At 36.2% G+C, this 144,179-nt stretch overlaps 1 protein-coding gene and 1 long non-coding RNA gene across 2 annotated transcripts; one reads left to right on the top strand and one right to left on the bottom strand.

Moving 5' to 3' along the window:
* Positions 1–28,441: 28,441 nt before the first annotated feature.
* TBC1D32 (TBC1 domain family member 32) lies at positions 28,442–111,074 on the bottom strand. Its single transcript, XM_031610793.2, has 34 exons — positions 110,463–111,074; positions 108,161–108,315; positions 105,141–105,302; positions 104,177–104,354; positions 103,488–103,559; positions 102,291–102,416; positions 100,704–100,782; positions 100,461–100,561; positions 100,312–100,373; positions 99,689–99,833; positions 99,048–99,107; positions 97,761–97,860; positions 97,337–97,474; positions 94,873–94,965; positions 94,482–94,624; positions 90,060–90,187; positions 88,896–89,097; positions 84,193–84,275; positions 82,411–82,549; positions 81,652–81,739; positions 80,081–80,199; positions 78,831–78,947; positions 75,113–75,201; positions 64,196–64,318; positions 62,286–62,394; positions 61,362–61,455; positions 56,154–56,279; positions 50,001–50,084; positions 37,364–37,433; positions 36,441–36,556; positions 35,390–35,544; positions 33,649–33,789; positions 32,571–32,759; positions 28,442–29,562 (listed from the first exon to the last, which is right to left on the bottom strand). The coding sequence occupies exons 2-34, from the start codon at positions 108,313–108,315 to the stop codon at positions 29,443–29,445; spliced, it is 3,906 nt and encodes a 1,301-aa protein (XP_031466653.2). The 5' UTR covers positions 110,463–111,074; the 3' UTR covers positions 28,442–29,442.
* Positions 111,075–111,314: 240 nt separating this feature from the next.
* Positions 111,315–117,042, top strand: LOC149919063 (uncharacterized). The gene is made up of 3 exons (XR_016464386.1): positions 111,315–113,039; positions 114,512–114,631; positions 116,590–117,042. It is a non-coding gene; the product is annotated as an uncharacterized LOC149919063 (long non-coding RNA).
* Positions 117,043–144,179: the final 27,137 nt, after the last annotated feature.

Below are 144,179 nucleotides of genomic sequence, written 5' to 3'. Positions count from 1 at the left end.
ATGCCAAGTTGAATATGTGCACCTCTGGGATTATTTTTTTCTTCTTATGGACTGAAAGGAATCTTTTAATACAGTGAATTAGGTAGCCTTTCAAGATGATCCCATCCTCATTTCTGAGAGTTTGAACATGCAGCCATGTTGGAGAAGTATCTGTAAATGGTACTGACATAGAGCTTCCTTTGTTTCCTAGATAACTATGGTCCAGAAGAATTTATGGATGAGGTATAAATCGCCATTATATGTGATGCAGTGAGGAAATGAAATAAAATTTTAAAAAAAATGGTAGGGTAATGATTCTCTGTTTAAACTGAATCTTTGGTATTCACATTCACATTTCAGGTTGGATATTAGGAAGAATTTCTTGTCAGAAAGAGTGATGATGCATTGGAGTGGGCTTCTCAGGAAGGTGGTGGAGTCATCGTCCTGGAGTTGTTTAAGGACGTGGTAGTTAGGGACATGGTTGTGTGCAATACTGGTGGTAAATGTCTGGTTGGAATAGATGATCTTAGAGGTTTTTTCCAACCTTTACTATTCTGTGATTCTGTGATTTTTAATTTGATATTCACATTTTGTTGTGCATACCTGTGAGTGTATGTATCCATCCATAGCCTTTATATGAGTCCTTTATACTTTTTATGAGTCCTTTATACTCAGTGTTTTAATTTAAGACAGGTTGCCATCAGTATTTTTATAGGACAGGTTCTATTACCTTATACAGAATCCTCTCTTCTGCCATTAGCTGATTTTAGTTGGGCTTCCTGTGGAGAAATATATTACTTACATCAAGATATGAATATTTATGTTGTGATGTTAGTTGCTAAACCTTTTATGTGTTCCTAAATGATTTCAGCAGGCTTCTCAAAGAGCTCAAATGGTGACCCTTCCTCTGAAGTTCATTTTATAGCATCTGTTAATGTGTCTCAAGCTTCACAAACCTATCCCTTTGCTAGATTAGGTAGAGTGCTGTGCTAACCTGATTGTTGGGCTGCCTCACTGGAAGCAGATCACAACTGCTTACTTTGGAGCATTCATCTGCCTGCATAGACAAGATATTTTGTAGATTTTAATACTTAGACACTCTTGGCCAGAACACTACAAAGTAAAACCAACCCAGCTCTACAGTAAAACCATTTCTGTAGCTAGTAGCAGAATGCTGAGTTTTAGATTTCTCTATTCTTCCACTGGGAGCTCTAAACTACTTATTGCCTTTTCAGTCACAGAATCATCATGGGGAGATTGGTTGTGTACACTGACTGAGAACTAAGTTTGAAATATTCTAGCATTAGAATATTCTATTCCAGTGGCTTTCCTCCATAGCTTCAAGTTATTAAAATCTATAATATCCAATATAGCAATACTGCTATTAATAACACTACAGCTTTGTTTTGAGTAGTCATCTGTCAGTTATGCCATATCTTTGGGATGGGTGGTGATTCTTCTTCATTTCATCTGTGCATATTTGAGATTTTGCAATAAAAGTTTCTTGGAACTAGACTGGATTAGCCTTTACCAGTTTGCCAGGCTTCAAAACAATCTCTTTGTGTTGATGGCAGCCAGTGGAAAAAAACGGGTTAAGGTATCTTATGCATTACTTAATTTCCACTTAAGAAATTGAAAATGCCATTATTACACATCCTGAGCATTTCAGTGTCGTGCTGAGAAATGGGTCAGGAGAACCAATCATCTTTTGATATTTAGGGATGGCAATTGTGCCTAAGAGACTCACTTATACTCTTTCCTTAACACATTTTTATTGCAAAGGAAAAAATCTATGAATAATTGCCTGCATAATTTCCCTTTGCTTTATGTGTTTAACTCTGTATTGTTGATCTCCTTCATGCATTAATGGGATAACAAACTTGATCTTTTGGTGGAAGTGTACATTTCACGTAATTGAGCAGTTTCATTCCCCTCAGCTCTGGATGCTTAAATGAAATACTGAGAAGAGAACTACCAGTGACCAGATCTCACATAAGAATCAGAAGATAAATGCCTAGAGAAAGAAGTTAAGTCCACAAAAGGTCTCTGGAGCTGTTGGTTTTAGTTCATTGACTTGAAGAGGACTCCCATATGGCTAAACTTCAAATTTTGTGCATGCGTTGAAGTGCCCAAATGCGGATGGGATGACACGTCTAAGGAGTTTGTAATGCCATAATTGGAGAAAGAAATCCATAAGAAATCCAATTGTGAATTGTTAGCATGTTTTGTTTCTGAAATAAGAAACCTTCATTGTTTTCACTGTATTTTCCGAGAAGTAGGGACAATTTTGAATTTTTCCCTTTTAGATTCATTTCATCTCCTATTTGAAGCAATGAGTTTCTTTCACAGCTTGGTAAGTAGTCTAATCTGGCTGTGGCTGATGGACTCTGGGCAATATTGATTAAAAACAAACAAACAAAAAAAACCTCTGCAGATCTGATTCTGTCTGTTTCCAGCTGAGCTAAGTATTCTAGAAGTCCATGTGGAACCATTCAGCTGTATTTCCATCAGGTGCTTAAGGTTTTCCTAAGGCAACATGGGAGGGTTAATCCATTAGGCTAACTTTGCTGCAGCACTTAGATTTCTGAAACTAGTGGGGAAAAAAGAAAAAAAAAGAAAAGAAAAGAAAAAAGAAAAATTTCTCACCAAGCTGAAAATCCAGGTAGTTTTTTCCATCAAAATGAGTGGTGTGATCTTGGAAGCAAGACAGGAGTGAGTCTTATGACTGTGTGTCTGGATCAATACTTTCTTTCTTAAGAAAGAAAGAAAAATAAAGGAAGAAAATATATTCAAGTTGCTGAGCTTTTAATGGGTAAAGTAGAGAGGACAGCTGTTTTGTAATGTTTGGTTCAGCTATTCTTGTGGCAAAGACCAAGATTTCTCAAAAATTCTGCTTATGCTTTTGATAGTCCCACTTGAAAATGAACAACAGGTGTTTGCCACCTATGCAGTGTATATGAATGAGGGAAGGGATTTAGAGCTGAACCTTTGAAATACAAAGGTCAAATAAGCTATTCACTACTTAACTGTTGTTCCTAGGGTCTTATAATAGATTAAAATGTTCTGTAAATAAGTAGAAAGACCCTTACTGTTGAGCAAAGCTGTATAATTCCTAGTGGGCGCAGCTGCAAAGCAAAGAAACTGTTGAACTGGGCAGAAGGCATTCTTTAGTAACAGTGCATGTGCCCACGTACCTTGGTTACATGTGACCTTAGACTAATCATTTTACCTTTCTGTCACTGTATCCATGCTTAAGAATGAGAGTAACATACAACATACTTGCATTCTTAAAAATGCTTATTGAAGAAAAACAGTTCTGAAAATGTAAAATTCTGTGTAAATCCACAGATGGTGTTTGATTCCCAGCCTATAGAGACAGCTGTGTTTCTTTTTATACTTCTTTGTTAATTATTATCAACATACTGACAACACTAGTAATAGGTTTAGGTAAAGTCAAAGGGACTGTTATTAGCCCTCCTTAGAGGAAGTAAAAAGGTAAAAATGACTGATTCAAGACAGCCAGCATGACTACCGAGGGAAGGTCATGCCTGACCAATCTGGTGGCCTTCTATGATGGACTGATGATATCAGTGGACAAAGGGAAGGCAACCAATGTCATCTACCTGGACTTGTGCAAGGCCTTTGATGTGGTTCCCCACCACATCCCTATGTCTAAATTGGAGCAATACGATTTTGAGGGGTGGACTATTTGGTGGATAAGAAATTGCTTGGAAGGCCGTAGACAGAGGGTTGTGGTGAATGGCACTGCATCCAGTTGGAGACCAGTGATGAGTGGTGTCCCCCAGGAGTATATCTTGGGACCAGTGCTCTTCAACATCTTCATCAGTGATGTCAGTGATGGGCTCAAGGTCACCCTCGGCAAGTTTTCTGATGAAACCAAGCTGAGCAGTGTGGTTTACACATTAGAAGGAAGGGATGCTCTGTTACTGGAGGTGTTCAAGTCCATGTTGAATGGGGCCCTGGGCAGCCTGGTTTAGTATTAGATATGGAAGTTTGTGGCCCTGCGTGTGGCAGAGGGGTTGGAAATCTATGATCCTTGGGGTCCCTTCCAACCTAAGTCATTCTATGATTCCATGATTCTATGACTGCTCAATATCTGGCTGAGTTGTACTTTATAAGTTATTTCAAATAATGGAAAAGGTTAATCTATAAATTACTAAAAATAAGATACTGAATATTGCTCAGATCCTGTATGTTTTTTTAATATGTCCTATCTTAGTGACAGGCTTTCTGAGATGTTAGACAATTGCATCTCTCATTTTATGAAACAAAATGTTCTTATCATGCATTCAGGCTATAAAATTACCCTTTTTATAATGTAGTTTACACAGTTTCATGGCTTTGAGACTTCTATAAATCATATAAACCTGATGAGTTCATCCTGCCATTGAGTTATTGTCCTTACACAATTGTTTTAAAGTGACTTCTTAGTTGTTCCATTATAGTGGGAATTAAAGATTAAGGAAATTTGTTTAAAGAGTGCTTACTGCTGTCTTTTAGCACAGGGAGCACTAATTTGCCATTGTTAAAAGATTAAAAAGTACAGTGATTCTTCATTTTGCAGTCTGCAGTGAAATTAACTCCTATGAGAAGAGAGAGGGATTTGGAGGCACTTCTGTGTGAGGTGTAAAAGCATTAAATGAGTGATAAAGCAATCAACAATGGCAGCTATATGCAAAACTTTCTGGGCACTGTAAAGGAGGACAGCTTGTCAGCTTTCTGTCCAGACTCTGTTCCCTGCTTTGCTCCCTGCTGAAGGCCTAGAGCTGAGGTCTTTGTCTTCGGGTTCTGCAGTTCTTTCGCATGACTTCCAGGAGGCATTTTAATTGTTACATTACAGTTCTAAATAAGACAAGTAAAACTTCAGCTATGCTTGTCATTACTATAGTTTTCAATGGTTGAATCAAAGGCAGCAAGTGAGATGCCTTTAGAACTATTTGGAAAGTTTTACAATTTTACTCTTCCCATTCTTGAACCTTTACTAACAACATGATTTTACCTTACACTCACATTCACCAAAAAATACAAGCATGCAGGATGTTGACATGTCACTGCAATAACTAAGAACTTCCTTTGATCAGAGTAGTTGAACTGCAGGATTATTTTTTTTTCCTGCTGGAGTTTTCTATTTTTCCTCTGGAATGGCTTAGTTTCTAATTAAACAGAGCTCTAAAGTGTTTTTTGTCTCTATTTTGCTTCTGTAATGTTCATCATCTTTGAGTAGTTGGAAGATATTCCAAAAAACTGCTTTCTTTCAAGGATTCCTGAAACACTTGGAAATTCACTAGGTAATTCTGCTTTTTATTTTGATATTTTTTTACAGAACCTATTTTCTTGGTATCTTCATTCATTCTTTCAGGGTAAGTAACTAATACCTGTGGAAAAAAAAGTATAGAAGAATTGTATATACAGACATATCAGCGCAGATCTTCTAAGGGAGAGGAAATCAGGCTTATGGATATCTTGCATTTCTATTTCTACCACAAGCCTTTTATTTTGATTTAGGCCTAAAATGTAATTTAAGTTGGACAGCTGAAATGCTTTAAATCAGCTGCTTCATTTAAATGCCATATTCTGGCAATACCGACAGCATCCAAAAGACAGAAGTTTTCTGCCCTCAAACCTGCTGCGTAATAATTTATTTGTTGTCCCACTAAAAAGTATTGCATTATCTGCCTAGACAGTAGACTCTGACATTCGCAGTGTGTGGCCCTTACCCTGGGACATATAAAACCCTCTTGATGAATTACTTATGAAAAGGCTAGGTAGACGAGAGGCACAATGACAGTAACATATCTTTATTCCTTACCTATTTCAAATAGAGTAGACAGTGTATTTAGTGCATATGTTCTGTAGAACTATGGCAATGTTGTGAAACGGCACTCATTTTATAACTTTTATCTCCTTCAGTACCCCTCTTTTCTCTTCACCAAGAAAAATACCAACTGATGTAATATCTTTTGTATCTGTAAGGAAGCCCTCAAAGTGCATATTATATATATTTTTTATTTGCGTATTGGATTCCCACACAATGTCAAGTCAAATTCAGGGATTCTGCATCCTCCAGATTGTTTTCTAAGCCATACACTGACATCTGTGTCATGTCCAACATGAAAAGCCCATCAGCAAGTTGGTTCCTCTAGCATAGAAGAGGTTTCTTCAAGAAGAATAGATCATGCCCATATGGATGACAGAATTCACTGGCTGCTGGATCAGCACAGGGCAGAAATCAGAACTAATCACAGACAGAGCTGAATGCATGGCACAGTTCTCTAAGCAAAACCCATATCCAGGCCCCCTCTAAAACAAAATATTTAGCATCAATTCTTTTGGAAAGTGAATGAAATAGTGGACATTGTTTACACAGCTGGTAGTCCTTAAAACTAGGGATTTTGAAAGAATCTTGGATGTTGTGGTGAACTGTATTTCTACAAGTGAATAGGGAAGATGTTGTTTCATTATGGAATTAAGAATCTATGCAATTTCAAACTGATATTTATGTAGCTATTCCATTCTCCTCTCTGAAGATTTGAATCCAGCAAAATTTGAGATTATAGAATGTTATAAAAGAAAATTTATTGGCTACTGAGAAACCATTCATTTCAGTAGGTTGCACTGAAGGAATTTCCTAGAAAAAATATTTAGATAGTAAAGAAAGTCTTTATATAGACTGCAACTGTCTTTTTTAGCTTCTCTTTGTGGTCTTTCAGGCCTTGTCAATAACTGTGCAAGGATGGAGAATGAATCACAATATATTTATATTTCATTTGAGCAAGTAGAATGTTCTGTGCTAGTGCCTTGGACTTACCCCATATAGCAGAAAATTACTCTGGGATAACGGCACAAAGAGTTCAAGCCTATGGTAAGTAAAGACTGTAAAATATTGTTCTGCTTAACCGTTTATTCTTGAGCATGACTAGCCTTCTGTCTGTTCTCTGCCTCTTGTAAACATAGGGGAGGATCTCAACACATCTCTAAGAGACGAGTGAAAATATAAGCTGCTTTTTCTCTTTCCTTGTTGCAAGAAATTTTCTAGGGAGAATTCCTACTTGTTGATTAATAGATTAAAATTCTAGACAGTGATGTTTCTTGTCAGAAAGTTTTGTTAGAAGTCCTTATCTGTACTCTGTATGTTGTATTTCTGTCTTCGTTGCTAGTTTTGTATGACAAGATTTAGGAAAGAGAATTTTAATAGTTTATACTATACTAATGTCAAAATCAACCAGCCTCTTGAATTTTTCCTCAAAATTAGTCAAAATTTTCACTAGTGCAATGCACTGAAATCCAAGTGAATGAATTAAATCCCACAGGGTCTGGGGAATGAACAAATATGTGATTGTTAGGCAGGAGATAGCTTACATCTTTAAGGAAATAGAGATAATAATCACCACTGCATTCTTTTCATTTTTATTTTCACTGGCATTGTAAACACGCTCTCTAAAATACAATTGCAGTTTAATAATGAGAGAGCTGCTGTAGGTGAAATAATTTGTTCACTTTGACTGTACTTACAGTATGTGTGTTGTTAATTAAAAGCATATGATTTTATTGATTGCAATACAGTAGAAGGAGCATTAATTGTCATGTTTTATAATGACAGATGTTATGAATTATTATTCTTTTTCCTTAGTTTACCATGCTATTTAGATTGGCCATTTTTATATTTATTAAAAAGCATTATGATTAACAGAAGGTTTTTGAAATGCTCTAAGTAGTTCTTTAAGATCTCATTCATTATAAACTGAAACAAAACTTTTTATTTAAAACTAGTTACTTCATATAATTTTTATCTTTTATTTAAAGAAATTAAGCTTCCCATTTAGAAAATTTGTCATTCTTTTGCTAGTTTTGTGTTTGCTTTCCACTTTCTTTTTTGTAATTCTCATCTTTCCACATTTCTTTCCTTTAAATGTACTGCCAGAGCCCATGAACAGTGTTATCTAATGTCTCTGATAAATCTTTTGATTTCTGACATTTGAATGACAGGGCTAGCAAATTGGCTCTTGCCACAGATTTTGGGATGCTGGCAGAATGCACTGAAGAAACTCTTCACATGCGCTGTTGTCTAATAAGCAGCAGATTAAATTTTGAATAATTCCTATTAAGTCTGGGGGCTTTTGCTTCACTGTGGAAGATGAAAGGAGAAAGATAATCAATGGAACAAAACATTTAGTATAACAGTAAACTTATAATTAAACCCACTAATCATTTGCATAACACATTCTTCTCTTCTTGAAAGACATAAGAGAATGGAAGAATGAGACAACAAACTGAGGAACAAACTTAGGAACATTGTTGAAACTTTCCAATATGCAAGTAAGCATACTTATGTATGTAAGTATGCAAGCAAGCATACTTAATTCCAATAGAATACTTCCCAGGGAGATAAAAAAAAGAAAAAGAAAAAGAAAAAGAAAAAGATAACACCTCACCAACAGCATTAAAAAAAAAAAAACAACGATAAAACAACAATAAAGACTCCACTTTAGTGAGAGATTTAAGAAACCCAGACAACTTAGTGTTTGCTTTATTTTAAAGTGACTTAAAAGATGAATTGACCACAGTACAGACACCTAGCTGCTGTGATTTCTGAAAGTGAGTAGCTTATTGAAGTAATAGAAAAAAGCAAAACATTAAAGAAAGGCCAAATTGAGCAAGATATGTCTTCAAAGAAAATCAACTGCTAATTTTCACTTATCTTAGGACAACGACTGAACGTGTCCATCAAGCAGCATGACAATTATTTAATGCTTGTGCCTTAAATCAAGACTTTGAAATACAGGTCAAATAGGAGATATCAGTAGGGAGGATGTGGCCTGTCTTAAATTAGAAGTCAGTATGCAATCATAAATGATTTATTTGGCCTGAATTTACTTCGATTTACTCGTAAAAGAGTTTTCCCTTTAATCCTCAGATTATTTACAGCAAGCATTTAAGTTATCCTTTATGGAATGTTCTTGATTGAATTTCCTCATCCCAATTCCTCAAAATTGTTCACAGAGACTACATGCTGTGTATACTCAGTCTCTTTCACTCTGTGATGAGAAGACTTGAGTACAAAACAGAGGATGGTAATCTGAGGCATGCCTGTTGCTTTTCCTTGGCCCTTTTAAGAGTAGGAGCATATTCTTTGTATCACTAGGTGAGAACAAAGGTGCATGGCTCTCATACTAACTTTTGGAGCAGAAATGAGGAAAGGCCTCCAATGAGCAGTAAAGAGGTGTGTAAACAATTGCCTAAATATTCAGAACCAGTGTGTTTTCCCTGACTATGTATTTGTATTCCAATTTGATCTACTTTGATCTTTGATAGCAGAATGCAGATCTTTTTTTTACCATGTATATTAACTTTTGTTGAGCAGATGCAGAAGTATCTCAGTCCAGCTCCTTGCTGTCACCATGGGATAGAAAGAAAAAATAATGGATGGTGGGACTGTAAACTTGCTACAAAGAGCATTTGGGCTGCCAGGAGATGCCACCAGAAGAGAAGACGTCCTCTAATTCCATGTGTTTTTCGTGCAGGTAAATTGGTGCTAATATAGAACAAAATTATAGTCTTTGATTGATGTAATTATTATTCAACCCCAACAATATAAATGGAGAGCCGATAACTGCAGGCAGAAAGATTTCTACGGAAGTGGGTTAGTATCATACATAGCATATAATGTTTCATTTTAGCAAGAACTTTGCCACTTCTCTGTATGCAGCTCCCATGTGTCCAGCCATCAATGGAGATAGTGGAGGATTGTCAGTTCACATATTAAGTGGCACTAAAAGACATGGTCTCCCCCACCATTTAATTTAGCTTCAGATTGATGAGATTCATCCAGTTTTCCTTTCAGTCAAGGTGAAAATCTTTTAACTGTACTTCAAATAGAAGAAAGTTACTCACTTTCCTGACAGAAAACCCAGGAGGGAGGACTCATTATTGAAATTGTAAAAAAAGAATAGCCTCTGCTGTCCTCACTCACTCTCTAGTGAGATTAGTTTCTTGCAGATTTGTGCATTACACATCCAGAGGCTGGGTCTCAGTTTTGGAGGAATGCAGAAACAATGAGTAAATCATTTCTTTATAAGACTAATGTCGCTTGGGTTTACAGTTCCCTCTTCAGTTAAATCAGAATTACCACATGAGTCTAAGTTATGACATCTCTTCCCTAAAAACAGGAGGAAAACACTGGCTTTTATACTAAAATAACATTTACCACATGGGCTGTGCTTTCTAGATATGGCCTGAAACAATTTTTGCAGCAGTTGAAACTTCCTCAATTTATAGAGTGTAAGGGAACTTGAGGCCAAGTGCACTACATCTTTTCAGCAGAATTCAATTTATAATTCTAGAATGAAGACTAGGCTTTTACTAATAAAGCTCCTAGTGAGTCTGAGGATTAGAAAAGATATGCCCTTTTGCTCTTTTTGCTACTCATTTCTGGGACTGAAAGGTGAAGTCTTCAGAACACCACTTTAGGTTTTCTTGAATAGCTTTAATGGGCTTTTAAAATTCCAATTCTGAGTGTTTTTCAGATTGTAGCTTTATTTCAGCTTTTATATAGCAGTTCTACCTATACTCCAAGCTATCTCTGAGGTAGCCAGGGACTGCACTAAATATGCGTGTCACAGGGGAGGGCAGAGAGAACTTTTGCTTTGTTTTGTTTTTTACCTAAGGCATCTCATCTTATATTACACTACCCAGTCACTTACCTGCTTATGTAAGTTCACATTGTTTATTGCTAAAAATCAGTGTTCAAGTTTAATCCTCATTGCAGCCAAAGTAACAGATCTTCAGATGGATTAATTTTTGTGGTTGTCATGAATTTAGGTGAAACAGTGACCACTTTATGTCAACACAGCATTTGCTCTGCTCAGATTTAATGTTTCATCCATCTTGCCTGGAGTTTTCTCATCTCTTCTTGAAGGAAAAATAGGGAAGAGACAATATCCTCAATAGCTGTAAATCATTGTAGGATTGACTTCAGAGGGAGAAGGAGATGGGGAGATGAAGGAATAATGGTTTGTAAGAGTTGAGATATCTGGCCATAATAGGCAGATGAAATAAAGATTCATTGCAGTGCTGTACAATTTATTCCCTTCTTTCAGGAAAGACCTGTCTCACATGAAGGGGGCATCAGTATGTCTTTGTAAGGTCTTTGTAAGTCTGCTCATACTGCAGTGGGTGAGGAAGCTGAAGGGAATTGCACTTAGCCACCCTGCTTGTATTCTGCCCACAGATTGGTGCTGTGAGAACAGTGGCAGCTCCTGTACTAAAAAATGCCAATGGACTGGATTAAATTCAGGAAAGAGGGATTTCCTCATCAAATTGTGCTAGTCAGAACAGAAAGGCATCAGTATTCCCTATGAGCTGATAACCGCTTTAACAGATGTAGTAAAACCAAAACCACCAGGAAACAGCATGAGTGAATCTTTCATTTGCTGCTGTAGAATAAAAATTACATTGTCACAAAAGGTTATGTTGAAACAGATCTTCATGCCAGTGCTTTGTGCTTTATAAAAAGTTGTGATGCTTGGAAGTTGTTCTACCAAAAGTTTTGATTTTATTTTTTCATTTTTATTTTTATTTTTATTTTTTTAATATACTTACCTGAGGAAGTGGCAGAAGTTTTAGTGTAGGGACACTTGGAAACAGGAGTTGTTGAATATGTTAGCCTATAGTAATGCCTAGAGTAGGAAGGAACAACTTAGCCTCAGGAAAAGCTTTAAATTGAGCTCTAGAATACTCAATAGGCTCTGTTTTGAGGGTTGTTCTTTTTTACTGAAGTTGAAGAATGAAAGGAAATAGTTTTTCAGCAAAGGTCTTTCCAAGATGACCCTATAAGTGTCTTACTCTTGAGACTGCTGAAAGGATGGTGAGGGGATCAACGTTGTCAGTTGCGATGCATAAAGAATGAAACAGTTTTCTGTAGCTTAGTTGAGAATCATGAAGGTTACAGAATTATGTAAGCCATATAGAAATGTGCTCAGTTTCTTGGAAGGAAAAGCATAGGGTGAGAGCTTATTTCATTAGGTCTGTTTTTTTTTTCTATCTTCCTTGCTTTTAAGAGTATATCGTTTATCACTTGGTACCCAGAGTCACCTGTGCTAGCTGTGGAATTCATTTTTGCATAGGTGATGTGGATTGAGGTGAGCATTGCCCTCAGGAAGGAGTGGGAAATAGTCTGAGCTATGAAAGTTGGATGGTGGTTTGTGAAGTTTTTTAAGTGTCTAGTAGTCCTTTTAATTTTACATAGGCTCAGCTTGTATGAGATAAACTTGGGGCCATGGACCCATTGGCTTCCTTAGTGCTACCAGAATAAATCAGAACAATAATTCCACAACAATGGAAAAACATATTTTTTTTTATTCAATTCTCAATTCTGGTAGCATACAAGTGGAGAAAAAGAAATTTAAACTTCTGATGTTTTTAACCTTTTTTGCACTGTAAAGGTTTCTTCATGCACCATAAATATTCAGAATCATAACTTTGATTTACAGAATTGTAATCTTGCTATATATTTGATAAAATCAGATTGATTCTGAGTGTGGATAAAGAGAGTTAATTTAATAAGAGTCAGTTATGTTACAGCAAGTAACTGGTGATTTGTAAAGGAAGGCTCTCTGGAGAGTTGCATCAGTTCTAAATGGGCTGAGAAAACAACGTGAATTGTTAGTTACTTGTTTTCCTTATCTGCCTTTTTAGCAGTCTATATTTGTTCTGCAATACCAAATCAATACATCGGCAGTGACTCTGTAAGAAGAGTCTTATTTCCTGTCAGTCATATATTAAAAAGTCATTGCTCAAGACCAGAGTGTCAGACAAAATAAACAAGTTATATTTTATCCCTTTGTAGAAGACTGAGCTTAAGATGGTGACTTTTACTTCTCCTAAGAGGAATTAGGTTTCACACATTTCTGAGAGGAGAGAATCATCCTAAGTTCTCCAAAGAGGCTAAAGCACTAAGTCAAGAGGCTAAAGCACCAAGTCATTCGCTCTCAGTTTGAAGAATGATCAGTTCTTCTAATCAGCATGAACCAACTGCACTGCCAACATTACTGAAGTCCATTGATGAAGTTCATGAACTCCTTCTTGTCCTACTCACAGATACTGTAAGATTACCAGGTATCTTCACAGCCGGAAGAGTAGACCATTATATTCCACACCATGGTATGTATTAAACTCAAGGTAGGATGATGCTAAAAGTTCTGGGATGAGCTAACCCCTTGGGGCCTTCAAAATCCAGTCCTTGGCAGAGCTGACTTTGGTCTGCATGCAGGTATGGTATGCTAGATGCTTAGCACTGAGATTATCATTGCAGGCAGCATTGCAAAGCAGAAAGAAAAAAAAATGTCATTTAGATAAAGCAAAACAAATTTGTGCTGAATAATTAAGGATTTAATGTGTAGCTTTTTTGTTTGATTTTTGTGTAATTAAGTAATTGTTTTTGTTACTGACCTATTGCTAAAGCCAGTAACAATAAAAGGAAGCTGGAATGTTAATAACTAAGTAATTCTTTCTGATGATTCAGATCTTTAACTAATTTTATTGGAATGAGATTTTGCTTTTCTTGGAAGGTGAAAATTATTGATAATGATCCAGTTGCTAATTTGGGAATTGCATTTTTCTAACGATCGATGCAATTAGTGAGAGTTGCTTGTATTGTTCAAAGCAAAATGCAATGTTACAGATTTGAAATGCTTTCTGTAATCATTTTATGTGTGTAACTCTTGGCAAACTGCTAAAATAAGATAGCAATAACACTAAGATGATTATTCCTTTTTTCTTCCTAATTTTCTTAGTGTTTCTTTTACAACAAGTGCCTCCACTATTACTAAACAAGCAAACAAAACAAAACAAAAACCCTGATGTGACAGAGGGAAGAAAGAAGAATCTTTATTCTTTCCACTTTGTATCTGAGCATATGCATGATGTGCCCCTAAATCTTATATTTAACATGAAAATAAAAGTGGAGAAACAAAAAGTGAGTTACTGATGTTGAAGTTGCTGGGAAAACTATATTGACTTTATCAGAGGCTATTGTGAACTCAGAATGAACTCTCAGTTGCTGAAAGCTCACGTCTGGTGGTAGCTATTGAAAGTACATCTGGCTGGCTGATAAACACCTCAGCGCGTCTCTCTAAATCCCCTTCACTTGTCTTTAGCTTGCCATCACCACATGGAAAATGGCAATGGCAGGATACTTAGGACTGAATTTGCTCTGGACAAGATACTTTTTTTTTTTTGCATTTGAATGGAGAGAGCAGGGAAGGGAAAGGAGAAATAAAAACAGAGGAATTGAAATGCTCTTATGAATTTTTTTTCTAGGAGGGGAAGAAGGTGACTAGCACTTACATGATAATGGTAGACTACTTATGAAGTCTAAAAGAAGAGCCTATCCATTTTCATTCAGGAGTATGCCTGAAGAGGTGTTTCCACTGCTCTCATATCCACAGGAAAAGGAAAAAAGGGGAGGAGAGGTGAAGACTAAGAATATTGATAATGCAAAGGAGCTTCTGCTCTCATTAAAGCCCCCCTGCTGCTGAGATTTCAGGCAATTTGCTAGTCAATGTTATTTCAATACCTGGTATGATCCATTAGCTGGGCAAGAATCCTCCTGAACCATAATCACTGGGCTGTGGCTGTGGATGGTATAATGACCCCCCAGGGCTGTCTCTGTAGACAGCGTTAAGGTCTCCTGCGGTGTGCTTTACTTAATACAGAAGATTTTGTATCAGTAACATACCTCTAAAACAGAAGAACTGTTATCCAGTGAGATAGCAATTGTAAGAGCGTTCTGTTTTTCCCATGAGTTGTTTGTGCCAAGCAACTTTGTGACAGGGTGCACCCAACTCTAAGTTAAGATTAGATTCTATTGATTGCTGCATATTTTGTGAAACAAATACCAGTGTCATGTCTGCTTTCCAGGTATTATCAGCAAATCAAAAGTTGCTGAACGCCTTTCCCTGGCTGGGAAAATTTTGACTTTGCAAATTTACACACTTCTGTGACAATATAAATGGTAAGTATGTGCCACAGAGCAAAGCAACTTTTAAGTAATTAAATTGAAGTTTTCTGCAAAAGTTTAGTACTGATAGATGATGCATTGAACTATTACTCTATTTTTTAAAAATGGATATGGAGAAGCAACCTCTGTAATGCGTGAAGAAACACAGTAAGTTTCCAGTTTATAGCAACACGTGGTGCTTGATGCGGTGGTAGCAGGATTCTTAAGTGTATTCTCCCAATGAAACAACAAATATTACTAACCAGAAAACCTCAAACCCACTTGCATTGTTTGTCCTGACAGTATGGTACACATATATGGATAAGCATTTCTAGAGGAGAGGAATGTTGTAACCTGAAGAAAAAAAACCACATTGTTAAGAAATTCACATTGTAATTTCTAACGATTCATTGACTAAATGTTGTTTATATAAATTCTTTAAATGAATTTCTGAAGCAGATGGAATTTTCAGTTGCCCTATAGCAAGTGTGTATACCAGTCACCATTAAGGTGTGCAGAGTTTGTAGGAAGTTTGCAAGGAAAGATTTTAGGGTTCTTAAGGATATCAGATGGCAGTCCTGGGGTAATAACAAAGGCCTGGAAAGTGCAGTTGCAGGACAACATGAGAGGTCCTCAGACTGCTGCTTTTTATTGATTAGAACAGATGCAAGCTGGAGAGACTGATTTTAGATCATGACAAAAAAAGCATATTTTTTGGCTTATCTGTGCTGAAAAAGGCTTGAGAGATGCTGAGGTGTTTATCCTGGAAAGTGTTCAGACAAACAGGAATCTCCTGCTGGAGTTTCATCATAGCATATCCAGAGTTGGAAGAGACCAGTAAGATTCATCAAGTCCAACTTCTGTATATTGTGAAAGATGGTAATGTAAACCAGGAGCTTCCTGTTAGGTCTTTAGACAAATTGTGTGTGGAGGGCTTGGGTAAGTTGATCGGGAACAGAAATGTGTATCAGCACATGAAAATTAACTATAACTCATTATGTAGGTGAAGTTGTGCTTGGATTGTGTTTGTAAGTCTGCAAGACAAATTGCAGTTCACTGGTACCATAGTTCAGAAGTTAATATGCAGAATTAATCAGTCTGATACTCTGTACTGTGCTAATGTACATGCACATATCACCATTAAATAAATTCTATCTGTACATCCAGGAAAAGGGTGTTGCAAGGAGCAAAAACTGAAAACAACAACTTTTAGCATTTGCTGTAGGAGAAGAGTGAGAGATGTGGGGGCTGAGCAGACAAAAAGAAGCTGCAGTATTAGTATTGATTTATACAGCCATCTGGGAGGGATCACCAAAATATTATTTTGCTTTGTTCTTTATGTGCTTTCTGTAGGAGGAGGTGGGTGCCTTCCTTTCTGCTTTTCAAAATTTTAAAATTTTAGCATCAAATGCAAAATGTCTAGTTCAGATCTGGCAAAGGTTCGAAAAGATATTTTACGGAAAAACCTAAGGACTTTCATGTTTCAAATGATCTACTAGAAACTCAGCAGGACTGAATCCATGTCAGAAATAGCACACGCTATCATGGAGTCCATACTGAATTATAGCCTCACAGACTACAGCTCTGCATGCTGTCTCCTGGATATTAAGCAGAAAACGAATGAGTAGAAATGCTACTTCAGTATTTATCTAAGTGCTAATATAATTTTGGATCAGTCATTAGATACAAAGTTAACACCAGAGGATTCTTTACGAGCCTCAATCAATCCTGCTGTTACAAGTGAAGTGAGCTTGATGGAAACTGAAGCAGTGCAAATGAAGACTGGTGTCATGTGCACAAGCAGTATGAAAAAAAAAAAGATAAATTTGAAAAACTGTAGTGAACACAGAACAGTGCTATCAGTGGCCTTAGACTGTGAAAAATGGACCCTTAGATTTCCTTTAGAAATATACATCTAATGGTAGCAGCTGTTATCCAAGGGCTCCTCTGAAAAATAGTGTTTGGTAGCTGAGAATGTGCTCTATCAGATAGTGTTATTGTGTTCTTTATATCCGTTGTAGTTTCCATGGAAACAAATAGGAGGCATTACTTTCAGAATGACCTCTTGTCTGCGGGTTGGCAAACTGTGATTACATTTAAGAGTTAGGAATAATATAGTACAGAATTAAAAATTATGGTAAGGACAAATGTAAATTCTAAAATTTTAGGAAGGTTTTGGCTGCAGCTTGCATCTTTTGTCTCAAGCAAGGGGTTAAATTAATTTGGATTCAGTCTGGAAATCTCCCTAGCTGAAATTCCAGAGCCTGAAGCCTCCACAGGGTTAGATCAGCAGTGATTTTGACAGTATTAAAGGCAGATCAATCAAAACAATTCATAAACTTGAACCTAATTCCATAACTATTGTGGGAAATTGCCTTTATTATAATATCTTCATGTATGGTATAAATACCATGTGTATATAAATACCATGTGTATATAAATACCATGTGTATATAAATATATAATTCCAGTACTGGAACAGGCTGCCCAGGGAGGTTGTGGATGCCCCGTCCCTGGAGGTGTTCAAAGCCAGATTGGATGGGGCCCTGGGTAGTCTGGTCTAGCATTAGGTGGAATGGTTGGTGGCCCTGCGTGTGGCAGGGGGGTTGGAGATTCATGATCCTTGAGGTCCCTTCCAACCCTGGCAATTCTGTGATTCTGTGATATACATACATATTATAGTATAGCATATGTACATATAAATGTAAGGTATAAATACCTTTCTCCTATTCGCTGAGAGAGTTGGAAGAGAATGAGAAAATGTTTACTACCCATCTCCATATTTATTTAATTGGAGAAGCAGGTTTGTTGTGGTAGTTTTCTATTTGCTTATTTTATTTGTTCATTGATTTTCCCTCTTTCCCTCATCAGTTAATTTTTGGTGTGTATTGGGAAATTTGAGAAATTAAGAAATTTTTTCTGTAGTCCCTCTTTTTTAAACATCTGAGCTATACCAGGTTCTACAGCTTGTATTTGGCTTTCACTTTAATGTACAGTAAGGAAAACATTCCTTATCAAATACTTAATCCCTATTTTTGGTGAGTGAGACATGTTGATTATTTTTTTCTACTGTGAAATCTTCTGATGAATGGCCTCCGCTGCCTAAGAATTATTGTACCTTTCAGCTCTCGACCAGGTGGAGTGCTGCACTGCTGCATTTTAGAACAGATTTTCTAAAACTGTTCCCTATTCACAAAAATAGAAAAGGCAGCTCTTGCAGACAGGCATGAAAACAAAATGAGAAGTTGAGTTTAGTCGTTATTTGAAATAATTCAGCAACAAAATCTCCTGAATTAACTCTTTATTACTGTATGAGTCTAATTATTAATATATATATATGTATTTTTTTTACTGCTTTCTGCTTTGCAAAAAGATTGTATTGAAAAGCAGTATGGAAATGACCAGAAAATCCAAATGAAAGTAAGCAAATGCTTAGGGCGCCCACCCATGGTGGAAAATCTGCATCTTAGGTAATTTTAAAGGTGTGGAAAGCCTTAAGTGCATATGAAAATTTGAATGCATTAGAGTGAATTGGTTGGCAAGTATAAGGTGCTCAAGCTTCGAAATGATTGTGTTTCCTTAAGCTGGTTTCTAGGATGTGGTGTCTGTTGTAGTGGTATTGGAATTCTTTTACCTAAAGAGATGAATAGAGCTGAGATTTCAGTTTGATTTTTTTTACTTTACTTGTTTTGTGGTGGTTTGGTTTTTTTGTTTGTTCGTTTGTCTTTTATTGTTCTAATACCTGAAACTATGTAAGCATTTCCATATAGTAAGAAGGAGTTTAGAGCTTGGTGTCCATGAGACTGGAACTGGATCGACTGACATGGAGATGTGCATGGAGATGATCACTCATGCCTGAAGATTGTATTAACATAGCATGGTCTCATGTGTGTTTGTGTCTCTAGAGGTCTTCCCAGGCATGACCGAGCTGTACCTTGCTGGCTTACAGCCTTGGCAGCACTGTCTGATATTACAGGGTGAGTACTTTCTTCTTTGCTCCTGCTGATGTTGCCCAGAGCAGCCAGACTGGGAGAATGAGAAGAGCTTCATCTCAGTTGGGCCAACAAGAGTTTTTAATATCTGCCTTGGGTTTACGGAAAACTCTTCTCTCTAAGATGCTTCTGCAGAGATGCCTGAGGCTCAACACACTGTCAGTTTTATCAAAATGGTTCTATCAAGAAACTGCCAGCTGCATAAACACAAGACAGCATTGCACAGAAGACGTTATTCTACAGGAGGGTGAGAGCTCTGCTGATTTCATATATCCGTTGGCATGGATTTTTTTCTTGCAAGTGGATGATACTTTCCTATCCATTGGGACTGCAAATTTAAATTCTGGTTGTCCTTGTTGTGCTCTGATTATTTTATGAAGGGCTTTGCTTTCCAATTTCATGCTGGCATACTAATTTGATAGTTATTTCTTTTCTAATTTCTTATTCTCAGACCTAATGTTTACACTCCCTCTAATTGTTTTTTATTATTACATTTACTGTTTTAAATTCTGGTTTCTCTCAGTACCTTAGGAATCTTGCTGCCAATGCAGCATCTTTGCTATACCACTGTGCACACAGTGTTCACTGTCTGCATTTGCATAATGAGCTCAATTTTGTTGGCTGATTACTTTGTGGAAAGAATTGAACATTTAACAGATAATAATTGCAATCTATCAAACTACACAGTCACCTCACAAGTGATCACAGTATGTTTGCTAAAACTTCTGCTGAATTTTATGAGCTCTCATTCTCCATATTGAAGTCTGACTAGAAATTTTACCTAACATTCAATTCTACTAGAAGAAAACCCTGGATCTTGACAGGCCACTTGTTCTGATATTATCAAAACCAAAAGATTTCTAAAATAAATAAATAAATAAATAAAATTGATTTGTTAATAAATTTGTTAATAAATTTGTTATTTGTTATTTGTTAAAGGTAATGATGTATCTTAATATAGTGCTACTTTGAGGCCAATGGAGATAGCAGCTTGCAGATGGAAGATGATACTCCTCAGCATAGCATATCATATATAGCTTTATGTTGTCAGTGGCTGCTTGAAGCTCTGGTGAAAAGCAGTTGGTGCTGAGAAAAACCACAGTGCAGTCTGCAGTAGCACTGCACAATAAATCCAGATGAGTAGCTACCATGCATGATGGTGAGATTCCACTACTCCTGCAGTGCAGGATGGTTTGGAAGCTTCAAGTCTGCTGCACGTTGAAGGTGATGACAATTACTATAGATATAAGATTAGTTTCAGTAAGAGACAATGCAGTTTGACTCGAAATGATTTGGCTGAAAATTTGTTACATTTTATTTTCCTGGGAGTCCAAGACGTTTGAAGTATCTTGAAAAGACTATGCTTTCCCCTTGCATCCATGATCTGTAAAAAATGAATTTCCTAACAATATTTGAATGACTCCCAAGTGGTTTAGACAGATGGTCCTACTGGCTTCATGGGTACATAATTTCCCTTGGAAGGAATTATTTGCTAGAACTGTATTTATTCCAAACCTTTGTTTCCTATTTTCTAACAAGAAGCCTTTCGTTGTTGATTTAGAGATGGAGCAAGATAGAGACATTGTAACTAAATGCCACTTCAAATCAAAGTGGGGAATAAGCACATTTGGACATGAAAGCTGCAGCTAGGAGGTTCATGATGCTGGCTGTGGCATTATACTGGGTTGTTCACAGCATGAGGTCTTACAAACCAAGAAAAGGTTAATCTAAGAAAGACTTCCGAATGAAAATTGTGCTGCAGGATGTTGTCTCTGTAATTCCATGAAATGTACTTTATCTAAACAATCAAGAATTTAGAGAAGAGGGAAATTCAATTAGATGAATGCAAATATGACAAAATGGGCCCTATTAGTTAAATGATTACGTTCTCTTTTTTCATCTTTTTTACTGCCTTGCTTGAACCTTTCATCTTCAGCTCTAGAGAACAGCTGACATATGGATTTTGTTATTCAGCCCTCCTTCTCCTTTCAATTAATGTTCGCTTTACCAGCATGATTAAACCCTCATCATCCTGTTTTACTAGAAATGTTACTTTCTTACAGCAGTGACCTTACATGCAGACAGAGGGACGCTGCTGCATATATAGATAGATCTTTGTGTTGCCTTGTGAGTGCCTGTATTCATCTAAGGAAACATTTTTAAAGAAGAGTCCATTTCAAATGCAGCTAGCTCCCACAGAATGGATGATTATGATACCACGATGTTCTCTGATTTAGAACATGGGGAAAAAACAAGAGCAGATAAAAGATCTTGAGAGAAAAGAAAAACGTGAATTTCTTTCAAATGGTTTATTTTCATTTGAGATTTTTTTGGTTTTTTTTCTATGTTTATTTCTTTAAAAGTCTACCATAGAAATGCCTGCTATCCCCATTCACTGTTCTAGGGTAATTTCATGTGTTCTCCTTGTCTTGTTCTATTTCTAAGCAGCAGACAAACCTGATGAAATATTAGTCAAGTGTCAGTGCCCAATTTAACCCCATCTAAACTAATTTTTCAAACCATGCTGATTCCTCCCTGTGCACAAGTACGTTGGTATTTAAGCTTTAAGAATTTTTTTTCTACTGAAATAGAATCAAACTGCATTATGCTTCTTTAATTTACTGGTTGGTTGGTATTGTATGAACAGGGAAGGTGGGTTTTTCCTGTCAGTCTCCTCAGTGTTTTGACTCTTTTTGAACAGTCCTTGTTAGCTGAGGCGAAAAAACCAATACCTTATTCATGATCTGAAATTAAAAGACTTGCTCTGTGTTAACTTAGAATTTGATCAAAAGTGGAATCCTAAAGCACATGCTCTATGGAAACAGCATTTAAAATAATTGGAAACTAGGTGCAGTGTTTTAGCTTTGAAGTAAGAGTTGCACCTCTGTATATTTATGTGTGGTCAGTTAATAGATAAAATGCCAGAAACAGTGTCATGAATGTAATTCACTGATTTGCAGAAATCGTACAAATGTTGCAGCTCAGCAAATGACTTTCTTACAGCAAATAAATGCTAGTTGCTTCTCCTGATGCTAATGTAATGATGTTATGTTTCAAACAAGTTTTGATTTTCTATCTCCTCACACTAGTTCAAATTGTGCCTATGGTTGTAGCCCAGTACAGGATATATTATAGTTTGAAGTGAAAAATGTTTTCTCTTGTTACTGTCGTCTTGCTGTGGAGTTATCTTGGGCTGTGGAACTTAGAATAGCAAACTTGCCTTCTCCCTGCCTTTCACAACAAAGTCCTTCATGTTTAAACCTGGTGCTAATTCTGGTTGATGTACAGTCTGGCAGTTGGGTGTATCAAAATGCGTGCATCCTAATTAGCCCGCTTCACCAATTGACCCAGAAAAGTCTCCATGACCTACTTGTCTCAGTCTTTATTTGCCACTCCATCAGTTTTGGGGTCATGTGGAAATGTTGCGAAGGAGGGTGTTAGAATTCCTTCCAAATGACTGGCTACATTTCAGTTTCTGCTGGTGCAAGTCCTGTTAGGTGTCCTTGCCCTGGGCAGATGGATGAGCCTGATGAGCCTGCCTGTTTCCTTAGGAAATGTAGTTTGAAATAATTGCTTTCAGTGGTTGTTTTTTAGTAATGATGTCCATTAATATGCTTTTTTTCTCACATCATGGTAGACCCACAGATTTTTTCCCTAGGAAGCAGCTGCTCTAACTCAATCTAATGAAAGAGGGACCTGCCATAGCCTGAGCTTAACATTAACCGAATTTAGTTTATTGAGAAATCAGTGGAACAGTGCTATGGATTAACTGGACATTAAGACAACACAAATTGATTTAGAGAAGCCAAGACTGCTTATCTGTTGACATAGTGGCTGTTTGAGTTGGACATCTTAAAACAATGAAAAATGGAGTTCAGAGTGGAACTGTCAGGACTTTGATCTAGGTTTTTTTTTTCCAACCAAATGCAAACATTTTTTCTCTTTTAGTTACTTCCACTTCTGATATTCCCCTTGTTGCGTGAACACAATATATGGCAATTAGGAGGCTAACTGCTTCTGCCTACAGATCTGTCATCTTTACACAACAGGTGGACATTACTTGCATTTTTTAGATGATAGATGATCACAATTTTCAGGAGTAAAATAACTGTCAAAGGTGTCACAGCAGACATGAACTAGTGAAAATAATTTCTGTATATTACTGATTGCATCCCAAATGGCTGAGTCATGCTGCAGAAGTGGCAGAAGGAGGTGGTCTGGAAATTTCTCTTAAACTTAATGCAGATGTTTCAATTCAGTATGGCATCCCAGCTCATGCATAGCAGGGTGCAAGAAGCAGAGACAGCAGTACTTCTCTAGCTCCCTACAGTAGGAGACCGGGTCAGGGCTGTTGATAGCTTATTTGGGGTCTTGTGTTTGCCTACAGATGGCTTCTCAAATTTTCCAGGCTGTGGTTTTATTTAGTATTGCCATGTTAATTTTGTTCTTACTGTTTCCTTTAAGTCATATTTTGTTTTGCTTGTTAGGTACAAGCATAAAAACACTTATTCTTCGTTGCCTAGACTGGGGGGGCACTTCAAGGATTGGAGACAAAGACATCTAAAAACAAAGAGGGGGGAAAAAATACTGAGAGGTAAATATGATAAAGATGAAAATTAGGGAAAAAGAAATTGAGAAACTGGAAAAATACATATAGATGTAGAGACAAAAAATGTCTACATCTTAGAAGGCTTACGGATACAGATGTAAGATATTTATTTTACATTTTTTCCTGTGTTTATTTCCCTGAAAAAAATTGTGGTGTTGAGAAATTTTCAAGTACATATAAGCCAGCAAGGCTGGGTGAGAGTCTTCAAACCAAAGGTAACATGGCATCAGTTTGTCTTCAGATATCTGTTGCTAAAATGGTCATTTGTCTCTAGACTGTGCTTGATCCAAAGGAGATACTAATGGTTGATGTTCTGTTTCTTATAGTGCACAATAGAATTTTATATTATTATCAGATACTAGTATTTAGCATTTACATAGAATTTTCCTGCACTAAATGTTTTACAAATACTGTCTAATCATTTCAGTTCCTTTCATGGACTGTATACTACTGTAGCTGTTTTGTAGATGGGGAAACTGCAGCTGATTGAATTGCTGGAGGCAATGTAATAAGTGCTATTGTCAGTAGCAGCACTTAGTGCTCAGGCTGTGGGGCTTTGTATTTGTATTCAACTCATCTTCCTGATTATTTTGTAGTGTACCTTTTTGCATTGATGTGATGCAATATTGACAATACTCATTGATATTAAGGGTCAGCTCTGCAGTTTGCAGCTCTTTCTTTGCCAGGGAATGAAGAATACAAAGTGGCAGCTATTTAGCTGGTAGAGTCCCAGGGTTATCCAAAATGCACAGCATAGAAGCTGTATTTCCTAACAAGTATCATTTGCTGATAAAGGAATTGATGTCTGCAGTTAGATAACTACGTGCTTCTGGAATTACATAGACTGGAATGAGATATGCAGTCATTACATTGCAACATATATTTTATATTATCAGATGTATATAACTATTTCTTTGTTCAAACACCGACAGCAAGACATCCTAAAGCACACTGGAGCTCAAGATCTCCAGGTTTTTCACAGATGTAAGGATTTCTTTGTGTTTGTTTTTTTTTTGTTTTGTTTTTTTTTTCCAGTTAGTGAAGGGAAGCAAAGATTTCTCTACTGAAAATTAATATGCTTCTTAAACTAAAGTGCTTACTGAATTTCACATATTGATTTTGAGTGAGTGAAATAATACTTCAATTTTATTTACTTTCTGGCAGGAAATTGTGGTGTAGTATTTTCCAGAGAATGGCTTTCCTGCATATTGTCCTGATCACCTCCCTTTGTTGGAACATGAATAACCACATCAAAGCACTAGGCATTTGATTCAGTGCTGTCTATATGTCCCTGATCTTCTTAAAGTTCTCCAGAAGGGTGGGTTTACCCAGTAGTGTCCCAGTGAAGCCTGAAGAGATGTGGCACAAAGTTCAATGAGCTTTGTGTTACTTTGAGTGTGTGCCAATTACTGTACAACCAGCCCGTCTTCAATAATATCAACAGCATTCTGCACAGCAACTGGGGGAAGATGGGGTGCTCAAATTGGAATCTAATTGAAAATATGTTTTTTTTTCTTTTTCCTTTTGTTTCTTGTCTTTATTTTTCTTCCTTTCTTTCTGTTGTGCTGAGTATTATGAGCAAGTTGGAACGAGACTGATGCACATTCCTTTGGCTTTTAAGTTATTGGTGTAACATATTTGGTTCCATTTCAGCTTTACATTAAAATGGAGTCAAGAATTAGTAGCAGTTCACTGCAAAATCAGCAATTTTGATCTCTGGTTTAATTACAGAACATGAAAGGATTGGTTATTTCAGATATAACTAACTGCAACCACTTACTTAACAAGGTAGGCTATTAATTTGATAAATTTCTGAAATTTGAGGCAGCTCTGCATTTTGAAAGGCGTTTGTGCAGTTCTTTTGATTCAGTAATACTCAACATCCAGGTTATTTTAAGTTCCGGTGCGAATATGTGCGTGGCTTTTATTTTCCATTTGAGATACTGTACGGTATTGCTGCTTCACAGCAAGTTGAATGTGAGCCAGCAGTGTGCCCAAAGTGCCAACCATACCCTGCAGTACACCAGGCCCAGCACTGCTGCCAGGTGAGGGGAAGGGTTGTCCCCTCTGCGCTGTGTGGCTGCACCTCCAGCACTGGGCGCGGGTTTGGGTGCCACAACATAAGAAGGATGTAACAGAGAACGTCCAAAGGAGGGCTGTGAGGGTGGGGAAGGAACTGGAGGGAGAGGTGTAAGAGGAGCACTGAGGTACTTTTGATTGTTCAGCCCAGAGCAGAGGAGGCTGAGGGAAGGGCTGCATGCTCGTCACTGCTGAGCTCTGCTCTCTGTGATAGCAACAGGGCCTGAGGGAATGGCATGGAGCTGTCAGGGGAGAGGCAGCTGGGAGTTAGGAGAAGTTTCTTCACTAGAGGGTGATGAGCCTGGAACAGGCTGCCCAGGGCAGTGATCACAGCCCCAGATGCTGGAGTTAAGGAGCGCTGGGACAGCACACTCAGACATAGGGTCTGAATTTTGGGTGGTGCTGTGTGGAGTCAGGAGCTGGACACCATGAGCCTTGTGGGTCCCTTCCAACTGGGGATATTCTATGGTTCTGACTCTGTGAGTGCTATGGACAACCAATATAAATCTCCCTCAAAAAAAATGTAAAGAAATCACACAAAAAAAAACCCACATATTTTATTTATTGCTTATTCACAATCGTTTGTTTGTTTGTTTGTTTTTCTTTGTAATTTGGTTATTTTAGAAAATATGCCAAAATAAGTCATCACTATTTTTAAAAAGAGACTTTTATAAAAGTTAAAAGAACAGATTTATGCAATTGTTAACATTCTCTGACCATGGTGTCAAATACTTGGTTTCATCAGCTATTTTCAGAAATCTGTTCTCATACTTTCCAGCTTCTTTTATCAAAGTAAGTTAACCGACACGGTTCACAGAAGGCCAGAAGGCCAAAAATATGTAAAATGGTTTTTTGAAGACAGGAAAAGTTAAACCCATGAACTTAGGAAATGCGTAGACAGGAAAATAGAAACTAGTGATGAAACCTTTGTCCATGCTGCTTGCTCTCTGTTTACATATAATTACAGAAATTCACTGCAGATTGTAACATTTTATAATTTGAATATGTATGTGCTTTTACACTCACTTTATCTAGTGAAGCTATTTTTCACAGTACTGTTTAGTTTAACTCGGGAAAGAGTGGCAGTGATATTGGATAAGAAGTCTAAATTCTACATTTCTTGGTTTTTGTTTTTGTTTTTGTTTTTTTCTTTTAAAAAGATGTTATTTATCATATTCCCAATTCTAATTGAAGTATTTCTAAAAGTCCAAATATTCTGTAAAGAGAATGTTACTGAAAGTGTTGATAAAACATTGTAATTATTTCCTTAGTTTTTTAACCAAACAAAGGACTACCTAATGCTTAACTTTCATTATGTAACATCACCTTGTAATGTTGCCTACATGGCTAGCATATATTTGGGGAATTTATACTGCTTAGTTATTAAACTACCTGCAGTAAGTAATTGACCAATTATGCTGGCTACATAGACTTCACCCCCCTCTCAACCCCCTCACAATTTACTAACTTAATAGGTGAAGTAAATACCATAACTAAAAATTTCTTTAAAGATAACTATATGAGCAGGGCATTTCACTCTAAAATGGAAGCAGTGCAACAAGTTACTTTTGCTGAAACTAAACTGGTATTCAAAGAAAGGATAGCTCTCCTAACAAAAAGATACATTCAGTATTAGTGTGGAAGGTGTATAATGAGGAAGCCCTCCATGCAAAATCCTTAATAAAGCCATTACTTCTTTCTTCCATTAACTCAACTTTAATCTTGGACTTGCCTACTGTCCATGACTTTTTGAAGCAGACTGCTTCCCACTTCTAAAACTGGAAGATAAAATGACAGTAACTCCTAATCAACAGTTTGGGAGCCAACTCACAACACAGGAAAAGCTTCATTGGTGAACTTATTCAGTTACAGAGTAATTATGCACCACTTATAGTACCTACCCAGACTGTCTCTGGGCCTTTTCATGCATTGTTCTATCACCTGGTATAAAATTATTAATAGAAAATCTAGAAAATGTCATCCAGTTGTATTCTAGGCTACTTTCCAAAAAGATGGGTGCCTTACACCTGTGCAAAAGGATACTGACATTTCTAAAGTCAGAATAGAGGAAAATTATACTGATGAGGTAGTATGCAAGAAACAGATGAAAGTCCTCACCGCCACAAAGCCATTTATAGTAGAGAAGGAAAAAAAAAAAAAAAAAAAAGATTGTGAGCAGTGGGAATTTGTATGTCTACTGAGAATTCTTAAAAGCACAGATGAAAAGCCCTGAACAGAAGAGCATGCAAGAAGTGAGCAAGTAAAATTCTTGCAAAGTGAAAAGAGTAAATAATCTGCAGGTACTAGAAAAGGTGTAGAGTGAGACAGGAGAGGAAGCTTCTGCTTAGCTGATGACTGCTAGGATGTGCTTTACATACTTTTCTTGTGGTAGAGGTAGTAAAAAGAGAAAGGGGAAATGAAACAAAGTCCACAGTGACCACTAAGGTGAGTCTTAAGTATACACAAAGAAAACTACCTCTGTCTCATAATTTTTTTCTTCACTGGGAGAACTCTGTTATCTGCTACAGACTGAACAACAGACCACAGTTTTCCTCCCCATCCATTTCATGATGTCAGTAACCAGAAGTTATACCTATTTTTTTTGTTCTATTTGAGTATTAGGTTTTATTTGCATGTGACTATGAAGTTCTGCAGTTAGTAAACCAATATCTATCTTAAAAGTTTACTTTTCATATTATCTCATGTGGGCATTGTGAAGGTAACATTTCTACACAATATGTTCATTTTTTTAAATTTTAATGAAGACATGTATGAAAAACAGGACAGTATGATAACTTCTTATTTTCCATCTAAAACCTACCTACTTGCAAATGCTCAAGGAATTTCTCCTCCTTGCCAGAAACTATCATCTTAAAGGACATAATTTCAATGAAAACCAATGCTATTTATTAATTAATTTTACACACATATTGCTATCTAATTTACTGTTATTTATTGACTCGACATCATGTTTGGTGCTTTGAAATCTGGGTTCAGAAAACAACTATTAATTGGTGCACAAATAGTTACATTTCTTAATTTTTTTAATTTCTTAAATAATACTTAGCAGTAACATAATGTAATACAGAAAAGAAAGCTGTTAGAATATTTACTTAGATGCCTTTCCAAGAGCAAATGGGATACAGCGTTCTTCAAGAAAACCATGTTTGTTCTAAAATTCAGCCAACTTCAACAATGTCAAAATTTTACCTACACTGGTAAAAAGTGTAAGGCAGAATTATCGGTCTTCTTTCATTTCATACATTTGATCACTCCACTTTCTTAACCATATTCACAAAGACAAAAGATCTGTGTACAGAGATTTATTTTTCATTTATTCACTTCTCATGCATATGAATTACACACTGTTGCTTCTAAAAAAATTTTTACAAAATCACTTTGTCAGACCCATACAAAATACAAAGGTTTTAGGACTGTGCTGCATGAATATGACAGTGATGCAATGATTTGCAAACAGGTTCTAGGCATTTTGAAGAAAGAATTTCAACAGTCTGGGTTTTGAATCTACTTTATGCAAAATAAAAATGAAGCTATGCATGTGATCAGTCTGGGAAAATACTGTATTTTTAGGTCATCCAATTTCAGAGAAGACCTTTTGTAAAAACTATATTCTGAAAACCCTCCTTATTTATTTTACAGTATGTACATATACACAGCCTGACTTATTTTAGTGCATATTTTTATATGAAATAATCAACATTCTTTTACAGAATGTAACCAAAGCTAGAAAATCTGCCATGCTTGATCTACGTGTTCTGCACTTTGATGTTCCTCATGTCTTTTAGCAGCATGGGTCTGTAGAGCAGCTCCAAGCTTTCCATGTATTCTAAATAATCAGTCACTCGAAATCCATGGAGTGCTTCTTCCTGCACAAACAGACACAGAAAATTAGCTGAGAAAAAAAATATACATTATTAAAATTTAAAGAATTACAGGCTGCTAAAGAGAGTTAATTTTCTACTGCTTACAGTACAATACACACATTTTAATACATTTAATTTAAAAATTAAGCATATCTGCTCCCGGACAGTACTTTCCAATTAACCTCGTGGAAACAAATGTTATTCATCTTATTTTTGGAGAGCATGAGATATAATGATTTATAATGAAAACAAAGTGAGCTTTAAAAAAGCAAAGTCAGGTACTAAAATATTATTTTTAAAGACTTTTATACCTGCACATGGTATAGTGAAGTTTATTAATGTGATTATTAAGTATTATGTGTTTATAAAGTTCTCAATAAAACCAGAAAAGTAATGCTATGTAATATTTTTATAAGCAATAATAAAGATGAATGCTTAAGTAAAAACAGAATAAACACTTCTGCTTGACAAGATAGTCGAGATGGGCTTATTGAGGCAGCAGGTTACAGTGTTCTTGGTTCACATGTGGAAATCATAAAGCTATCCATTTTCATTTCCGGAAAGGATTCAAAAAAGGCCAAGCAATAAATTTAAAATTCAGTTAATGTGGAAACTTCAAGGTACCTCAAAAGGATCAGAACTATGAGTATCCCATCCCAGCCAACAGACAAACCCAGAAAAGAGAAAAATGTGTTCACTGACAATTCATTATTTGTACTTTCTTCTAGGCATAGAGTTGCAGAGTAACAGAAATGATCTTTATGAGTTTTTCATCTGTATTTTGCCACTAGGAGAACATGTTAAAAGCACTCACTGTTTCAAGTGTCAGGCATAACTGTCTGAATTGACAGCAAAGTTGTCTCCAAGTTCTTTAAGTGCAAATGAAAGTACATTTATATTTTAAAAATAAAATATTTGTTTTTAATTTTATTAGCTAGCTGTAACTAGCTCTTCTCTGAAAGAATGGTCAGGCACTGAAATGGGCTGCCCAGGCAAGGTGGTTGAGTCACTGTCCCTGGAGCTGTTCAAGAATCGTGTACATGTGGTACTAAGGAACATATGGGACATGGTTTAGTGGGCAATATTGGTGGTAGGTGGACGGCTGGACTGGATGATCTTGGAGGTCTTTTCCAGCTTTAATGATTGTATGATTCTACGATTCCACTCATTAGGTAATAGCAACGATAGTGAACTGCTGTCAAATAATCTTTTCGTGACATATAATGCATGTGAGACACTTAAGAACAAATTACTATCAGTTCTTGTAAGGAAAACAGGCAAATGAACCTGTTCATAGACCAAATGATCACTGCTAGTATGAAGTTCAAGCTGCGACACTGCTTAAGAAAACATAAAATTAATACTCAAGGGGTGTGTTTTTCGTTTTTGAAACTTGGTTTATTCTCCTAGAGTAGTTTAAATTTCCACTTATGAGGGAATTGTTCCACTAGAATAATCAAAATTTGTGAATGTTGTGCTGAGAGATTACAGGCTAAGACTTAAACCTACATTTGCGTATTTCAACAAAAAGATAGTTCTCTAATTCCTCCACAAGTATTAAACCCAGGTAAGCCCATACTGAAATACATACTACATCTGGAATTGAATAAAATGACAGAGTAATTTTTTTCTTCTTGAAATAAATTAAGAAGTATCAAAAGCAAGAGTATAATGAAACTATATCAATAACTCTTCTTTTTCTGCAATTCTCTCATTGGGTTGTAAATACTCCAGTACTACATTAATATAGGGTACTTCTCATTAATTCAACAGCACCCTGACAAATCTCTAGCCTGTTCACATTACAGGTGACAGCATGCAAACTGTATTATATAATTTACATCAACTATGCTGGTTAATGCCAACAAGATTAAGTTGTTTTTAAGCTTGTACATTGATCAAAAACAGTCAAACAAAATGATGTACTCATTAGACTGTATACCAAACATTTTTAAGAAAAATGACTTAGTTGATGTATTATTCATATTCAGAATACTTTGGTTGGAAGGTATCTACAAAGATCATCCAATCCAACTGCCTGACACTTCAAGCATGTTACAGAGGGCATTGTCCAAATGCTTCCTGAATGCAAACAGACATGAGGCATCAATTACCTCTCTAGGAAGCCTAGATCCAGCATTTGACCACCCTCATGGTAGAAGAGTTTCCTCTGTAAACTTCACCTAGCTCAGCTTTCTGCTGTTCCTGCCCTGCCAACAATGACCAGGAGCAGAGCACAGCACCTCCCCCTGCTTTCCCACCTTGGGGAGCTGCAGAGAGCAATGAGGTCAGCTCTTCTCCAGACTGGATAACCCTATGTCCTCAGCCTCTCCTCACAGGAGATACCATCCAGCCCTGCATGAGCTTTGTTGCCCTCTTCCAGATGCATTCAAGTACCTTAATATCACTCAATATTTAAAAACATAAGATGTATGCCAATCAGAAGACTATGATGCAGACACATAGTTCTTAAAATAACTTTGGAGAAAAAAAACAAAAAGGTAAAAGAAAACTCAGAATATCTCAGGAAGAAGACTTCTATCAGCTACTATAATGACAATAAAAGGGAAATTTTGAAATATAGTACTTATGACGACACTAAATTTATGAATTACTTCGGTCAGTAAGTGACAACATTGTTCACGGGAGATGGAGAACCTCCTTTCTCAGCCATCTCAGTCATCTGTAGGAAATGTATGGAGTCTTGTGTCATTCAGAACATAAGCATATTTCTTTTATTATATTCTGCACGTAAATCTGCCTGTCATGTTTTTCTTTTTAAAAAAAAAGCAGAATAGTTCTCACTTTATATATTCAGCTTTTTTTTTTTTTCTCCTGGTTTAACAACTGCATCCACCAATGCAGCTTAGTTCAGCTTGATTCTTTAAGTATCATTTAAGAAACAGGCAGAAAATAACTGCTTTAGATTAAGAAGTATATTAATTTCCAGTACAGAGAACTTTGTTTCCCTTAAGCAATTGGAAAAAAAAAAATCACAAAGAAATCCTTACTTTAAGAAAAACCTGGAGATCTTGGGCTTCAGTGTGCTTCAGGATGTCTTGCTGTAGGTGTCTGAACACAGAAATACACATATAAACCTGATAGTCAGGACCGAGGAAAATACACGTAGCGATGTAATGACAGATCTCACTCCAGTCCATGTAATTCCAGAAACACTGAGTTATCCATTGTAGACAAATCTAGATGACAATGAAATTATATATAATTATATCACTCTAGACATTCAGTCTAGATAATTAATCAGCACTATCTTCTAACTTTTCTATACTACAGCCTTTTTCTCCTATAACATTATCCTACTTATTAAAGGAAAAGGGATGAGAATACAGAAGAGGATGAGAATCATTATATTTGTTTGTTTATTTTTAAATCACAGACTCAAACAGCATTTCACTATTATATTCTTCTTACTTTGGAACAGAAATAAGCTCTCTTATTATGGTGAGAGAGCTATGCATTAGCAATCTAATTCTTTGCACAGAACAGTTTATGCTCATCATGATTGTAGTCTACACAATGCTCCATAAATTATATTCTATATTTTTAAAGCAATACTTATTGTAGTAAGCAGGAAAAAGTTAACATTATAGATAAATTCTCTAGTGACATCTCATCAGTATAAAAGAGTTTTGTTTTTTAACCTGACTACAAAAGTAGCCTTTATAAGATGAATTTTGCTTTAATATCAACTGAACTGCTTTCTACCCCAAATATTTCACTTCCTTCCACAGAAAACACGGAAAATTATTCTGAGGGATAAGATATTCTAATTATTTTTAATGATACGTAGGAGTTTCTAGTATCTCACCTTTATCAGATTTTCTGGATGAATATGTAATGGAAGATCATTAGCTGCAGTACATTTTACAAAAGTCAGCTGAAATTATGTTAAAATACTCTAAGTCACTATACATTCAACATTCTCTCATGCTGTTTCGTAAACACCACACAAGTGCTGCACAGAAAAAAAAAAAAAGCACTAATTCCAACTTAAATTATGAATTTCTTTGATTTTGTGGATTTATTCCATAAGAGAAGTTGACGATACCTTGTTACATCATCATTTACCTGGGATGGAGTAAAACCAGACATGTGGAAGGCAGAGAAGACAAGTGGCAACTCAGCTTTCAGCAACATCTCAATGTAGTGAGCACTGCAAAAGTAGACTGGATGGATGCCAGATTCCACTGTGGTAATAGGCAGGTGCATCTAATTAAAAACAACATTGAGAAAAAAAGAACAGATCACAGAAATGTATAACTGTAAAATGCCTTTCTGAGAATAATGTATAAGAATATATGAAATTACTCGTATGATAAGTTATCTCAATTATTTTAGAGGTAAGAAATAAAATTAAAAAATAGAGAAAAAGATGACGTTATCAGCTAGAAAAACATGTTGTTAAGCTAAGAAAAATCCAAAGTTAGAAACTCTTATACATCTTGACTACTTGTTTGCATTAACAATTTAAGTCTTTATTGCACATATGCTTTAATTTTCAAAGGTTTGGAGAAAACGTTACTGTATTTTAAACAAATACTAGTTGTTTTTTTTTTTCCTTTTTACTGGTGGATAAAAAGTGGAAATTCTATAGTATTTACTGTTGATTCCTATATGCATGCTTTTTTTTCAGTAAGCACAGCTGGTGTAAGTGAAATTCTGTTTTGTGCTACAAAAGGAACAGAGGTTAGCCATATATTGTCAGTGTTTGGTTTCTAGCTAATGAATCTTTGGCTAATGCAAGAAGGTTAATATGCATCCTTTGGAGCTTTCCACCCTTCTGAGGCAGGCAACATTACAGCCTAATGGGTGCATAGTACTCATTCATGTTTTGGCATTTTATTTTAATTTACATTGTGAACAATATGCAAATAGGTTAATTATTCAATTTTCTCTTTGTTTCTTCAAGATGTGAAAGAGACATCATTGAGAATGAATGTTAGTACTGCAGCAACCCTGCAATGCTGCTTAGATCTTGTACAGAAGACAAGTTCTTAGTACTAATGATGTTCAGCACGATTATATTCACATAATGGAGCAAAACTGCATTCTGTTAACAGCTTCAAGGCTGGACTCAGTGTTGAGAGTGGACCAATAGAGTTATTTTTCATGAAAAGACTCATCAATTCACATTCACAGAGAACTGCATGGAGAAAAGATGCAAAATACAGAACTCACAGGTAACACATATTTTGTAGTTTATGGTCAAAACATTCAAGCCAATCTGACAATGCACAAAATCAAGCTGAAAGGGTTTTGTTTTACACAGATAATGCCATATCTATTCAAATATTAAAATCATGCTGCCTATACTACAAATTTGATTCAAAAATATTAATAATTTCAAATTATAAAGCATTCAGAATTTGGGCAGTAATAATTTTTCAAAGTAACTAAATATGTTCTAGTGGTTTTATCCATAAAACTGAATTTTACTGAAAAAACTAATGGATGAACTTGCACACTATTAAAAAAAGGTCATTAACACACACACAAAAATGCCATGTAGTCTTCACATCACATTTAATGGTGCTACAAAGTTTACCTTACTGTCATCTTTAAAATTCAGTAACACTGTCTTGCCATCAGTCCACCTGTACTTTCAAACAACCATTTAAGTGAATGTCAAATCTGTATTTTTCTGAGATTTTTTCATGTCACACATTCAGCTAGAGAGCTTTAATGAAAATTTAAAGCAATAAAATAAAATAATAATAAAAAACCCACAACACTTGAGCAAATTGGTGAAATCTCCTTTGAAAAACTTTAAAATTTGCCCTTCAGAAAGAATCAGCTTTTACATTCTTACAGACATATGCAGTCTTGGTATCCAGAGAAAAGCTGAAACAAGAAGATGAGAAAACTGCTGAAGAAATGTTAGAGTTTTCTCTCCATCCCCTGACATTATGAGGAACACAGAAGATGCAAACCAGTCATAGCCAGCATAACATCCCTGCAAACAGCCTGCATTTTCTCAGTTAAGGAACTCAAGCAAAGAACTCTGCATTGCCATTCAGGAATTGCAGACCTCCTCCCCCAGGTCCAAACAGAACTAAGAGCTGGTTTGTTATAGATGTTACAGGGGAATAGAACTGCACAGAAAACAGCTTCTAGAGGCACACCTGTCTCTATAGATAAAATAAGAGAATTACTTGAGCTATTTTCCCCATAGTCTACTTTTTTCCAGTCTGTAAGTAACTGAACCAAATCAGCAAAAGAAAAGAAAACCCAAGAGAAATCTGTAAATACAAAACCATTACATCAAAACAAGTGTGCGTACAGTATGGAAACTAAGAATGGTGGAGAAGAGGAGGAAAATGGGAATTGAAAAGATTAAGGGGAAAAAAGAAAAGGGAAAAAAAAAGAAATACTGTCAGAAAAGAGTTTAATTATACTGTGACCAATGTGCCTGAAGTGTACTTCAAAAGTTAAATTAAGTCTAATGGTTGAAAAAAAAAGCTTATTGGAAAGGGTTATCTTTGTTATGACTTCTGACATTTTTAGATCTTCTATGGAACATTTTTTTTAATAAAACATTCTTGCTGATCAAGCAAGCAGGCACAGATATTACACAAAAAATATCAATAACACTGTAGAAATTGTGGAAACACCACAAGTATTTATTAATGCTCAAAGGTGTTTTGTTCCAGACTCCTTACCACAGATGGAAAGATGTGTAACAAAATGAATGAGACAATTTTAACAAAAAAAGGAACAGACGGCAAAAGATTTTATAGTGCATTGAGTGTGCATTTTAACATTTTTAAATCTGTGTTTTTTCTGTTCATGCAATATTTATTACACATACATCAAAAGCCCAGATTGAGTGTTCAAATTCTACTGCCAATAAGAAAGGATACGAAGTGAGGATACCACAGCTCTCTGCTGTTGTTTCAGAAACTGCTCACAATTCATTAACACGAAGCACAGCTCATTTTCAGCATGTTCTTTTAGCAAGTTCAGGTGTTTTCCATATCTAACACAGAAAGTTAAAAACTGAAATTTAGATTAAATACATTTTTAAAATTCTAAAACAAAACCAAGAACTCTTATTTAATAGGCCTGTAAAAGATAAGAAGTCATAGCACTGATCATCAAAAACAGGATACAGTAGATGAATAAAAATGGTTTAATAAAAGCTACTGTCCTTCATTTAGGAAGGACACACCCCAGACATTTTATACTTGGTGTTAGAATTCCTCACCTAAATTCTGCTTCATTCAAAATTTCAGAAATTGTGGTGGGAAGGAGCAAGAACTCTGATGATACGCTTTCATGATTCACTTTCCTCATGTATATTGTTTAGAATTCCATCTATTTTATAGGTAATTATTGGCACCATAATTAAAATATTAATGCTACAAATAACAACTGTGAAATTGTTAACACATTATCTTTTCCATCATCATAGCTCTGCAATGTACCAGCCAAGCAATACGTGTTCATGACATATAACTAAGCTGAGCTGAACAAAACCCTTTAGAAGGAACGTGAAAAGGAAAAACACATAACTCAAGATAATATAATTTAAGCAGTAAATCTTACTAACAAGTTACAATTAACCTTTGCAACAATCAAAGATAATAAGCTACATAATATGTAAAGATAATTTAATTAGTACTAATAGCTTTTTCATTTTTGAAGTTAGAATTCATTTTCTCAAAAGATAATCTTTAGATTTAGATGGTATTACTTTAACTGAGTTAAAGGATTAAATATCATTAAAGTCACCACATGAAAATCAAACAAATTCTAGAAACAGTGGGTAAATATTTTAATGTACCTGACTGTCATTTCAATACCAAGCTGCTGCACCGATGAAAGGTTTTCTTTCTTCACATCTGCATCTATGGCTAAAACAAAAGAAAAAAAATATAATAAAATATTATTAAATATATGATTTTAACTAAATATTAATGTAAAGCTTTTATGTATGAATACCAATTTTGGAGAACTGTTTCATATTCGAAATGAGTTGAATATTGTTTGCAGTGGAAGCATTAAGAAACTGTATTCCTCAGACACTCATTTTTTTTAATTAAAAGCAGTTTCTTGACAAGAAAATGTCCACTTTTAGTATGGTTATAAGTTTTAAAGCATGATGAGAACAAACATCTTTTCCGGTCCCATTTCTGGGCAGAGCTTCATACCTTCTTGCCAAGAAATCAGACAATGCAGCATTTTTTATTTGCTTTCTTCTATCCTAGTGGCCTTAAAAGTATTCTACCTGTAAAGCTAAACTTATTAACAAAATTCAACTTTGATATTAATCTATTTATAGTTGGCTGATTTAAAAAATCTTATATTTTCATGAATTTTTCTTTCACACACTGTAGTACAGATCTGTTTCTCATGTCCTTGAACTAAAAAAATGGAGTTAGACAAAAATTAATAAATCATGAAATAAAACAAACTCTGTTAGTAAAATTTTCTAAAAAATACCCCAAAAATTAAATATAAAAGACAGGGTTCTGTCTCATTGTGTCCACATCTCAGTGAAGATAACTACACTCCAGAAAAAAATCAATCCAATGATACTACGAGTTAAATTTTGAGGGCTTAAACCTTTAATATAATTCTTTCAGACAAAATATAGTAAAGAAGAAAAAAAAAACTTCAAAAAAATTAAGAAGTCTGATATTGTTAAAAATGTAAACATAATACAGCAGCAAAAGTTAAAATATATTCATGCAAATGATAAATGTGAAAGTCTGATTACCATTAAAAAGATTATGCTTGATATGCATTTTTTCTCTATCTTTCCCATCAGATAGAGAAATTAAATGGAAGGATTCCCTGGCTATCAATTCAGGTAAACACCAGGTTCCTGGTAAACAAACAGGGACTAACGTAAAATATTTACAGGTTAAGGGAAGAAATTAAGCCTCTGATGAGAAAGGTCAAAGAAAACAAACAAACAAAAAAAGATACGTTGATGTTAGGTTTCTTGAATAAAACAATACAACAAAATTATAGTTGACAATGAAGCAATAAATTTGAGCAGAGGAAGTATGATAAGAAAAAAAAAAACAAACAGAAAAACAGTACCACAAACTTAATGGAAGATAATGATCTAACTGTTAAGGTCCTGAGAAATTAACCTTTTTCTTTTGACAAAGATGTTTATACATAAGAAAAATCAAGTGAATCTTTCAGTAAGATAAATTTCTTCAAAAAGCTGATAAGTCTGAGATATTAATGGCAAGTCCTTTTTTTTTTTTACCTCAGAAGTTCAATTATTCTATGCATAACCCCTACCACATACTTTACAATATTTGAAAGAATACATATAAAATCACATGCAATGTCAGTGACAATGCTGTGGAGATGTATGAAACATTCCTTATCTTTTTACAGCTTCTATTCCAAGCTGCCTTTTTACTCAAGCTGCAACTACCATACGAGCAGGCAATTAACTTCCACATTCCTACTTGCAATTGTGAATATCAGAGATATATTATATCCTAGAAGCCATGATAGAAAACAAGGAGGAAATATGAATAAGGATATTATCACTAAATTGCTAATTCAGTCCTGGCATAACCACATTGAATGGCAGAAGAAAAGGAGACAGTATAATAATCCCTGAACTGCAAGTAAGCTCTGTCTCCACTTTGAAGAGATTTCCTCCTGTTGAGTGGAAACGTTGGAGCTAGTACTGGAGTCCAGCAATGGTGTGATAAGGAACAGCCATACAGGAGCACACTATCTGAGCCACTGTTTCCATTCTGTAACAGCTTACAAGAAGCAATGAGTGCTTATTTCTTATTAACATTACAAGAATACAACTGATTTCATTGATCTTTATTGCCTTTTTCTTTTCCCCTCTGTTCTAATAATTCCTCAGTTGCTGAAAAGACTTTTCTTCTTTGATTTTTTTTCCCTTTGATTTTGCCCTGTATTGCGGAAGAAGATAAAATTAACACAGAGTTTGGACTGAATCATTATTTGTTATACAGTAACTCATCAAAGCAAAAACTTGCTTTTGTGCACCAGTGTATGTGATATAAACATAGCTCTGTACTACACAGTTGACTTACTAGTGATTCACAGCTAAAAATATGAACACGTAAACTGTGGTTCTTTCTCCTGTGTCAAAAGTTTTAATTTTCCATTTTGCTTTCCAATTAACAGACTGGAAAGATTAGGACAATTTCCTATTGATGAAAAACTGGACCTAGAAACCTTAAATGCTCCATTAAGCTTAACAAATTATTGTTTTAAGAATAAATATGAAGATATGCATATTGCAATCTGTGGATCAAAAGCTGTCTAGCAAGCTTACAGGAATACATCGTGACTGCACTACTGAAATGATGTTCATGACACTACAGATTTCATTTCACTTTCAACTCATTAGAAAGATACTTATTAATACATTTGATAATGAACTCCTAAAAAACAGTGAGTTTCTTAACAAAAGGTATAATGGATGAATTTTCTAAACTAAAATGCCATTTATTGTCAAACAAAGGATAGAACACCTCTCTCAACTGTGAATTTGATAAGAACATGATACAGAACTGTGACTATTATTAAATGGAATTAATATGCACTAGCAACTTCTTTGCATTTAGTGAATGAAACAAATTATATGCTGAAAAGGATTTTAACACTTTCTTTAAAAATTAAAAATACGGCAAAATGGAAATTAATACAAATCAAAACTTTTGATGTGAAGGATGTCAGGATTCCATGCATTTCTTTAGAAGCTGTAAGGCTTTACAATATAAAAATTAGTAATAATAATCAAAAAAGTTTGTTTCATATTCTGAAATGCATTAACTCAACAGCAGTAGGCATGGACAATATTAAAATTTAAACGATTCATTTTGTTTAGCCTTGCAATCACACTTTACATTAGCAACCTACCATGCACCCTTTTAAGAAACTAATCATGATAAATATAGGTATTCCTGTTATCAAAATTGTCTTAGAAATTCATTATTTAATACAATCTTCATTCGAAACAGAAGATGCTTCCCTTGAGACACCAATGACTACAAACTATTAATTGCCAGAGATAACTATGAATAAAAAAACATGAATGCTACACATGAAATAAAAAGGGAGAATATTGTATTTTTCTACAATAAGGAAGTATTTCATCCAATCATAGAATTTTTAAAGTAGGAAGGGACTTTAAAGGTTATCTTGTCAACTGCCCTGCAATGAACAGGGACATTCATAGCTGAATCAGAGTGCTCAGAGCCTAGTCCAGCCTCACATTGAAAGTCACCAGGGATGGGGCATCCACCACACCTCTGGGCAACCCATTCCAGTGCCTCACCACCCTCACTGTAAAAGACTTTTTCCTTACATCCAAGCTGAATCTTCCCTCTTTAAGTTTGAAACCATTTCCTCTCACCACAAACCCTGAAGAGTCTGTCCCATTCTTTTCTGTAGCTCCCATTATATATGGAAAGGTCACTATCAGATCACCTCAAAGCTTTCTTTTCTCCAGGCTGAACAGTCTCAGCTCTCTCAGCCTGTCCTTGCAGGGGAGGCTTCCATTCCATGGATTATTTTTGTGGACCTTCTTGGGATGCACTCCAACAGGTCTGTGTCTCTCCTGTACTGAGGACTCCACATCTGAACACAGTGCTCTAGATAAAGCCACAACAGCATACAACAGAGGGACAAGATCACTTCCCTTGACCTGCTGGATGTAGCCCAGAATATAGCTGGCTTTCTGGGCTGTGAGGGCACATTGCTGGCTCATATCCAGCTTCTCACCCACCAGCACCCCTAGATCCTTTTCGGCAAAGCTGTGCTCAATCCCTTCATCCCCCAGCTTGCATGGGTAGTCAATATTACCTTGAACAGAGTACAAGACCTTGCACTTGGATTTATTATACCTCATGAGGTTTACCTGGGCCCACTGCTCAAGCCTGTCTAGGTCTCTCAGAATGGCATCCTATCCCTCTCGTGTATCGACTGCATCCCACAGCTTGGTGCCAACTGCAAACTTGCTGTCAATGTCACTGATGAAGATATTAAAGAGTATTGGACGCAGCACTGACCCCAGGGAACACCACACATCACTGATCTTCATCCAGACACTGAGCCATTGATCACCACTCTCTGGACTCAGTCTTGCAGAACTCTTCATCCATAGAACAGTCCTCCCAGCAAACCCATGTATTTCCAATTTGGAGAGAAGGATTTTGTGGAGTACCGTGTCAAAGGTCTTACAGAAGTCCAGATAGATGACATCAGTGGTTCTTCCCTTGTCCACTGATGCAGTGACAACATCATAGAAGGCCACTACGTTGGTCAAGCAGGATTTGTCCTTGGGGAAGCCATGCTGATACTCCCATATCACCTCCATGTCTTCCATGTGCCTTAACATAGCAACCAGGAAGATCTGCTTTACAATCTTTCTCAGCACAGATGAGACTGAGACAGGTCAGTAGTCATTTCTACCCTTCTTAAAAATAAATGTGATGTCTTTTTTCCTTTTTTCCTTTTTTGCCAGGAGGAATTTTATCTGTATGCCAATTCCCTTCGGATTCTGGGATGTGTATCATCAGGACTCAATGACTTGTGGATGTTCAGGTTTCTCAGTTAGTTACAAACCTGATTTTCCCTATAGCAGGAGGGATGTCGCTTCCCCAGTCATCTACTTCCAAACCAATAATTTGAGGGCTGTGTGATGAGCAATTATCAGAGAAGATTATTGTTACCAGCCTTCCTGTGTCACTCACTAGGGGGACTACGTCCTCCTACTTTTTTTTCTGGACCTATAAAAACCTTTCTTGTTCTTCTTAGCACTCCCTGTGAGGTTTAGTTCAAGTTAGGCCTTGGTTTTCCTGACCCCATTCCTACACAGCCTAGCAGCCTCTTTATACTCCTCCCATGGTACCTGTGTCTGTTTCCACTGCCAGTGCACTTTCTTCGTGCTATTCAGTTTGACCAGCAGGTCCTGGTCTCTTGCCTTCCTTTCCTGACAGCTCACTGTGCTACTTCATTTCTGTTTATTTCTCTTTATCGCTTTCAAATCTGCCTCTTGTTTTGTTGCAAATTCCATTCCTTGGTTGTCATGCCTTCCCAAAAGATTAGGACGAACACAAAGAACAGGATAAAGAGAAGACAGGGACCAATTCTTTACGCAATCCCAGGTGTTTTCTTCCCTCAAGGTTATGCTAAATCAGTTGTATTAATTCTGGTCATATACTTCAAAATGCACAGTACTTCCCCAAAGTTTTGTAGAATTCAAGAACATTAAAATAGATATAATGCAAAGCATGATTTGCAAAGGCAATTAAATATGATAACCAATCTACAGCTACACACACTTCAGACTGAGTTAAGAGTACACAGTCCAATCCTTCCTGATCAGACTAGACTTCAATACAGCACTTGTCACACTTTACAACTCATCTGAAAGGTTTTTCTTATTTATTTTCCCTCTTACCAGAAAAAGAAGCTGAGTCAAAATATGGCTGAGTCAGAAGATGGGCTGCATTGAATTACATTCACATTGAAATGACTAGATGCCAAGCTGAAACAGCTTTACAGCATATTTCATATATGCATGGACTTTAGGTAATAATTTATTCCTGTGTAACTGCTGTCACCACAAAGAAACTATTGGCTTCCCTTTTGTGTTAAGGGGAAAAAAATTATTAAAACTTATTTATAGTATTGACTTTCCTTTTTTCTCTCCTTGGTGCTCATGCCAAATCTTTTTATGGCTATATAATTGCGAAGTGCTAATTTTTTTTTTAACTTCAATGATGGTAAGAACTGTTAGTTTTCTTTGTTTGGATGGAAATTACTTTTCATTCATAGGAGCTATGTAAGTAACAATACTACAGACAGTTAATGAAAATCCCATGGTGGTCACAACTTCCTGCATAATTTCTGTATGTGCTTCCAGAATCTTTACAAAGTGTAGGTTTTTCTTTGCTATCAGATCCCTATTATGTGGCTTTGTCCACATAAATGGACAGAATTGTGAAACAGAGAAAATCTTTTATTTAATTAAAAACTACCTTTTCTCTTACTTTTCTTCTTATTTAAGCTCAAGGAGGGAAGGCTTAGATTAGATGTCAGGGGGAAGTTATTTACAGAGAGAGTGGTGAGGTGCTGGAACAGGCTGCCCAGAGATGCTCCATCCCTGGAGGTGTTCAAGACCAGGCTGGATGGGCCCTGGGCAACCAGATCCAGTACTAGAGCAGGAAGTTGGTAGCCCTGCCTGTGGCAATGGAGGTGGAGCTTGATGATCCTTGGGGTCTCTTCCAACCTAAACCATTCTATGATTCTTCATCAGGTATCTAGACATTGACACTGCCATCGGGCAGGTACAGAAGCAGTTAGTGTAAAACACTGTGTTTTGTACCTATCTTCTCTCCTTCTGATAGCCTTACGAAAGTTATTTGAAAACATTTTATGGAGTAAAATAGAAATCCCACATTTCTCACTACACTCTCTTCTGCCTTTTGCTACTGTTATTTGATGGTGTCACCCGCTTCACAAAATCACTTACCTTGAACACTTCTGAGAGCCTGAATCTCATATTCATTATTTGAATTGTCTATTAAAAAAATCCTTTTTCAAAAGAAAGTTATTATTATTATCGGACTTAAACTGTGAATGGAGAGAGACAATGGCTCCTCATCAATGCTCAGTAATCTCAAGTATATTTCCACCTTCACTTCTGAAAGCATCTGTTAAAACAAGACTGCTTGTCATAACAACAGAAGATCAAAATATTTATATCTAGAATTTCTTCTCTGAGTATTACTCATCATAAACACTCAACCTATTTTTGGCAGCAACATCATTAAGAATGAAATGTTTATTCATTTCAGTTACATATGAACTAGCAAAGGGTGAAATGCTTTTTGCTAGCAGCATCCATCTTTAAAGAAGCGTATTCAACAAATGATGCAGGAGGAAGGAAATAACGCCCTTCTTTCTCCTTCCATTTGAATCCATTTTGTGGTGTAATCCAGTATTTCTCATTCATTACTCCTTCTGAGAAACTTCCTATCAACTTTTTTGAAATTTCTCAGTTCATCATCCAGTTCACTCGATCCTTAGAAGACTAACTTTACTAAGTGGTAGAAAGCTCCTATGAGATTTTGTTCAGCCTGAGAACTAAGTCTCAACTAGAGGAGGAACACAGCATTACACCTGTTTTATGACTAAGGCCTGAAATACCTGAGATTCTGTTACTTCAGCTGTTTCAGAGATAAAGTTGAGTGGAGAATTCAACTGCAAGGTCATGTGCAAAACAAGAAATACTAAAAGAACAGTTAACCATGAAAGGTCACAGGTTTAGTTCAGGAGGTCTGGAATACATGGTGGAGACTACAACGTTAACAGGTTAGATGACTCTGCAGTTGAAATTCTTTAAGAAATGGTTTGTTGGAACCTTGAGAAAACTAGTATGTTTCTACAAAACATTTCTGTTTCAATCACAGAATGGCCAGGATTGGAAGAGACTTCAAGGATCATGAATCTCCAACCCCCCGCCACATGCAGGGCCACCAACCTCCACGTGTGGTACTAGATCAGATTGCCCAGGGCTCCATCCAACCTGGTCTTGGGCAATTCCAGGGACAGAGTACCCACGTATTCTCTGGGCAGCCTGTTCCAGCACCTCACCACTCTCTCTGTAAAGAACTTCCCCCTGACATCTAACCTAAATCTTCCCTCCCTCAACTTAAAATCATTTTCCCTTGTCCTGCTGTTATCTACCCTTTCAAAGAGTTTATTACCCTCCCCTCTGTAGGCTCCCTTTAGGTACTGAAAGGCTGCAATGAGGTCACCCTGCAGCCTTCTTTTCTCCAGGCTGAACAAGCCCAGCTCCCTCAGCCTGTCTTCGTAGGGGAGGCGCTCCAGTCCCCTGATCATCTCTGTGGCCCTCCTCTGGACCCTCTCCAACAGCTCTCTGACTTTCTCGTACTGGGGGCTCCAGACCTGGACACAGTATTCCAGATGGGGCCTCAAAGAGCAGAGCAGAGGGGCACAATCACCACCCTGTCTCTGCTGGCCACCCCTCTTCTGATGGAGCCCAGCATACCATTTGCTTTCTGAGCTGTCAGAGCACACTGCTGGCTCATGTTAAGATTTTCATCCATCAAGACCCCCAAGTCCTTCTCCACAGGGCTGCTCTCAAGGACTGCTCCTTTCAGTTTGTATAGATGCCTGGGATTCCTCCGGCCCAAGTTCAAAACCATGAACCAAAATAATGAACTGCAATTTAGTAGTAACAGGAAGAAAAGTGGGTATTTTAGTTCACAGTCTCTAAGACATAGTGCCTATTTTACTGGTATAGCAAATTTCAAATCCCTGCCATAGAATCACAGAATCATAGGTAGGAAGGGACCTTTAAGATCATTTAAGATCTAGAAGACCATCCAATTACTTATTACAGCTAGGCATCAATGATTCAACTTTCACTGACTGTGTCTTTTTACAGAATAAAAGCAAACTGTAAAGTATTAAACTTGGAAAAGAAGATGGACAGAGTTCATTAATGTATAACATGCATACTGTATGTTACTTTCCTCATCTGAATCCACATCACAGTAGTATCAATGCAGCTATCAAAAAAGTAAACTTTAAGATTTGTGTTACTGTTTATAATTAAACATTGCAAATGCAAAGCGGTTTATCAGTTACTTTTCCTTCTTCCTTATCTTCAAAATGATAACAATTCAAATTAATTTGATTTTTCCATATTTGCAAGTTTTATAATAGACTGAAATCCTGAGGGATTCCACAGCAGATGGATGACTGTGCTATTTTAATTACAGCTACCTAAGGGTTTAGAAAGCTTTTTTTTGTTTTTGTTTTTTTGTTTTTTTAAGATAATCTATTTTTCATTTTAAGGAACACAATAAACACTGAATATCTATGCTTTTTATTGACAAAATGGATCCACCTCCATGACTACTGTGGCCTTCTTCACTAAAATTACACAATTGTTATATACTGTTTCTCCAGACCTCAATTTATTCAAGAGACAGAATGGTGAACACATCCAATTGCCGTGTTTGGCTTACTTAGATATGGAGCTAGAAAGATGTATTGGGAATAATAGTTTACTATTTAATAACTCATTAGCTCTACTTAATTCAGAACAATATCTCTACAGCAGCTTAAGATTTTAGCTTAGGTAACACACATCATAGTTTCAGCTGGGATGGAATTGTTTTCTTCAGAGTGTCTGGTAGGATGCTATGTTTTGTTTCTAGGAGAAAAACAACATTGATAACACACTGTTTACAGATGCTGCTAAGCAGTGTTTCACAGGCCTAAGGTCATTCTCAGTGAAGGGTGTAAGGACCTGGGAGAAAAGAGAATTAGGACAGCTGATTTAAACTGGCCAAAGGAATATTCCATACCATATGATGTCAGAAGGTGTTCTGAAGGTAGTGGGAGTTCATCTGGCTCTCTCCTCCTACTCAAAGAGCTAGCTAGGCATTAGTTGGTGGGTGGCAATTGCTTGTACATCACTTGTTATATAAATTCATATATTCATAACTTTTCATATATACATAACTTTTCCTTTTCTCTATATTAGAAAATAGTTTTATATCAACCCACAAGCTCTACTTGTTTTATTTTTTTTTTTCAATTCTCAACCTGACCCTACAAGGAAGTGGGGTGAAGTGCATGAACAACTAGCATAGTGCTTAGCTATCCGCTGGGTTGAATCACATGCGTATAAAGAAAAGGTAATACAAAAGAACACAACATTCAAGATAGAATTGTTCTCCTTTGAGAAATTCCAACCTTTGACCTTAGCATAAAATTCTCAGAAATATATATAAATCTGAGCAAACATTATTCAATCAGGGAGAGAATGAGAAAAGTAAGTTTGTGTAAATAAAGTCTGATAAAGGTTTTTGGGTGTTATTTGTTCCTCCTGTACAAACAGTGGAGGTGCAATACAGAATTGGGTTCTCACAACACATTCCCAGTCCTTGTAGAAAACCACACTATATCTTTTATGAAGTAAGAAACAGAAATGAGTGTCAATTTAGCTATTCAACTAATTCATACAGTCAAGACCTTTTACTGTTCCAGAGTGATGTTTAATAACATATTCAATTTTAGAAACAGATTTTTGTTTCACTTTCATGTCAATCAGCATGAATTTATTGGTCTTAATTAGTTTTCCTGGACACTACTCATTGCTAAACTATCTGAAAAATGCACTATGAAATTTTAGTAACTGTCTTCATATCAAATGTAAAACAAACCTTTGATGAATCATGCTGTTTGACTGAACAACATTCTTCCCAGGACTGAAGAACTCCTCACAGAAAGAATGTGTGATAATGGTAGAACTGACAGGGAGAGAAAGCAAGCATGTGTAATATAGGCACCTGACCTTTGCCTACATTACATATGATTAACTAATCTCCAGGTTAATTACCAACTATTGTTCAGAAGACCTCCCACTACCCCATTTCTAAGTTCCTCTTAGAATTTCTGGGGAATACTGTAATGGAAAACTGTTCATCAGCTAGCCTTTAAAGTTTTTTAATGTGAAAGAGAAAATACTATATTTAATTTTTGAACTTGAATATTTTCACTTTAGCTTCAAACTCCTGTTATTTACTTTCCGTCACCTTAGGATTTAATTTAGCATTTAGTGTTTCTAAAATGATATTCTTCACAATAAGAGCACATGAATATAAGTTTGGAGAGAGTAAAATATCTGATAACACCAATTGTTTTAAATTATGTAGGAGAAACAAAAAATCTTCCCAAAGAAAAGGAGGAGGACTTTGCATATCGCTGAACTCTGGGATTCACTTTTTTTCCACTTAGCAGCTAAAGCACTGAGGACACAATGCATCATGGAATTTCTGTTTGAGAATTGTAAACATATATGACCTTTCAAAATTAATGATCAATACTGCCTGTGTAAGAATGCATGAGAAAAAAAAAAGATTTATATACAATACAAAAAGGCATTTTGTACATACCAGGGTGGTTGATTAAAAAGAATAATAGTAACAAAAAGAATTTTAAAAGTAGCTTGGTTTGTTGAAAAGTTGTCTGTGGACTATACTATCCTCCAAGAAAAATGAGATAAACATCCCCCAAAGCAGAAAAGGAAACTGCACTGAGCCTTCCATGTAATTGGCATTATGCCATACATTAAACTATGACCTAAAAAGAAATAATGAGAGACGCAAGATGAACAGTCTAGATGTCAAATCTTTTATGTCATGAAGACATTATGTGGGCTTTTGACAGAATCACTGAAATGATCATTTCCACTGAGAAGTGTCAGATATACACAAAAAGCAAATTTTATGAATCAATGAAAAGTACAACAAGTGTTGCTTGTTAAACCTCCTGAGTGACACAGGACAACAAAAAACTCTTAATGAGCAGAATTTAGAAGAATCTTGCAATGCAACTTTATGTGAACTGAGCTTTTAAGGAGGAATAAAATAATGACACAAATGGCACTTTAGCAACTCTCTTCATTAAATCAAAGATTCTCAAATAAAGATTATTCTTTTAGCAAGAATTCAGATGGTAATGGCTAAATGGCAAGGTTACTACATAAAAGAAAGAGAAGCTCTAAATTACTAAAGGGGCTTTTTGCTTTCAAACTTCAAAGGGAAGTCTGAAGTCTCCAAGGACACTTGGATTTACATGCTATGTTCATAAAAATTAAATGTCAGTATAAATAACAGGTTCTTCCCAAAGCAGGCTTGCTTCTCCAGAGTTAGTGACAGACTGAATACTCCAAATGAGTAAACTACAACCTAAGAGAAAAGTTATCACAGATAGTAAAGAACGAAACTGCATTTTCCAGCAGATATCACCAATGTTTCTATATTTTCTGATTTTGCAAGTGCTTCAAAATATTAAAATGTATTACTTCACACACAAAATAAATTAAATTTATCATTTCTCCTTTATTCTTTGCTGTAATTATGACATCCGTATGAAACTAACAGACAGATTACTCTGTCAAGTATTGCAATTCTGCAATGTATATCCTTTAATGCAATATAAATTGCATACTTTGGGGTGGATTATATAATACAGAGCTTTCAAAAGATGAGCCAGATTGATTATGTTATCTTAAGTATTTATACCACCAGATCTGCAAATCTTTTATGCCTGAAATAAGTATAAGGAAATACTCTGAATCTTAACTGTTCTGCATCTCCTTTCCATTAGACGTATAGGAATGTGAAAGCATTTAAAGACCAGTAATTGTCTGTACTGTTTCAAATACATTATATTTTGTTCCAAACTTAGGTATTTCCCATCAGATAAGTAACAAATTTGTGAGTTGTCGAAGAAAATTTTCAACAACACTGACACTGTTAGATACATTTTAAAGGAAAGAAATTTAAATACATAGATTTAAATACGTTTAAATGCATACATTTAAATATTGCACAGCAGTAAATCATTAGGAAACTGACCTTCATATCTTCCCATACTGAAATAACAATTTGATCGATTCTCAGAAAGATGTAAAACGAATTTTTCAATTAATTCTGCCAAAACTGGAAAAAGAAGAAAAACATTAAAATGTTAAAGGTGATGAACGAAATCAAGATCTACACTCCCTAACAAAATGACAGTATGTAACTAGAGCTATTTGAATTTCTAGATGCTTATTCATGTTTTTTTATGGGGGAACAATTCAAAGCATACAACCTGCTTTTACATTCCCAACACCATTCCGAACTTAAAATAAATTTGAACAGGCTTACCAAGAATATATTCTGTGTAAACCGATTGAAATTTCCACATTATCTTTAAATCCTTGAAGGATGATTACAGAATTTATTCCATGGTTTCAATATAAAATGAAAATTAACTATTATTAAACTATAGTGTCTTATCTCATTTTTTTCTGTGTACATAAGAAATGAAAAAAAAAACACCACAAAACGATTCTGACAAAAGTGAAAGATGTTTTAAGTGCTGATTCTAGTAAACAACATAAAACCAACTATGTCATCACAGGATAAAAAACTACAAACTTAAATTTAAGTGATAGGAGTATTTCCTTTTGGAACTTCTGCACTTTAAGATGATTACTATAGCATTATTCAGTTCCTGCCATGGAACTTGGAGTCCATACATAGATAAACAACTTGTTGAAACTGATCACTTTGTAAGAAACTGCATCTCCCACCTTAATGAGATGCTACTTAGGATATTAGTGACAGCTCTCAGTAAAAGATCATTAAAAAAAAAAAATTGTGATTCCACAGTTCCGCAAGTTTGAGGCTCCTTCAAGTGAACACGCTACCACTTCACAGGATACAAAAGGATACAAGGAAGCCTTTCTACATATTGCATGGAGGATACTGATACTGAAATGAGACACATTAAGAACTCAACATATAGCAATGATGAACATTTTTTGATGAGTCAACGCTGTTCCAAACTAGCAGCTGTTGCATAAGCTGACTTTAAAGACTAGTGATATAAATTCTTTCTTGCAGCAACACAAAGCAAGGAAACATGACTGGAGAGTAACAAGAGTTGCTGCTGGTGGGATTTTATTTATTTATTTATTTATTTATTAAAAGTCTGAACATTCCAATCTCTCTGGCATCACCTCAATCTCATAGCACTAAATCCGCAGCCCCTACTCATTCATTCCTGACAAAACGTTGTGCATTCACAGGATGTTTTCCTATTTTAAAACTGGAAAATTCCAATAAACCATTTCAGTGGGAATCTGTACAAACTACCAATAGCAGCATGAACACAGTGTAAAAAGCTGTGGTGTAGACAGCAATGGAGAGAAGCAGAAGTATCTTGAACTAGCCTTGCTGACAGGAAACCTAACAAAGGAGGAGTCTGCAGTGCAAGCTATTTTCACGCAGGACGAGGAGGAGAAAGGCAGAGCTTCTCATTGCTTGTTAAGTCAGAAAAAAAGATGAACAAAACAACTTTCAAGACCATAATCAACTTTTCTTCCAGCTATTTAAAACAAACTGACATTAAATCATTATTTTTATATTAATTATCTAACATTATAGAAATCCATTTACAATGAATGAGTTCATAAAAGGTTTTTAAAAGGCTTAGTTTTGCTATTATTATGCTGAGAGGTCCCTTCGTAGGAAAAATAATATCCACTACAACAGCTAAACACAGATTCACAGTTAGAGACAGCCAGCTCTAACAGTAACAAAACTAATTTTCTAATGCAAAGGACTAGCAAATCAAAACAAAAAGTATTAAACGTGTAATTTATATTCTTATGCATTCTTATGAACAGAACTATTTTAATCACAGTTTTAATAAACCACATAGGGATAGAAAAAAAAAATTGTAGAAGAGCAACAGTTTATTCACTTTGTGAGAATACAAAGCCTTACAACATCATTAATACAATTAGTGAACTGTGGTTCACAATCTGTGTAAAAAATATTGCATAAATAAAACAAGAAAAATAAGAGCCCACAGAAAACAAACTTTTAACCAGGTATACTTTCACTGTATGATTATTAATATTGTCATAACTGAAATATGCCATCCTACAATAACAAACAGGAGCTATGTTAAAGGAATAAAATATTATATAATTTGGAAAATATAAATCAAGTTAGTACATTGTATTTTAATTCCCTTTCTGTTGGAAGGCATCCACACGCTTGACCTACCAGTCAAATATTTCAGTTCAGCGCTTGAGTTAATAGGAGAAGTGACAGCTCAACAACTGCTAAGCAATTTTTTGAAACTTGAGCACAAAATTGATTTCAACCATTTGGCAGTATTTATTTGCATGCCTATCAGGATCTTGGAAAAGCTTTTAATCAAGTTTCAGAGAGGAAAAGACACATTAGAGTTTATCAGCACAAATTCGGTTAATACATAAATAGAGGGTTTTCACGGGACATCGTCTCTTCCAAGAGAATGTTCACATGAAATGACAAGGAGTTATTGTAATTCTTATCCTTTAATGCTATATCATTTAGATGCCAAGTAAACATACTCTAGAAATCTTTAAAAAGATGGAAACTGGCTCAGTGATCTTCAATTTACTGGAAAAATAGCCAAACAAAATTTAGAAATGTTCACTGTACAGCAGAGTGAGTACTGTTGTAATAGCCCACGTTCTGATGCAGAGATTATGTTCAGATACACAGAGTATCATGGCCTAACAACTTGCTGGCAATGTTTATCTTCTTACATTATCATAGTTTGACAGTAAAAACACTAAAGTTTTTAAAAGACTGACAAATATCTCAAGTAAATTTAAGCTGTTGATTCAAAATAAACACAATTTTAATTTAGGAGTATGTAAAAATATACAAAATTCAATGGAAAAGCTTTTAAATCAACTAAATTATTACAGCATGCTCATAAAAAAGCTGTATTCCTGCAGGATGCTTTTCTTGTTTCCTTAAAGAACTAATGTACAAAAGGAAACTAATACAATTTTTTTTCTAAATAGCATAAGAACACTGATTTTAAAAATGCTATGTCTCAAACTGTTTTACTGGGTACCGGCAGGGAGAGGTTATCTAATGCTGCTCTGAGTAATTTAAGCCAGAAACATAAAAACAACAGCAAAAAATATTAGAATTTTTTTATTTTTCCTCTAAGTAGCTAGTGTTATTTTAACATATTCTATACTAAATCACAGATGCTTCTAACAATAGTCCTTGGACCGTTGACTTATTTAAAAGTTAGGATCCAAAATTTTCAATACCATCAACCATAATTCAGTTAAATAAATCGATGATAAACACAGTTAGCAAGCAGCTCCATTCCTAATGGCACACCTGGGAGGACTTGTATGAATTCCCAAGACAACAGGAGAGACTTCAGTTATTGTACACAGAAATGACAAAGGCACAACCAGCATTTTGTTTGAAAAGAAGAAAACAAGACAATAGAAATTCTGATAGTAATTCCATTACACCGATGCACTTGTAACTTTTTTATTAAGAGGAAGACAATTTTTTTCAAATACTACAGTTATTGTATGATGTTGGATTGGAAAGTGGTCCAAACTGTTTTGAGGGACAGAAGAGAGAAGTTCTCATCTGCAATTACTTTTCCTGTGTGATGTGGAAGACCTGCTGTTTCCCTCATTCTGAAATAAGCTCCCTTGAAAAATCAAGTAAGAACGTAATAAGGTAAAAATGTATTTTTTGTATTATTCTAAAATCCTCTGCTGCAAATGAAATACTGTTTTGAAATTGGTTGAAATCGGTTATACTCAAAATAAGAGCAGACCTCAGAAAGAATCTACATCTAACTGAATGATTTTTGAGGCAAGAAACTTGGTCCACACTTTAAAAAGTTAAGCAAAAAGAACCTACGTTTTTTTTTTTTTTTTTTTTTTTTTTTTTTTAAAGTTACACAGGGTCCTCTGAGTATCAACTCAGAGGTGAAATCGAATGCAGTTTGCCTGATTTGGAAATAATATTCTAGAAAATTCTCTCTCACATACTTCAAAAGTGAGAAAATTACTCTGCAGTTAGTCAGGTCTTCTTTGGAGGTATCAAATGAAGGTTGAAATCTAAAACTTTTTCTATTCAAAAAACAATAGTATGATAGTAAAGATTCTAAAAACAGTATTTCAATGTCTATGAATCCATAAGGCCTTTGAGTTGTTGAAAAACACCTGAAAGACAACACAGTCACTGCTCTACAGACATCACTAAATTGGGAGGAGTTGCTGACTCCCTCAAGGGCAGAGAGGCCTTGCAGAAAGGTCTTTAAAAACTAGAGGGCTGGGCAATCATCAGTCATGTGAACTTCAATAAGCTTCAGCTTGTGGACAGGGTAACCTGAGTGATGAGAGGCTACAGAGTAGCCCCATGGAAAGGGATTTGGGCATTTGGGTTGATGGCAAGTCGAAAATGAGTCAGCAGTGTGCTCTGGCAGCAGGAAGGCCAACCATATCACAGGGTGTATGAGGCTCAGCACTGCTGCTGGCTGAGAGAAGGGACTGTCCCATCCTGCTCTGGACTTGTGTGGCCTCATCTCAAGCACTGTGCAGTTGTGGGTGAGATGATACAAAAAGGACATAAAACTGTAAGAAACTGTACAAAAGGGCTATGAAATTGGTGAAAGGTGGGGAGAGCAAGACATATGCCCTGCAGAAGTCCATGCAAAGCTTAACAATTCTGTGGATACTTTCTTGCTCACTTTTACTAAAATCTATGTTGGAAACAGTTAACCCTACTCTTCTGGTTAAGAAATCTTAATGATTCTCTTTAATTTTTAATTCTATCTTATGGTACCTCCAACAAAGTTGCAGAAAACAACTTACACAGGTTTTGATGTATAGACTACTACGAAGAACAAAGTGAATTTTCTTTTCTCCTTGTAAATCAGCTACTTTAAAATGTATGCTGTTTGCCTTTTTTTTTTTTTTTTTTTTTAAATGAAAAGTATGTTTTGTCAACAAAGAATCAAAGAATTACTTTTAGATACAGGAAGTCAGACTAATAATCTTCAACATAAACTTAAAAAGTTCCCCAAGAGATCAGTCTAGAAAATAGGCTGCATTCAAACAAAATTGATTTTACAGTGATAAACTATTTGTACTTTCAATGTAGCATTGAAAAAATACATTGAACTATTAGATCTCAGAGATGCAAGAAAAGGAAACATCTTTTTTGTTAGAAAATATGTTTTTTTAATTGTTACTATTTATTTTTATTACACTAGCAGAAGATCATCAAATATATTCAGTTTTTTCTCAATAGTTCTGAATCTCCATTTGCTCACCTGTTTCACAAAGCTTTGTGAATACATGCACTTGTGGGCATGTACAATACAATGTAAATTATAAGCACGATACGTAGAATTTAGAAACATTCAGTTACTTATGTTCAGTTTTTTATTTTAACAGTATTTATACAAACGACAAGTTTCTTACTAGCAAATACTAAATAGGTTCATGTACAAATTACTTCCTTAAAGCTTCTGAAACGGTTATGTTGCTTTCTTTCATACAGCTATACAAATTACCATAAAATTCAGGTCTGTTATGCAAAACACACTTGCTGGATTACTTTTATCCCATATACAAAATATTTCTCACATATTCACAACCTTATTAGTTGCCTTCCTAAAGAAATTTAAAAAGGAAGTCTTTGGCACCTATGAAAACAATATTACACAATTTTGAACCTAATCAGAATTTTTACTGAATTAGAAGTCAGCAATTTCTGAAAACAGCTAGCTTCTTTATTGCTATACAAGTATAATATTTTATTACAAGTGAGTTATTAAGGCATTTGATCATTTATGCCATGAGTGATTCCTGCTTTTTTTGTTTTTGTTTTTTCCTGTTTTCAGTTATCTATAACAATTGACCAGTATATTCTTATTTTTGTTAAAAATGCATGCGAGAATGAAGAATCTGAATGAGAAAATTATTTGATGTTCAGTAAGCCTAAATTCTGGAAACATTCACTAAAATTTGTCAATCCTGTTTCCTGGGGACTATCACACTGAAATAGTTTTCTTATTTAACACAAAATTGACTACTTGTTTAGAAAACATAACTCAGTGAAACTTTAAAGAACAGCTGCATGCTAAAGGCCTTCTGTTTGCTTGCTTTGTTAAACTCAGTAAGTCATACTCACTTGCTCCACTGATGGTATCTGGTCTGGTTTTCATGATTTTGCAGAACTGCCTTCTGCAAATTTCGGCCCACTCGGATTGTCCACCTGGATTTTGTAAGATTGATATCAGCTTGTCAAGAACTTTATCTAGAAGAAATAAAACTAGTGTTATTATGTAATGACAACCCTGGCTTTTTTTTTTTTTTTTTTAACTTAGCTACTATTATTATTAGAGACAGAGCACCACAGAGACAAAGTAGATCCATATCAAATATCAGAAAAGTCAAATATAACTATTGCCTTTCCATTTAATTTTGTCTCTGATATCGAAAATTTCATCACAGAATCTAAAATAATGAAGACATGCAAAGAACATCCTGGATTAATAATAAAAGTGAGATGGTAGCATTATTTTGTTGAAAATGCACTGGATCCCAAATGGTATGAAAATTCTTACAATAGCTGTGCTAATAATCCCCAATGCTTCCCAACTTCAGCACAAGGAGTCAAAACTGGGGAAAAAGACTACTTTGAACATTTATGTTTGATGTCACTAAAATATGACCCAATAGCTACCTTGCAAATTAAGGTATTAAAATTTAGATTTAATATTAAATATTTTATTAATATATTAATTAATATTTAGATATTAACATTTTATTAATATTTAGAAAAAATATTAATATTTAGAAAAAGTGTAGAATTTGACACTCAGTTCTCTTAAGAATCTAAATGCACCCAACATCTTCCACAGCCACAGCTGTCTTCACTGGTGCTGTCAAGATGCAAGAATAATTTGGGCATTTTCTAACTCCAGAGTGCTTTACCTGAGCACTGTATTAAAGTACAGTCTTTTGGTGCATACAAGTCACAAAAATAGCAGATAACATTTTTTATTACATTTTTTACAAAACAAATCTGTGCTACAGTTTGTAGGAAAATCCTTATGAAAGAATCCTCTCTATTACAAAGAATTTCAAAGAGTGCTCCTCACTGTCACTCTTATCTTGTTATTATTAAAGCCATATTCTCGTTTTCTTTACAATATGGAAACACATATTCCAAATTAATATTGCCACTGATGCAATGACAAAAGGACAGGATGCATGCACTCTTTTCTCTTGGCTAAAAGTTATTTTTTTCCTCTAATTTCAACCAAGTTAGGGGAAATTACATATACTCTATCATTTTTCTAGAATCAAACATCACAGGTCAAGGCAGTAAGTTCCACAACTAAGTGAAGTCAAGCCAAGTCCAAACAGAAGTATGAAAATAGAACAAACAGTGACAAGTGGAGAACCACCCCGTATCAGACATAGAAATGCTAGTCTGGCTTTGGCAAAATGATGTCTGTACTTAAAAGTCTGAATATATATTTTATTAAATCAAATATCTTCAATCAAATTTCTATTTTGGAATTCAGACTGAACACCAAATATTAGGAAAACTATGTGGACACATGATGAAGCGGCACACTGAACAGTGCATACACAGTAGTGATTAAAAGAATGCATTCATATGCTTTGACTAATAGTTTGTTTCTTTCCAAGTCCAAGATTTGTTTAAAAACGTTAATATTATAGAAAGGACTGACTCATCTACTCATTCTTTTATTTCTTCTTTCCTCTGAAGGCAGAGCAAATTTCAAGTTTAGTTATTTATCAGGGTAATTATATGTAAGAGAAAACAGATCAAACTTAGATTTCTAGCATAAAATACTGTCCATAAAAAAATGGAAGCAATCAATAAGAGCATCTCTCCTCAATCTACTTGGTTACCAGAGTAATTGAGAGTGCTATGTGTTCTCTTGTCAACTTGAGAACAAACAAAGTTTTTATCTTGTAATAAGATAAATGCATATGAACTCACTCCAACTGTGAGCAATCCCTTTTCTGTGGGATCATGCAATTCCTATCACTTTGAAAAGATCACAGTCTGGCCTATTCTCCTTTGCTCTGTTTCTATGTCTTGGAAAAAACAGAACTAAACACCACCAACCACTGTAAAACTGAATTCTGTCTTAAAAGGTGACTTCTTATTAAAGACTGAAAAAGTGTTAGAGCCAATCTATTGCTCTTTACAAATCCTTTCATTGCTTTCATATATGCATAGCGTTTCAGTGTTCAGTTTTCAAACACAACTTAATTGTTTTTACAATAGAAATATTATTTTCAAATGATCTTACTATTTTAAGCTGATTAAAGTATTTTCAAAAGATTTACTATAATGCATATAGTTTAAGCTGGTCAAAAGCCCTTAATGATATATAATCAGTAAATTGTCTTCCTCTTACTAAACTTATTAAAACAACATATACTATTTCAAAAAAGCTGATTATAGCAACTTAATTATTAGCACTACTAACTCTTCCAAATTAATTAACATGAAATTTCTTTTTTTTATCCTCAACTAAATTCTCAGTTAATATCTTTCCAAATGACATTCACTGATGCTTCAAACAGTTTATGTGAATGTGAAAAATTAATGCAAAGAAGGATTGACTCCTAGAGTTTTATCAATAGGATTTTTAGTTATTTTTCTCTCCTTTTCTGCCGTTTCTGTAACAGATTAAGGTTGAAGAAAATCTCAGAACTGCAGAACAACACTCTTCTACAAGTTACACAAGTTTTCACTTCCTGAAGGACTGTAGTAATTCAGTTTGGCAGCTGAGGATCAGAAACTACAAGTTGAGACTTAAGCAATCAAGTCATTGAACAGACCAAGATGAAATTTTGATTCCACTAATGGAAATAAAACTACACAAAAATGCTGCAATAATTTCAAGAAAGTAGGCTTTCAAGACCATGACATAACCATCTCTGCTGCTTCCTCCTGGCTTCTTGATTTGACCCTTATTTTTCTTTGCAGTTTGTCTCTATATAAGGGGTAAGGCCTTCCTTTTCAGATGACAGTGGGCTATTAAATAGGCTTGACAATAACAAGAAATCACTGAGAGAAGCTTATGCAATTTGATTCATATCCTGAAGTTCTGTGTTTTTCCTTACATGCAGTTGGTTATATTTTCCTATACCATCCATTTGTTTGTGCTTGCACTGGTAGCTTTGTGTAGCTTTGTCAAAAAATAAACTTATTTACCAGTTCACGAGGCTACTGAACCTACTGTACCACTGCACATGAAATCTGAACCACCACACTGTAACTTTCTGTAAGATCATACTGATTTTGTTCCCTAAAAGAAGTGCTTATTAATTCTTGACCTTATTCTTCAGCTAGCTTATGTGCTGAAAGCAGGCAAGGAAAATTCATAAGTGCTTTAGAAAACTTAAGAAATGCCACAACCCCTTTCTTATTTAATTGTGGGTATGACAAAACTGTTTTTCTGTGACAAAGTATCTCAGATCTGTAAATTCATGTGTATCTCATTCAAAATCTGATGTCAGAGATAATGAATTACTTGACTGCATTATATTGCTCTGTTACATGAAAACAAATCCTTATAGGAATACATATTTCAGGAGAGCCTATACACATTTCAGACAGGTCTATACACCTATTGTCCTTCATCTTTCAGTAACTCAGTGTGAAAGAGAGTGGAAAAAAAAGAAGCTTGTAAGAAGGACAAGACATAGAAGTGCAGGCGATGAAGATGCTTGTGTTAACTTACAAAGGATAACAGGAAAGGATAACAGGCAAGCTATTAAAGCTGGTTTTTGACAGAGGACAGTGCAGAGAAAGAGAGAGATAAAAAGTCTGCTGAAAACAAACCTGATTAAAAAAACAGAAACACTGCAGCATGTTTCCACTCAAGTCAGAGTATAAAGCAGTGGCAGAATTCAGAAAACAATAGCTGAGATAGAATAACAAAAGACTTTAAGAATATGATTACAGAAGATCTTTGGTAGCAATTCTGGATTGTAGCTCAGGAAGAGAGAAGACAATGAATGGCGGAAAATACTAAGCAGTGACTGTGTCATTGCAGGAAAATTACAGACAGTATTCTCCAGTCACTCTTATCACCAACTCTCTGAAGTACAGAACAAGAAGAGAAGATAAACAGATCTGTGCTAACAGAAGTGTGACTTTTACAGTATAATACAGTTCTAAAATGTTTAACTGTTAATAACCTACAGCAGCTAATATTACAAGTAAAAAATCCATTATTTTTAATAGTTGTATTCTGAATAACAAATAACTACGGTACTCTACAACTTATGTGAAGCCAGGAGTTAGACTGTGATCCTTTTGAGTCCCTTCCAACTCAGAATATTCTGTGATTCTATGATTGTAGTATATATTCACACATCACACCTCAAAGGCACAATCTGTAGCTCTGCTCTAGAATCCCTCCAATGTATCTGTTTTCCGAAGACTGCAGTACCCACAACTCACTAGCTTAAACTGACAGTTATCTTCTGTCTTGCATTACTGAAGTAAAGATAAAGAAGTTTCGTTTATTTTATAACAATATGGTCTTTTCTCTCATCAGAGAAATGAATTAAAGTCATCTATTCTTTATAAATTTTGTAAACTCTTTTATTTTTCCAGATATTTATAAATACATGTTTTAGACTACTGTTAATGTAGAATTTCTGTCTCTTCTGAAAATCAACACCTGCTAAGGAAATTTAAAAATAAGTTCTAATAATTACATTTCAGGGATATAATGAACATGAACAAATATAAAGAAAGATTTATTTACTGTAACTCATTCAGCATGTTCTTCTGCATTGTCTATGCAAATTAAAATTTTTAAATGGATTCTCTGTATGAATTAAATTGCTTTGCCTAGATAGTTCTTCAAAGGATTCTTCAGTCTGCCCATATTCTAAATTGATGTTCAATGTGAAAATCGACTATCCTAAACGCTGTCTATTTCACACACCACCAAGTTTTGTAAACACAGGGATCTGAATCAAGGAAACAGTGTACAAAAAAATTGTAGCTTAACCATAATGTCTTGCTTCAGTTACTAGAGAAATGATATAAATATATCTCATGAGTCACCCACCTGAGTTGAGCCAAAAGGTTAATCTTGAGGTTTGCATAGGAATTAGATTTCTAAACAGAGCTTTGCAGATTGACAGTTGCACAAAGATAGACAAGCAAAACCAAACTGAGTTATTTAGCTACAAATGCAGCCAACAATAAAAAATCCTTAGGATTCATGAGATTATAATCTAAGGGAAAAAAAAAAAAAAAACCAACACAAAAATAAATTGACAGAGATGCCTGTTTAACACCTACAGTATTTGCATGCTTCGTATGTACCTTGTCTGAAATCAGCTTTCCTAGGAACTTCTGCAAGATAGCACTTTGGCAAAGGGAATGATGAAAACATTGGCCATGGATATGGATCACTGCCCTAGAAAGAGGACAAAAAAGTAAATTAAGACAGGAGATGAATTAATAGCATTTTCTCAATTACTACACATCAGGTTCCCAGAACTACTGATTATGCAACAAAATTATGCTTAATACTACAGTGCAAGATAAAATACTTCATAACTAAAAGTTAAAGGATACAAAATTCTCAAAGCATTTGAGCTAGAACTTGTTCTGGTGCATATCACTGACAGTTTTGATGCTATGATGCTTTTTTCAACCAAAAGGGAAATAACCGTTCTCAAAAAAGCAAAAAAAGTGCAAAAAAGCACTGTACTTCAATTTTATACACTGATCTAGCAGGCTTTCCTGTGCTGACAGTAATTTGCTTTTTGTCTTTATGAGAGCGACAGCCAGTTAGAAGCAGAACATTTAAAGGAAGTGCTTAACAAACACTGTACTGTTAGAACATCGATGCAAGCTCAAGGTATTAGATACTACAGATGAAAAACCAAGAATAGAAAAAACATCATATAAAAGGATTGTAAAAAAAGAAGAGGCAATGAAGAAAATACAGGAATATAAAAGCGAGAAATAGACAAATTGCATTTAATTTTATAGTGAGAAAAGAAGCACTAAAATAAAGCAACACAAAAATTTCATCTGAATGTGGCAAGTCCCAAACACATGCAAACTAAACACCTAGACAGTAAAAACAACATATTTCTTTTTCCATGACAGTGGTATACATTTATAAAGATAAAGGTGGACTGCTATTTCTTAATAATAAATAATTTCCACATGCTGATACCAACAAAATGTTCAATAGATGAGAGTTAGAGAAATAAAAATTGTTAAAACTATTCTAACCTTATCTAGCGCTCTCAAAGGCAAAATTCTTTCCTGTGGTCCTCCAATAAGATTTATTCTGACAAGAACATGGTTTCTCTCAACTGATAGACTATCAACGATAAAATCTCTGGAAAACAAAACAACACACAAAAATAACTGAAATAAAATTAGAACCAATTTATCAGTGATACATCTTGGCAATTAGGAGGCAAAAAAAGAGCAGAAGACTTCACAGATTTTATTACATCCATGTGCTCAGTAACTAGGGTGGAAAGAGTTAATAGAGTATCAAGATTTGTTTGTTATTTGGCCAATCAGCAAATTTCTGCCTTAACAAATAAGTAGTTACTCAGAATCTAGGAACACACAGCTCGTTGTCTGAAGCCACTGTGCAGCCCAAGATGCTAAAAGGAATAGAAATCGGTTTTATGCACAAAGTTTCTTAGAATATGGATGAGCTACTGTACAAAGATATAATAGGTCTCTTCTTCAAATAGTAATAATAGCATTTATCCTTTGAGATTTAGCCCACGCCGTTTGATCCAAGCTCTGTACTGGCCCCATATGGCAAACAGTAAGAGTTTAGTTCTTAATGTTCAAATGTTAACAGAAAGGACAAAGTGTCAGGGAGTAAATGACTATCATCTTCAGACCACCAAATAAGTTTTCATTTCTTAAAGATGCATTGTGCATTATTATTTACATAACAGCAACAGAAAACCACTGCGGTTGGAGAGATGACTAAGTTATAAATACAAAAAAAATCAAAGTACTGGTGACTTTAATACATTACAGAATGGCCAGGATTGGAAGGGACCTCAAGGTCATGAATCTCCAACCCCCCGCCACATGCAGGGCCACCAACCTCCCCATTTTATACTAGAGCAGGCTGCCCAGGGCCCCATCCAATCTGGCCTTGAACACCTCCAGGAACGGGGCATCCACAACCTCTCTGGGCAGCCTGTATCTGCACCTCATCCCTCTCTCTGTAAAGAACTTCCCCCTGACATCTAACCTAAATCTTTCCTCCCTCAACTTAAAACGATTTTCCTGTGTCCTGCAGTTATCTACCCTTTCAAAGAGTTGATTCCCCTCCTCTTTGTAGGCTCCCTTTGGGTACTGAAAGGCTGAACAAGCCCAGCTCCCTCAGCCTGTCTTCGTAGGGGAGGTGCTCCACTCCCCCAATCATCTCTGTGGCCCTCCTCTGGACCCTCTCCAACAGCTCTCTGTCTTTCTTGTACTGGGGGCTCCAGACCTGGACACAGTATTCCAGATGGGGCCTCACAAGAGCAGAGTAGAGGGAGACAATCGCCTCCCTGTCCCTGCTGGCCACCCCTCTTCTGATGGAGCCCAGCATACCATTTGTTTTCCAAGCTGCAAGAGCACACTGCTGGCTCATGTTAAGCTTTTCATCCATCAAGACCCCCAAGTCCTTCCCTGCAGGGCTGCTCTCAAGGACCGCTCCTTCCAGTCTGTATAGATGCCTGTACAGATCCTCCCGCCCACATGCAAAACCTTGCACTTTGCTGTGTTGAACCTCATTAGGTTCACCCAGGCCCACCTTAACGCCCCACCTACACTTAATACACTTAATACCCACCTACATGAATATGAATAACATTATATACATAAAAAGAGTAACAAAATTATTTGAAAATGTGTATTTACATTCAGACACACAAAAATAAATAAGATTGATGCAAATAAAATACTTCCACATTTACATTTTTGAGGAAGTAGGAAACAGGACAAGTCTGCTGCATCTTTTGTTAATTTGAGACTGATGACAAGCATGCACGTAAGAAAAAACAGATAAGATGACAACTTCATTGAGAGCATCTGTATATTTAAAGCCACTACATTACTCATATATTCTGAGGAGAAACGTCTGACAGTTAAAAGTAGCATTTACGTTGGTCAGTTCTCACCCTGGTCCTTCTGAAGCTTCTGTGACATTTTCTTCCTGAGCAGTGAGTAAAACTTGTGACACTTTATACTGAGTCTCCAAGAGCAAAAGGGTATTAAGCTCACAGCATAGCACATTTAACAACCTGCAGAAGGACACATCAAAATGATTGTATATCAGCCAGAATACCAGTAATGCAGGACAAGACAAAGGTGAACACGTTTATGAGATCTCAACATGGGGGAAAGGGAGGGAAGTTTCAGGATCTGAAAAACACTCAGACAGAACTGGGTTAGAAATGCTCTTATATATCCTTTTAAACCACTCAAGTGTCATAACCTTGAGCAAAAAGGGAATAGTTCCTAGCAGAGTCTTCATTGGTCAGCTCAGTATGATTTTAAATTTATATCACAGAAATGACACAGACTGAATAAAACATTCTATGTGACATGAAGAAATTATTCAATAATAGGCTGGTAAGGCAATTTAAAAATCAGGTTATTCTGGGCAGCGTAAGGATTGGAGAGAGACAAGATAAAAATACATCTTTCCTTCAGAAAATATGCTCATATGCACTTCTGTATGATCACATTTAACAACAGTTCAAAAACAATAAAATATTTAACATCCAACTAAGCCAGCAAATCTGCTGTTTTTCATATTTCTGAAAATCTCGAAAGAATGGTTAATAATCACAGTAGCACATTTAAACTTCAGAGCAAGCTAACAGTGAAACTAATCCATCACACTTCAATTGAATTGACCTACGTCAGATTCGTATTCTTGTCTTTTTCTTTATATTAATCCATTCACTATTAACACAGAAACAGAATAATTTCATTGAAGGCTTCCTGTTCATGCAAAATGATACAAATAAGCATTCTTGCTGCTGTTCTTATATACCTTTATTACAATCTTAAAACAATAAATTATCATCAGTACTATTGTTTGCCTTTATGTAAGACTTGATATGAACTGTCTCTTGTTTGAAATTTGTAGTCTATTAGTCAATGCTCGTTTCTTCCATGAAATTCACAAAGTACTTCTACTGACAATGGCAAAAATTCACAGGCCATTCTGTGGATGATTTAAAAACCACAAAGTCACAGTTGTGACCAAGGAATATATAGCCAAGATAATATAAATTTCCTGGATGGAGATCAGTGAAGAGTGGTGCCTACAGGGGTCAGTGCTAGGAATGATGCTCTTTAATAGCTACATCAATGACACTGACAGTAAGGTCGAGTGCACCCTCAGCAAGTTTGCGGATGACACAAGCTGTGCGGTGAGGTCGACAGAACCAAGGGACTAGATGCCATCCAGAGGGGCCTAGACAGGTTTGAGCACAGGACCCAGGAGAACTCATCAGGTTCAATAAATCAAAGTATACAAGGTCTTCCATCTCAGTCGAGACAATCTGCTACCAATACAAGTCAGGGAATGAAAGGATTGAGCACAGTCCTATCAAAATGGACGTGGTGTTACTGGTAGCTGGGAAGCTGGATATGAGCCAGCAATGCACCCTTGCAGCCCAGAAAGCCAACAGTATCCTGGGCTGCATCAAAAGAAGCATGGCCAGCAGGTTGAAGGAGGTGATCCTGCCCCTCTGTTGTGTGCTGGTGAGGCCTCAGCTAGAGTACTTTACCTAGATGCCGAGGCCTCAGCACAGGAGAGACACAGACCTGTTGGAGTGCATCCAGAGGAGGTCCACGAAAACAATCCAAGAAATGAAGCATTTCTCCTACAAGGACAGACTGGAAGAGCTGGAGAAGAGAAGGCTTTGAGGTGACCTGATAGCGGCCTTTCCATATCTAATGGGGCGCTACAGAAAAGAATGGAACAGACTCTTTAGCAGGGTTTCTGGTGACAGGACAAAGATAAATGGTTTCAAGCTTAAAAAGGGTAGATTTAGCTTGGATGTAAGGAAAAACGTTTTTACAGTGAAGGTGGTGAAGCACTGGAATGGGTGCCCAGACATGTGGTGGATGCCCCATCTCTGGAGACTTGCAAGGCCAGGTTGGACTAGGCTCTGAGCACTCTGATCCAGTTGTGAATTTCCCCGTTCACTGCAGGAAAGTTGGACTAGATGACCTTTTAATGGTCCCTTCCAACTCTAAGGATTCTATGATTCTATAACAGTATATATTTTTTCTTGCTGCTGCTGCTTTTTTGGTTCAGGTTCTAGCCTTTTCAAGTTCTATTTATTTTATGTTAACTATTCCTGACACTAATTCATTTTCAGTACTACTCTAAATCACATAAGAAATGACACATCAGCTGCACGGTGTTTTTTTTTTTCATTACTATATAGAAGAAAAATCCACCAGAAGTGTACCAAAACCATGACCATGAAACTGGACCTTTTCTTCCATTAAGTAGGATAAGTTTAAATGGTAAAGAACCTGTTTGAGGTTTCCAGCAGCTAAAAGCCACAAGAAGACTGATGGCTAAGGATGCTTAGAACATCTCCAATACACAAGGCAAAGCAGAAAAACAAAGCAAATCATAGGTAAACAGAATTCAGCAGAAGGGTAAGTGGCAAAATATGAAAGATCCTAAAATAAACAGCCCCTGCTAGCGTATTCAGATGACATTTTAAAGGCACAGGCCATCTACCAAGGATACTGCCTAATAAGGCTGTGATTGTTCAGTCTGAAGAAGATATGGCTTTGTGGGGATCTTATCAATGTTTATAATAGAGCTGACTGGAGAGTACAGAGGTGATGCGATGGGGAGAGAAGCAGAAAAGTAGAAGTGAGAAAACACATGGGTCAAGATAGGCAGCTTAGTAAGTAAAGAAAAGATGGGAAAAAACACAAGTGGTTGAAAGGTAGTCACACAATGCTTCCCAGAAGCAGTTCAGTGCTCTGCCATCCTCCAAGAAACAGCTACCTGCAAGACCAAATCCCGCCACACCTAAGTTTTCGTTGCCACGTATGCTATTATATGGTATATCCTTTTGGCCAATAAGCGCCAGCTCTTGCATACCTCAGACTACTTGCTGGGAAGTAGGAAAAAGACAAAGTCCTGCTCCTGAGCAGTGCTTGCACAGTGTCAGCCAAAACACTGGTGTGTTACCAATGTTGTTTTAGCCACAAATAAAAACAAAAAAATTACCTTCATCTCAGCTGGACCCAGTGTATAGTTCCAGCAATAAAGCAAAATGTTATGCTATAAGCAGAAGTAGTACATCTACCACAGGGAAAAAAGAAATCAGGCACATCCAAAGTAAACTATACTGTTATCTCAACAATTTGTTTGTTCAGGCATTGCGCAACTGTTGACCAAACCTGAAATGTGTATGTCTATGCTGTCCATAAGGCATTTTAGTGATGGGACCCCCAAATGGAGGGCTAGGCTATTCTCCAGAAAAGGGTTTTTTCTTGGCCTGCAATTATTGCCTGCTATAAATATAGGCATGGATAATTCAGCTTAGTGTAAATACACAGACTGCTTTGTAGAGGGTTCAGTTATGGGACAAGTTATGGTCTATGCTTCTCTCTCAGGAATCAATATTAAAAACATGAGAGGAAAAAATGAAGATTGGGACCTCATACGATAATTTCCTTCTTGATAAATGAATATGGATACCATCAGAGAAGCCTGAATCAAAATTTTTGTAATAATTCCAGAGTTGTCATCATGGGGGATAACCTCAAAACACTTCACATCAAAGCCTACATTATAAATTTGATTTATTCTTTATTATGCTTTGAGTAACTGCCTAAGCTCCAGTGAGAATACTAATCCAAAAAGCAAGTTACAATTACTACCGTGAGTGCCAGATCAGTAGATAAAGGCTATAAAAAGGAGAAACTGAAAGGCATCTAGTTAGTTTTGAAGAATAACAGGCACATGGAAGCTCCATCCATGTAAAGCTTTTCAAACTGCCTTTGCAGATTGAACAAAAGTTGATAATAATGAGAGAACAGGCCTCCACACATCATCTTTCTAAATAACTAAAGGTTGTAATTGTCACATTGAAAGCAAAGCCACAACATAGTATCATGCAGTGTACTGGGAGTTAAAGAGTTAATGCTGAAATTCCATGGATTGTCAATATTTCCAGTTTCTTGGTCTCAAAAGAGAAGAATAAACTACAACTCCTAGAAGACTTCATTTTTCCATTTCCATTTTCCATTTGGAAGGAAAGACAAAGCTGACTGGGAGTCACAAGACTTTCCTCCTTGCACTGTGGCTGTTCCACCTACAGTACTGCCTCAAGGACTACAGTTTCAGAAACTCTCACTTTCTCATTTCATTTGATTGATTAGTTTCAATTCTAATCATATTGTATTATATTGTGTTTTCTCACATTCCACTACTATATTTAGTAAATCAAGTTATTTAGCTTGTTGTCACCGTTATCCTCAGTCCAGCCCCATCTCCCAACCTTTTCCCTTCTCCCTCACTTTCCAGGGGCATGGGTCCATTGGTCCTTTTGCCTCCTTGTCACAGAAGTAGGCCAAACCAGGCTGAACTGTGACACAAACCTAACAAATATATTAACATATATACTAAAAAAAAAAACCAAAAAACAATTAATTATATAACAATTGTATAATGTGAAAGCAGACAATCCTGTTGCAGCTCCATTTCATTAGTAATGTGGACTCTGTCCTCTTTTAAATTTGGATTATTAAACAGGAGTCACTGATTTGCAGGACATGTGCACTTTCCAGTTATCACTACTGCAGAAGTCTTTTCCCTTACATCTAGTACGCACACTTAGCAGTAAGACACTGCTTTCCAAATAATTGCTTACCTTTGGATAAAATAGTAGAAAATGGCTCACTAATTAATTGTTAATTGAATCACTTCTCGTGTAACAGAGAAAGGGTTAATAGAAAATAACTGGAAGATTATTTAGGCCTTCACATTTACAGAATACAACTCTGGTAGAATTAAAGAAATAAAGAAATATTTCCAAGACACAATTCCTTCTTGCTATTACCATATTCTTGCCTCTCCTCAAGATGAAGAACTCAATGGACATCCTACCAATATCCCAAAATCTGTTGCAAGAGTCGATGTCCTAGCCGTGTCATTCAAATGTTAGTGATCAAAAGATTTCAGAGAAATTACATAACACTGTTCATGGGCTCCGGCAGTACATTTAAAGGAAAGAAATGTGGAAGATGAGAGTTACAAAAAGAAAGGTGGAAAGCACACATGCAGCAAAAGAATGCAATGCTTTCTAAATGGGAAATATAATTTGTTGAAAGGAAAGTTATATAAAAAGACTTGCTTCAATTTATAATGAATGTGATCTTAAAGAACAACTCAAGAATATTTCAAAAACATTCTGCTAATCATAATGCTTTTTAATAAATAGAAAAAGGGCCGATCTAAATAGCACGGCAACCTCAGGAAAAAAAAAGATTATGATTCTTATCTTCTATCATTATGAAGCATGATAATTAATACTCCTTCAATTAAAATCACATGCTCTTAATTGACAGTACACATAATGTCAGTACAAGTAAAGTGAACAAATTATTACATATACCACAGCTACCTCAGTATTAAAATGTAATTATATTTTAGAGAGTGAAAAGAATGCAGTGGTGCTTAGTACATCTATTTCCTAAAAGCCCTGTGTTATCTCACGCCTAACAATCATATATTCGTTCGTCTCTCAGTTTTGACTAATTTTGAGGCAAAATTCAAGAGACTGGTTGATTTTCATGTCAATACAGCATAAGCCATTAAAATTCTCTTTCATAAATCTTTTCCTTTCTTGTTATGTAGGATAACAGAAAGACAGCTGCACCAAGCTTAATACCTCCTATTATATGATCTTGGCCACATACATTAGAGATGGATGCTGGTGGTATGGCAGTAGAGGCTTCACCTTCACGCCAATAATAGCATTATATTGTTGTAGTGTGACAGATGGCAGATGGCAGCAGAGGGGCTGCCTGACAAAACGGCATCTGATGTGTCAGTGTGTATGAAGCAAATGTGTGTCACTGAATCCCTCCATCATACCAACTGACACCCCATACCAACTGACACCCCACAATGCTTGCTGAACGCTTATGGAGACCAAAGAGTGGATGCTAACATAGTGAGATGGTGGGTGGTGTATTTCAGCAGTGGTGACAGAGACAGTGGTTCACCTCCACTGGTGCAGATTTTTATGAGCACAGTATTCAGGACTTTGTTCATAGCTGTCAAAACTGCATGGTTAATCGTGGTGACTATATTGAAAACAGCACTTTGTAGTTGAGAATTTTCTTTTTCAAATAGTGTTACTTTTCTCTTTCTATCTGCTGTAGTTTCCATGGAAATAAAAGAGGCATTACTTTTGGAGAGACTTAACTAAATATAATGCTTCTTTTATAATATCCTGAAGTAGTTCAGCAAGTAAAAAATTAGTATTATAAGAAAAAAAAAATTAACTATATTATGAAACAAGAAGAAAAAGTATTTATTACGCAAAACTGAAGCTAATAATCCAATACCCCTTTTCTACCTGCAGTAAGTTCTGTAGATCCACAACCTGAATCTTATATTGATGAACATGTGACTTAAGACTAATATTTACAATTGTCTCTAATTCTACATAAACACTTTTAGAAGAATTATACAGAGTGCTGTATAAATACTCCTTTTTCAGACATACATGGGCCTAAATCAAATCTTTTTATTGCTGTTTAAATTATTATTTTATAAAATACACTGCTTTCAGAAGTCTCTAACACTAAATAATAAGCACATTCTGTCTTTAAAATAAACAGCTGCAATTTGTGTAAAGAAAAGCATGACTCTGAGTTTTCCATGTACTTTCCTTCACAAATCCAAACTGTTGAACAGAGTACTGTCATTGTTGCTTAATATCTACTATTGTGAGGTATTTCAGTGAACAAGTGCAGCACTATCAACAAATATTATTCTATTTCTGAATGTATGTGCTAAAGATCTAACTTCACAGTATCAAGGAGTTCTACTGAATTATAGCCAAAAAAAAGGAGATAGTGGGGAAAGAAAAAGAAAAAAAAAAAAAAAAAGAAACCACTTTTAAGGAATAGTACATGTGATGAACATGCTCCCTTAAAGAAGATTTTTGCAAAGCTGTTTGTAAGCTCATTTAGATCCCCTCCCACTACCCACAGTCTATGCCTACTCTCAGTAACACTGTTTCTCTGTTTTCTCCTTTCTATACAAGTCAACACTGATGGAACATCTTTGAACTTATTTTGAAGTATACACACTTTTTTGAGATTGGATGGCTGGTAATCCAAGGTAAAAATTTGTTATTTTGCCATGCTTTAATCCAACTAACAATACAGCATCTTTCCAAAATCCACAGAAAACTGTCTCTGACTCTACCTCTGACATCAGGGGTCTATGTAACAAAATAGTCTGCAATACTCTCAGAGCAGCCTTCGTACATTAAAATGTATTACTTAGATTACTGCTGTGAATTCCCTTTTCTATTACTTGTGCTTTTATGTCAATTTCAGTTCAGAGTATCGCATACTTGGATTCCACTGCTCCATCACCAAATGGTAGGATTCATGTCACTCACCCATAGCATCACAGAATAACCTAAGTTGGAAGTGACTCACTAGGAATATCAAGTCTAACTCCTGGCTCCACACAGACTACCCAATATTCAAACACTATGTCTGAGAGCATCAGCCAAAAGCTTTTTGAAATCCAGCAGCCCGAGGTCATGACCACTGGGTAATCACCCTCTTGATGAAGAACCTCTTCCTAAATCCCAACCTGATCTTTCCTTGAGAGTAGCTAGCATCTTTGTGAATCAAGCAAGTAACTGTTTAACCCATGACTAGGAGACAGACATCTGGAAGAATCCTTAGAAAACTACACCTGAGAACACCTGAAACTTCAAGAGTTAAGCTTCTAAAATCAAGATTTAAGAAACCATAGATCTTTCTGGATCCAGTCAGAAATGACCTGCTAAAAGCCCAGAAACAATAACCCATCTGTGTTTGTGAAACTTCTGAAGAAGCTTCTCAGGACAAAATACTTCCAAGCTGAGAATTAGGAAAAAAATAAGTAAATAACCTTACACTAGGATAACTATCTGCAGAACTGAGTATTTTACTTTGATCACAATGTGCATTGTCTAGACAAATGGAAACATTCTTCATACAGTAAGAGATATTGGCTATACAAATTCTTATCTAGCTTCCCTGTATTTTTTCATTTGATTCCTGTTGTATGGACACTACTCCTCAGAGCATGAAACAAAAGTTGACTTTACAGAACTTCCCTTCAAGACAGTAGTTTAGAATTTATATTTACTCAAAACAAAACAAAAAAAATCATTAAAAATGCAATTTTAGCATTAAAAAGATAAATAGAAATACCTATGGCTTTGACATTAGATTAGCTAAGAAAACAACTACATATTTTAAATTCTATATAGTTACACAATTATTAAACAAAACAATATTCAATCTCTGAAGTACAGTATACACATGAAAAAAAAATGGAGTTGTAAATTACAAAAGCACTTTTGAACAATAGGGAAGTTTACAGGAGGTTAGAGTACAATCTCTGAGTTCAACAAATTGAAGCTGAGCACTCAGCTCTGGACCACCTACAGTACAACAATACCTGACTACATAAAGAAAAACCTACATGGATATTTAATACTGCAACAGATTAAAGAAGGCGGTTTTGGTTGTACTATTATTATTAAATTTAGTGGAAAATCAGAAAAATCATACTGTGACAAAGCCATTCAGTCTTTCAGTGTTGCAATTATCACAAACATTTAAATATTTTATTTCTACATAGCAGCAAGGAGAAATGTAGCTCTTTTGCTCTCATTAGCTGTCTAAATTTTTAGACTTGTTCAACTTCTAATATTGCATTTGATTTAAATGTTGATGAACTTGATATTCTGGATGGAATTTGGTCAAGACCATAACAACTAAATGAGACGAAGTTTACTTTTCAGAACACAAGTTCATACTCAGCAGGGTTTACAGAAAAGTTTATGGAGCACAGTTTCAAAAGTAACTGTATACTTCTCATATTAAAATAATAGGCTAAGGTTTCCCAGCAAGTCTTAATGCAAACAATATGGTAAGCATGGCAAATACCAGATTAATGCAGAATTTGTGTATTATACCAATAGGGAACTTTTAATAACTACATGATAGGTTAAATTCTCTTTGCGCAGGCAGCTGAATTTTCGTATTAGAAGGATTGTATGTGCTAACTCTCTATTATTTGGGGAAAAAATTATATAGTGAGTCCCACATGCTCATGGAAACCATTAGATCATTAGAAACACACATTATGTTTTTTTATATAGGCCTATATTAGAATCCCTAGACTTGTATCTTCCTTTCTTTTACATGAAAAACATTAAAGGGCTAAAAAGGGAAAAGGGCTTTTGAACAATAAAAACAAAAAACCCAACACCGGAATCTGGCAGTTTGGCTTTCAATATGAATTGAAAAGAGGAATATCTGACATTCTCTGTATTTTTACTTGTTTTTTTCCTTTGCTCGTGTTCAGCAGAAAATGTCATTACCATAGTGACCTCTAAAGTTCAGCTTATCTATTTAACAATATGGCTTATTTTAAGTGATAATAGATGAATTTATTATGTTTCTTGTATGTGTTGTTATGGATAGTTCTGTTACTTCACATGATAGAAGCCATGCTAAAAACACTGTAACCATTAAACACAACTTCACTGCATGATCTATGTATTTGTACCTGTTTCTTTAGCAGAGGAGTCAACTGCTTACACATTCAGATTCAATTATTAATTTTTGCATATAACCAAAAGATTTCCCAATATCATGGTACAAAAAAATCTGTTCTTTGACCTCAGAAAGGTAAGGTACAATCTAAATGCAATCTACTATTTTAAACTTTAAAACATTTCACTTTTCTTCTTCTTCATTTAAATGAATACGAGCTTTGTCAAGATTCTTACAGAGTCACGATAATCCTAAATGCTTAATAGCATATTACTTTTCAAGTAACATCTTAGAATTGATTGTTTCTATCTAATTACTGATTTCTCCAAAACAGCATTTATAACTTCTGACTCACAGGACAAATACACAAATTCTACCACTGTTCATCCCCTCTATACTCATCCTTAGCAGGAAATTACACTATATCTTTTGTTTCTTTATATATATTATGAAATAAATAGTATTACCATGATATTAAAAAACAGATATAGCTGCAGAAAGCTAATAACGCAGTACTCAACTAAGCATAACCTATCCAGCTATTCTGCACAAGCAAAGTTATCAACATTTTCCATACTGCAAAGACAGTTTGTATTTCAATTGCATGTTACTTAATTTCAATTAATGTTACTTTACAAGAAAAAAACAATTCATATATTCATCTTCGGAAAAAAGAAAAAAACTCAATAAATGCTGAATCTGTAATATGTATATTAAAATATTACAAAGCATTTTAAATATGTTCTCACTGTCGTGCTCAGCTCACACTTTCTAAGATTAAGTGTTCCTTCAGGTTCTTGAAACATTTATCATCCAATAGCAATTTTCTCAAAATCAGTTTTGCTAAAATTGGTGGTATAAAATACTTTGCTTATTTTAATACTTTAGTATGGGTTGGGTTTTTTGTTGTTGTTGTTGTTTTTGTTTTTTTTTAAAGCACAATGGATGTAACATATTCTTTTTGAACAGCTAAACAAAAAAACAACATTCAATTTCTATTATTGATTACTGTATTACAATATAACCATTTACAGGTAGTAAGATTAAAGTTGATATTTTCATTTTGCAGAACATTTTTCATTCAATCTTCTTACATTAGAAAAAAAGAGAGGATACGGGGGTAGAATTTCACCTTCACGAATAATAAAGCAAAACAATATTATCTTCTCAGAATCAACACATTCAAGCATGTTATGTACTATTTCATTAATGTAACCAGTGAATAAAAAAAATAAGCATCTTACCGTAAACCAAAGACATGCGATTGTTCATAATTGAATAAGGAATGAATTTTTGCTTCTGAGTTCAAAATTATAATTCTGTCAATGATATTCTGCCAAAGAAAGACAAATTAAAAAAAAAAAAAACAAAAAACAACCTCCATCTTTCATAAAGATAAAAGTTCCAGAGGAACGTTTACTATAAAACTAAACATATTTTAACTTATATCTGCAGTAAGAAGTGCTTTACCCCCCAGAAATGAAGAAAAAAAAAAAAATCAATGGTTAGATGAAACCATACACAAGGTTAGGACTTTACAATTAGTAAAAGAAAAAAAATCATTAAGCATACAAATAGATCCTAACATATCAGTATATCCTCTTATTTAGTATTAATTCACAACACAAATGTTAAACTGTTGTTGGGTTTTTTAAATGTCTAAAATGCTTCCTACTTCTTTCATAAATTCAACTTAATTCTTAATCTCCCTATTTTACTGCATATCCAAACTGCTTCTGAAGCAGTAACTTCATTATAATAATAAGAAATGCATTAAAAAACTCACTGATGTTATCTTTTCAGAGGCATATAATATGGTAAGAAACAAAACCTGAGAACCCCTTCTGCACTTTGTTTTATGTCAATTAAATCTCAACTTTTATTTTACCCTGTTTAAAAAGTATGGTCTCAGAGACAGCAGAGGGAGTTACTACTCAACTGGTTAGATCAATGAGTCATTTCAATATCAAGTTAGAGAAAAGATGCATGTTTTCTAAAAGCAGCCAGAGTTCTGTATTTCAAAACAGAGAAAATTAAATATACCAAGTAAAATTCCCAGTACTAGAAAGAAAACTAGAACTTGTTTCAGTTAACTGTCTAATTAAAAAACAATCATATAATCTTATTTTAAATAATAATGAAATTATATTTACCCTACTAGTTGTTTTTTGTTCTTTTTTTAGGGGGGATGGAGGGAGGCAGAAGACTATGAGAACAGTTGATTTCTATACAACAGGTTCACAATAAAAGTCACAATAAAACAATTTGACTTAGGCTTCAAAGCTGTTCATAAAACTGGTAGTGCAAGTGATTATTTGTTTACGTTTTAAAGATTTTCATACATTTCATAGAATCATTTGATTTGGAAGGGACCCTTAAAGGTCATTTAAGTCCAATTCCCCTGCAATGAAAAGGGACATCTACAGCTGCATCAGGCTGCTCAGAGCTTGGTCCATCCTGACCTTGAATGTCTCCAGAGACAGGGCTTCCACACCTCTGGGGCAACCTGTTCCAGTGCTTCACTATTCTTACTGAAAAAAAAAAATCTTACATCCACTCTAAATTTACCCTCTTCAGGTTTGAAACTATTTCCCTTTGTCCTCTTACCACAGACCTTACTAAAAAGCTGAGCGGTTGACACATTAGAAGGAAGGGATGCCATCCAAAGGGACCTCAACATGCTTGAAATGTGGGCCCTTGTGAAAGGTTGAGAGGAGACCTAATTGAAGCCTTCCAGTATTTAATAAGGGATTATAAAAAGGAGAGGAATCAACATTTTACTTGGGTAGACAGTGACAGGACTAGGGGGAATGGTTTTAAACTCAAGGAGGGAAGGTTTAGGTTGGATATCAGGAGGAAGTTCTTTACAGAGGGAGTGGTGAGGTACTGGAACAGGCTGCCCAGAGAAGATGTGGGTGCTCTGTCCCTGGAGTTGCCCAAGACCAGGTTGGATGGAGCCCTGGGCAACCTGATCTAGTACCACACCTGGGGGTTGGTGGCTCTGCCTGTGGCAGGGGGGTTGGAATTTGACAATCCTTGGGGTCTCTTCCAACTTAAACCGTTCTATGATTCCATGACTATTTAGAAACAGACCATATCCTGTCTTGGGAGCAAGAGAGAACAAGGTCCAACACAAATTTCACTCAAAAAACGTGCAGATTAATCAGCACTGCTCAAACACAACCTGAATATTACAAATCAGTATCCAAAGTAGGTGACTCCTCAAATATTACATCTTATATTAAGATTCTCCATAATCATTGAAAAAGTTCATCTGAGGGTATTTTCCAAGCTATATTCCCTTTGATGTGCTGAAACTCTCAAATGTACAGTGGAGACAGGCAGAAGGACCCTGATTCATCTGTTCCATTTTCTAAAATATTTTAATATGGTAAACTTAGTTTTAAGAAAACTATCAAACAAAATAGTATTTATTAGAAAAAAAATGCATACGTCATATCTATTTTCCTAAATGCATAAAATCAAAAGCTTTTATTATTAAACAGCTGAAAGTACTAAAAGCCCAACTGACAATCTGTTCAGTCAATGATGTAACTAGTTAGCCAATAATACAAAGAAGGATAAAATGCTTAAATATTTAAAGAAATAAAGAGCATATAATGGTGATCAAGTTCTGCACAATATCTAATATAGTTCAGCATAAATATTACAAGTTAGATCCTGTGGTGATGTCACATGATTAAAAGACATATTGTCTTTTATATCATATTAAATATTAGATATTAAATTCATTAAATATATATATACTAAATATATTAGATGAACATCCCCCTTTAACTGCCTGGTTCTCTTGTGTTAACTATACAAGCTTAGGATTTTAACTTAGACTTACACACTTTTGCAAAGTACTTAAATGAGACAAGCCACATTCAAAATTTCTTTATCTGAATTTGTTCAGGGAATTTCAAAAATTGTATCAGTATTGCTATTACTACAAACATTTAGAATTCGACGAAACTGGAGGTAGTTCCTCAAAACCAAAGGGAAACAAACAAACAAACAAAGAAAAACACTACTTAAGATCTACCTTGGTATGAAAATTCTTAGGTATTTACCACCTGCAGCATACATCTCCCCTGCTTCTGGTGCCTTACATTACCCTATGATTGAGCAGCGTATATGCCAATAATGAGTGGATTGAAAAAAAATGAAATGTTTTACCCCATTTGCTTCTCAAATCACCAAAACAGTGTTACAAAAAAAAAAAAGTCTATTAAAATCACTTCCAAACATAACACAATTATGATATACATTATCTAAATAACAACTTAAGCTGTCACCAATCCAGAGCTTACAATATGCAAACATTAAATTGCAACAGCAATTAAAAGTGGTAGCTCATTTAGCAAAGATCTAATTTCAACTGCCACTCAAGGTCACAGATTAAATTTACCTATGCTTCGCAGAAGGGAAGAAGAAATGGATTCTGTCTGATGAGTGAAGTAACACAAAATAATTCCATGGTAATATAATTTTTCTTAAGACAGAAATACGCCTTAATCAGTAATTTTCCAATCTGTACTATTAAGAAAGCTTGAGGTGTTTCTACTTTATTTGTATGTACAGTATGATAAAGCATTATACTATAGAAAAAAAACTATCAACATATTCCAGCATTTTCTACCAAGTAATTGTATGTGCATACTGAAATACTTATGTATGTCACTTCAATCCATGGAAAACACATCTTTATGCAAGCAAAGAAGTAAGATCTTTAAACTGGGCATAAAATATTATCTTCAGCAATTCAAAATGAAAATTTTGTTTAACATGAATTGATATGTGCATATACTGCCCTCATGCTGTATATATCACAAAATGCAGAAAATTTTGAAGTCTTTCAGTAAGGAGAAGAAATAATTTATATAACTTTATAACTTATTTTATTATTATAGTAACAAAATATACTTTTTTTTTTTTCAAAATAAAAAGTATACTTACAATAATGTCTGTGGGTACTTCACGGTGTGAATACATTGGTTTATTTGGTATATCCTGTTTACTCAGTAGCTCAAAAACTGCAGGGTAAGTGAGCAAATTTATCAGACATAGAAAAGACTGGAGAAAGATAAACAAAAGTGAAAAAAGTGATTGTTAGTCAGGTAAGCATAAACAAATATATGTTAAATACTTTCTAAATTCATCTTTTTTTGGAGATAAATTGACATAATCAGAGCTTACAAAATTAGACTGCAAAAGTATACACACATTCTAGAAGAGCAGTAATCTCTGGGGAATGTCTATAAATTATCATATTTCACAAGTGGATGGCTTAGTGAAAGTTGAACTTTTTTCCAATGGAATAAATGAGATATAGAATCACAGAATGCCTCCTGTCCAGCTTTTTATCCATCAGAACCCCAGGTCCTTGTCCACACGGCTGCTCTCAATGAGCTCTTCTTCCACTCTGTACTTGTCTCACCTGCACTTGGACTTGCTGAACTTCAGTAGAATCTCATGTGTCCACTTTTTAAGCACGTCCAGGTCACTTTGGATGGCATCCCTCCCTGCTACTGTGTCAACTGCAACCCTCAGCTTGGTGTCACCAGTAAACTTTCTAAGAGTACACTTAATTCCACTGTCTGTGTCATTTACAAGGATGTTGAAGAGCACTGGTCCCAAGATGGACCCCTGGGGGACACCACTTCTGACTGGCCTTCACCTGGACATAGAGTTGCTGACAACAACACCCTGGCTTTGATCATGCAAGCATTTTTTTAATCCACTTAATAGCCCAGCCTTCAAATCCATGTCTTTCCAGTTTTGAGATAAGGAAGTGGTGTGGGACCATGCTTTCACAAGTCCAGGTAGACAATGATAATTCTGGAAATAACTTTAGAATTATTCTAAAAATTGTAATACTTGCATTATGATGTAATTATAAAATTTTGAGATACAGCATACTCTAAAACACACTGTTCTCTCTGATCTTACTACAGTAACTGGAGACTTTAAATGAAAGCCAGAATTTTAACATTCTTATTTCTGTCATTCTTGTCATTTATTACATCATCTTTAAATGGATCTTTAGCATTATGACCTGCCATGCTACAGAAGAATTTTTGCAATCGGTAATTATTTGACTAGCATATTAGAGCAATTTTGTCTCACACACCAAAAAGTAGGTATAGTTACAATAAAAAAAGCTATCAAAGATAGCCAATAAAGATGATTATTAATAAAGTTCTCACCTTCTGACAGCTTTGGTCAATAGGGTCAACTGGAGTAGATTTGGGTTGAGTTATCCTCACATCATCTTTTCCACACTCCAAAAGAGCCCACAGTTCAGCTACAAATGCCTTTATAAACCCTAAAATAAATATTTGTTCTAGCCATGAGAAAAAATTTTACACCAAAATTCTAACTCAAATTCTCAAAATTTTCTACATTTCTACATTCACTAAAATTTCTCAAGACAGACTGCCGGAGACTTACTCTTTCCCTTCTAGTCTCAATCCTTTGGTCAAGCTACCTTTCTACAGTAGTCTGCTTATATTCAATTTAAAACCTACAGCAGCAGTTTGAAAAGAACACTGTACTAGACGATGATGTTTATATAAATTATGTTTTCCATGTAAATAAGCTTCTGATGTTCCTGAACAAGTTAACTGCTGCAGATTGAGGCTTAGCTCGCACTGGCTCTGTGGTTTTATTGGTGACTTACTGTAAATCTGTACTTACTCACATTTTATCGATGAGTTATGGAATGAAAATGGCAGAACATAAAGTTCAGGACTGAAACATTACTGGCTGAATTTAAAATGTTCAATGTGCTTTAAAAAAAAAAAAAAAAAAGGAGGAGAAATAGCCACTTATCTTTAAAATCTCCAAGTGTAAGTTACAAACATAAAGTTTGTATAAGTATAAACTTCACAGACATTACCCAACCTGCTCTTAACACTGAAAAATCAATGCAGATTATCCTTGGCCAACCATTTTTCTTTGATGCCGAAGGCCATAAGAAGCAAGCTGGCTAAGAACCTTAATCAGGACAGATGGAGTTACTCAAGTAGATCTGCTCCCTGCTTTCTGAAAGATCCCAGAGGCATAACAAATAACTAACAATCAGCTTCCTGAATTGGTAGAATTTCCCTGCCTCTGTATCAGTATTTCAGCCAAGCTTTACTTTATTGATAAGAATCTAGTTAACACAATGACAATCTAATTGACAACAGTTGATTTCTCTAAGCACAACTCTGAAGGAATTTTCTGGTATGGGTTGACACGTAAGAAAAACCATCAGTTCAAAAAAAGACTCACTTCCATCTCACCCTTGTGCAAGAGTGTCAGTGACACTCCAGTATACGACATTTAGTTCAGTTTCTCACTCTAAGTTGTCAGTAGCCCTGGAAAAATGCATACAAATTACAGGAACCAACACCTCATAATTCTGATCTGCAGATCAGTAAGAAGTATTTGCAAATTATTAATGGCTTTTTTTTTTTTTTGGTAAGAAGTCTTCAACATCTTCATGTACAAACATGAAATTTCTAGAAATCCAAACCAATGAAGTAAAGATTTTATGTAATGTACGGAAAAAAAGATATCAAGATAAATGAATTCCTTAAATGCCTGAAAGAATAAATTTCCATCAAGAAAATTAATTAATTAATTAACAGGCATTTAAACAGCCTTTGCTAATACTGCATAATTATTTCACACAGTCATCATTTTTAGCATCTTTCTCATCATTTATTTTTTTTTTCCAATATGCTCAACTACGGCATCTAGCTACTCATAATAACATCTTTCCTAAAATTACCTGAACTCTGTAGAGCTACTGCAGCTGTTGGTGTTGTCGCCATTTGTGCAACAATCACTCCATTATCAAATTCTTCATGTTCATTTGTCTGTTAGAAACAGTACAACATCAGTATGTCAGAGGGCATAAAATTCAAACAATCTTTTCAACTATTGATTTTTCCTACACTTGTTTACAGAATTTAATCCACTGTATCATCAGACTTGAACAGTTCATATATTATGCTCTACAGTCTTGCCAGGGTCAGATTCCAAACCAAACCTCCTTATCAAGTAAATAATCATATAAAAATTAAAATGAAAAATACAATGGCTGGGAGATGTAACATCAAAGAATAAAAGCTTCAGTATTATTATGTTCTTTGCATATTCAATTAGATGTACGTGACATTTTATTTTTTCTCCAAGAAATGCATACCATCTGATCTCTGGTTACACGTTAGAATTTCAAGTGCAGCCTAGCATATTTAGATTTCACCTATCTACATGGTCTAGAAAAAAAAACAGAAAACTTCAAAGAACAAGAAAACTTTACAGAAAAGAGTCAGGAAAAATAAATAACATATACTGGAATTTTAAGATGATTAACATCCAACAAAATTAAATGTATGGGTCACTAACATCAAACTTGAAGATCTACAATTTAAAATTTAAATTACAAAATGATTTCTCAATTTATTTTCTTATTAAGATATTTCTTCTTCATGTTATTATCATCATTAAAAGAATAAAACCACTGTACCTGCCCAATAACACTTGCCTGGTGTTTTTTTGATAAACTGTTGAACATAAAGTTCACACAGTCACTCATGGTCCCAGTATTATGAAGCAAAAATAATCCTTTAGGTGTGGCTGAAAAATTTAGCAGGGCATCTAGCAAAGTTTCTTCCCATAATGCACTGTAAGAGGAGGAAAATAATAAGTAAAAAAAGAAATTAAAACTAGTTTAAAAACAAACAAACAATTTAAAAATCAAAAGGTTTCTCATTTAAACAGCAACAAAAAAAATAGATTTGGGAAAGTTGTATGTAACAGACTCTTACTTTGCACAGACATCCAAACTTATCCTGAAAGAAGGATAGGTCAGACAGTAAGGAAGGAGTACAGAATAGACAAAATAATGCAATGGGGAACCCAAAAGATCTATATCATCCTTACATGCTGCTATGATTTTTATCTAACCCTGGACAAGCCTATTAAGGCATTATTGTGGCAGTTACAAATAGGCAAAGTTGGCACAGAATTTGTCACTGATGTAAAAACACTATAAGGAACTAATAAAAACTTGCATTCTAGGTCCTGCTAGAAATTAGTACAGCTTTATAAAAATAAGGCTCCATATTTCTAATAGCTTCCTGTACTAAGAGTAGTAAATGGAAAACAATTTCTACAAACATTTCAGGAATGACAGCCATCACAAGAATCAAATATGATATCTTCAGACCTACAAAACAGTCTGTACCCCCAAAACAAAAGTGAATCAATTCTACGTCCTTTGACAAAGTACAATAGCTGCAAGCATCACTAGAATCATATGATTCTCCTTCACTAAAAGCACTTGCTTTCTCACTTTTTTTCTCACTTGTAGTTCTCATTTCTCACTTTTGATTCCTATCACTAACAGAAGCAAGCAGCTGTTTTCATAGCAATCAGCCATTACCCCAAAATTTAAACACTTCTCCTAATGCCTGCCATGTCATGTTCAGTAGCAAAAATTTCACCTAGAAATATATCAGCTTGACTTATTCCATAAAGAAATGAAAAATCTAGATGACAGAACAAAATTGCAACTTATGCCACAGGTACTGATTAGTGACAGCCTCTTTACTCACAGTTCTACATCTCTGAATTTCTTTCTATCACTAATTTTGAACTGCTATAACCAGTTTGCAAGCCACCATTAGAGTATTAACTGTCGAGGAATATTTGCAAATTGTATATGAAATCTATGGTAAACTATAAACAAGAAAATCTGCTTGATTAACCAGGTCTTTACCATCACTCTGAATTTTCAGACTCACAGATGTCTGCATGCTTCCAAATAATAAATGCACAAATATCTATAAGGCACATTATATTTCAGTACAAAAGCAAGGACATCAATCTTAACACATACTTGACTTTGAGCAAGAATTAAGGCAATCTTGCTGCACAGTGTTTTGACAGCACAGATACCATTCAGAAAAAGAGTTTTAAATTAACACTATGTCAAAGCCATTAGATAAATTCTGACAGCTATTTTGTTTTATGCTTTCTAATTCACATTTTCCTCAAACCAATTTCTGAAGTCGAAGAGAATCAGCTCAACTGTAAGTCAGCTTAACATAGATTAGATATAACTGTGTGAGCCAAAAAAGTCATTAAAGGTCAAGAACAATTTTGTGACTCAACTGATACACATCCTAGGATGACATCACTCACATTATGCTTCTGGAAGAATTCCTAAAAAATACACACTGTTATAAAAACATGCTTAATTCCAAATAAAGTAATTGTGTGCATTCATATTTGGACATATTCAAATATCAAAGAACATACTTACATATTTTTTGAGTCCAGACTTATTGATAATGTGGAGTCTGCACAAGTTACAGGGGTAGGTACTCTTTCTGAAAGCAAACTTGCCTGTGAAATAAATAACGATAATAATAAACAACCCCTCTTACTGCTTATTTATTCCATTTTAAAATTCCAAATCCTGGTCACTCTCTTCTCATAATACATAAAAAATATCAGGGATCAGGGTGTAGCCTAGACTTCGTTACAGAATATACCATACCACTGACATTTTTTTTTATTTCAGAATGCTCTTTCTTTGTGTTGTTTTTATTTTTTTTCCCCTCATATGTAAACCAACTTAAAGCTATTACATTTCTTTAATTGTAAAAATTCTCTTTAAAAATATTTTGTTTCCACTTTTTACTTAGACTCCCAAGTAGAAAAATTTTCAAGCAAAAAAATAAAACAGATTACATTTTATTCTGCTTCTGTCCCAAGTAACAGAAACAGCAGACTCTTGAACTAATAACACAGTATCAAATTTATTGAGCAATTCTGTCAAATTTTATTTTATTTATGAATTATATTAAATGTTATATATAGGCATGGGTATACATAGCGTTACAAAGAAAGATTTTATGTATGTGTGTGTATAAACAAACACATATATTTGGTGAGATTTCTAATTAAAAAGCTGTTTTAAAATAATTTGTGAAAAACAGTTTATATTTAGCAACGTTTCTCAAGATAAGGAGTACACTTTACCATTCAAATGAGAGTAGTCATTAATTTCAATAAACACAGTGGAATTATTCTCTTATAATCTAATACATACACATAACATTCCTATATTAAACTAATTAATGTCATGGACCTGTTAAACTTCCCTTTTATCATCATCTGTACAAAAATGCTAGCTTCTGTCTCAGAATTCCACTAAGATTTGCCATGAAAAATTTTTTTCTCCATCAGTCTTAAAACACAAAGACGTGCAAGGCAGATGTAAACAAATCATCAGTCTATCTTTCAAACACCTGTAACAAATGCTTGGATAGAATTTGTAATTTTTATTTTTACTTTACTCAAGATCAAAAAATGTAGCTGCTTTAAAATTAAACAACAACAGAAATAAAAAATCATTAATATGGCAGAGAGAATTTGCTTTACTAAAATGTTGATTCCTGAAGTCCTGAATACGCAGATTCCTTTTGACCTTCAAAGTGATGTGAAGAAATAGAATTTTGTCAGTTAAATGATTCATAATTTAATTCTAAGCATTCATGCTATTTTCCTTTTGTATGTCAAAACAAGTTGTCTAAATGATGGTCTGTATCATAATAAAGCTTTTTTAATATGCAGAACAAGTATTTTGAAAATGCATGGTTGATGAGATGCTTTAGAGCAAATAACAGGAAATGCCCATCAAAAGCATATGCCAGCCTGACTGTGATAAACATTAAATAGATAAACGGGTTAGTTCAAGTAAGATTGACTGCTTACATAACAAGAAAGCATAAAAATAATAGACAGATTTTTGAGTTATACAAATTACAGCATGGTTAAATTGAACTAAACTCTATAATTCAATAAAAATCTCGCAGAGAAGAACGTAAATTTCAAAATCAACATTTTATAATGGGAATTTGAATTTCCTGTGATATAATAATTATAGTTATAATATTTCATTTTTTATCAAAATTTATGCTTTCATGATAATACCCTTACATGAAAGTAGTGAGAAATATCCAAAAGCTAATGATTTAAGTCTTCTATTCATGTTTTATCTGATATTTTCTGCCTTAGTATACACTGTGACCGTTTCTAAGCATAATTAAAGCATACAGCATTTGGCAAGAATAGCTGTTCCATCCTGTTTCCCTTGCAATCAATCATTTCCCTGCTTCCTTGTTTCCAAAAAAAGTCTTTAGTCTTTTGTCAATTTTTATTTCCAGCTTGGCTTGATCCTTCTCCTCTAAGAAAAAATTTCACAATCATTGGAGGGGGGCTGGTGGGAGAAAGGATTCCGTTTTTCAATATAAAGTGAAGTAACACAGCTTAATTTTGTTTGTTTCCACTAAGAATTTTGGTATCCATAGTTCAAATACAATGTTTCAGCTTAGACTGAAGCCAAAACTGAAGTTTTGTATGTTATCTGAATATTGCCCAAGTTACTTTCATGATTTCAACATCTGTTTGAATTTTACTTCACTGTGAACTTTTTGAAAACTGCTTTTGCAAGCAGCACATGGTGTCATACTTCCATCTTAACAATGATATGAGAGCTGCTTCAGAAGTAGCGCCTTCTATTTTATTATGCTGGCCCCTGATGTCAGAGACTAATGTTGGTCATATGACAACAGAGGCTGGACCTTCCAACCAATATTCCATTGTGTTCTGTTGCATTTTTACAGATGGCAGGAGATGCACAGTCTGACATGAAAGTGCATATGAAGCAAACCTGCGTAACTGAATTCTTCCATGCAGAAAAAATTGCACCTGTTTACATTCATCAATGCTTGCTGAGCTTTTATGGAAACCAAACAGTGGATGTGAGCACAATGAGGTGGTGGGTGGTGCATTTCAGCAGTGTGAAATGTGTGAAAGACAAGCCACATTATGGATGGCCACACAGATTTTTACAAACCTAATATGCAGGCCTATCATCATTGATGAAAATGGGTACCTGATCATGATGACAGTGTTGAAAAGCAATGTTCTGTAGCTAAGAATTTGCTCTATCAAACACTGTCATTATGCTCTTTGCACCTGCTGCAGTTTCCAAGGAAATAAATAGAAGGCATTACTTTCAGAACAACCTACATAATAATTGGTAAGAATTTTCACACTGCATATAATTATAGGAGCAATAAAAATAGAAAAAAAATAGTGAATAAAGCAGGGATCTACATATCTCGTTCAGTAAATTTATAATAGAAAGCAGAACAGTCTTCACGGTTGTCCCATGATCTTTCCAGCAGAAAATGCATTGGACTAGTAATCAGATGGAAGTGAAAGTGTACACTCTACATAATGTATCCACACACAGATAACACAAAAACTCCAGTTTGTGCATCTTATTACAGTCTCTTAAGAATATCTCAGTAGCATCTAACCATTTAAGTCAATCGTTTAAGTCAAATATTTGTCAAATATTTTTCTATCTTCCACCAAAACTAATTGGCTTAACTTCAAAAATACTGAGATCACATCTGAGGAGTTTTTCTTTACAAAACAGCCCAGACTAGGAATGAAGATTAGATCTCTAGCAGACAGTGACAAATACAGAATCACAGAATCATCCACAGGTTAGAAAAGGCCTCCAAGATTACCAAGACCAACCACGAACCTGACCTACCAAAACCCATCACTTAACCACGTTCCTTAGTATCAATCACACTTATCAAATACATTCAGGGATGGGGACACCATCACTTTCGTGGGTGAACTGTTCTGGTGCTTGACCATGAAAAAATTCTTCTTAATATACTGTCTAAATCTCCCCCAGCCCCTTTCCTCACATCCTATCACTTAAAACTTTAGAAAAGAGGCTGGACATTCTCTTCACTGCAACCTCCTTTCAGCAAGGAGGCCCCTCCTCAGCTTCCTGTTCCCTATACAAAACAACCCCAATTCCCTCAGTCATTCCTCAAAAATCTTGTTTTTCAGACCATTCATCTTTGAGAATAACCCCTCAACTTTGAGAATATCTCAGTAGCATCTAACCATTTAAGCCAACCATTTAAGCCAAATATTTAAGTCTCTCTTCTCTGCACATACCTGAGTAGCCAAATATCCTTCCTGTAGTGAGGGGTCCAAAACCAAGCACAGTATTTCAGGTGTGTACAAAGGGATAAATCACTTCCTGAGTCATACTGGCCACAGTATTTCTGACATGATGGCATTGGCCTTCTTGACCAACCAGGCACACTTCTGACTTCATGTTCAGCCAGCTGCCAACCAACATTTCTAGGTACTTTTCTGCTGGACAACATTCCTGCTACTCTTCCCCAAGACTGTACCTCTACATGAGGTTGTTACAACTCAAGTGCAATACCTGACACCCTTGTTGAAAATCATGAGATTGGACTTGGCGCACTTATTTAGCCTATGCAGATCCTTCTGCAAAACCTTCCTACTGTGAAGTAGGAAGTCTTGTCTAACTTATTATTGACTGCAAACTCAGTGAGGGCGCACTTGATCTCCTCCATCTGGATCTCTGATAAAAATGTTAAACAAAATCTGCCCTGGTACCAATTGCTAGGGAACACCACTGGAGACCAGCAGCCAACTGGACTGAACTCCATTCACCAGGACTCTTTGAGCCTGGCTGTCCAGCATGCTCTTCATGCAGATAACTGGACACTTGTTCAAGGCATGAGCAACCAGTTTCTCCAACACTGACAGAAACAGCATCAAATGCTTTACTAAAATCCAAGCAGACAGATAGTGAACATTTCTAGCATCAATGACAACATTTAAAAAGGAGTTGATCGATGAATGATAGGCCTACCTATACATCTTCAGAATTCCTGGTTTAATCTTAAGACATGTAAATCTCAATTTAAGCTGCTGCTACGTTTACATACAGAAAGAAATTTTGAAAAGCAGAACTTCACTTTTAGAACAACTCCAAGCATTCTTATCTCACTTCTTAAGAGGAATCTACGTTAAGGAAAAACTGTCACATTAAGCTAAACCTCTCAAAGTAAGATTTTTCTAAACTTCCCAGTCCAAAATAAGATTTACCTTTTTCCAGGCCTCTCCAATTGATTCATGTAAGTCATAAGGAATTAGCATCTGCAGGCCTTCACATGTTCTGTACATCTGACGACATACAAAAATGAAAGCTCCTTTAACAACTTGCAAAAGCTCGGATCCAGATAAAAGAGAAATGTCGTCATGAAGAAGTTTCTTTGTAAACTGAACAATTATATGAACAGCTGTAGGACTGGAAATAAAATAACACTTTTAAAATGTTGGTTTGTAGTCTTCAGCGAGCCCTGAAAAAAAATCCTTTGTCAGAGCTTAGTTAAATTTTTCTAGGAGTAGTGGAAAGAAATTATGACCCACTATGGAGGAGTCCAATATATTAATACTTCCAACAGTAATCCAAATAAAGGATGTAAAGCAAGTGATTTTACTTTACCTAGTGGTCCACATAAAACAAATATGCAGCCACTGTCTAACATCTAGCCCAAATGGCTGTGAACTACACAGACTGTGTTTTGAAGCTGAAGCTTCCCATCAGCATTCCATTATGTTCTGTTGTATTGTTACAGATGGCAGCAGAGGGGCAATCTGACAAAAATGGTGACTGACGTGGAAGTGTTTATGAAGCAAAAGTGTGTAACTGAATTCCTCCATGCAGAAAATATTGCACCTACTGACATTCAACAATGTTTGCTGAATGTTTATGGCGACAAAACAGTGGATGTTTGCATAGTGAGACAGTGGGTAGATAATGTGCTTCAGCAGTAGTGTGAAAGACAAACTACATTCCGTACAGCCATGAAGACCTTCACAAGCACAGCATGCAGGCTCTTGTTCATCATTGGTGAAAATACATAGCTAATCATGGTGGCAATATTGAAATGTAGTGTTCTGTAGTTGAGAATTTCTCTTTCAAGCAGTGTTCTAGTGCTCTATTTGTCTGCTGTAGTTTCCATGGAAACAACTAGGAGGCATTACTTTTGGAGCAACTCACATATTTCTTAGAAGTGTGATTTTACCTGGTTATATACATAAATCTCTCTCTTATACATTCTCAAATGCACTTCCTATTTGATGATGAGATATTTTTACTTCAAACACAAACAAAATATGCTACAAATAATTCTTTAAAACTCAGTACCTCTTCATAGTGAAATTCATTAAATTTCTCACTAATGTTATTCACTAATGTCTTCTTACCTATTTTCTTTTGCAGAGTTTTTATTTCCTCCATAAAGAAGAACAGAAAGACCATCTTCTGCAGCAGCAATCCTTGCCAAAATATCAGCAACATCAATTAAAGTGGTTTCAAGGCAATTTATAAATACCTGTTTGGGAGCCAAAAAAAAGTTTTAAATTCATTGCTTTAGTAAAAGCTGTTTATTCAAGTCTGGCTTATATATGCAGAATTTGAATGAAGGTCACCTTTCTGATGTCTGCTGGATGGTTTAAACAAAAGGAAAGCAGCCTATGCTCAAATGCCATCACATAAAAATCTACATCACAGAAGGCAGTAATTGCCACTTTTAATGATTATGGCAGAAATCTAATGACTACAAAATACAGAGAACAGACATTTCTAAACTCTTTTCTTTTCCCGCAATGAACGTGGTAAGATTCTTGATAAGCCATCTAGTATCTGAGTCAAGGTGAGAAACACATTATTGTTTTGCTGCATATGCACTGGAAACTCTTTGGCAAGACATGGAATTCCAGTCCCACAGAAAGATCTTTCACATCCAACTCATATCTAAGCAGCGGTAAGCCTAAACAGCCACTTGCTCTGTAACCATGCAGAAGCCTTCCCTGTTGAAGCAAAACAAAAGTCACCTGCCAATTTCTCGTTCATGTCAGAACACTGAACAACAGAGCTGTAACAAAGAGGGCCTGAGCATTTACCACTGGGATTCAGACTGTTTGGCCTGGTACCATCACTCGTGATTATCCTACCTGAACAGTCCTAAACAGGCCATTACTCATTTGTAAATGAACTTATTATTATAATGGTAGACAAGCAAAATACAAGTACTCCACACAAAGAATCTGTCAGGGAGCAGCAAGCACAGGGTCGCTCTCCAAGGAAAACTGCAAGATAAGAGTGATGAAGAGGCATTCAGATGGGAGTGGGTCTCCATCAGATGGGTAGGCAGCCCTTCCACACCCAAGCAAAAGGAGTAGATAAGGTTTGCGATGGCAACCAGGTTCACCCAACAATTCAGATCCCTTCCATTGAGATGAAGGAAGTCTGAGGTTAAGCTAGGAAGCTGAGTCAGTGATTAACTAGGGTTAGTCACAACCCAGTGATAACCATGCAACTCAACAGTGGCAAGGCTATCACTGTTCTGGTCACAAAATCTGAGCTCAAACAAGCCAAGCCTTGTCTATAGGTTGGGGTTCAAATCAATGGGACGCATGGCTTCAGTGTTGTTATAACACAGTATAGGCAGAAAATGAAGGTAAAACTTTAAAAACATTCCTGAGAGGAGGGTGGACTGAGACCAAACTGAGGCTTCTTAGCAGAGACATTGCTGCATTGCTGGAAGTGGGGTGATGGGTGGTCTCTGCTGAGGCTTCCTGACAGAGCTTTCTCAAACATACCCTTCAAGGCTTCACTCCATTACCATAGGCAGCCAAGCCCAGGGGTACGATAATTAGGGAGGATATGTACCCAGCATCTGTCAGTATACAGAAGCTGTGATTCTGCAGATCTTATTCTAGAGTCTTAAATGTGGTCACCAAAACTGTTCTTGTCTGTACACCTTAGTCTTACTATGTTTACTTATTACCTTTACTGTAAGGGTGACTAAGCAACAGCACAGGTTGCGCAGAGAGGTTGTAGCATTTCCTTAAAGGGATTCAAAAGCCATCTGGATACATTCCTGTGCAAGAGGCTCTAGGTAAGCCTGTTTAAACCAGAAGACCTCCAGAGATCTTCTTACAACTTCAATTATTTTGTGACTCTGTGAACATACAGTCAAGAGATAATTGGAGTGTCCCCCATCCAGAAACTTCAAATTACCCAGATTTATAAACAGATGCTGTACCCAAGAAAACAGGGTACAATCAACAGAGATCAATTTTAGGCAAAGATGAGCTAAAGAGGAGTACTGTTCTGAGTGGCATTTATTAAATGCTTAGTATGTCAGAGCAGAGCACCACTACCCTAAAGCTGAAGTCTGCTGCTCAAATCCTTTCCACTCCTCTGTTATTCATCAGGGATCGCTGGTCTCATGGGAGACGGGATTTTCACATTGCTGTTTTTTCTCTCATTGGTAGATCTGTGTATTATATAGTGCACCCAGGAAAAATAGTCTTATTACTTTACAATTTAAGGAATTTACCAGTAATGCCAGCAGTCAGTGTAATCAGAGATAAATATTATTAGGACTTTGGTTTTTCTCATTAAAATTATCTCTGTAACTGAGGGTTAAAAGAACTGACATTTTATTTTTAGATTACTGCATTTGGCTGTTTAAAATTTTAAAGAAGGAAAACACTATGCTGTCACTTTCTCTTCAGAATAGTACTATTTTGCTTTCCCTGTGCAAGAAAAAAAGACACTATTTTCAATGTGAATACTATATTCTGTACTAGTTATGCTTCAGCAGCAACCCAGACACCATAGAACTCAAAAAGTCAAAAATATTGCTCACAAACAAATCCTTTTGACAATTCCTACTCATAGTCACCAACTTTCTCTCTCTACTGGAGATATGCAATACCACACTGCTTAACAGGTAAAGTCTTTACTCTTAATTAAAGCAGATGTGTAGCCCAAATAACATGGTTCATTAGGCCCACTGTGCAGCTAAGGAGCTTTGTATGCATCTCCAATGCCTTCCATTCTCAAATGAAGCCAGGCACGCGGCTGCAGGCCTCAGAATCTGAGACAGCCACAATCCAGCACTGGAGAGCCACATCCTTCATTACAAGGTTGGATTCATGGGTGTGTCTGTGTGTCTACAAAGTGCCAGTGGTTTGCTTGGGAAACAAGAATTACAATTCTGGTAAAAGAGAGAAGGCTATCCTAACTTTGTCAATCTTTCCTAGTTGTTGGTTTGCCAGATTGGATACAAAATAATTTGTACCTTCGTTAGAAGAAACATGGCACTTTTCAGATTCACAATACATACATAGCATGCTACAGCTAATGGGCATTAAATATTCCTAAATAAGACTTGATGGTGTTTTTTTGTTGTTGTTGTTCAAAAAATCTGTTATTAAATTGCATGATTTCTTATAATTGGTGAGAATTCAGCTACCTGTGAGTGACAGCTGGGTATCACATAAAAAAAGAGAAAATGAAGAGCTGTTAAAGACTGACTTACTACCTTACCAATCAAAAAATTACTACTGTATACATTTGTCTCTCATTATGCTTTAGAATCCAATGAGACCATAAAGACTGCTTGGAAGACTACCCAGCCCTCCATCTCAGCCAATCCATGCATTATCATCTTAGTACTATTTTTTAAAATGTAATGATAATTAGTGTCTACAGAGTATTCAGGCTTAACAATTTTTAGTCCTTCAAAAAATGTGCACTACATTTTTTGCAGTCTGCAATAAAATCATGACAACTTGAAGTGTTAATTCTGAAAAGTATCCATAAATATAAAATAAAATGTGTAAGTGATGCTACTTAACTCAGTAGAGACACTGGCAAAAGAACTAAGAGTACTGACGTGATTTTCAACGCTATAGTTTTAAACATTATAGACAGAAATGCTTTAAAATATTTGAAAATACTGTAAGCACAGGAATATTTTTGATATGCCTTAATACGAAAAATCTTTCCTAAAAATTCACAAACTGCTCAGAAAAAATAATAATCAGGAGGGTATTAAAAAAATTAAGAACCTAGATGAGATAGTAAAGTTAGGAATCTAGACTGTCTTTTGCACATCTGAGTATCTGGAAACTAAAAACTTCTCAGCTATTAATTTCTCTCAAATACCATAGCTCAGGCTCTTAATGCAGGTCCTCAATTTCTCTTTCTTGAGATTTATAGTTACCTAAGGCAATGAAAGCATGCTGTCAAAACAAAAACAATAGGATAAGCTGAAACTTAAACCTCCTTGCAAGGCAAGTTCAACTAAACTTTCAAGTACTTAAAGGTAGACAGTATTTCACAAGATTTGTACAGATCTTAGAGTGTTTTTTTTAAATCTCTTCCTTTTACCAATTCAGAAAACTGTAATCTTCCACATGGCATTATGTATTTTGTCCACACTAATTACTGGGAACGTTTAATTTCAACCTGTCAACCAAATTTAGAAATTAAAAAAAGTAAGTTTCCTTTTAAATAGCAGACAGAGTGGATTACAAAGATAACATATAAAATAGGAAAAAGCATAGGAAGAAAAAAGTTTCCAAAGGGAATGGTCTCACTACAGTTCAATTTTTTCTACTATTCACAAGATTTGAAGAAAACTATATGACAAATGATAATGACATTAAGTGATAAAGGATAATGACAATATATATCATTTAAGCTTACTGTAATAGCTAAAGTAGAAAATACTATTGGAGTTACCACATGACAACATAAATTTTCTGAAAAAAATACTAAAAATATAATATACTACACATTCAAAATTTATTCTGAAGACTACTACAAACCTCTGTACCATTCAGTAAACTTTGAAGAGGCTTAAGTAGGGCATCCATCACTGCATCTGTATATAAACAGTCAGTAGCACACCCTGTTTGATCACAAAACACTTGCAGAATCTCCATAACGAGACTTGCTGGAGAATAATTGTCTGTCAAACACAAGAATTATGAATATATGTATTAAATTACATAAACATTAATATAGTATTTACATAGGCTACATACGTATAACACTTTCTTTAAGCAATGGTTTAACAGTTAGAGGGAGGGAGAAAACCTTATAGAGTAAGGGATGATAAAAATCTGCACAACAAACAGACCCAAATTATTATTTCTTTAAATGTTACCAGAGATTTCGCTATTATTATACATTTTAGCATACATTAAAAAGATTTACCTGTATGTGCTGTCAAAGCCTCCTTTGAGTAACTTGGAGAGTAATAAATAAGTTGAGTAAATAATACCAACAGATCAGTTAGGGATACGCAATCTATAAAAAAAAAAAAAAAAAAAAAAGCACTCTGGAAACTCAAATATGACTGCAATTTTATAAATTTGTGAGGAAAGGGCTGGTATCCATGAAGCAGAGGACACTTAGAGGATGAGATTGTTATTTTTGTAGGGGAGAGAAAAAAGTAAGTATTGTCAAAAGATCATTGCTTACATGGAGTTATACAAATAATATATAAATGAAAAAAATGGTTCAGTGAGTGGATGTTTCTTCCTCACAACTTCCTATAATGGGTCTCTTAAGGTCTGATCCTCAAATTGGAGTTATGAAAAATCTTTAATAGACATAAATACTGCTATCCAGAAATGCGATTAATTCTATATTGGATTAACAGAGATGCTAATGTAATGGAAAGCTATGACTGTTATCACATTGTGTATCATTAAACGTAGATTTCTCTGCACTTCCAAGGGCTTTTCCATCTCATCTCTCCTGTACTTACTAACACCTCTGTTCCATAGCTACCGATCATTCCCTCTGCACTGTTTTATTATATAATTAAGTCAAATTCAGAGTAATTGGTAAAATTATATTTAGTTTGAAGTACTGATTTTGTTTCACATGTGAAATCTCCAAGCACTTCTCTTTCCAGTCATAGAATCATAGAATGGCTTGGGTTGAAAAGGACCACAATGGTCATCTAATTTCAACCCCCCTGCCATGGGCAGGGTCACCAACCACTAGACCAGGCTACCCAGAGCCGCATCCAGCCTGGCCTTGAATGCCTCCAGGGATGGGGCATCCACAAACTCCTTGGGCAACCTGTTCCAGTGTGTCACCACCCTCTGCATGAAGATTCCTCCTAATATCTAACCTAAACCTCCCCTGTCTCAGTTGAAAACCATTCCCCCTTGTCCTATCACTATCCAGCCTTGTAAACAGCCACTCCCTTTCCTGTTTATATTCTCCCTTCAAGTACTGGAAGGCCACAATGAGGTCTCCCCAGAGCCTTCTATTCTCTAAGCTAAACAAGCCCAGTTCCCTCAACCTTTCCTCATAGGAGAACTGCTCCAGCACTCTAATCATCTTAGTGGCCCTCCTCTGGACCCACTCCAAGAGGTTCACATCCTTCCTGTACTGGGAGACCCAGGCCTGGACTCAGTACTCCAGACGGGGCCTCACAAGAGCCAAGTAGAGGGGGACAATCACCTCCCTCTCCCTGCTGGTCACCCCTTTTTTAATGCAGCCCAGAACACAGTTGGCCTTCCAGGCTGCAAGGGCACAATGCTAGCTCATGTCCAGCTTCTCATCTACCAGGACCCCCAAGTCCTTCTCCACAGGGCTGCTCACAAGGAGATCTTCCCTCAGTTTGTATAAATACCTGGGATTGCCCCGACCCAAGTGCAGCATCCTGCACTTGGCTTTGTTGAACCTCATTAGGTTTTCACGGGCCCATTTCTCCAGCCTGTGCAGGTCCCTCCGGATGGCTTCCCTTCCTTCCAATGGATGGACTGTATCGCTCAGTCATCCACAGACTTGCTGAGGGTGCACTCAATGAAATCATCTATGTCGTTCATGAAGATGCTGAAGAGCACCGGTCCCAACACCAACCCCTGAGGGGCACGGCTTGTGACCGGCCTCCATCACAGAACTATTGATCACGACCCTTTGTCTGCGCCTAGCCAGCCAATTCCTAATTTATCGAACAGTCCATCCTTCAAATCCACACCTCTCCAAATTAGAGAGAAGGATGTGGTGAGGGACCATGTCAAAGGCCTTACAGAATTCCAGGCAGATGACATCCCACAGCCCTTCCCCCATCAACTGAAGCCATCTCTCCATCATAGAAGGCCACCAGATTGGTTAGGCACAATCCGCCCTTGTTGAAGCCATGTTGACTGTCTCGAATCACCTCTTTATCTCGTATGTGCTTAAAATAGCTTCTAGGATCCATGGAGCTCCATGACCTTCCCAGGCACAGAGGTGAGGCTTACCAGCCTGTAGTTTCCCAAGTCTTCCTTTCTCCCTTTCTTAAAAACAGGAGTAATGTTTCCCTTTTTCCAGTCACCAGGGACTTCACCAGACAATTATATCAACTGCCGTGACAAAAGATATTACTCATAGCTAGAAAGACTGAATCATATACTGATCCAACTCTCCTTCAACATGAAATTAATACATATATTAAGTATCAGGAAAAAAAAAGCTCTATTCAACCATATCCATCAAAGATTAAAAAACAGTGCTGAAGCTGAAAATTATCTATGTCATCTTTTACCAAAGTTTGGCAGGCACAGAATTGCTGAAACAGAACTTCATCTTGTAACAGCTACAATATTGCAGTGGAAACATATGTAAGTATAAATATAACGTTGCTCAAAGGTTCCTTTTTCATCACCTCTCCTCTCACCTTTTTTGTTTTTCAGTTGTACTGGAAAGAGATTTCGGCCTTGCTTATAAATCAACAATCTGCCTAAAAGGCATAATGAATGAACAAAATAGATGTACTGCAATTCTGATCCAGTATAAAAAAACTTCTGCTCATTATCTACAACAACAACAAAAAGAAAACAAAATTAGTACTTGACTATATTAATTTACTGTACAATAGGTGGCTACTACTTATAATGTGTTTATAGTACGTGTAGATCATTTTATATACAAAGAGTATAAATAATTAAAAGCTACTACTGGTGGTCTCTAAAAAGCCAGACATAAAATATTTGATTAAGAAAAAGAACAAACAGGATATCTTCCTCTTGAGGTAGCATGCTCAAAGATATTGAGAATGTGAATGCATGAGCTTGTAATGCAGTAGATGCAAAGAGACTCACTAGAATGCTGCTGAGAGAAGTCATTGACTCTTGAAGTTTTACTAAATGCCACCTTGCAAAATTCAAAATAATCAAGACATTGCTGTACAGCTGCATTAATCTGTAGGAAAAAAAGAGCATATAATAACACAATACTCGTCATTTTACAAGAAATGTATTTACTTTGGTATCCTAGTATTGCCCATTAATAAAAGAATGTATAAATTCACATCACTGAAGCTACTTCATGTTTCAGGGCTTTGGAAGGGGTAACAGAAAGGATGCAAAAGTTTATATGGCTATTAAAACATATTAACACAAGCTTCAGCTGTATAAGCATGCTAAGCCAATCAATCAATCTACAAACAAGAATACAGAGAACATGTAAGCATTTTGAGAAGTTAATAACAATCCTCGATTGCCATACAATCATTACTATGGAAGATTTTCATTATACATATGTGAAAAACTTTGTTGAGATTATATCTACTAAATCTTAAGGTTGGTTACTGGGTGCTTCCAGCTTTATTACATAATATTATTCATTCACATAATACAATCACTATATATAAAAGTTGAAATTTTATCACCATGGAGTTAGAAAAGAAACACAATGTAGCACATGAAAAAAGAACTATGTTTAGACACTACATTCTGGATCTCTTGATTTTTTCACAGTGACAAAAACTTATGGATATGCACAAAAAGAAAAAATACCACGCCACCCTTACTTTCACATCATTACATAGAACTACCCTTCTTATGGACTTCCTATCATAATCTTTTAGCTACAAGCCATTTGATTTAACTTACTGACACTTTTAACCCTTAGCAGTTCATATCTGACTTTCAAGAGTACGATTTTTTTCTGACTCACTTTACATCCAAATTCAGCAGAGAGTTGTTATTGCATTTTTTCATGCAACGTTTTGTATTTTTATACAATGACAGAAATAATTATAAATAAGGATGCAAAATAAGGTATTAACAGATAATAACCCTACTTAAATATTTGCTATAAAACATTCAAAATTCCACTTACACAGAGCAGGTATTAAAAATTGACGCATTTAATCAAAGATAAAATTAGGGGGAAAAAAAATTGCTCACAGAATCATAGAATGGCCTGGGTTGAAAAGGACCGCAAAGATCACCTAGTTTCAACCCCCCTGCCATGGACATGGTCGCCAACTACTAGACCAGGCTGCACAGAGCCACATCCAGCCTCATTTAGACTATGAACATGGAATAGCTCTCACAAAAAGGACAAAGCAAAAACACACAGAAATATCCTTGGGAAATACTTACCAAAGATTTATATTTCTTTTCCAAAAGCCTAAGTATCACTGTTCTGCTGTAATGTGCATGCTAAAATTACACAGAAGAAGTAGTGTCAATTCCAAATACAAAAAGTCAAAATTATTTCAAATTCTGTTCCATTAAGGATCCTGCGTGCAATATATATTCAATGTACTGAACTCCAGCTTGCTTAAAATAATACTATATTCAACCCAGCCTCTGTTTGCAGTAGTTTAAGATGACAAAAAAAAAAAAAAGAAAAACTCTACAGAATGTGCAGCAGATCATACAGTAAAACATAATATCAATAACAAGGCTGAAGTATTTTATGTGTTTTACACTGTTGAGCAAATTGTAAATTACAAGTTTAAAAATGATGGACTGCAAAAATCTCTAACATCCACTGGAGCAGACAATTTGCATACCTTAATATATATCTTACTCTTAAGGAAGGGAGAGACTAGTGTCAAAGGGCAAAGGATCTAAATGCCGAAAGAAACCCAGATTTCCTTAATTACAGTTTTTATTAGTATAGCTTGTTATCAACATCCTATTAAGTCTGTGATAAAAACTGTTATGAGCAAAGTTTTCAAGATACGTCTGAAATCAACAAGTTTGGTGGGTTTTTCTTTTACTTTCTTTTTGCTTACCGTCCACTTTTTAAACCATATAGCCTTGATATCCATCAGAGCCAAAAAGTAGATTGGACTTAAGAAGTCTGAAGAGGCAGGATGATTAGGATCATGTTTTACTGACAACAGTGACAAGGTACTCTCCACTATTTCCTCCATGTACCTTAGGACATAAATATGAAAAAAAAAAGAAAAAAAAAGCAAAAATCACTTAAATCTGTCAGTAGTCTTCTAAACCAAACCTTATTGTAAATCCTTGCTGTTTAGGTAAAAATTAAATATCAACAATGTTGTCTTTAACTCAATCTTATAAGGACATTGATTCTTTATGTTACCATAAAAGAAATGAACAACAATATTAAGGTGTACTTTCTTAATTACATATTTTGTAAGCACAAAACGTCACATTTGTTACTTTGCAAAACACTCTGAAAGCCTAATAAACAGCTTAATATCATCCATGGTCACTCCTATGCAACTACCATATTCCACTTTTCTCTTCTTCTATTATTTTATTCTGTTATTTTATCCCTTTCCACTGACAAGTCATTTGCGCTAATATCACATGCATCTCATTATATGTCCAAAAAAAAAAAATCTACAAATTGAGAAGCAACAATGAATTATTGAAGGCAACATACTTTTCTGGATAACGAATCCAGGAAGATGGAGCTTCCTTTTGGTATTCATTTAACAGACGAACCTGTTAACAGTATTGTAAGTTTTAAAATTATCCATGATATTTCAAGAACAACAAAAAAGATAAAAGGCATGAAAAGTTCATTTATACCTTTTTAAGTATATGATTTGTGTCTGCATTAGATACATCCAGACCTGATGAAATACGAAGAGAATATTCTCCAGAAAGGAAGTAAAACTCCAAATGTTGTGCTAAAAAAAAACCAAAACAAAACAAAAAAACAAACAGCCCAGCTCCATGACAAGATTTATTATGCAGTTTCACAGCAGAAGGTAAATGTTTTTCAGGAAGTACATGACTCATGAATTCAAAAATGTAATTTAATGCACATACCTAAACTTGTATAGACTTCTCTTGTCATATTAAATGGAGATGAAGAAAAGGTTTTTGCATAAAACCTAAGAATTTTCTCCTAAGAGAGAAAAAGCAAGCAAGGTATTGCATAGTCATAGAACTGCGTATCATTACTGCACAATAAACAATATCTAGTGACACTATTCTTAACATACTGTTACCTCTACAGATCTGAAATATATTTTATAAATATATAGTTTGCTACCACAGAAACCTCCAGAACACTAGAACTGTTACCTGAACACTTCAACTGGCAGCACCAGTGCAAAGCCTCACCAAAATACAAAGTAGCTGACTGGCAAATATTACCATAATTTTCTGTTAACATTAATGCTTTTTATGTCATTAAACATGCCAATGACTGTAACTAGCATTAAAACTAAGCAATTGTAGATCTTCTAAATTGAAAGAGTAATACATGACAGCAGCTCAGGCAACATTCATTAATTTGAAAATCACTTTAAAATTTAGAAAAGAAAGGAAAAAAAGGCTTAATTGGCATAATAAATAATTTGAAAGTAGTTTAAGGAGCTATCATATTCTCTCCTCTTCATTGCCTGCACCATATCTCTGCGTATTATTTTTTCATCATCATGGAGTATATGCCTGACTTAAATAGGAAATGTTAACATGACATGTTTTACATAAGATTTTTGCCAACATTTTGTTTTCTTTTACAATATTCAAACCCTTCATCCCTCACTAAAAACACATAAAAGAGTACTGTGGTGTCTAAAAATCTACTGAAGTCCTGCTGTAATCCTTTAAATCAAGACCTGTTGGAATTATACAGGTCTTTTTTTAGCTTCAAAAACTTTATCTCACAGAATCACAGAATGGCCAGGATTGGAAAGGACCTCAAGGATCATGAATCTCCAACCCCCTGCCACACGCAGGGCCACCAACCTCCCCATTTTATACTAGAGCAGGCTGCCCAGGGCCCCATCCAATCTGGCCTTGAACACCTCTAGGGATGGGGCATCCACAACCTCTCTGGGCAGCCTGTTCCAGCACCTCACCACTCTCTCTGTAAAGAACTTCCCCCTGACATCCAACCTAAATCTCCTCTCCCTCAACTTAAAACCATTTCCCCTTGTCCTGCCGTTATCTACCCTTTCAAAGAGTTGATTACCCTCCCCTCTGTAGGCTCCCTTTAGGTACTGAAAGGCTGCAATGAGGTCACCCTGCAGCCTTCTTTTCTCCAGGCTGAACAAGCCCAGCTCCCTCAGCCTGTCTTTGTAGGGGAAGTGCTCCACTCCCCCCATCATCTTTGTGGGTCTCCCCTTGGACCCTCTCTAACAGCTTTCTGTCTTTCTTGTATGGGGGGCTCCAGACCTGGACACAGTATTCCAAATGGGGCCTCACAAGAGCAGAGCAAAGGGGGACAATCACCCTGTCCCTGCTGGCCACCCCTCTTCTGATGGAGAGGCATCTGACACATACGCAAATAACAAGTCCCTTAGGACCTTGCTGACTACACATAATATACATGTAACTTCTTGTTCTTTTTCAATACTATTGAATACAGCTATATATCTAATGACTCTGTACAAAACACTAACTTACCCTGAATATTTCATCAGGATCTGACAGAGACATCGTCAGGTGCTTACGCAGATTTGGCCAACACTCAGAGTTCAAAACATCAGACGGAGGGGCCAAGCACAGTGTCTGTAATGCTTCTTGGCGAACCTGAAGAGTCAGATAGACAACGCAAATCTGTCCAGAGCAACCTTTCAAATAAGTAATTTACAATTTAATTTGGAGGAAAGAAGAACTGGACTTGGCTGTACGACAGATAAGGAGTCCCAAAATACTTTCCCATGGTGATTAGGGAAAAACACTATGTCTGTGAGATGGAAAAGAAAACCACATATATTAGGAAGCAAGAAAACCATTTTATAACATTAGGTTTTCAATACTAGGTGAAAGGACTGTATTTATTTGTCTTACATTCTGTTTGTCATCAAGTATTTTGCTACCAGGGAGTACATGAAAAACACCACCAAATGCTACAACTGCACCTAGCTGTTCTTTAAAACGTCATAAGGCAAATTGGAAATATACTAAACAATCTGTATTTTATTGAACTTTCATTGGCTTCATAACCTAAATAATTTTAAATAACTTTTTTATTTTTAGATGACTGTAATCTCTAGTCACTTTACATTACTGAAATCAAATGAAATTTCAACTGTATTAAATAGCATCAGACACATTACCTAGGTTTCTAAGAAAACGTGACTTACATGATCACCATGTTTATACCAATTTTTCCAAGTTTCAAAATCACCAGCAGCTGAATGGAGGTCAGAGACCCAAATTACCACTGCCACGGACAGAAAAGCAAACATAACTTGGACATTACACATTCAACTTGGGTTGTTGGCAAATCTGCAGGCATCTCTCATCTGAGAGGGATAACGCAAAGGACAACATGGAATTTATCAAAAAGACCAAAAGATGTGTATGTAGGAAACCATGGTTCAGCTTAAGTCTTCACATAACAATTTTTTATAACTAAAAATGCTCATCTATAACACACAAACTCCTGATCAAAAAACTAAGATACTTGCCACAACTACGGTTTTTGAGCCTGATTGTCACGATGAATGAAATACTGCACTGCCATGCACTTACAGCACTGAAGCCAAGATACAAGAAACAAGACAAGATTCCACTTTTGTACATAAGAATGCTTACATAGTAGTCTGTTTTCCAATATACCATAAACATTAATTCGTATCAATCTTTTAAACTTACTTCCTTAGGCTGAACAGGGTCAAGCTTTTCCACAAGCAGCTGCAATTGTTCTTGACTCATGAATGTATAACTCTGTAATACACATTATACAATGAACACTCGTGTATTTAATTAAGCTGAACAGCACAAGATTAAAATAATCAGTCTTTCTGTATCTAATTTACTTTTAATAATTAGAACTTCGAAATGTTGAACTTAATGTTAAATTAGTACAGATGTTAAATATTTTCTGAGATTTGGCCAAAGGTAAATTTACAGAAATAAAATTTTCCCTTATAAATATTGCTTTGCTTCACTTAAAAGTTTCCTGTATCTTCATAAAACGCCCCATGATAATTCATTAAGTAGTACAGTGAAGCAGTCCAGAAATAAAGTATATATTATTTGGCTTCTAAAGTAAAATTACAAAAAAAGTTGAATAAAATACAGCTTTAACTATTCTCTTCGTCTACGCAATACTTCCATAGTACTTCAGAATGTATATATAGGATTCATTTCCAGTATATGCTGTCTGAAGGTCAAGCAGTTAGCATAAGCTCAGTACTTCGAAGTATAAGAACATTTCATTTATTTTCAACTATATCAAAGATAGGAAGCATTAATCATTCTCTAGGATTGCCTCAATCTCTGCTAGCAGAAATTTTGCTCCATCATGCTTATTTCATAACATAGAGATAAAATGCATTTACTTGATTGAATGAAGAGTCACTGTCGGAGTAGTTGTCTGTATAATAATCACTTTGACATTTTTTCTTGGTTTTACTATCCATCTCCTTATTACACATCTGATCTTCTTCAAACTTGTTAATTAAAGACTCTACCACAACCATCATGACATTCTTCAAGGCATGCATCATTTCTCTGTATCTTCAAGATAAAGATGATTTTCATATTAGATCATAGAGGTAACAAATTCAAAAACCCCACATAATTAATTAGGTCGCTTAAAGTGAATATGGCATGTTACATAGATCTGAATGCAGTGAAACAATGCAAGAACAATGAAAATAAAAATGCAAATCCAAAATGAGCAACAAAATATGCAGGTATCCTTCATGAGTCAGGAAACTGTATTTCAAAATTGTAAGGTTCTCTTTTGTACTTCTAAAACCATTCAAGGAAAAAATCATTAAAATAATCCTACCCAGAGAAGTTCTTAATCAGGAAGCATGTGAATCCATTTGAGGGGAAGATCTGTGCCTGAGGCAACAGATCAGTTCTAATTATTGTTACTGTTTGTTTTTTCGGTTCTTTTTCTGTTGCAAGCCCTGAACAGAACCAGAAAAGAACATGCCAACTTGATTCAAGGTCATGAATACACGTCACAGAACCACAGAATGGCTTGGATTGGAAGGGATCCCAAGGATCATCAAGTTCCAATGCCAACCATCCATCATCAACCTCCAGATCTGATATTAGACTAGGCTTGCCCACGGCCTCATCCAATCTGGATAGAGCATCCACAGCCTCTCTGGGCAGTCTCTTCCAAGACCTCACCACTCTCTCTCTCTAAGAATATCTCCCCCTGACATCTAGTCTAAACATTCCCTCCATGAGCTCCAAACCATCGTCCCTTGTCCTATCACTAAGAGAAAAAGAAAGGCAAGACAGACCAAGAAGTAATAAAAATATGAATCACATGCATATACTCACTGCTTTGATTCACGCGTCTTCTTAGTAACGTGTTGGACAAGAGTATCATAGCCAGAAACTTCACTCTGATTTTGAGTAAAAGTACATTTTTCTGATTCTTCTTCAATCACAGAGCCCAGAGCATTATTTATATATTGCCTAAGGTATTTCACAAATTCATAGCTGAAACAAACATCCAAAATTAAAATGCAGCATTACTTTGTGATCATTCTCAAACATTTTTAGTATTGTATTAACCGCATAGGTATCTTACTTTAAGGTAAGGATTTACAGAGAAATAAACCTCAACTGTGAAAATACAAGAAAGGTTGATTTTCTTCAATATTCAACATAAAGAAGCAACAGTATCAAATTGTTAAGGTTTCGTAGACAAAAACAAAGTATCAAGAAATCTCAAACTTAAAACTGAAAAAAAAATTACTTTGAGCATCATTAATATATCAGTGTCTTATTTTGATTTTATCAAATGTAGATCCGTAGCTACTTTGTGTTAGTTACAATAAATTCACAGTAAAAAGAATTCAAACAGAAATCACAGAATCACATCATAGAATGGCTTAGGCTGGAAAGGACCTTAAAGATTATCTAAGCTCCAATCCTCCAACCACTTTATCATGTAAGCACAGAGGCATAGCTATGAAGTGTAAATAAAAGCAACTCTTACAAGTTAGCAGCTCTTGCTTTATTGGATATATTAAAAAAATCACATTATACTGAAGATAAAAAAAAGCACAGAAAATTTTATCTTGTATTATGATACATACTTTATCATTGAATTGCCTACCTCAAGTTCTATCAGGTGTAACAGCTCTATTTTTTTTTCCACAATTTCCTGCTTATTTCCCTTCCTATCTCACTTTTGTTCTAAAGGAAAGTAATGGAAATTTATTTCAAGAAAGACGTAAACACATTTATTTGCATTCTCCTGCCTTCTGTGCTAACTTTTCACTTCTGCAATAATGAAATTGCCCAACTCTCCATTTAATGAAAGATTTTATAAAAAACTTTTTTTTTTTTTTTTTTTTTGAAATAACATTTCCATGGTATACACTTCTGTAGTGACAGCTTTACTCTGACATATACAACAATCACCGAGTTTATACCTTCTTGAAATCCTAGTATTACCTTTTGCACCTTAAAAACATTTTCTAACAAGTGTTTCAGACATCTCAAAAACACTTCTTCACATGCAGAAGTAAGTCACACTGATCTGGCTAGTCTTACAATGGAATTTCCAGCATGAAAAAAAAAAAAAAAAACCAAACCTGTAAAGAAAACTCCAAGATTTAAATTTTACATGTATCAGAACTGTACCAGCTACTTATACGATAAAAATCTACCAAACCAAAATTCTTGATTTCTATTACTGCATTTAAACTGCAGATTCAAATTTCCTTTTTATTCACTTTCTGAGGACCTTCTGCCTCTCTTTTCTTCATCACAGTAGAAAAGTTTAAAGTGAGGACTCAAAATCTGGTAAAAATGCTGACACACAATAACTGTGAAACAGAAATAATACTGATGAGAATGCAGAGATGAACAGAGGAAAAGCACGTGCTGCTAATAGAGAGCCTGCAGTCTGGATGGATGGTTTAAGTGTCAAGGAGAAAGTTTCCTAATGGTTCTAGCCATAAAGCTCCATACGACCTCCTTGAACTTCCATGAAAACCCAACCACGCAACTGTGGGTCATGAACATGTAAAGACTCCAACACCTCCAAAATGCTCCAGCATCAGAAACTAATGTTCTCATTGAAGAGAACATTTGTGAGCATCACTTGACATCCTATACATTAATTCTATGTCAAAACCTCCCTCATGAAAATGAAGGACTTGTTTGTATCCCAGTGGTTTACCATACCAAAAATAATAATGGATATAGTTTTAGTGTTCAGAATTGGAACACTATTCTTTTACTCCCACCAGTTGTAGAGTCTACCCCGTTCCCATTCACCTGATAATTCTTCTAGTAGCTTTTCAGAAAAAAAATATCAACAGAATTAATATCATGTTCTTCATTTAACTGTACATGTCCTCTAAATGAAAGCGTGCTGCTTACAAAGCACATTTTTAATTTTGATTTATCTATAACAAGCTTTTTACACTCAGGTTGTATCTTGGAAAGATACAAATGGGTGAAAGTGTGAAAATGACAGAACAAGAGTTTATGTAAAATCTCACTATTTCACTTATTTACTTTTGCATAACTTCTACCACTCACAACACAAAGTTAAAACTACGAAAATTTTAGCAAATTCCAGATAGTTCCATTTCTGAGGGGTTAAATACCAGGTAGTCAGCTTTCTCAAGAGAAATCAAGTCACAAAACTCTGGTCCATATTAAAACGTCTTCAAGATCATTTAAGCTTGATATTCCCCTGATTTAGCATAGACGCATCCTAAAAATCCTCCACAGTTGAAAAGCAAATATGTTAGAAGTGGAAGTTCATGGAACTACCATGGAAGTTCACATTTGACTTAACAGAAAATGTGATGTATTTCTGTCTTACACAAAATGTAAATTTAAGGAACAACTTACTGATAAGATATACAAAGGTTCAGTGAACTAAGCCACACAGAACAAACAAATATAGAAGTCAGGTAGCTTTTTAAAATTTTACTTTATTCTGATAAACAAAATTATATTGCCTTGCAAGTGTCAAAAACATCCTGACAATCTTCAGCTAGGACTTCTTTGAACTTCTGTTTATATTTCTGTTTAGTACCATATGAGTGCATGTGCATTAAGTAGTAACTGAAGAGCTGTTTGTGAAAAATTTACAAAATGTAAATGTAAAAATATACAGTAAAAATAAAGCATCACCAAAAGTGAAAAAATGTCAGAATTCGTTGTATTCTCTAAATTAACAGCTCCTGAGATCTGATTACTGACAGGAGTCTCTCTATAAAAAATACATGTTAATTCACACATTGATACAAGCTGCGAACATTTTTCATGAATACCACGTTCAACATATTTTACCTCCTCCTGAATGTTAAAAATAGAAAAAATATTTTTACTTGTGAAAATTTTCATCAGTTTCCTCCAAATGCAAGAGAATCTCTTCTGCACATTCCACTGATGGAGCCCCAGTGATTTTTTCCTTCACACTTTGCAGCAATTGTCTAAGCATGGACTGTAACAGAGCTTCATCTTCATTTGTAAACTGAGACATCTGTAAAAAGTAAATTAAGAATAAAATGATTTCATTGTTTCTTTTTTTATTCTTACCTTAATATGCAACAAAAGCCTTCAATTTTTGTGCCTGTCATCAAAAGCAGGAGATGACGCTACAAAAACACATGACTGCAGAGAGGAAGAGTTTGATAGTTCCTATCTTCCAACAAACTGGAATCAATATAGCCAAATCAGTTTTAATAGGTTTTCTGTTATCTTAGTACAACATTTTCAATGCATTAAGAAAATTCTGAGTATTTTGCTTTTGTTTGTAACTGCGTGAAGACCAGCCCATAACTACAAAAGAAAAGAAAAAAAAAAAAAGTTCCACATATATTATGACTATCTTGATGAGAAACCCCTAGAAGTCTCTCACTTTCTACTCAAGTACTGTTGTTGCCCAGTTCTGATTTTTGTATCCCTCCACTCAGAGCTAGAGCTATGCCTGTCGTGAAAGGTGCTGGAAGCTTTTGCAAGTAACGAGAATCAGGTGAAACTGTCATAAATGTTTTATTTTCCCATAGTATCAACAGCAGAGTGACCTGACAGAGTCCTGCCATTTCAGCATTACAACCACTGGGAAAAACAAAGAGCAGCAGAAGTGGGAAATACATGTTAAGTACAGAAGACAGCATTCTAGTTCAATTTTCAAGGGTTACCAACCAAACAAAATCCCTCAATTTCTAGTTCACTATTCAATAAGCTTAAAATCATGCACAGCTTAAACTTCTTTACATGCCAAGGAAAGTTTCAAATCCCTAATGCTAGTTCTACTTTATATACTTCTACTCTATTGGAGGAAGAATGATTTAGAGAACTTTAGAACAAAAATAAGCCAATCAAAAGACACTCCAAACACCTGTGAATAAACTATATGCACCCTTAGAAGTGACAATGGAATAAATCACTTCATGAAACTTAAAAAAAAAAAAAAAAAAAAAATCAGTTATCTAGCTCCAATTTGAGAAGTTACCCTTTATTAAAAGTACGGGGTAGCTGAGTTTGAAGTTCTCTGTGGCAAGTAGTACAGCTGATAAATATTTTATTTTGATCAAACATAATTCAACATCAATGCAACCATCTTACCAGAAACAGTATAAAAATAAATTAAAAAATAATAATAATTCTAATCCTTTGTGATATTCTTGTAACTCCCTGCTTTGCAGTCCCTCTGCCTTAAAAATCACAGTCTCTTGGCAGTTAATCAAAGTCAATTCATTTTAGGTCTATACACATCACTCTCATAAATCTTGTATTTTGACCCTAACATCATCCTAAACTGCTGGAGAAGAAATACAAAAACAAACATCCAAAATTCCCTTGATATTTGGAGCCAGGAGGCATTTTTAGAAGTGTAGGTGTTTGAATACCAGTTAATAATCCCTGCAAAGCACCATTCACGTTATTCATGGAGACAGATTATGGAAATACTGCAGTTTTATCTCTTTCTCCCTTTGAAATGTATAATGTGACTTACATAAGCACTAACTTGCTTATCTTAGCATTCACTTGTAGCAGTGTGTGGTTTGGGTTATTCAGCAGGCACACTTGCTTCCCTGCAAAATCTGAATTATCATTTCCTAGCCGTAACACACCAAACCCAGTTTGTGCACGCTTTGAAAGTTCAAATTCGTCACAGTGAAATCACTCTACAACCAAAAAGTCTGTGGGATGATGGAAGAAGTGCCCTGCTGCAGCCTGGGTTTATCCATGCAAAGGGGAATTTCACAGAAGCCCTTGTCTGAGCAGGACTTTGAACACAGACGTTTAGCAACGAACCACCGATTCCAGCCCACAGGAGCACGGATTGTGTCAGAACCCCAACCTCTCCCATTTCTTATCGTCAATCACTTCAACCGCCCATCAGGTTTAGGAGCAACCAGACTCCTCATGACACGTTATACAAACAGCTTCTGCTTTTCAAAGCGTCAGGAGAAGAGCACACAGCTCGCCAGGTTCCCCCCCCTCTGTGACTAACAGCATAGAACACCCTGCCCCAGTCCCCTCCCGCACCACCAGTCCCGCGCAGCCCCTAGCTCCGAGCGGCCCAGCCAGGCCCCGCCACGAGAGCAGGGCCCTCCCCGGGGCAGAGCCGGCCGCCTCCCCGCCCCGCCGCGCACGGAGCCCCAAGCCCCGCACAGTCACCTTGGGGCGGCGATGCCCTCCCTTGGCGGCGGCCGCACGTCTCCCCCAGCCGCGGCCCGTAGCAACCGGCGGCGCCCGCTTCCGAGTCTCGTGGGGCCCCTAGCAACATCGCGAGAGGCCGGCGGGGCGGGGAGGGCCCAGCCCGCACCCTGCTCCTCCCTGCACGCCCGGGGGAGGCGCTGGTGCGGTCGTTGCGTTGGCCGTGGGTGCGTCCCGGTGTTGGCTGGTGAAGAAGCCGGAGCTGTCGCTGCCTTCTCCGTTTGCTCGCCGACCACGGGGCGGGGGTGGTCTCCGTGTTGTTGGCCAAACAATGTAAAGGGACAGCGTCTCTTTATGCACATCGACCTCTATTCCTCCCCCTTCACACACTGCTCCAATACCGTGATGAAGTGCCCACCATCCAGGCAGCTGCAATGGAAAACCCAGGGATTGAGTAGCTAGGGTGCATTCGTATGCCAGTAAAGTGGATGAAACACTGAGACATGGCTCACTTTGCTGTCTTGTCCTTTGCTGGGTGTGTAAGGGCTCACCTCTGGCAGTCCCTGGCAGCTCCAGCCCTGTGCTGTGCAGGTCTTCCATCAGTATCATAGGCCTTCATTGACATTACTCCAGTTTAGAGCAGTATTTCTCTTTTCCAGTGCCATATAGCTTAGACGTTCATACAATCAACTCATACAATCGTGTGAGTTGAAAATGTAGGAATGGAATGTTGTTTCTGCATTAGATATCAGAATGGGGGAATTGAACTGGAGAAATAGAGGACAGTGTATTTGTATTTTGTAACTTGTCCTTAGAAATAGCTGATGTGAAAAAGTAAAAATAACATATATGTTAGTAGTGTATTTTAGAGATATAATTGCTGAATTATGTGATTAATTCTTGCTTGCAAAACTGCAATAGTTTTTAAATGTTGCAAATAGTATAGGTATAGTATTGTGGACTACAAAGCATGTTGTAAGGCAGTTCTGCTTGGATAAGAGACCCTCAGCAAAAGGAAAACAGACTTAACAAATATCAAAACAGGCAAGGCCTCCACACAAGGCTGGATTGCCTCACTCTGTGGGTAGATTGAGATGCAGCAGGCAGGCATCAAGATACACTCTTCTAGCCACCTTCCGAATTTATCTCTATCCAAGGACAAGCAGATGTCCAGAAATAATGACCAAGTATTGAGTGAGCAAATGTTAGAAGTTAAATAATTAGTGATTTATGCTTAGCCAACAAAAATCTATGTTTGGCCAGTATCAGTACATTTAGTTGAGCATCAGGAAGTGATGAAGAACTCAACCAATGAGGAGCCATGGGAGGAAGAGATAAGCATTGGGTAATAGGACATAAAATATGTAACACTGTTTTCTGTTCTGCTCCTGCTTGTAGGACACCCACCATTGCAATTGCAAATAAGATCTGCTTTATCAGAGATATCATCCTGATAAATTATTTGGATATTTCCAACATAAAGGACTCTTAAAGGTCAACTAGTCCAATTCCCCTGCAATGAACAGGGACACCTCTGGCTACATCAGGTTGCTCAAAGCCTGGTCCAGCCTGACCTTGGTTGTCTCCAGGGATGGGGTTTCCACCAGCTGTCTGGGCAACTTTTACCATGGGATAGAGGCCTGGGTTCATAACCAGACTGAGGTAAGACAACTTCAAAATGGGCACATACCATGATTTTGCCCTACAAATAAATGCAAAATAGAAAAGAGCAAAGGCATTTTGATGTGATACTGAAATATTTTGGATTCCTAGTCCTCACTGAAAGACATTCTATTTTAGCATCCCTTTACTATCTTACAAAACAACATACTGCAGCTGTAGTAGCATCATAGGAAGTTGTTCTCTTTCTACCAGTGATGCTTCCAGAACCCTTCTGTTCCTTTCTATGCTCATCCACTTTGTGTTTCATCCAGCTGCTTTTAGCCACAACAGAAACCTGGAGCCTTTCTTCCTGAGCGGAGCTGGCAGATCTCAGGTGCCATTTGAGATGATCATTAACAGACATGCAGACAGATACCTCTGGAGGGTGATGCTCCAGAGTGAGAAATGCAATTCTAAAGTGCATTATATTTACATGAATGGATATCAGCCACATGAGATATTGAAATCACTAAAATTACTCATATAGATTTCACAGTGGTGAAATTCCACTGCCTCTTATAGCCAAGTCATCTTTCTCAATGCAAAAATGTACTACAGATGTTCTCTCCCAGCAGTACAAACAGGAAGAACCCTCCTCAGGAAGCTCAGGAAGACATGCAATACAAACAAGTTTTCTTCAGATTTCCAGGTTCTTAGAACATCAGACTGCTAATTTCAATGATTTTAGAAACTTAGAGGAACAATCAAATGCATCAGTTCAGTTCTTCAAACGTGTAGCATATAATCTGAGTTTCAAAATGTGAAATACAACAAGGATGTGAGTCATTTGATTGCTACAGATGTGGAGTCCACGGTACAAGAGAGATGTAAGCGCGTCCAGAGGAGGACCACAAAAATGATTGAAGAAATAGAACACCTCTCCTGTGAGGACAGGCTGAGAGAGCTGGGGCTGTTCTGCATGGAGAAGGATATGAGGTAATCTGATAGCTGCCTTTCAATATCTAAAGAGGAGCTACAGGAAAGAAGGGGATGGAATCTTTAGCAGGGAGATGGCTTCAAGCTTAGAGATTTAGGTTGGATATAAGAAAAAAGTCTTTTACAGTGACAGTAGTGAGGCACTGGAAGAGGTTGCCCAGAGATGTGGTTGATGCTCTGTCCCTGGAGGCTTTCAAGGCAAGGCTGGATCAGGTCCTGGGCAACCTGATCTAGCTGTGCATGTCCCTGTTCATCGCAGGGGAGTTGGACTAGGTGACCTTTAAAGGTCCCTTCCAACTCTAAGTATTCTGATTCCGTGATTAATAAAATTATCTCCTCATATTCCAAAATTTGAACCTTTGGAAACAGTTTATTCAAAATTTTCCAATACCAGTATTCCAACCACTCCAGTAGTGTGGCCACACCTTAAATACTTAGTGCACTTTTGGGCACGCAGTACAAAAGAACATAGAACTATTAGAAAGTGTCCAGAGGAGGGCTATGAAGATGGTGAAGGGTCTGGAGAGGAAGATGTATGAGGAAGGGTGGAAGTCCCTTGGTTTCTTGGTTCAGCCCAAGGAAGAGGAGACTGGTGGGAGATCTCATAGTAGCCTATAGCTCCTCATGAGGAGAGCAGAGAAGCAAGTGCTTATCTCTGCTCTCTGATGACAGCAACAGGACTCGAGGCAACAGCATGGAGCAGTGTCACGGAAAGGTCAGTTTGGGTGCTAGGAAAAGGTTCTTTACCAGACCATGGTTGGGCACTGGAACAGGCTCCCTAGGGAAGTGGAGCTTGACAGAGTTCAAGAAGTATCTATACAGTGCTCTCGGACATATGGTCTCATTTTTAGGTGGTCTTATGTGGAGTCAGCTGTTGGACTTGATGATTGTTCTGGGTCCTTTACACTGGGGATATTCTGTGATTCTGTGAATCTGTGAACTTTCTGTAGGTCTAAAATATTCTTAAAGTGTCTGCAGCACAGAAGTTCAGAAAGGAGAAAACCATGAACAACAAAGGAATGTTCTTTACAACTAGCAGTAATGGTAGAAATAGTTCATCTTAATGCTAGCGATATTAAAATATGGAAATAATTTCTCTTCTTTCCTCTCTTTCTGGTTTCTCCCCTTTTCTTTTATTGCAAGATCACCATCCTTTTGTGGATGGCACATAAAGATCTGTAGAGATAAAGATTTTATGTAGTTAATACATATCCAAGATTTTCACCAACTGAGTAAGTACGACCTTTGCTATAGCAAATTAAAGGGGTTGGTTTTTGAATTTTTATTAGAATAACTTACCATAACCAATATCTACTGAAATTTAACTGCATGCTTTTGCTTGCCTGATAAGGTTTTCAAAGAAGCATTACTAAAGAAGAACTTAAAGTCGGGGGGAAACAGTACTTGACAAAATAATAATAATAATAATAATAATAATAATTCTAGAAGATTTTTTTTTTTTTTTAAATCAGCTTTCTGGAGTCAGTTCCCAAGCAGAATTGAGGCCATGTGGAGCCAGGATATCCCCACTTCAGCTTTTCACAAACTAGATGTCAGGAATGGAGAAATAAGTGTGAAATCTGTGCCTGGAGGTATGACAAGATGCCTGCGTCTCTTTTCTGAATACTCTGACATCCCTTAAACAGTTCTTGAACCCCCAGATAAAAGATGGAGACACTTCATCAACCCTTCTATGACTAGTGTGGCATTTATTGTCCTCTCCCATCATTATTCATGGAAATTTCCCAAATTTAAAGGAACAATGAGCATGTTTTAAAAGTTCACTAGATCAAAATCTAATCAAAAAATATCAAAAAAGACATGGCTTAAAATATTACTGCTGATGGGAAAGTCTATTTAAATAATCTCCAAAGGAAATTTTCTATTTCAGAAACCATCTATTCTTCCCTCCCTGTGTTCTCTAGGGAAATTCTAACCCATTGCTAGATACTTCCTTCTAAAACAAATAATAAGGGAACACTGGGAGGATAGCAGGCTGGATCATTTAATAGTTCCAAGTGAACTTGCAATACATATGTTAAAACATGTCTACATAGAATTTACATCAGTTCCATTACAAAGGAGAATTGAACTATCATGATTTTAGTGTAGTTATATCAGATGAGTTTGAATCTCACTAGTGAGAGCTAAGCCTATGTAAACCTTGTGTAAGCTCTTACACAAATCAAAAAATAAAATTGGATCAGTTTAAGGATTACCTATTTGGTAATTATGCCTCAATAATACTAATACTTCATAAGACTGAAGATCTTACATTGCTATTTCTGATTTCTATCAATGCAAAACAGATAGAAAATCAATAGGACTCTCTCATAACATTATAAAGCACCAGCTCAGAACCATCCTATCCAATAACAGCCAGGAATGTTATTGATTAAAAATGTAACATAGTGAATATCTAGATACTGATTTTTCCACCTATATGAAGCAGGTTGCATTTATAGATACTCTGTGCGTGCCTGTAAAAGTGACTACTAGAACAGAGATTCAGACAATAAAATCCACACTGCAGTGCAAAGTGACTGCCTCAGTGAATCAGAAACAAGTTAAGCTTCAATAACAATATAAATATCCAAATGCCAATAAAATGGTTTTCTGATCCACAAATCTTTCTTGGCAAAACTTTGAGGAGCTGAGGATATACATGTCACTGACTGAGAATAGTCTTAACTGAATCTCTTAACATTGAACTTACTTCTTTAGAAATTAAAGAAAATAAAGTGATCATTATGTGCCATTATGAAAATGAATGGCACAGAAGTACAAAATGATTAGCAAGCATCATCATAAATCTATGATTTATTTACCATCTCTTTTCTAATTAGTATTTCTGTTTGATTTTTCTCATATGCTTCCTGAAGGTGGCAGCAGTACTCAATAGTTGCATACGTGTCTGACTTTTGAACTTACTGACCTCCGTGGCTTTATGTATTGTTTATAGTACGCTAAGGTCGAATTTTGATGGCATAGTTATTGTAGTTTTGCACATATGATATACAATACCTATGCAGATTGAAGAAAATATGTTGACTTGGAGTGGCAAGTTACTGCATCTTTTGCAAATATGACTAAAAAAAATAATTTTAATTAACACTGTACTGTTGTAGAGTTGTACTGTTAAAGTTGTCCATTCCATTGACTTTAGTGAAGCCTGGATCATGTACATTTTCTGAACTGTTAGCTGTTTTGGGGACACTGTTAGCGTTAGCACTTCAAAACACTACAAAAGTTATCTGTGATCACTGAGGAAAGACAATAGCCTGTCTATAGGGTTTCTTTCAGTTCCATTCTTCCACTTCACCTTAATTGTTTGCAATTACTGTTATTCAGGCCAACAGTATCTCACACTAGCACAGTAGGATTTTAATTCGAAAGTAATCTTTAACATTGCTTCTCCACTTTACCTTTTCATTTAGACACAGTACAGTTTGCATTAAGAGCAGTATTCTTGCCACCAAGGCAAGGCAATTACACTGACATTAGAAGCAGGAAACAATTCAGAGAACTCTGTTCTCCTTCCAATCCACAGGCAGCTGCCAGGTCTGGAGCTTGCAGATCCCGGTTGCAGTCTGGAGAATCATGAAGCTAGCAGCAGTACTGGTGCTAGGTGACAGCAGGCCTGCCAGTCTTTTATGAGGTTCAGATCTGCTCTCACCACTCATTCAACACAGCAAGATGGATATTTTTATAATTGCCTGATTGTGTGACCCATAGAAACTTCCTTCAGATTTTCCTCAAAGCTTATTGTTAAGTCCTGAACCCATCACATGTTTCAGAATTCATTCATCACTTCCTTCTAACTGCTGATGTGGTAATTATGTTGCAGACAACTATTCCTATTCCTTCTTCTTTTTGTCTTAGGCTTATTTAAAATGTGGAATTGCAATCATTCCCTTTGTTTTACTACTATCTGTACTATAAAGCATGTATAAAATAGCCATCTCAAAAAATTTGATAGCTCTTCTTTTCCAACAGCTTATTCTGCTATATAAATACCTCTCTTCATCATCACATCAGGTGCTTTCTGTAAACCTGATTAAAATACTTAATTTGTAAGCATTTGTTTTATATTGTATACTTGATGCAATTTACAGTCTTATTTTTCAGGGTTTCTTCTAGAAGCACAGATTAATCTGGACAAGTATGGCACACAAAATCTTTGTTCTTGTCATATTTGGAATGATGTTCAATGCTTAAAAGTAAGAAAGTTGTCCACTTCCCTGCTTGTTTGTAGCTACAGCCTTTTGTAATACTTGCCCAAGAAGACAGAATTTGGCCTTTGCTTTGCCACGCTGTGTTCTTCTGTGAACTTCCAGTCTGTGTGCTTTGTTTTTCAAATATCTTCTCTCCTAGCAAACTATGACCTCTTCGAACATCTAAGTGATGTTTTAAAGAAAACATAAAAGCATTGCTTGGTAACAACACTGTTTATTTAAATTCTGGAAGACACTTTTTTTTCTCTTTTATTTCAGTTAGGTAATGTCTGAGATTGTAACATAGTGTTACATGTTACAATCTGAGAAAAGTTTTTGGAGCTTCTCTGAACAAGTACGGTGTCTGAAGTAAATGAAGATTTAAGAAAAAAAAAAAAAAAAAAAGCTCTGAATGCCTTCACATAAGAGGGAAAAAAAAAGTCTTTTAAAGGAAACTGATTTTATGGTTGTTGTGTAACAGAATATGTTGTGCAATGGAATCTAACTGATAGTGCACAGAGATCCTCTAAGATGATGAATGTAATTTTGTTGGAGAAGTAAAAAAAAAACATGCATTATAGTTTTGTACTATTTCAGTCAATAGGCCACACCCTCTTCTATGTAATGCCAGTGAATTAAGGATTCGTCTACAAATATATTTCTCTGACACGACTGATAATATTTAAATAACTCACAGAACAGTTAATATTTTCATTTATATTTATTTTAGTGCTCTCATGACTTGAGTAGAATTGTAATAGAGATACGGTTTATTAAGCAAATGTATTTCAGCAAGGAAGAACAAAAATACTTCTATATCTTGATACACTTCCACAGTAACTGACAAATTTTGTAATTCTTATTTTATCCTAGACTAAATCATTGTTCCCAAAAGATGGGCAAGGAAATAAAATACTAGTTATATTTTATTTTATTTTAAATATTTTGATTAAAAATGCAGTTTTTATGGAAGTCATATGGCTTGCAGCAAAATTAAGAAATTTATCCACATATCAGGCATAACAGGGATTATTAGGGCTCTGTTGCAGTTTTGGATTTTGTATGTTCACGTGGACAGGTCTTGCCTCCTACCAACCAGGTCTAAATGTTCCACCTGTTAGACACAAAATATCTTGAGGTTTTAATATCTATTTGTAAATTCAGAAGAAAATTGGACAGACTGCAAAAAATATATTTTCTCTCCACCTCTTCCTCTCTTTAATTCCTTCAGGGGAGCCCCTCCATTTGTACTTACACTTACCCATTTGGAGCAGCTATTTGGAAAAAAAACAAACAAAACAAAACATAGCATACACCAACTCTTTTCTCCCAGGTCAGAAGATTATTTAAATCACCAAGATGGGATTCAGGACCTTTTATATAGGAGGTTGCTTTTTTTCAGATGTCTCAGTGGTCCTTATTACAGCACCAGTCTTGCAGTGTACTGAGGGGGTAAAGCAGGTTGTGGAATGGGAGAGGCCAGCTAATGATGAGAGTCAGGAACTTCATCACCTGACTTTATAGGCAAAGAAAACACAAGCACCCAAACATGTCTGTTCAGATACGGCCAAGTCAAATCTTCAATCCTTTCACATAGTGGATATCTATAACACCATGTTTTGTGAACTTGTAATAACTTGACTGAGGACTGATTAATCTGTTTGGAATTCTTGGAGAGCTCTCGTAGCAATGCAAAGTATGTCAATACTGTGTTAATTATTATTTTAAAGTCCATTTGGCACGCTCTTTCTGCTTGACTGTAGTTCCTAAACTTGCACTGGAAAGCAGTGCAGCAGCTCATGGAAAGAATCTGCATGGATATAGTCAATAATCTGCTTTATCAGTGAAGGATTCACCCCTTGCTATAAGTAGGACATACTTAATTCTGAGTAGTTCTTGGTAAAGTTCTCCCAAAACTTTGAAAATACATAGCTGCTTAGTTTTCAGCATAATTTTAGCTTCTCTGATGCTTTATAGTGTTTATAGCACTAAATAATTGTAATGCCATTGTGTTTCATACACTTTATTTTACTGTTTATGCACCATATGGCATTGATGCATATTATATTGCATATAACTCAATACCATAAACATGGCATTACAAAACAGAGTTGCTGCATTTTTTTATTACAGGTAGGTTGCCTACTATGATGAAAATAATATAAAAACAGGTGCAAATTATTATTCCCTTTCTTCCTATTTTTTATTCAAGAAATGACCTGTGGTAAATTAGGTGCAATTTTCATGATATTTTATACATACATAGATCTTCGTATAAAATAGTAAATAAGCTCTGCAAGAATTTTATGGTTCTTACTCCTGCTTTTTAAAACTAGTTATGTTTGTAACGCTTTTCCTCAGAGGTTACTTGAAGATCAGTCCTGAGGCTTATTGCACATTCTCAATTGTTTCTGAAGGTAATGCATGCCAAGAAGCTCATTTTATAGAACTAAAACATTTATTTTTTCTTTTATATTTGTGTGCTGATTTTTATTTTCTTTTTGCAATTAAACCAGGATTCTCCAATTCCTATCCATCAGAGGCCTGATGTCTTAGTTAAGCTTACCAAGATGAAGTGTTCTCTGCAGATAATTGTAATCCTTTATGGAAATATACTGCATGGCTCTCATCTTATGGACCTGATTCCAGAACGAGACCTGATACCCAAAAAGGACAATTAAATAGCATTATTTAGACAGTGTGTGGGAAGGTGCAGTGACCCACAATTCATGGCTCATTGTTTTGCTTTCCCTCATATACTGAACAAGCAAGATGCAAGCAGAAAATGTAACGTGAAGCACTGCCCATCGAACCCCACTCTAGAGCTTGGGTGCCTTGGTTAGGGCTGCAGGTATCTACTTCTCTATGCTACTGATATCGAGAGTCCACATCCTCTCCTGATGATAAGTGCCCACAAAGACTGCAAACTTCTGGGGAACCCTGCAAAGTTGCATCTGGGGAACCTCAGCTGCATCTGAGGAGATACCTGCTGGGGTAGATCTACCTATCTCCATCCTGACATCCTCCATCCTGAGAGAACTCAGCACCACAGAGAGGGAAAGGATACTGCCCAAAACAATACTAAATTCCCGTAGCAGGATGGAGCTTGACTCTGTAGTGTTGTGGTTAATTACTGGTGTGGGAGCATCACTACTTTTCCTGTTCCTGCTCTTAAATCCAAGGACTGTTTAATATAGAATGCATAACTTGTCCTGACAGCAGCGGCTCAGTCCCATCACTTCACTCATACCCAGGCCTTCAAGTCATTCTGCAGAGTCAAGCTCCTTCTCTGGTAGATCCAAACTCTCTCACAAATCTTCATCTGGGGAAGAGGAAAAACTTGTTCAACCCAGTGTTCTCACTAACAGTAATGCTCTCCTAGAAGCCTGTGTTGAATTCCCAACTCCTAACAAATGTAGATACTACCAAAATGTAGTGACACAAATAAGGTTGTGGATGTAAAGTGAGGGTTATTTCTCTCTAACAATAGGGAGCTTGTAAAAGTCTGGTAAAGAGACATGATCACAATTTTAATTGCAACTCTTTACATCCCATTTGAAATTCACAAGTAACGTATTTATGTTGACTGCAAATGGATGTGCACAGTTGCATATTTTTTGCTGCTCACAGCATTATGTTCAGCCAGTGCATCAAAATCCATAAGCTTATTTGCCATCACTTGAGCTGGCACTGCAGTGCACTCCATGCCCAGGTTTCAGCCCAGATGGGATTAATAGTGCAGCAGTGTTTGGTTGGTGCTGAAGGATGAAGCCAGGCTGCTCAGCAGGGCAGAGGCAGAGCTGCCACCATGATTGTGCAGGACAGGGGGCAGCTGCAGGGTGAGCTCTGCCCGGCTGCATGTAGTCTGTAGATTGGACATACCTGGGCTAGGGTATTAAAATCTACCTACTCTTCTTTATCCTAGAGTTCTCATTGCACCTGTTCCTTAATGTTTTCTTTTTTTTTTTTAATATGTATCTGTTTCTCTACTCAGTTCTCTCAAGGTCAGTAGCAGTTCTTATACCAACTTCTGATGCCAAGGATAACATATAATAAGATACAACACTATATTAATATAAAAATGTGAAGACTATGATCTTTTTCAATTTTTTTTTTTTTTCGTGTGTCTGTGTAGAAGAAAAGCATTTTATCGGACATGTTAGAGCAAGTTATAAGCTGTGGGGCATGCAGAAAGGAATGAGAGAGGCAAATGGGATCAAATGCACAAGGAACTGCTTATTTGTGCTATGTTTTAGGAGTTTCATCTGAAAGAGATGCAGTGTGTAAAAAAACTTCAGCTAGTTTCTCACAGCATCTATTTTTCAAAGATGATTTGTATGTTATTACGTTAGCAGAACTTGCAATCTCTTAACAGGATATACTGATTATATCAGAACATCAGAGCCGTTGTTGATAGTACGTTATGCAAATTCACTTGTCTTGGATAATTTTTCCAATGTCAATAATACCAGTTTTGTCTTAACCTCTTATGATTTAACATCAACACAAGAACAGCAATATATCACCTGAATCCCTTTTGTTTCAGCTTTAAACAGGTATAACTCAACAATCAGGAGTAAATCATATCTACCTTCCCGTTAGTGACCTAGCCATGCCTGGTACTGCAGAAAGCATACAACGCAGGACCAAAATCAAGTCCTCTGCAATCATTACTATTCAGCCACCTGCAACTGGGACCCCCTTGGAATTTTAAACAGAGACATTGCAGCAGCTCATTGGGAATAAGTGAAGCTATTCAAGAGCTGATTATTGCAGCAGAACCTGAGCAAATTAATTAATAATTAGGTGTGAAATTATTATACACCTTCTGTTTTCCTTAGTACTTTTCTTATGTTGCTAATGTACTTCTGCACTACCAAGGGACAAAGTAGATTTAAAGAACATATGTGGGAATGAGCTAAAACTCTCCCCAGGTAAACCTTGCTATGGTTTTTTTGTGTGTTTTTTTTTTGTTTGTTTGTTTTGGTTTGGTTTGGTTTTTTTTTGGGGGGGGGATGTTTTTGTTTTTTTTAATTGTGTAGAGATTTATCTTAACTCTTTAAAATGCCTGACTTCTTAAATCTATTTTTTTTTTTTAGTACCTACTGTAACAAGGCTTAATTTGTTCATAAGAAAGCAATGCTTTGTCTCTCTGCTGTATAAAATTACACTATACTGAGATATGGTTTATTCTTTTGTTATATCTTATCCTGTATGTTTGCATTTCAGATATATTGTTTTAAGGTTTTTATATATAGGATGTACTAACTGAAAACAGTGTGATTTGTGTTAAGGGTGCAGTGCTGCATTTAATGAAATAATGATTCTGTGTATCACTGAAGGGGCTTTACATAGTTCTGCATGTTGAACAGGTTTTACTCGGAGTGTTTGTGAAGTTTTCCATGACAAGTATATGATAGAAGCTAAGCAAACCTAGCACCTTCCATATGAGCATCTGATTATAGGCTGCACCAAAATACAATATGAATATTACAGTAAAAAAATAGCTGTGATTCTCACCTGCAGTAAAAGGTGTGGAAAAATACCTTGGAAGTCTGAAGCAAAATAAGCTGAGATTTGAAGCTCCTTTTCAAAGGTGAGGCTAGGGATGGGATCTAACTGGCCGACCTGGGCCTTTACTATTCTTTCCATAGCTTTATTGACCTTTTAGATCAGTCCAAGCTGATGGATGGGAGTAAAGTTTTTCTTGCTCTACAGTGATCTTACATAAGCTTGGAGAATATGTAGATGCATGTTTCTAGCATCTACATGGCTGGAGATTAAAAAGCTCTTTCTCCTTTCTTAGAACAGAAGAGAATAGAAAATCTTTATTTCATAAGCAGATTTTTCACTTCAGTTCTAGGCTCGTGAGTACTGTTTTAGTCAACCAGGAACATCAGAAAATAAAAATGGCTTATGACGCACACCAGTAGTCTTTGAAGTATCTCGTTTATAATGCAGATAACTGCCAGAACCGTTCTTACTGCATATGCTAAGCAAATAATCAGAATGAAATCGAGCTAACCAGTCTTGTTTGGATTAGGCTTCTTGCCAGCATGTTAGCAGAGGGACTTTCACGATCCCCAAGCTTGTTTATTTTAGTAATGTACCGGAAGGTAGCACCTTTCTTACTTTGGATGCTATTTACCATCAAAAGACCTAGGAATAATCTGCAAGGTAAATCCTTATGCTACTTGTAAACTGTGGTAATAAAATACTCCAGCACTTCAGGCTTACAAAGGGTAGTATTTGCATATAAATCCAAAGAACAGTTTACGTAAACATTTTTAAAAGGCTGATTCATCTGAATTAAGTTACAAAAATATGTTAGGATTAAGTAAAATCTAAACACTATGGCTGGACTTAAGTGGTGTGATTATACTTCTAAATTTCTGGCACTGTTTCCACAGTCCTAATAAACTGAATTTCTATTTCTTCCAACTGTTTTCTGCTGATTATCCCACTTGAATAAATGTTTGTGCTGGACTGGCTGGCAGGGGAGGCAGACAAAAACCTTCCTCTGCAGACAGTTAGTGAATGCTGCACCTGCCATGTGGGAGATGATGCGTGCCTTGGTGAGGGCCTGCAGCCTCAGCAGGAGTTGAGAGCTAGTCTGTTATTTGCTGTATGACACCTTTTAAAGCTGTCCTTGTGCAGGTTTGATAGATCTGAAAGAAACACTCTTGGGTTAATTTCTAAGACAATCCATTCTACTTCCAGAGTGCTGGTGTAATGTCCTAATACTGGTCTATTTATTCCATTTCCATGTATAATCATCTTTTCTGATCATAAGTCTTTCACTAAAACCATAAAGTCTTTTTCTGAACAAAACCCTTCTCTTCTGTGTTAACTAATAAATGTGTTCAGGTACACCAATGGCTGTACACAGAATAGATACTAATAATTGTAACATTTCTTACTGATGTCATCTAACTATCAAAACTGGCTCTCATTAATAACTCAGGTCCCTTTTGCTTTTCACTCTTTGGCAGATACATTTCCTTGTTTTAAGGATTGAAATTGCTCCTTTATTCTTTTTTTTTTTTTTTTTTTTTTTTTTCCAGCTTTAGCTCGCACTGAATCTAGAGGACAAATAAATAGATGCATATGGAAAAAAAAATAAACCTCTTTATCTCAGTGAAGAGGAAATTTTACTTAATTGGAAATGCTTGTAGTCTGTGGCTGCTCTGTGCTTTCAGCTGTGGTGTGTGAAGACCTGTGATGTGATTTTTTTTTTCAGTGGAAGATTCACTTGCAGGCTTCTGTTTCTGCTCGTATCAAGTACAAGCTTTATGCCCAGGAGTTCTATTAAACTCCTGTAAAAGGAGCAGAGGATGTGTTATGTGCTTCAGTGCTAGTCAGCGGCATGTGTTGAGGCAAAACTGCCCCTGTGAGGTGGGGCCTTCCTGAGAGATTGGTTGGACCTCGCTGAGGATGCTCCCTCAAGGTAGCAACAAAGAGAGGGGACTGTCCACCTTTTAAGTGCACATGGTCATTCTCCATCGAGTGCATTCGTTTATTTCTTATTCTTGATACTTGGTAACTTTGGGATTAAGCCACACTCTGAGGTTCTGGCTGTACCTCTGAGGCAATGAATTGCAGGTGGGGGTGACTCTGCTCTCCACCTTTTTTAATTGGTGCTGAAAAGAAGCTGCACTTCCTGCAGTGTGTTTTCTTTTCTTTATGTGCTTATTTAGACCTTATACCTTTTCTTAGGAAAAGCCAAGCCATGAACTCTGTTGGGCTGATACAAATACAGTTCTTGATGTGTTCAGAACAGTATTCTCTAAGACAGGAAGCTTTAGAAAAAGTATTGATGTCCCCTCCCTTAATAACCTCCAGAGCTGCTTTCAGATAGACTCTTAGGGCAAAAGCCACACATATATCTTTTTGATACCAAACAGTTACTGCTTTCAGTGCTTGAATAAGAAAAAGGGAGAGTGCAGGGGAAGTCATTATCTACTAAAAAAGATCAAGCTTGAGAATGCATCTTTCATCTCCATTTATTTTGTCATATACATTTCCTGATCTTTCCAATCTCAATGTAGTTCACAGAAACTTTGGATTCTTAACAACCTTGAAGTTAACAGTACTTCAGCATATACTACTGTAGTAGTAAAATACAAGACATTGTATTTTATGTGACTGTAATTTGCTTTTTTTCTCAGTATCAGCTGATTTCTTTCCATTTATCACTGAAGCAAAGCCTTTCCTCTGTCTCAGAGTTTTTTTCTTTTTTTTCTTTTTTTTTTTTTTTTTTTTTTTTGCTTTTATCATAGGGATAAGAAAGCATGAAAGATTTATAAGGCACTTGAATTATTTCAAATTCCTGCAACTCTAGTCAGAGCTACACAGAAGAGCTATGCTTGTGTTCCGTGTTTTCTCCCCAGCTCGGCCAGGGTCTTTTTTCCTTTTCCTTGACTCAGCTTTCCTCAGTTTCTCTTTCCTTCAACTGTTGGATCACCAAGATGAGGAAAGGATTGGAGTGTCTCTCTTGTATGGAAAGGCTGAGACAGCTGGAGAAGAGAAGGCTCGCAAGGATCTTAGCAATATATATTAATACCTGAAGAGAGGGTGCAAGGAGGACGGAGCCTGATTTTTTTCAGTGGTGCAAGGACAAGAGGCAATGGACATAAACTGGAATGTAGTAGGTTCTGTCTGAGCATCAAGGAGCACTTCTGTACTTGTGTGGGTAATGGAGCACTGGCACATGTTGCCCAGAAAGGCTATGGAGTCTCCTCTTTGGAGATCTTCAGATCCTGCCTGGACATGGTCCTGGGCAACCTGCTCTGGATGTTCCTTCCTTTAGAAGGGGACAAGATTACCTCCAGAGGTCCCTACAGACATCAGCCATTCTGTGATTTTGGAAAAAAGATGTAGCATTAAGATTTGACTCAAGGAAAAAAGCCCCAAGGTTTCTATTGTCAGGCCTGCCTTGTCTTCTCCCTTTCTAATTTTCTTTTCCCCTTGGTCAGTCCCTTGTCCTCTGAACTTTCCTGAGCTTTGGGTGCTAGCCATAAGTTCATTTCATTATGAGAGAACATCAGAGTCTATTTAAGTTACTGGAAAGAGTTCTGATGATTTGAAATGTTTGTATAATAGCCATGAGACCTTAGGAATAGTTCTGCTGGTCAGGATTTTTTTTTTTGTGCACTGTAGTAGCTCCATCAAGCAATTGAGAAGAGTGTTCACTCTAACTTCCTTGAACACTTGTTTGTTCAGGTAAGTAATGGCAACTTCAATGAGGAGCTCTTACTTGACTCTTGACAGGCCTTGAGCTGTATGAAAACTAATTGCTTTATCAGCAATGGCAATATTAAGAATTTTTGCTCCTTTTGCAAAAAAGATTTTGGTTTGCTTTTAGTGCAGTGGCCAACCAGATATCCCCTAGTCTCTCCAACTTTATTTTCTATTATGAAAAGCAGAAAGTATTCATTCTCACTTTTTACTGATTATTGGCCAAATTTTCCAGCATAACTTTATCCATATCATATTGAGGTCAACATTTCTTGTAATATCCATGACAACAGTTACATCACCCATTAGCTTTTGCCAAAATTGATGTATTTATATTCTCTAGTTTATTATTAGTCCAAGCCTTCAGATTGTTGCTGTTGTTCTTCACTATATCTCTTCTTCATTCAGTAATGTATTTCTGCTTCCTGTTAGTTAAAAGTTTCAAACTGTTAGTCACGTTGTCTCACTCAAATTTCATCATGTAAGTGATAAATTGGTGTAGCAAGGTGGGCATTTGACATTTATGTTTTTAATGAACTATTGAAGAAATTACTTTGCAAAGCTTGGAGCTCCTAATTTTATTCTTGGCACATGTAACTATGTACACCTGGGTATAAATGAGTTCTTAACTTAATTATCTGAAGTCTTCTCCTCTGTAGTCTATTTTGCCAGTTATTTTTGCCCCACAGTGCAATTTTGCTGTTTTTCCAGGCTCTACGACTAAATCAGAATAGTCTTTGTGGTCTTTTATTTCTTTCAAATAACTATAATTGTATATATTTTTTAATCCTTGTAGGCTTCATATACTGAATCTGTGCTTTAAAATTATGTCAAATTAATACAATACAAAATCTAGGTGAGCGCATCTAGAAATGGTGTTTTCTTGGTTGATATTGTTAATGTTTTCATCTCATTTTGTTATGACTTCACAACTCTGGATTTTTTTCTTCTGTCTCTCTGCCAAATTATATACTCAAAGTAATTTAGTTTAGAAGAAAAAAAAAATCAGCATCATCCTTTGTCAAGGAGAAAAGGAGTAGCTGTAACAGTGATAATTTTGCTATTTTAGACAGCCAGAAGTCATACTGTCAAAGAATTGTGATATGTAGCAGATAACCGCATATTCAGAGCTGACTGTGAACTGGAGCCAGGAGAGAAGACACAATCATTTATGTCAAAACCAAATCCTCAAGTAATTCCTCATACCTGATTTACAGTCCAAGAGAATTGTAAAGGGTATGAGACAAAGAAAATAATCAAATATTTTGGAGAGATCTCTGATGTTTTCTCATTCAGACAGTGAACTGTGAACTGTTCCATCTGCTTCTTAATTTTGGGCTTCAGTATGACTCCTGCTAGTCTTGCTTTAAGGCATATTCATACCTATATTGCTGGGAGTTGAGAAATGACATTAAACAACATCTGCTGTTGTTGCCATACACTAATTAAAGAAGCAACACTATGAATCCTCATGGAAAGACCACTAGAACACTTGGTCCTTCATTTCTATCCAGGCTTCTCTGTGCATGTATTTGGTCTCCTCTCTAATCTCATGAGGAAAATCTATTGATGTGATGCTCTCTGGAGGGTGTTAATAACAAGACAATATGGATGTATTCTTAATCAGAAGTGTACATCCAAGTGTTGGCAAAAACCTTAGTATAGCTTGGATCAGGTGAGAGAATCAGTTCTTGTCTCAATAGCCGTTCTCTCACCTTGCCAGCCTATTATTGGTTTTAAATATTTTAGTAACTGACATTTTGTTCATTAAGAACCATTTCATCTGTGTCTTTTTATAGTGTCTCCGAGCTTTCTGTGATAGTTTGATAAGAATAATACAAATACAGAAGAAGGTTCCTTTTTTAAATATAATTTTATTTTCTTCCCTATCAGCAATTTCTCTTTTTTAATTAGAGGCAAATTTACCTCTGAAATTCTTTTGAAAGTAGCAGTTTCCCATTATTTTTGTATTGTTGTTTGTTTGTTTTGTTGGTTGCTTGTTTGCTTTATTGTTTTTTAAACCTGCTTCATCAAGATCCTTGCTGGATATCATTTCAGTTGTAGCCTCAGGTTTGGATATCACTCTGAGAACCTATATTTGAAGAATGGGTGCCTACTAAATCCAAGGCTTTAAAAACTGGGAAGTTAAATTACCATCTTCCTTGGAGTTCAGATGTTCTGACAATGTGTGTGTGGTGGCCTGCAGCAGTATTTTATAAGCAAGAGGAAGAGACACCGCTGAAGTGCACAAGGGAGATGATAAAAATTGTTTCAAAGTCATGAAAACCAGAAGATGTTCAAACACAAAGCATCCTGAATAATCCAACTGAGTAGTTTATCCACAGGCAGAAGGCAGACAGATGCAGGATTTTTTGTCTGGTTTCTAGGTTGGTTTTGATTGGGTGTTTAAAACCCTGTTCCTGAAAAAAAAAATGATTAACAGATTACATGAAAAAACAATGGAGGAATGGAGATTGGAATTGAAATAAATATTTTCTGTGGAGATGTCTACTGCTTGTACTTTTTTCTTGGTGATCCTGAGTTTTTTCAGATTTTTTTGTTGCTGTGTTGTTGTTTTGGGGTTTGGTGGTTTGTTTATTTTTTTACATTCATAGAAGGCACAGTTGATAGTAAAACAGCATCTTTCGCAGCTGTGTCCATTTTGTTTCAAGGGCTGTTGAGCAAAAGCATCTTTGGAGACCACACCATTGAATTTGACTCAATTATGTTATTTCAGGCATAGAAATTAACCTGTTGGCTCCAATCTTCTATGACATTCCTGCTGGACTTTAAATCAAATGAAGATTGTTCTTTAATGAAAGCAGTGGTGAATAGAGTGCTGAAGCACATTCTCATTTGTGTTGGCTAATGACGTAGCTAAAAATAACTCTGAAACATATTTTATAATGGTGATGGTTAGTCTCTTTTTCTTACACTGAAACACAAATCATTATAACTCTGAAGTATTAGGGTTCTGCCTACCTTAGCAGGACAGCCAGTGAAGTAGGGATGGTATATCTTGGCCTTAACACATTCCATTATTAACATTCTTGCAGCTCTTTCTATGAGATATTTTCTTTTTGTATTATTTGCAGGAGGATTTTGACAGGAAGGAGAAATGCTCACATTTAAAGAAATATTTCTTCTTCATCACATTACATTCAGACTGGCTTCTACTGAGATATAAATGCTTGATATTACTTCTTTCACCCATGCACCACAAGAAAAAAATATGGCAGCAAGCTGAAATATTCACAAACCATGAAGTTCTGTGTTTGGGCTGATGCAGAAGCCAAAGAAGAAAACATTTTTTTCTTTCTAATGCAGTCCACCTATGATGCCAAAATAAACTTTTAAAAGAGTAGAGTGAGGTCTGTCTCTAAATACACTGCAAGACTCACCAAGATTCATATATTTCCTGAAGTATGAGAGAAGGGAAGGACGAAAAGTGTGGCAAAATCTATTCAGGCAGTAACATATAGCTTAGACATTTCTCAAAACTTAGCAGGTACATCTATTATATATCTCTCAGTTTTACTGTTGCTTGGAGCCTTGGTCATTCACCAGAACTGTATTGCCCTAGAGTTTGTCTAAGCACAGAATAGAATGACAGTTCTTGTCATAGTTTACAACAACAGCATGTAAATATTGGGAGCAAGCTAGAAGCCAAATACTTAAAATGTGCTGAAATTTGGAAATGTCGCATTACTGTTTCCTGTTAAACAAGCTTACAGACATTTCAATAGTCACTTTAAGTATATTAGGATTGGACAGTTACCCTAAACAGACTATAGTATATAGTATTAGTATACAAAATAATGTTAAAGGTAGTATTTCTTAACTTTTTCATGCTGAACATTTCAAGACATTTAATGTAGTTAAATAGTATGCAAGTAAATGTATGTGTATAATTCTAATAATAAATGACACAGAAGGGAGTGTTCTGTTAATGAATAAAAATGAATGAACTATGGTCATCTTTGTCCTCTGATTGGGTCACACGAGGAAGCTTCTCTCATTTATGCAGGGATATCAGAAGCTTTGGTGGGATTTCATAGCCCAAGCCTTAAATTTATCTAGGAAAGTGGAATGAAATTTAAGACAATATATTTAATGGGAAATTTTACATGATTTCTACCAACCGAATAGTCTCCAGGACATTTTTATCCCTGGGAACTTCATAAAGTAAGTCCTTTTGGAACACATTTCTGGGCATTTGTAAGAGCAGAAAGTGAATGGAATCAGTCAGCATGGATTTGTCAAGGCATAATCATGCCTGACCAACCTAATTATCTTCTGTGCTAAAATGAATGAACTACGCCCAGTTTTGTGGACAAGGAGAGAGTGTCATTTCTGCTTCCAGTAGAGTCTCCTACAATAATCTTGTAACTAAGCTGTGGCATCACAGTGTGAGTGAATGGATAACAAGATGGGTAAAAAAGTTCATTGGGTGGTTGATCTCAAAGGACAGTGGCTAATGGATCATACTTATCTGCAGGCTGGTAACAGCAGGGTACTGCTGGGGTCTACCTTGGGGCACATTCTATTTAACATCAGTAGTAGTGACAGTAACAGCCTGGAGGAGATGGACAATGATGGACAACATTTCCATTTAGTTTGCAGCAGCACCCCTGGTGCCTACAAGTAGTTGGTTTAGAGGGAGCAAGACTTTTCACAGCAATGAAAGGTGTGAGGATGAATGACAAGGGCCATCATCTGAATCAAGCAAAAGAGGTTCAGAGTTGACGCAGGGGAAAACTTCCTTCCTGTGGGCTTGGCTGCCTGAAGAAGCTGTGCTGGCCCTGTACTCAGAGTTCCCAGACATGCTCAGCCCATACCCTGCCTGGCCTCAGTGTTGAGCTGCTGGGGCTGGGCTGTGGGTATCCTGAGCACCTGGACAGGTCCAGCTGTTTGTGACTATGCTTCTGTAATTTTTGCTGAGATCTTTAATAAAATAGTCTGCCTAGTCCTGAACTGCATATGAGCTGTCACAGACCAAAGGTTTTAACTGTTTTTTTTCTGGGCCAGGATATTGATAACTCCAGTGATGTTTGAAGTATTATAGTGGATATACTTTGTACAACTGTCAATTGCTGTATTCTGAAAAAGATGCTTAGAAAGTGCTTTTTGTATTATGTAAGTAACTAGCCTGGTAAGTAACCAGTAGTCACTAAAATCTGCTTCTGTTGACCAGTGTTACTCACACCTGAAAATTTCATCTACTGTGGACTCTGAACAGTTCTTAAAAAGGAGGCTTTTTTTTTCTTTTTTTTACTTACTAAAACTTGGATTTATTTGCCTGAATGAGCACTGAGTTAGCTGGATTCACCATTAAGTTTTCTGAACACAAAAAGCCAAGTTCAGCACTCAAATGCATTCACACAGCTACCATTGGCTGGGGACAGGATTGGCTCTGAGCAAGGAAACGAATAAACCTCTGCCAAGGGAAGAAAAACAGCCACATTTCAGAAACCACATCACAGGAGCATTTCCCCACTGTGCCTGTGGTTGTGGTCTAATGGTTGGCTGAAATGAGGGAGAACAGAGAAGCATGAAATCAGAAGACAGATGTGTCTGCATGAACCAGGCAGCAAGAGGGTTGCAGCACAGTGGCAAGATGCCTCACTGACTGCACAGATATAAGGCTGAAACTGTGCTGAAAAATAAAAAAGTTTATTAATTCCTTACAGTTATTTAAAGAACAATAGACATGCATGCTTTGTAAATATGGTATGCTACTTTCTGAATCACAGATATGCTTCTGCAAAACAGACACTGTGCTTCACTGTGTTTTCATTTGTACATATGTGAAAATAGATAACTTGTTTTCTTTCTTTAGGTATCCTATATACCTGTTTTCAATACATTACTGAAGGATACTTTACATTGCTTTAGTAATAAGGAAAGTAAAATTAACTCTACATTCAAATATAACTTTCCACAGTGAATCAACATTTAGTACATTCTGAAGATAGTGTTGTTTATTGTTCCCATGTGAATGGAATAAGGCTGTGCAAAGTAGAAGAGACCTCCAGGACAAAAAGTAGATCTAAACCACAGTTATTTAGCTAGTTATTTACCTGGAGGACAATGGAGAATCCTGAGAGAAATTCTTATTTTTAAACATACTGAAGGATTACTAGACAAGACAGTGTTAATTTCATTCATATTTCAAGGTTGGTTTTTTTCAGGGGTGCAAAATCTTTTTCAGTTATTTTCATTGGGAGCAGGCAGTATTAAGAGCTTCCCTTCTCAATGTTCCTGACTACACCTGCAGATAATACTCAGCAAGTTCACCAGGCCCTAGGAAATGGTGTTGCAGTGACAACTGAGCTGCATTTCAGCGTAGGCACAGATCTAGGCACAGCGACTTATTTTTTTATGAGGTACCAGCAATGTGAGTCTGTCTGAAGCTGCCAGACTTTACTTACCTAAGGGATAAAGAGGGCTGTTTCCAGAAATGAAGCCCTTACCACTTTAAATCCTGGCTGCATTGTCTAAATGCAAGGTGTCTGCAATGAAAATCTGTTCCAGGAATGAGAAGTGAAATCCCAGCAGGGCTGGAGGGTATCTGTCTTGGTAATGATGAGCTCTGCCCTGTTTTGTGTACAGTACAGCAAACCTCATGTAGTCATCTACACTGATGCCAACGCCTGTGGCCATGGATCTGAGAACAAACGGTAGTCATTTGGCCTGCACTGACTGTTCATGTACTGACTGGTGAATTACCAGAGAGTGCAACAGCAGCTGCTCTGCATTGTGGTGTGATGCTGTGGTGGTGGCAGAAAAATAGGTGTTTCCATTGCTTTAGGTTTTCCTTCAGCACAGCACCATACTGCCCCACGCTCCTACTATGCATATATACTGCAAACATTTTAATTTCATAGTGTGTGTATTACAAATAATGCTTAAACCATTAATTAACGTATAACCTTCCCCACTATGAAACATTCAACCTATGCATGCTTGCTATGAAGCTAATTACTTGCTTGCTGTGTGTGCTCTGCCTGTGTTGTGAATGTAGTGCACTATGGCTGCTTTCCTTTCCCACTGTACAGCTTTCATTGTGTTGATACAAACAAATGTGAAACACTGCTGAGGCCGTGCATTCACTTTAAAAAAAAAAAAAAAAAAGTGTATTATGGATGTGTAATAAAATGCAATCTGAGAAAATATGTTTTCTTTGCTAATTAAAAAATGCTATATAGACATTGCAGTTACTGTTTGGTGTCCTGAGAGGGTGTGTTTTCGCACTCATCCTTCTCTCCCCAGCCTGAACATTTGACCATCTACCTTGCTCGACCTTGGAGGGGACCACAGTACCAGTCACTTTCCTACTCAGGCTTGCCAGTGGAGAAACTGGCACGTTGCTCAGCAGCTAAGTTAGCTGAGCCAGTGCCAACTTAACCACAGTGCTGAATACTGTCTGATTTAAGCCAGATTTTGGAGGAACATCTCAAAACCACAATATCCAGTATGATTGCTTATGTCTTGACGTCAAGAGACTTCTTGCTAATACAGACCCTCAGTAAGTGGCTACTATTTTGTTCAGCTTTGGGTGCTTCACTAAGATGATATCTTAGATGGGCTGTGCATGTATAATCACTTAAACACTGTTGGCCAAATCTGGAATTAGAAGTGGATTCAGTTGCACCTAGGCTCCTGACCTCTGTGTTTCAAGTTTAGAAAGCAATGAGGTCCACTGAACCTCGTGTCTCAATGGCAGGCTCTCCTGGTTGAGTGTGTTCAACCCTCTCCTCCAGGCAGTAAATACTTAAGTGTACCTTGCCATTTCAAATTTTGTTTAAATACTGTCTTATTCATGATCAAGCTTTGTTAAATCACTATATGAATATACTGATGCTTCTCTCTTATGAGTGAAGTATATAGCTCTATCTGCAACATCTCCTCCAAAACATACGTTTCATAATCTTTTTTACACTGACCTCATTCTAGAATGTTGCTTCTAGCTAAAATTTCCTCTTAATTCTGAGTTTTCTGTATTGTTCAGTGCAATTGTAACCCTTATGCATCAATCAGCCATCACTTTACCCTGACAATGTCTTTGGAGAGGAAGGAGAACCAGAAATGAATTATGGGCACACAATGATGTCTCAATACATTTTAATGACAAGATCAAGTATGAAGAAAATGCAATCTGTGTCCTGAATAACAGAAAAAGACAGGGCAGAGAAAAGGCAGGGCGGCTGAGCTTGTGCTCTGCTGGTGAGATCATTTTTGCCACATGGATTTTGCAGTGGTTGCGGCAGCATGAAATAAAGTACTACCTGGTATCAGTTAATTAAAGTGAGAGGGGTGGCTCCTTTAAGATAGCAAGCCACCCAGTGGTTCTTCTGCCTGCCGTAGATCTCATTACAAATAACTCTGGAGATGGCATGTGTGAGCAAGGTTCCCCTACCATGAGACAAGGCATGGTCCTTCAGAATTCCCTCTGAGCACTTGGGAGCACTGTGCATCCATGCCCTGCAGCTACCTGCATGTCTCTTTTGCACACTTCACTGCCAAGCACTTCTGAAAATCTCAGGCTATATATGCTATTCTGTATCCAATTATATTGGCATTGACTCTGGGATATGAGAGAAGCCTCATCAAACTAATTAATTAAAAAAGCCACTGCAGTATTGCAAGAAAAAAACATGCCTTATGAATAAAACACTCCAACTTCCTTTTTATATCCATCCTCTCCAATTAATGGCATCTGCTCCGTGAGTATGTCAGCATATCCTGTGGTGCTTGTCTGTAACAACAGCAAATTGAAAGTTGAAATTTCTTTTTAAGGAAGTTGGATTAAAGGTTTTCCTTCTTCCAGTCTTAACTATTTTTGAAAATGAAGCCATAGCTGTAGAGATGCCAGCAAACTCAGTAAAACCTGCAGACTCCTACAGCCTCAGAACAGATGCTGCTGGTTTGGAGTAGAAGGGAAGGGAAGAAAGAAAGACCAGCATGAAAGACCAGGAGAAAAAAAGGAAAAAGTTTGGAGGAACTACAGTGAAAGAGGTAAGTTGAAGACAGAGCCACAACAAAATTAAAGTTTTGCTTATAAATAAATAATATCATGATTTTCCCTGTAGCACAAAGCTGTGAGCCTTCTGATGGAATAAACTTATTGCCATCTGCATTTGCTTATGGGAACTGTGTCTTGCTGAATGTAGAGCATGGAACATTCCTGAATATATTAATGCTATCAAATGTTCATAGATTAGCATTTGCTGTCAAAGAAACACTTGAATTAGAGGAGGAAATGACCTGTCATACCAGCTTTACAAGACGCCATTAAACTCTGTGCAGATCCACTGCAAGCAAGTAAGTAACTGACCCAGCAGTGATCTGAGGGCATAGCAAAATCTTATCTGCAAGCATAGATCCTGTCTGTGCCTCCAGGCTGCATACTCAGTTTACAGCCGAAGCTGAAAACCCTTTGAAAGATGGCCCTTTAGGTCATACCCGATGGTCTCATGTCTGTCAAGGATTTTTCCCCTACAGGATAAAAAAAAAACTTTGAAGAGTTTTTTTCTAGTGCATGCTTGTCTGATTTTGTTGTGTGTTTTTAGATTTTTGTTCTATTCTATTTATTTATTTTTTTTTGCTGTGGCAGAAATAACAATCTGTGGGAGAGGCCAGATAATCAGATTTAACCAGCCTCACTGCTCTTATCTTGAAAATAACTCAAAATATAGTTTCATACTGCAACTCATTATCATAGTATCTGACAATCTTTCATACTAAGCAATGACAACAGTGAAGTCCCTAAAGGAATTTAAAGAGCCTCTGGCATTTTCCTTTTTTTATTGTAGATTTTTATTTGGGTTAAGGTGTGTGATTTTTAACTACTATGATTCTAAGATTTTAACAATTTTGTTTTTCAGATTCCAGCAATTTGGGACAGAAAACTTGGGGAGGGATAAGAGGAAATGGGGAACTGATATTTCAGCACAAAGCAGGGTGGTTTTCAGAGGGAGCAGAAAGTCTCTTCTCTTTAAGATTTTACTATTGTTTCCTAAAGGAGGTCAGATTATAATCTCTTCTGATTGCGTTCTATGTCTGGACTCCTAAGAGGAATGCTTTCTACCCACACTCTCATAGGCTTTGTGTGTGCTTTTCAGCTTGGCATTGCTATAAAATAGCTCTCTCCATAGCAGTCACTCTACTTTTAACATATTTGCATACATTTATCACTTCTCTTCAGAAGTGTTGCGCTGTCAGTCTTGAGCCTCTTCAGTTTAATATTTTACCATGGCTGTCTCAGTGCTCAAGGATTTTTAATTTACTTGTTTGAACCCTGTAAATTCACTGATTTGCTTCCTTTCACTACCTCTATTCTTTCCTTCTCTATCAACATAAACTTTAAGTACTTTGCTATGTAAATCCTAAGGCATTTAGAGCTATAAATTTCAGACCTGATAAAGGAAGAAACCTTAATTTGTTAAAGTATTTGCATTAATGAAAACTGCAGACTGGAAGAGGTGTATAAACCAGTTGATTTATAAAATAATGAAGCCAGATATTTGAGATTATTCTAGAGGTCTAAGAATAACAAACAAGGCAAAAATTGCTTTCTTTAATGGAGTAGCTGCTAACTAGAAGAATAAACATGACAGATTAGGAAGGGATTAGTGGCACACTGGTAAATGGATAGAAGACATGGAGGCAATGTAAAAATAATTGATTTTTTCCCTTGTTTTTGCTTATTTTACATTAATAAATTAGTCCATGGGAAGTCATCCTTCATTTGTAATAGTGGAACTGACAGGAATCCTGGCTAAAAGAACTGGCCTAAATTAACTTTCAAAATCTAAGTATGAATCACATAACCAGGAGCAAAAAGAATACACAAACTGAATTAACTTGGGTGTGGTCCATGTTAAGTCATAGATTCATAGACTTGAAGTTAAACAGTTTTTCTGCTAGACCTCTTTTGGTATGTAACTGCTCAGAGACTCTGTGAAACAGAAGTGCACACGTGTTCAGAGGTTTTTCAAGCAATCACTAGCCTTTACTTCCATTCTGTCTACGCGTGGTCATGAATTTTCACATAAAGTACAATTAAAAATTAAATACACCATTCTATTTAGTGAACTTAAACAAGTTTCATAAAATTGTTTCAATTCCTATCTTGGTTCTTAATGAGGGAGTAAAGGCAGTGTTAATCTGTTGGCTATGCAGAAATTGGGCAATGCAAAGCATATTGCTTGGTATTTACAAGTTGTCATTGGTAATGAGGACAGTAAAGTACTCTGAAGAAGTACTCAGCATGCCTTGGAACAATAGTAAGATTAGAATGAGAATCTGTCCATAAAATCAGTTCTTGTTTTTGAGAAATTTACATAAAAATTCATTGGTAAAATATACACGCCTTTTGCCTCTTAAAAACTTTTGCTGCAAGTTTTTAGGTGGGCAAGGGATTTCTATATACCCCATAGCCTGTTTTTGGCAATTCAAACACTCATGTCCTGAACAATGATGACATATACCACTAAGCACTAGTTGAATAAGCAGAGAAAATTTCAGCAGCCAAAATGTATATGCCTAGGAATTCCAGAACAAAGTCAGAGCTTCTTGCTGGGTTTAAGAGATCATTACATGGGCATTTTTTAAAGGATTAACTTTAATTTAGCTGCCCAAACATAGATATTTTATTTGAAATGTGCTAGGAAGATTGAGATATGCATAATACAGGTAAAAAGCCATATGAATCGAAGACCCATCCTCTCCTGAGACAGCACCTGGAGGTGAGGTGAGTTCTCAAACATTACATGCAGCCTTAAGGTTGTCTGTCACGTTAAGAAATCTTACAGATATCTACATGTTGGTATCTAAATGCATCTTGAATTTCTTAGATTCACATATTAGTTAATAGTGAATAAGGCAATACTAGTGGTGCCTAGAGAGTAAACTGGTTGACTTGTCAATAAACAGCAAAATCAGTTGTCTAAAACAGGGATCTAGTGCCAGTTAAGGTGCCAAGTATATCCTGTTTGTTCTGTGTCACATCTGACAAATGTGGATGTCTTAAATGCCCTAGGCCATCTCAAATGGCAGTAGATGCCTATTTTATTCCACTGAGCCAAGCCATGTGTGTTTCTTCAAGAACTTAATTGAGAGTGAATTTAAGGTGAACTAAAGGCAAATTTGAAGGCAAGTCTTGCCAGAGAGCTGAATATCTCCTGTATTTTTATGATTTTCTCTCATCCCAGTGGATGGGATCCTATCTTGGATGTCTTAAGAAACAGCACTTGGCACCTTTTAAATGGACAGTTTCACCACATGCAGTTAACACATCTAATTTCGTACTTAACAACTCCTCAGCTCCTGATTAGGCTCCTACACCCTGTGTATGAAACAGTGCCTTGTCATTTAAGCCTAATATGGTACTTCAGCCTATTTGCTTTTCAGTAATACGCTCCTTCCCCTTAACTTTAAGAGACACACGGAAATAAATTCTAGTGTGACCAAAGGCATGAACATTGAAGTTAACAAATGAAAATTGAAAATAATTAACTCCTTTTCTTTATGTTTGAACTGAAGTATAAGATCTTAAGACTTCTTGCACAAAGATCAATTTAATTTTAACATTGACTTGTTTAACACTCTTCTCAACACAGAAAAAAAGCCCTGCTGTCATAGTTTTTCATCAGTTACATCTCTATTGTGGTATTTTTCTTAGCAATTTTGAATTTTTGAAACTACAGTGACAATTTATCATTTTGAAGTGATGTTATCACTCAAATTAAAACCTATAGTTTTTGTTTTCCAGGAAAGCCAAACAAAAATAGACAGCTAGTTTTCTATATCAAGAAAATACTCCTTCATAGATGACAGGAAAAAGAGGTTTAGGTGTTTGGCATATTAGAAGCTGACTGTGGTTATATTTCAAAGAATGAATGCACAGGGTAGAAATGTGATACTTGTCAGGTTCCTAATACAATAACATATTTCAAAGCTGCACAGTTCAATTCACCTTGAAGGTGCTTTATAGGGCTTTACCCAGACCTAGAAAGAGGTCTGGTTCAATGCACATCAAAACGGTGGGAGTTTCATGGTGGAAACACAGAACAAAATTCAATCTTCTCAAGGGCAAACCTAGGCAACATCTTTAGGATGTATCAGTGGAAAATGATAATATTCTAGCAACAAAATCAGATTTTTGTTTGTTTGTTTCATGTTGTACTTATTTAAATCTGACAGTTAAAAATCTGCAATCATACTTGAAAGTTAGGCATCCTACTCCTTCCACTGAGATTCCTGAGCTGTATCAGGGGTTGAGCACAAGGGGTATTCAGTAAGAATATACTCATGCTCTGCAGCTGCAGCTTCCAACCCCAGAAAAGATGAGGTCAACGGGAAGAGTTACTGGTGATGGGACAAGAAGAGGGTATCTCTAATATAAGACCTTGCTTCTGCAGCAACAATCTCTGCCCTTACTAACATCCCTTGTGCCGAGACAGAAATTTCAGCTACTGATGATGACAAGTTATTGAAAATGAAATTTTTTTTGGTAAAGTAATTCTGTCATCTTCATCATCAGTTTTTCTCAACTTTTTGCTCCTGATTCCTTCACTATACCAAAGCCTGCCAGACTTTTTCAGTACAACAGTCTCTTATTCTGGAAATCATCCCACTGAAATGCAGTAGGAGTTCCTGTGCAGAAAGATGCTATTTATTTCACTAAAACCATTTAGAAGATGAAGGGTACTTGTGGAATAGGGTAAAGCTCCACAACTATTACTGAGACAGCAGCATATGCAGCAATTTGGCTGTGACATTAAAACTGTGCACTCTGTGCACTGAGGCGAACGACACTGTTAGACCGATATTGCCCAACTTCTGACAATTTTCCAGCTTGTGCAGCTGTTGGGAACATATGGGCTTTAATGTTTCTGTGGTTAGTGATTCTTCCTCTTGCTTTTCCTTGCACACACACACATAAACACACACTCCAGTCTGACTCTACTGAACAGGCTGAATGTTAAATTAATAGATTTCCTTTCAGACCAGGACAGTAATGGATTCAACTCACCTTAATTAGTGAATAGATTTATTGCCCTGGAACAGATCTGAAAATATTGCATGTCTGTGATCTGCTTCTTTGCTAGTGGTAAAGGTTTTGCTTGTGAATGTACTCAACCTAGATACACAGGAAAATCTGAAAACGGATTGAAGGCATATTTTACAGGTATGGAGGCACTGCATGTTAGCTGGCTACAGCAATTTAGATGGAAAGGTGGATGCTGCAAATTTCAGTGCTGATTAAACAGAATTTTGGCAGCAGAAGAAAGTGATTGCCCTGTTCTTCCAAATATGGGTTCAGTCCAATCTGGCTTTTAATTGCACTGCAATAGATTAGTAAATTATTCTGGTAAGTAATTAAAAGAAAATTCAACTAAAATCCTGCTGAAGGGAAAGCTGTGCCTTTTATTAACATGGTTTAAATTCATTTTGTTCTGTACTCTGTGAAGTACATAGCTATCAGTATTCTTGGCTTAGTTTGACAGAAATTGTTCAGAGTACTAGCTGGCTACCTGGGCCTCAATATGAATTTCTATTAATAACATTCATAAAATTGTCATCATGTTTTCAAGTTAGCAGACAATGAAACTGCATTACCCTGTAGCATTACTTAATAATTCAGCAAAATTCAAATTTATAAGAATATTGAGACTATTAGTAAGAAAACTCCAAAATGAAGCACGTACTTGAGGCAACTATTTCCTCATGCCCAGTTTTGAGATGGGAAAAAAAAAAAAATTCAACAGTCATATCTTTTGGCAAATTGTGTTTTAGAGGGAAGAACACTGAAGAAAACAAACTGAAAGCTAATCTGATATGTAAGTTATTTTGAAAAACACCTGAGAGGAATTCCTCTATTCGTGATTACAACAGGGAAAGAGACTGCAAGTAAGGTAACCAGTTCCTAGACTATATACTGCAATAAACTGCTTAACTAACTAACTAACTAACTAACTAAATAAGTAAATAAACAAAAAACAAACAAACAAACAAAACCCCACACTTGTTGCCATGTAAAGGAAATTTTACTTACAGTTGCTCTTAGAAAGTAAAAAGGTTTTCTTTTCAAACTATTAATACTAAGATAGGGATCTGTTCATCACTTGTCACATCACATTAACGCATTCATCAGTATAAAGGTACAACTTTTGAAGAAGCTATTGGATAACAAAGTGGAGTATGGAAAGGGATATTCTACAAGAGAAAATAGATCAAGAGACAACTGGAAGGCTCGTATACCTTTAGGTTTGGAATAGGGCACTAAGACTAACAGGATCTTAAATATACTCTCCTGTTTAGTTATTGATATCCCCAAATGGCTTTCTTCTTCTCCTTATGCTTCTATACAAATGTTTGCATCTGTTTACAACATTCTAATTGATTTTTCTAGTTGTGGGTTTTATGGCATTATATCTATCCTATGTATAGGAGGTACAATGGTGAAAAAGCAGTTGAATCTGTCATTTAAGCCAACCGCTTTCATACCTGTATCTTTCTTTCACACATCATCAGAAGTACTGTGTGTAGAATATAAACTTGTTTCACAACAAGAGAATAATTTCCAAAACATGGGAACAATGACAAACAAATGAGAAAGATCTATCCAAACCATTAATGGCAGAACACTGCATGTACGCATTCCATGTCTTTGCATAAAATTCTCATTGGAGCTCTGTTTCTTACTTTTTATGTGCAGCCACTAAGTCTTACATTAATGAGACTTACATAAGTCTTACATAATGAGGAGGAGGAGGAGGAGGAGGAGGAGGAGGAGGAGGAGGAGGAGGAGGAGGAGGAGGAGGAGGAGGAGGAGGAGGAAGAGGGGGAGGAGGGGGAGGGGGAGAGGAGAGGAGAGGAGAGGAGAGGAGAGGAGAGGAGAGGAGAGGAGAGGAGAGGAGAGGAGAGGAGAGGAGAGGAGAGGAGAGGAGAGGAGAGGAGAGGAGAGGAGAGGAGAGGAGAGGAGAGGAGAGGAGAGGAGAGGAGAGGAGAGGAGAGGAGAGGAACAACAGCAACAGCAAAAACACCCCAAAACCAAAGGCAAATTGAATATAAGTCAGTATGGTGACTTAAGCAACTGCCTTAATCTGATTGCTGCAAGCACAAGATCAGACTACATTAATCATATCCCCGTCTCTTTTTTGTCATTAATATATTAAGCAGACTTATGCACATTTTTCTTCACAAAAACCTCTCACCACCCTGTAGGAAGCACCACTATTATATGTAATTCTGTGCTGACAGACATTTCTAGCTACTGAAAATTCTGAAATATCCCATCTTTTCTATGACAATAGTTAGCCAGAAATTGCAGTGAAAAAATGTGCCTTGAACAAGTTTGTTCACGTTTATCCTGCAGTGCACAGCTTTCAATAACCAGTTTTAGTCTTTATGTGATATATTTATTTTTCAGATTGTTTAATCTTCTTTGATTTGATGTTTAAAAATCACCCATGACTTTAGTAATATCTCTTTATATTGTTCACTTCATGGATATTAATCTCCATGGCCTTCAAAGAGGACACAAGAAATAGACATCTCTGATTTTCCTATATTTCATCTTTCTCCACTGCAATGAAAAGGGTAGACCTCAGTTATTGAAAACAGAAGATTTAGAACTGTAAATAACTTTCATTTGGTCATCTACAATTTTGCCATTGCAGAATTGCTATCTTTTAAAAGGACTTTTGTCCAAGTTAGTTATAAACAAGTCAGGCTACACAAAGACTGAGGAGTCAGAGAACAAAAGCCATGAGAGTTTCCATTCTCTGATTGTTGTAAAAGGTTTTTCTTCATTTAAGAGCATCCCTAGTTGTTTGTCTTCTATTTTTCTTTTTTTTTTTTTCCCTCATATTCCCTGCAGAAAACCAAATAATCAACGAACAGGAAAACTCTGAACTTTGCCATTACCCAGTTCACTTTCCATCTGGATTTAGTTTAGATTCTAAATTATATAATTCTGCCTACTGCCTTAATTTGTCTCTCTGTAATTCAGATGCAGCCAACATCAGATTTATCTGAGTTTAAAAAAAAAAAAAGAAGAAAAAAAAAAAAAACACAGAAAAAAAGGACAGTTTTTTTGAAAGAATGTTTTTTTAATTAAAACCCATATCTGCTTCACTAGCATCAATGGAGTCATATAGTTTATAGCTAGCAGAGGAGATTAGATTATTTTGACCTTGTAAGCATTGTAGCTATTAGACTTGTTTTGTTTTTGTTCTATTTTGCTTGTATCCTTGTAGCTTTTTTACTGAGCAAAAAAAACATCCACTGTATTCTACAGCCTTTTAAACACAGTCGTGCAGGATAAGCCTTATCTGCAGGCATTTTTTCTGACAGACAAATATTAAAATCAAATGAATGTGTTATTTCTACAAGCCTTTTTATTAGGAGTGAACTAGAGAAGATCACAGTATCTCCTAGAAAGTCCCTTGTGGGTTTAAGACAAATTCAGTAAAGTAGTAAAAAACAATACCAGCACAATCTACCAATAATTCAGGTTGGAATTAAAAGTTGGAATTATGACTGTCAAAAGCTTTCCTGAAGTGAAAATACATTAGAGTAAACAATTAACTGGATCATTTTGAACATCTGCAATTATCAAATTTTACTTGGAAAGACATATAATGCCTATGTTAATTATGTATATTATCTACTGTGGCCA

Source organism: Phasianus colchicus, chromosome 2, assembly GCF_987193195.1.
Source record: "Phasianus colchicus chromosome 2, bPhaCol1.hap1.1, whole genome shotgun sequence".
Lineage (NCBI taxonomy): Eukaryota > Metazoa > Chordata > Aves > Galliformes > Phasianidae > Phasianus > Phasianus colchicus.
This window is presented reverse-complemented; position numbering and strand designations above follow the sequence as displayed.

Coding starts and splice junctions, on each gene's coding strand:
- TBC1D32 (XM_031610793.2), bottom strand. CDS start 108,315: ATGTCTCAGTTTACAAATGAAGATGAAGCTCTGTTACAGTCCATGCTT. Junction 102,417..103,487: donor ACCCTGTTCAGCCTAAGGAA/GTAAGTTTAAAA, acceptor CTGACTCTTCAG/GTTCGCCAAGAAGCATTACA. Junction 97,861..99,047: donor AAAAGAAATATAAATCTTTG/GTAAGTATTTCC, acceptor TTTTTCCTACAG/ATTAATGCAGCTGTACAGCA.